Below are 144,179 nucleotides of genomic sequence, written 5' to 3'. Positions count from 1 at the left end.
AATTGATAATAGGCTAGAGAGGTGGAGAGGAATATTTCCTACATTGTCATACAGAGGACGTGCTTTAGTAATTAATAATGTAGTGGCTTCCTTGTGGCACAAAATGATTGCTTTGCACCCTCCTGAAGCACTGCTGCTGACACTCCAGAAACACCTACTGGATTTCTTCTGGGGCGGCAAGCATTGGGTCAAGCCTCCATTCCTCATCCCTCAGATCGGCAGTCTGCAGCCTCCTCACTCTCTGCTGACCTGGACAAAATCACAGACTGGTCAAACAAGTGGAACATGTCTTTCAATCCTGACAAATCTCACACTCTTACTCTGTCGCTCCGAAAAGACCGACTGGAAAACCCTCCCATCTACTTTCTCAATAAACCTCTCCAAGAAGTTCTGTTGCTCAAGCTTTTGGGGCTCACTATCTGCCATGATCTTTCTTGGGAAAACCACATTTCCAAGCTGGCCTCCAAAGCCAGTCGCCGACTGGGCATCCTCTGTCGTGCGAAATCCTTCCTTGGCACACCTGAGCTCCTCACCACATACAAGGCTTTCATCCGCAGCTCAATGGAATACTGTTCCCCCCTCTGGGCTGGTGCTCCTGCCTCACATCCAGCTCGGCTTCACGCTTTTGAAACCAAAGCTTTCAGAATCATTGCAATCTCCTGCCATGAAGCTAACTCCGAGGGCCTTTCACTTACTCACCGCAGGCAGGATGGTGGTCTTTCTGTCTTCTACTGACTCCTCTCTGGCCTTGCTCCCCCAGCTCTCTCTGTGCTCTGTCCCTCAAATATTCCTACAGGTCGCACAAGATCTGCCAGCAACCCTCTTACGGTTAAACTGCCAAAATCTAGGCTCTCTGCTCACCTTCACTCTTTCATTCCCCTGTTCTCCCGCCTCTGGAACAAACTCCCCCACTCCCTTCAATCCCACTCCTCCCTCCAGGTCTTTAAAACGGCTGTTCACCACCATCTCTTATCTTCCCCCATCCATAACCTTGATCTTTTCTTCCCCCGCTAATTCACCCCAGATAAACTTTTTTAAAATTCCAACTTCTTTCCTGGAAGTCCTTGCAGTGTCCATATGTTTTATACCTCTCCCACCTCCCCCCAAGCCCCCCCCCCTCCCACATTTCTCTCGATGTCGCTGCTCTCAAATGTTGTGTTTGTGTCCTTCCCCCTCTCTCCCCATCTTGTCTACCGCTCCCCTTATTTTGTGCTTTATGTGTCGGTTTGACTTTTTATGTGATTAATGTTAGCTCTTTCACGAGCCTCGATCTTGTATACAAAAAAAAAAAAAAAAAGCCTGAAGTCCTTTACCTTCCATTGGCAGAAGGTGGCCATGGCTTCATTGACATTGTCAGCCGACTAATGACTTTTCGAGTCGCCACTGTTCACCGTTTTCTTTTTTTCACTTCGCTGCCATGGCGGCTCACTGCAAACTACCTGTTGAAAATGGCTGGCATGCTTGATTTCAACAAGGAACTTTTTCTTATGGACCTGCAATATGTTGACATCTCCCCATTGCCTCCTTTCTACCAAGACCTGCTGCAAGCCTGGCAGCCTCTCGTGATGCACCGAGATATGGCTCATTACAACACCAACCACTTCCTCGGCGAGCCTATCTTTTACAATGCACTCTTTCCCAACATACTTCGATCACCTGCCTTTGTGCAATGTTTCACAAGTTCTGGTGTGCATGTCATACGAGACCTGCAGGATAACCGGAATAAAACTTGGCACTCAGCAGGACATATTGCAACCGCTGTTGGAATGCGCTCTGTAAGAGCTGTCTCCCAGCTTATTCAAGAAGTGTTGCATACCTTCAGAGGACTGGGTCTTCATTTTGATGCCAACAACAATGACCCTGCAATGCATGTTCTCTCCTTCATCAGGTGCAAATATCATCAGCTGCATTAACAGAATCTGTGTGCCTGTCTTCCTCTCCACTTCCTAGCGCTGAAAAAAAGTGCCTGTACCACCTCTGTGTTGCCATTCGGCATCCTTACATATGCAAGGATAGGTTTTGATCCCGATGGACAGGGATGTTACCGCCCCCCCCCCCCTTTGCCCACAATAGGCCACCATGCATGCTCTGCCAATTGTAAAATGGACTGGTGATATCTCTTGGAGAATCGCACATATGATTTTACCTACCAATATTTTATTACACCGTTTTAGTGTTTTAAATTCTGTTTCATGCCCCTTTTGTATGGCCTCTGAAGATTTACATCATGCTTATGTTGATTGTGCAAGACTGACCCCACTATTTACTTTGTTGTCACAATTGTGCTGCTATATAAATGTTTCTTTTTCTTTACGTATGTTTATTTTTGGTTTGTCATTGAATCCTAAAATTGCTGCCGTATCTGTGCTCACCAATTTTTTAATAGCTGAAGGGAAGCTAGCAATTTATAAAACAAGGAAAGCTAAACTTCTTGCCAACCCTGATGCTGGCTACAATGTTTTAACAGTTTTTATGGCCCTTACCGTGGCCAGGCTACGTGCAGAGATTTATTTTCACCAAAACGTAAATAATTTAGATCTTTTTAAGCAAAAATGGTGTTACAAGAACGCACTGTGTAAAGTAGTCAACAATGATCTCACCTTTTCTTTTTTAATGTGCACTTGTATTATTTTATGCTTTATTTTTTTACCTTCCTTTTATGATTGCTGTTTGTTGGCAAAGTCTAGCTGTTGTTTTCTAACCTTGCTTAAATAAAGGTATACAAAAGTCAAAGTCTCTCTCTCTCTTTGTTCTCTCTCTCTTTGTTTTCTCTCTCTCTCTCTTTGTTCTCTCTCTTTGTTCTCTCTCTTTGTTCTCTCTCTTTGTTCTCTCTCTCTTTGTTCTCTCTCTCTCTTTGTTCTCTCTCTCTTTGTTCTCTCTCCCTCTCTCTCCCCCTCACCCTCTCCCTCTCTCTCTGTCTGTCTGTCTGTCTGTCTGTCTCTCTCTTTTGAAAGCAGACAGTTTCCTCATTTGAAATAATTACAAATTGAAGTTTTAAATGATAGGCTGTTGAGGGATTATTGAGCTCTGCCTCTGCACAGCTATTTCAATGGTATTTAAAAAGATATTTCAAATAATTATCACAGATAAATGTTGTTGCAGCAACCACACTCAGTTTGCAGTGAGTCGTGTCAGCCTGGCACACGGAAGGTGGAACGAAAAGGAGAACCGTTTTGTTGCATTGACTGTATACCCTGCACAACAATGGAATATTCCAATGTCACTGGTAAGTTAATTTTCTTGTGGGATAAATTCTATCATTATATCCTTCGGGACATATTCTTCTTTATATATTTTACCTTATTTTGTTTCCTCTAGCAAATATATATATTATACAGTCGTGGCCTAAAATATTGGCACCCTTGCACTTTTTTCAAATAATCTACCATTTCCTCCAGAAAGTTGTTGAAATAAAAAAATATTTTGGTCACGTAAATCACTAAAAATCACGGTAAATCACGAAAGCTTCGCTTATTCCACAAATAAATCCTAAAATGATCCGGACAATACTATTGGCACCTTTTAGAAGTTGTTGGAAATAATTATATTTCAAGCAGATGATTCTCCTTTACTTTGGAATTGAACTCATCTGTGGTGAGTTGCAGATGCTTGCAATATAAAAATCACTCATTCAACCAGTTTGAATGGAGAAAAGTAGTCATTCTGCTGTTCTGTGTCACTGTGTATATCACAATGAGCATGAAGAAAATAAAGAAAACCAAGGAATTGTCTGAGGAGGTCAGACACAAGATTGCAGACAATCATGGACAGTCTCAAGGCTACAACTCCATCTCCGGAGACCTTGATGTTTCTATGTCCACCGTACGCAATATTATCAGGAGGTTTAAGGCCCATGGCTCTGCAGCCAACCTTCCTGGACGTGGCTGCCTTCCTGGACATGGCTGCAAGAGAAAAATGATCGAAGTTTGCAGCGAAGGATTGTTCGAATGATGGAGAAAGCACCTCGATCAACTGCCAAACAGATTTAAGCTGACCTTCAGACACAAGGTACGACAGTTTCAGCACGCACCATCTGTCGCCAACTCAATGAAAGGGGGTTCTATGGTAGGAGACCCAGGAGGACCCCGCTACTGAGAGAGTTAGACATAAAAAAGCCTGATTGGAGTTTGCCAAAACACACCTGAATAAGCCCAAATCCTTCTGTGGACAGATGAGACCAAATTAGAGCTTTTTCGTGAAGCACATCATCTCGATGTTTACAGAACACAAAATGAAGCCTTCAAAGAAAAGAACACCTTCCCTACAGTTAAACATGGAGGAGGTTCAGTGATGTTTTGGGGTTGCTGTGCTGCCTCTAGCACTGGGTACCTTGAATGTGTGCATGGCATCATGAAATCAGGAGATTACCAAGGCATTTTGAAGCGCAATGTTCAACCCATTGTCAGAAAGCTGGGTCTCTGTCGAGGGGCATGGATCTTGCAGCAGGACAGTGACCCCAAACACACTTCAAAAGGCACCCAGGAATGGTTCAAGACAAAACGCTGGACTGTTCTGAAGTGGCCAGCAATGAATCCAGATCTAAATCCCATTGGACACCTGTGGGGAGATCTGAAAACAGCAGTTGGGAGAACGGAACGCACCCCTCAAATCTGGGAGAACTGGAGCAGTTTGCACAAGAAGAGTGGGCCAAACTGCCAGTAGAGATGTGTAGGAAGCTCATTCATGGCTATAGGAAGTTCTTCACTGCAGTTATTTTGTCCAAAGGCTGTGCTACCAAATATTAAGTCTCAGGTGTCAATAATTTTGTCAATAACATTTATTTTTATTTTCTGTTTTAAAAAGATATATTAAGTTCTGAATCAAAATAAAAGGTTCTGTAATATTAACAGTGAAATAAAGAATTGTGGAGACGAAATACTGTTGCGTGACTACCCTTGGTAAACACCGCAGGGTAACACGGATGACCAACGTGCTTAATACTCTGAGGCGCTCATTTCAATGGCGGAGTTAATACATGAGGGGGTGGGGGGAGGATGCCAAAGAGCTTACCTTCACGGATCCCCCGATGTCCTCGACCCTGCAATAAATTAACTCAAACAACACAGGTTAAAATGTACAAAAATAAACGAGTTTATTAAAGAAAATGCCCGTAACAAAGAAATGCACGATAAAACTAAATTCCTAAATTGAGGGACCCTCCACACAGACTTGCATCTTACTATAATTCACCAAATGTCTGTCCGTCTGTCTGTCTGTCTGTCTGTTCGAAGGTACCGTAAAAACTGCTGAACCGATCGCAACGATATTTTGTGTGGGTAATCCTGGGATCTCCAGGAGTAAAATAGGCTCTTTAGTTTTTCCAATTTCAGCTTTGGTCTCCAGTATTCTCAGGTTTGGACTCCCGCATAACATTCACGTTCGCATAACGTCCATTGTTCTCATTGTGACGATGTTGTTTTCCCGGGTGCTGCACAAACGGCTGCACCAATCGCTGCACAGCTGCACCGATCGACCTCGGTGACCTCGAACAAAGACCTTTTATAAGGACGCTGGTTGTTAGAGGACACGGGAGTACATACAACATCGGGAGTACTAACTGCACGCGTCTTCAGTATCAAGCTTAAATCTCTCATGGCGGATCTGAAGAACGGAATGCTTGGAGAAGTGGTGGGCTACTTCGGCATGAAGGAGGATGAGAAATGTGGATTCCCACACTGCCACATCCTGCTGATACTTGCTCCCGCATGACGTTATTTTCCCGGGTGCCGCACAAACGGCTACACCGATCGAGATTTAACAGATGTTTATATAAATCGTTTAAAAGAAAAAAATCCTTCAATTTCTGATATTTAGCCTTTTCATTTGGGCTTCCCAATTGAAGCCCCGTCCATAGGGCGGGTACCGTTGCTAGTACAGACAAATGGGGAAAAGAACGGAAAACAAATATGTGTTGTTCAAGTCTCGGCTCAAATCGGCTGGGGGGGGGGGGGGGGGGGTGTCTCGTCAGTAATCGCCAAAGATTGTCTCAGTCCTTGGCGGGAAAGTGCACTTGTTTGCATGGGTTAGGCCTCACTGTGCCTCCGCCCACACCTGGCCTCATCACGCTGCAGCGAGCAAGCAGCGCTTGTCCACCCGTTGTTCTTGCTTGGAAAGCCACAGCTCTTCCTCCTCATGACCACCAGCAACATCTCGCCACACGGCCGTTCACGATCGGGTCCAAAATCGGAAAAGGGCGAAAGGATGTCGGCACACAACCATCTTCTACAGCTTTCAGGATTCAGCCACCCAAGGAACGGAGAAACGTCGGTACACGACCGTCCACCACCAAAGTCCAGAACGAGCAGGCGCACGACAGATAACAACGACCCCTCGCTATCAGACCCAAACTGAGAAGAAACAAGAGAGAGTGTCGGCAAATGATCGTCCACTATTGCATCCAGAACGAGAAGGAAGATGTCCACCGCTCCAACTATTTTGTACCCGCAGCTCTGACGTCATCTGTCCTGCTTTACCAATCAGCGAGTTCCATCTTACCAGTGCTTTCTGTCAATCAAAACCCCGATCAATCACTGTTTATCATGGCGTGGCTCTCGGCCTGCCCGTCCTGTGTCCTCTTACCAAATCGGGGTAATCAGCGGTAGTGCTTCATGCCTGGCTTCCGGTGATTTTTATTAATTTGTGCGGTTAATGGCTGATTTCTGGCTAGGTGTCAAGTGCAGTGTCATGAGGAACAAAGGAATAGATTACAGAGGTAACGCCTCACAGGGGATTAATTTACCCATAATCCCTCACTAATTAACAAGCCCCAACCCTCGTGATGGTGACGAAGATGCAAGCTTACACGACAGTCCGATCTACACAAATTCCCTACTTATGGTATACCGAGGTGGTTCTGCTTCTTCACGACGGTCTGAGCACACTAATCTATACACTCTACCTGAAATATGGTAACCCTACCCCCCACAAACGAAACAATACTTTTGTCAAGTTCGACTTCTTTTCAGAGAAAATTGTGAGTTATTTGAAAAATGTGCAAGGGTGCCAATACTTTTGGCCATGACTGTGTGTGTGTGTGTGTGTGTGTGTGTGTGTGTGTGTGTGTGTGTGTGTGTGTGTGTGTGTGTGTGTGTGTGTACACCACCTGTCAAAAGTTTAAGAAAACCTCAATTTTTCCAGTTTTTTATTGAAATTTACACAGTTTAATGTCTCAATACAACTACAACAACAACAACAACAACATGCATTTTAAGGCCATTTTCCCTGCTGGAGCGGTGGTTAGCCTTGCGGTCCCCATGACAATCTTCTCCATTTTGCCCAATTTTCTGCATCTCTCCTTGTTAACCCCCTTGCCCGCATTTCTTCTTCCACCATCTTTAGCCAAGTCTTTCTCGGTCTTCCCCGTCCTCTACTTCCTTCTACATTTATTTCCATCACTCTTCTCAACCAGTCACTTTCATCCTTCCCCAACACATGACCAAACCATCTCAACCTGTTCTTCTTCACAGCATCAATCACAGGCTCTATTCCCATCATCTTTCACAATTCATCATTTGTCTTCCTCTCTCTCAATGATACTCCGCACATCCACAGAACCATTCGCATTTCCACCCTTTCCAGCCTTCGTTGCTGCTCTACGTTCATTACCCATGTCTCGCTCCCATAAATCATTACACTTCTCACACATGCAGCATACACCTTTCCCTTCAGCTTCAACGACACTCCCCTCCTCATCAGCACGCCACTCAGTTCCCGAAACTTCTTCCATGCACATCTCACTCTTGCAACCGTTGCCGAGTCTGATCCACCTTCTCCATTCAGCATGTCTCCGAGCTAGCAAAATGTTTTCACACCTTCCAGCTTCACGCCGTCTCCAAGATCCAACTCAACATTTCCTCCATCTGCAGCTCCCTCTGTGCACACTTTACATTTGAATGTAGCTGCCACACTGGTTAATGACCCTCTCAAACCACTACATTTTTGATGAACCCACTCAGCGCACATTGTACATTGAATGGAGTTCACTCCGACACCCTTCCTGCACACAGCACATGGCCACTTCCCAGTTCTTTCCACCTCACCACATGCTTTACCACTTGCCATCACCTTTGTCTTTCCTATATTCACCTTCAGACCTTTTGTCTCCATACATTCCTTCCACTTGTTCATCTTTTCCTTCAGTCCATCCAAACTTTCCACAATCAACACCAGATCATCTGCATACAACAACTCCCACGGTAAACCCTCCTTTACGTTCTGAGCCAGCACCTCCATCACAGCTACAAATAGTAGTGGACTTAGTACCGACCCCTGATGCACTCCCACCTTCACCTCAAACTCACCACTGTTCCCATCCTTCGTCCTTACAGCTGTGCGCGCTCTTTTGTACATTGCCATCACTACTCTGATCAACCATTCCTCCACTCCTAACTTCCTCAATGCCCATGTCAATACTTCGCGTAGAACCCTATCGAATGCTTTCTCCAGATCAACAAACCCAAGAAACAACTTCTTCCTCTGCTCCATGTACTTCTCCTGCAACTGCCTCACAATAAAGAGCACGTCTGTCGTTCCTCTTCCTGGCATAAATCCAAACTGCATTTCGTCGATCTTCACCTTCTTCCTTATCCTCCTCTCCAACACCCTTTCCAATACCTTCATTCCATGCTCCAATAACTTTATCGCTCGGTACGAGCCACACTCCAGAGGGTCACCTTTCCCCTTGTATAGAGGGACGAGGGTACTCAGTTCCCATTCCACTGGAATGCGGCCTTCTTTCACGACCAGATTACAGATCTCTGTCATTCTCTTCACACCCCAACTTCCTGCTGCCTTCAACATATCTCCCACAACTCCAGTCGGCCCTCCCGCTTTTCTACTCTTCATTGCTTTCATCGCTTCCTCAACTTCCTTCTCAGTTATCTTCTCTGCCGGTCCTAAAACTGGGTTACTTTCCATGTTGCCATCCCATTCATTCTCTGTATTCAACAGCATTTCCATATATCTTTTCCATCTTCCTTTAATTCCATCTGGGTCCACAACGATTTGTCCCACTTCATCCTTCAAGCAACTCACCCCCATCACATCACACCTCTCTTTTGCTATCTGGTTTGCAATCCTGAATACTGCTCTCTGACCCTCTTCCAAATCCAAGCTTTCTCTGAACATTTTCCTACATGCCTCCTGCGCCTTTGCTACCTCTTTCTTTGCAGCCTTCTTGGCTGCCTTATAACTTTCATGCTCTGCTTTTTCTGCTCCCATACCCTTCGCCTTCTGCCACTCCTTGAACTTATTCCTCTTCTCGTCAATCCTCTTTCCAACTTCCTCATCCCACCACCATGTTTCCGAGTGCCTCGGTGGTCCTTTTGTCCATCCACATACCTCACCAACGGCTCCCAACAGACTATCTTTCATTGACATCCAAACACGTTCAAGCTCAACCACATCATCCTCTACCCTACTCAGCCTCTCTTTTAATGCCTCCCTTACTGTCACCTCTTTCAACCTCCACACCTTCATTCTCGGTTGGTACTTCACCCGGCGAGCTCTCCTCGCACCTTTCACCCTTATGTCGCAAACAACCAAGTGGTGCTGTGAAACAGCCTCCTCCCCCGGGATCACCTTTGTGTCCCGGAGGTGCCCCCAGCTCGCCTACGCACCATCAGGTAGTCAACGGTTGTCGTCGACCCACCTGACGTGTATGTAACAAGCTTATAATCCTCTTTCTGGAACTGAGTATTACAAATCAACAAATCAGCTCCATCAGCAAACTCCAAAATCCTTTCACCTTCTCCATTTCTCACACCACATCCGTAACCCCCATGAACTCCCTCAAAACCGTCCATACTCCTTCCCACATGTCCATTTAGGTCTCCTCCTACCACAACAACTTCCTCATCTTTCACGTTTTCCATCAGCTTCTCTATCGCACACCAGAACTTGTCCTTCTCTTCATCGCTCCGACCAACCTGCGGAGCATATCCCGAGATGACGTTCACCAAGAGCTTTCCAATCATCATTTTCACCATCAACAACCTTTCACTCACTCTAATCACACTCACCACACTGTCTACAAACTCCTCAGAAAACAGGACACCAACACCATTCACGCCCTCCGGGCACCCTTGCCACACAAACTTGTATTTCTGTCCCTGCCTACCCTTCACCATTCTCACACCACTTCCCTTCCATCTCGTCTCTTGCACACAACATATGTCCACTCTTCTTCTGATTAATACTTCCACCACTTCTCCTGATCTCCCTGTCGTTGTCCCTACATTCCATGTCCCAAACCTCAGAAACCGATCTCCACTTCGGGCTGTACCCTGCCCATATGTAGTTGTAATTGTCATGGTTCTCTTTTTGAGGCAATGTTTTTATGGCCGGATGCCCTTCCTGATGCCAACCCTCTTAGTCGCCTCATACGACATGCAGGGATACGGTGTACCTATTCTAACCAGGGTACACACCGGCATAATACATACCGGCATAATACATACCGGCTGAAATTAAGCATAGAACAAATAAACAATAGGAGATGAAAAATAAATCATAGAATCATTTTGTTTAACAAAATTAAATTTAAATTTTGGACTCAGCAAAGTATCCACCTTTTGCAGATATAACCTCCGAACACACTCGTGGCATTCTTTCTACAATGGAAATCAAATATTGTTCGGGAATTTCTTCCCAACACTTGCAGAAGTTCCCACAAATGTGTTGCACTTGTAGGTTGCTTTGCTTTCACCCTTCTGTCTAGTTCATCCCAAAGCAGCTCGATGGGGTTTAAGTCTGGAGACTGTGCTGGCCATTCCATGATTTGAAGCCTACCGTCTTGTTCTTTTCCTCGAAGGTAGTTTTGACATAGCCTGGAGGTGTGTTTAGGGTCATTATCTTGCTGTAGGATGAACCCCTGACCAACTAGGCATATACCAGATTACCAGAGGGTATTGCATGGCTCTGCAAAATACTGTGGTAGCCCTTTTGGTCCAGGGTGCCAGTCACTCTGTGCAAGTCGCCGACTCTGGATCCAGCAAAAGAGCCCCAGACCATCATGCTTCCTCCTCCATGTTTGACAGTTGGTGTCACAAACTGAGGAACCATCCTTTCGCCTACTCGACGGCGTACAAAAACCCTGCGTGATGAACCAAAGATTTCAAATTTTGATTCATCGGTCCATAAGACCTTCTTCCAGTCGTCAGTAGTCCACTGGCGGTGCTTCATGGCCCAGGCAAGCCTCTTTTTCTTATTTTGCCATCTTAGCAATGGCTTTCTTACTGCCACTCGACCTGTCAAACCTGCAGCTCGAAGTCTTCTCTTCACAGTTGAAACTGAGACTTGCTTACTTTGACCAGTGTTAAGCTGTGCCCTGAAGCTGTTGTCCTGTGAGCTGCCTATCACGCAAGCTGTTGACTCCCAGAAACTTGTGTTCTGATTCTGTTGTGGCTTTGGGTCTGCCAGACCTTTTCCTGTCAGAGTTTCCTCCAGTTTCCAAGTGCCTTTTGATGGTGTAGGAAACTGTACTCACTGACACCATTGCTTTATTTCCCGTTTTTGCTAACCTAAACTTTTTTTTAACCTCGAGCAGTTTACTGCTTACCTTTGTACCATTTCAGGTTATTCACTGGACTTGAATTGCTTAAATTTCAATAAAAACTGGAAAAATTGAGGTGTTCTAAAACTTTTGACCTGTAGTGTGTGTGTGTGTATATATACATATTGTTGCGGAGATGAGGACTGTATATTTTTTTGATTGTGTGCTGTACTATTATTATTATTGGTTATTCTGCGCCCCCCTACCTCCGGAGCTGTGTAAAGGTGAAAGGGCATCCCATAATTAGTCCACGAGCATACACATCAGCCAAGTAATAGAATACCCCTGTTGGTAGTTATCTCTTATTCTGTGTTTTAGGGTAAGGCTGTGTCTCCCATTAATTGAAGTACTCCATTGCACCAGTGAAAGAGAATAGATCCCCTTTCCTTCCCATCCCCAAAATCTCCCTTTCCTTCCCATCCCCAAAACCTCCATTTCCATATTACATCCCCTCTCGTCATTGCTGAGCCCTCGATTCCCAATCACCTCCCCTCCAATAACCGCCATTGACCATGTGCTTGAGTCGGAGAAGAAAGGCGGGTCCCCACCTCGTCAGAGAGGGGAGGAGTGATCCAGCCCCACTTGACCAACCATGAACAAGGGGTTTGGCTTGAGAGGGCGGGGAGAGAACGTTTGGGGGAGGTTCGAAAAGGTTGAGGGGCGGGGCCTATATAACCCACGGCGGGGGTGTTCCCAGAGGAGATGCACTTGGAGTTGGTCTGAGTCGGTTGCCAGAGGGAGTTGGTCGTCAAGAGAGAGTCGTGAAGAGTCAGTCAGTAGAGGTGGTGGTCAAGTGGTTGCGTTGGTTGCGGTGAGGAGTCGGTGGTAAAGAGTGAGGGACCAAGAAAGAGTTGAGGGTTTGGACCAACGAGTCAGACAAGTCCTGGGAACGCAGCGGACGGAGGCCGCAGCAGCAAGAACACCCAACAGCCAAAGGGGGCCTGAACGGCGGTTTGGAGCAGGGCCGAAAAGGAACGGCGGCTGCTAAACGCGCCGGTTGAGCTGCAGGACCCCCTTGGACCTTTCCTCTCCCTCCAGCCATCCACCTCCTGCCTTTCCACCCTTCTTGTATACGTGAGTTTGTTTTGTTTGTTCTGTCCCTGGGTATTTAATTAAGTCTGTAGATAAGCTAGTATTTGCACTGTGTCACCTGCGTCTTATGTGTTGTAAATAAACTTGATTGCTCCTTTTTGCTTATGTGTGTAAATAGTAAATAAATTCAGTAGTATTTCCAGCCTTTTTGTCTTCTTCTTCTTCTTCACATCCGTGTCACCTTTGTCTTTTCCCTATTGACTAGCTGTAGTGCGATACGGCCAACGTTTGGGTGGAATCGGGTGAGTCGGGGATCCTGTTAGGTCGCGGTTAAATACACCACCGCTCGGTCATCATAACATCTAAACCGCGATCTGTAACAATTGGTGTCTGGGAGTGAGATTCGGGGCCCGAACCAAATTTTTAAAACATCTAGGAAAAAATTTGGTCAAAATTTGGAGCGGCCGAAATTTGTTTTGTTTTACAAAACCCGAATTTTGAAATCGCGCCATGGCTGGTCAAGGCGACGGGATGCCGGTGGGAGAGATAGACGGGGTAGAATCGACCCAGGACCTCGGGGAAATGTATGTGGAGGAAAGGGAGGAGGAGAGCAATGAGGTGGTTGAGGGTGTATCAGACGCACAAAATGGCGCTCTCGCGCACGAGGTTTCAGGCGCGCAAAGAGGCGCCTCGCACGAGCGCGCGGTAGCCGAGCCCGCTGTATCAGCGGGCTTTAACATGCAGCAGTTCATGGCACGGTTTAGCGAATACATGGCACAGTCGAAGTGCGACAACGAAAAAAGAGCCAGGGAAATGGAGGGAATGGAAAACAGAATGGGGGAGCGACTAGGAAATCAAATCGGGGAGTTAGACAAGAAATTTGGGAAGTTAGACAATAATTTTGAGGAGTTAGACAAGAAATTTGGGAAGTTAGACAATAATTTTGAGGGGTTAGACAACGGGATAAAAGAGGTAAAGAATGGGTTAACGGGGGTGGAAAACAGAATGGCTGCCCAGGAGAATCAGTTAGAGGGGGTGAAAAATGGGTTAATGGGGTTAGAAAATAGGATGGAGGACAAATTGCGGGAAATAGGGGAACAATCTGCCAGGGAAATCAAACAAATGGGAGAGCAGATAGAGGAGGTGAAAATCGGGGTAGAAACCAAACTGGATGCTCAGAGGGATGAATTGGGACAGATGAGGGTGGCATCTACAAAAGAGATGGAGGAAATACGACGAGGGGTAAGTGAGGAGGTTTCAGGGCTACGCGAGGAGGTAAAGCGAGGTGAGAAGCGTATGGAGAAAGAAGTGAGAAATAATACGGCAAAGTTACAAGGGGGAATAGAAGATCTGACGGGGGAGGTGGAACAGCTGACAGAGGGACAAACGAAGTTAGTGGAGCAGGTTCAAAGGAACACTGCAGTACTCGGAGGGTTAAAGGCGACACAAAAAAGAAATTAAAAACGAATTAATAGTGACGCAGAGGCAATGTCAGATGGTACGGGAGGAACTGACAATGAGGGTGGACGAGGTGACAGAGATAATGGAGACAAAGGACCGGCAGGTGAGGATGCACATAGAGACGGTCACGGTAGCCTTAGAGGACGAACTTGAGGAGACGCACCGAGAAATAAAAGAGGTTAAACAAAAATTAGAGGAAGTGGAAGAAGAGGTGAGTGAAATTAAGAAGAGACGGACAGAAACTAAAAGAGAAATCCAGGAGGAGGTGATGGAATATGTGCAAGGTCGGTGCTCAACTCATAATGTGATGCTCACTAACCAAATAAAAAGTTTGCAGGTGGCAAAGGAGGTGCGGAGACGAGGTACGGAGGTGAGTGGCAATGTACATGATGTAAGGAAAGCTTCAGTCGGCTTGGGGATTGGTTTGGATCCGGGTGTTCGTGAGAGGCCGTTGGTGAAGTGTGCGACAGGTCTGGTGTGCGAAGAAAGAGGTGTGCGAGAATGTCCGACCATGGGGTGTGTGAGGAAAAAGTGCACGCCGAGGAGTGAGTGTGCCGTCAGGAGTGAGTTGGTCGAAGCGCGTGTGCGAGGGGGTACATGGAAGCGCGGTGTGGTGAGTGTTACGGAGGAAGTAACGAGAGAGTGTACACCTGTGGTGAGTGTTACAGAGGATGTAACGAGAAAGTGTACGCCTGTGGTGAGTGTTACAGAGGGTGTAACGGGAGAGTGTGCGCGAGAAAGGTGTGTAACGGACAGGTGCATGAGGAAAGAGTGCGCTGTCGAGAGTAAGGGTGAGTGCGCGACCGAGAGTGGAGGTGAGAGTAGTGAGAGTGACACGGAGCGTGAGTTGGTTGTGGCAGGTGAGCGAGGATGTACACCTGGAATGGAAGGATGCACACCTGGAATGGTAGAGCGTGAGTGGGAATGCACGCTGGAATTGGTCGTGAGGCACGTGGTTGGGTGTGCGAGTGAGGGCACACCTGTGATTGTCATAGAGGAGGTGACCGAGGAGGGGGCGCGAAGAGGTGTGTTGGTGAGGTGTGCGACCAACGAATGTGTGCCAAAGTGTTCGGTGGTCAGGTGTGTGACCAAGGCTGGGAGTGGAATGAGTGTACCTGGGTGTGTTAGAGAAGGTACGACGAGGAGCATGGAAACGGCTGGAGGTATGAGCAAGAAAGGGGTAGCGTATGCATGTAAGAATCCAGGTGAAGCATCGACGGTAACCAGGTTAGAGGTTAGAACGACTTATAGCCGACTCGGGCCCTCGGTGCGCGTCGGGCAGCTTCGCGTGCCGCGAGGACCAGCGGGGATCCGAACCACGGCGGTTTCGAAAGAACCGCCGTATGCGATCCACGCTGTGCCTCGCTTGGAACGGCCGCGTCCGGGCTCCACTAGGCGGAGCGGGCAGCCCGATAGGAAGGGTCGTCATGGCGACCACTTTCTATTGAGACGTGCCGGCAGGTCGAGATCGGGACATTGGATGGCTCCACGCCGAGGTGGTGCGTGGGATCTCGGCCCGGGTAAGCCCCCGTACCTGCCACGAATGCGGGACGTATCCAGCCGCTGGCACAAAACAACCCGTATTCATTGCTCGGCTGTACGAAGCCGAGCTTTAAAAGGGAATTGGCGCACCGAGAGGATGTAATAAGTAGACGGGTGATAGTGATAGTGACCGTGATTTGATACGAAATTTATAATAGTGGGTAGAATTGGCAGTAAATGGAAAATTTTTGAATTGGTTGGAATCTGGACGAACAAAATTGATAGTGAGAGACCCCCGATGTGGTGGGATGGCAAATCCACCATCCCTCACAGACGTGGGGCAAATGCGCTATAGCTTATGGGGTTGATGGCAGTGAAAACTAGCCCGGGTGGGTTAGGTTATATTGGTAGGGATCTAGCGAAGATGACATTAGGTAACGTTAAGATTAGTTAGTGACTGATACCTGTAGTGGGGACGCAGGTAGATTAGTGTGGATTATAATGACGTGGGAGCGCAATAGTTTAAAGGGACGACTGGGAAGCGCAAGTTTCAGAGGAGAGTAGTTAGCTGAGATGATGCCGTGTGTGTGAGGATTGAACAGGTGTGATTGAACAGGTGTGATTGCACAGGTGTGCAAATGAACAGGTGGATGGAGCAGTGTATGAGTGAGTGATAGTGATTGTGTATTGTGATGACCAAATGGTCCAGGAAGAAAGGAGGGTGCAGGTGGCACCAGGTGTGAGGGCACAGGTGTGCAACAGCAGGTATGGAGAATGGTAGTGTGGAATAAATGGAGTATTGGAATGGATGGTCGTGGAGTGAGTATGGTGGAAATTGTGGAGTGGAGTGGATGGTGCGAAGGTGTGAATGGGGGAAGAGTGGACCCCCATCACGGATACCCGGGGCGGGTAGTGTAAGTGTTAGGTAGAGGGTACAGGTAAATAGTGGTTGGATATTGGCATCTGTGGTGCGGGTGAAAGAATGGTCTTTGGATGGGTGCATTAGTGTTGTGGAAATGGCTGGGCGTGTAGCCTGTTAGTGTGTGTAGTTGGTTTGGGCACTCCACCACTGTGAGGATGTCGGCCAGGTGAGGCCGCAGGTGGGCTCTGGGAGCCGGTAGTAGTTGTTGTGGATGGGGCCCGAGGATCCGGAGGACGGACCCGGGTAGCCCAGTGCCAGAGGGCACCAGGGGGTGACAGAGCCAGGAGAGGGCCTGCCCCAGTTAGTTAGGTTAGGGTGAGGAGCTAGGTAAGCTCGGGTGGCAACTGCAGTGGTGGAGGTGTGCAGGTGGGTAGACCTGCTGGGAGAGCTACACGTCGCAGCCCAGAAATTGTGCGAGGCACCAGGAGATGAATCGGGGGAGTGAGACCCCAAATTGAGAAGCACCACAGTTTGGTCAATGGGAATTGGTTTTTAGAACCCATAGTGTAAGTTGGCCAATGGATTGGCAGGGAGAGACCCCGGGTAGTGTAAAGTGTGTTAATGTCATTTAGGAAGTAGTTAGGATGAAGTCTCCTCGCACCATCTGCATCCACTCACCTGAGGTGACAGGTACTCCGCACCATGCCATGTTTAATTATTTTTTACTGTGCAAATGTTTGGATTGTGAGACGCATCATGACGTGGGTGTGACATTGTGCTTTGATGTTCCATCTCTGCCTCCTTATGAGGATTGATGATGAATTTGGTGATGGCAAATTTTGAAGTAGAGGGATTGTGGAGACGAATTTGGTATAGGGGAAATATGGGGAAGACGTGACAGTAGTGACGAATTTGTAAATGTGTAGATTTTTTGTACATATGGGGTAAGGGCAAGGGTAGGGTAGGTGACAGGGGGGTGACGTACGGTAGGGACGAGCTTTCTCACTTCGCCCTCCGTACGCATTTCGCCTTGCATTGCCTTATTGATGTGTACCCTTGTGACGTTACCCCTCGCTCAATTGTCTTTCCCCTTTTGTCTCCCACATGACCTGTGCGCCATTGGGTGCCGAGGGGAGCGTGCGTGGGTCGGCCATTGTGTGCCCGAAATTCCCAGAACCAGCTGTCTGCATCGATGCACCACATTATGGACCACATGTCTGTGGCCGAGCACCACTTATGGACCCCATGGGTTGGGGCATGGCCCCTCTGCTGGAACCGGCCATGAGGGCCCGAAATCTTGCTGGCGGACCTTGGCCACAGGGCACCGATGCCCCACAGGTGAACCACACATAGTCGGCCCCTGTGGGCCATAAATAAAATAAAAACGGACACGTTAGGTGCATTCTTTTATTGCAAATAGGCCGCCAGCAAGGGAAGATGACAACACCAGGAAAATAATAATAACCAGCAGAGGGAGCCGAAGAGCAAGAGACACCTGCAGGGTTAGGGGTTGTTGATTTTATTTTTATGGAACACTGATGAACTATGGAGACTGCACCGATTGGTGCTTGGGTGTGTATTGGTGCGTTTTTGGGTGCTTTAATGGTGCGTCGATGCAGAGCAGACTGTCTCCCCCCCCCCCCCCCCAGAAAGAACAATTACAGGTCCTGGGTTAGTTTTGTAAATAAAAATAGCGTCATTGTAAATAATGCTTCCCACCGTCAGTGTATAGTTTGAAGACCAGTCCGCAATTCGGTTAACTGTGGGCGTAAGTCTGTTAGGCAGGGTGCAATGGAGCAGCGGGACACATTTATTTATGTTTTAAAACTGTCGCACTCAGGGTCAGGTTAAAAGTAGAGGGAACTACACCTACGTGTCACACTAAAAGTAAAAGTTGTAGGCCCGGGACGTGCCTAAGAGGAGGAGGGTGCAGTGTTGCGGAGATGAGGACTGTATATTTTTTTGATTGTGTGCGGTACTATTATTATTATTGGTTATTCTGCGCCCCCCTACCTCCGGAGCTGTGTAAAGGTGAAACGGCATACCATAATTAGTCCACGAGCATACACATCAGCCAAGTAATAGAATACCCCTGTTGGTAGTTATCTCTTATTCTGTGTTTTAGGGTAAGGCTGTGTCTCCCATTAATTGAAGTACTCCATTGCACCAGTGAAAGAGAATAGATCCCCTTTCCTTCCCATCCCCAAAATCTCCCTTTCCTTCCCATCCCCAAAACCTCCATTTCCATATTACATCCCCTCTCGTCATTGCTGAGCCCTCGATTCCCAATCACCTCCCCTCCAATAACCGCCATTGACCATGTGCTTGAGTCGGAGAAGAAAGGCGGGTCCCCACCTCGTCAGAGAGGGGAGGAGTGATCCAGCCCCACTCGACCAACCATGAACAAGGGGTTTGGCTTGAGAGGGCGGGGAGAGAACGTTTTGGGGAGGTTCGAAAAGTTTGAGGGGCGGGGCCTATATAACCCACGGCGGGGGTGTTCCCAGAGGAGATGCACTTGGAGTTGGTCTGAGTCGGTTGCCAGAGGGAGTTGGTCGTCAAGAGAGAGTCGTGAAGAGTCAGTCAGTAGAGGTGGTGGTCAAGTGGTTGCGTTGGTTGCGGTGAGGAGTCGGTGGTAAAGAGTGAGGGACCAAGAAAGAGTTGAGGGTTTGGACCAACGAGTCAGACAAGTCCTGGGAACGCAGTGGACGGAGGCCGCAGCAGCAAGAACACCCAACAGCCAAAGGGGGCCTGAACGGCGGTTTGGAGCAGGGCCGAAAAGGAACGGCGGCTGCTAAACGCGCCGGTTGAGCTGCAGGACCCCCTTGGACCTTTCCTCTCGCTCCAGCCATCCACCTTCTTGTATACGTGAGTTTGTTTTGTTTGTTCTGTCCCTGGGTATTTAATTAAGTCTGTAGATAAGCTAGTATTTGCACTGTGTCACCTGCGTCTTATGTGTTGTAAATAAACTTGATTGCTCCTTTTTGCTTATGTGTGTAAATAGTAAATAAATTCAGTAGTATTTCCAGCCTTTTTGTCTTCTTCTTCTTCTTCACATCCGTGTCGCCTTTGTCTTTTCCCTATTGACTAGCTGTAGTGCGATACGGCCAACGTTTGGGTGGAATCGGGTGAGTCGGGGATCCTGTTAGGTCGCGGTTAAATACACCACCGCTCGGTCATCATAACATCTAAACCGCGATCTGTAACAATATATATATATATATATATATATATATATATATATATATATATATATATATATATTGTTACAGACGTGGCTTAGATGTTATTTACCGAGCGGTTTGGTATGACCACGTCTGCACAAGTTACCCGATTATACCCGAACGTTGACTAATCGCGCTACGCTAGGTCAATGAAGGAAAAGACACACAGCTGGGATTAAAATGACACGACACCATGGATACGGTTCTCAAGACCTCCGGAGGAGATTATATTCGTTCGGAAGGTCAGATTACAGGGACGAGAGGTACAGCATAGAAAGACAAGCACTTAGACACAATCTTATCTTAACCCCAACAGACGACAGATAAACGGGACAAAAGGCTGACTCACACGGGGATTGATGGCTAGGAAAGGCAGGATCGATGGCTCCAGGTGCACCTGGGCTCAGGGACAGAATCGGCTCGGTCCGGTCCAGAGATGCAGCATGCAGGGAGGTCGCAGCGCTCGGAGGTAGTGACTTGCTCTTCTTCAAGCTGGGGGCGCATCTCACCTCTCATCCGGTGAGTCGCTTCGTATATCCGGCGGGGAGTGACACGCCCTCGGCTCGTTAGCTCCGCCTCGTGGAATCGGCACGTTGCTTCTCATTGGGTGCGTGCGGGGGGTTTACCAGGCTCCGCCCTTGACGAGGAGCTGACAGCCAGCCCCTTCGTGGTAACCCCGTGGAGCGCATGGTCATGGCGGCTAACCGAGCTGGTGGGAGGACGCACACTCCCCCCGCGCGCCGTGGTTGTAGTTGTTGTTGTAGCTGTAGTTGTTGTTGTTGTTGTTGTTTGGGGAAGAAGATGGAAGGAGGTATGGGAAAGGTCCTAAACTCACTACTGGTGCCATATAATCACATTCTGGTGCAACGAAGAGTCATAATTAATGGAAACGAGTCCTTAACTGACATAGACTAAGAATAACTAGCAAGATGTCCGAAAGTTGTCTACGTGTGATGCGGTGGACCTGGGCACGACATTTAATGGGGGAAAAAGGGGAAGGTCGGCTCTACTGATTGTTGTTTACAGACAATGGGACTAGGGAATGGGGGATTGGGGATAGTTGGGGAGTATTGGGGAAATAGGGGAATATTTACAAGCGGATATGGAGGCCAAATTCCATATTCGCAACATTGCACCCTTCTCTACCCTCGGGGCGTCCCGACCCGATAAATTTTTACCTACTTTAGTGTGGCACGCAATGTAGTTCCCTCTACTATTAACTCTACCCTGAGTGCGACAGTTTTACAGATATTCACAAATGAGTAAATATGTCCCCCTGCGACGTTGCACCCTTCTCCTCACAGAAACACACCCACAGGATAACCGAATCCGGAAAGAATCCTCAAACTAAACATACAGCCGGTAGGGAGCATTATTTACACAAGACTACGCTGATATTTACACTACGATCCAGGACCTGTTTTTGGAGGAACACATGCAGATGTTATGCATAGAGAGAGCACGCATGCCAGCATCGATACACCAACCCACGAGTGCTCTGTGGCCTACGGCCTTTAATAACGTGCAGAGCACCCTTTCCCAGCACGAAAAGCACCACCCCCTCATGTACAGTCAGCACCATCCGGTGCACCAATAAAGTGTCTATAAATCACCGGTGGTGTCGCAGCCGGCTGGTGTTCTGCCGCTGGTCTTGCCTTCGTGTGGTGCACTTGGCCTTCTTGCCTCTTTCAAAAAAATAAAGAAAGGCGCCAACCGCGTCCATTTCTATATTGTGGCCTTCAGTGGTGTCAACTAAAAGTGGTTCACCTGCATGGCATAGGTGCCACGTTGACCCATAGGTCCATCCACGGGTGGTGCTTGGCCGCAAAAGAGCTGCGGTCCATTGTGGGTGGCCACAAACATTGCGGTCCATATGGTGTATCGATCCAAGCAGCAAACAGCGAAAGTGCAGGCCCACAACTGCGAAGCCAGCACCTCTCTCTCCTCTCTCTCTACCCCAAAGCCAGATCCTCGGAGGTGGGAGACAAAAGAAGCAGACAAGTGAGTAAGGTGGTAAGGGCGCAAAAGTGCACGCAATGCAAGGTAATGCACACTGGGGGCACATGGGAACCAGGTGAGACAGGTACGTTCCTACCGTACGCCCCCCCCCCACCAGGTAACCTACATGGCCCCTCCCTTACCCCTTACTGTATCCACAAAACACAACACTACCCATACACATCTACTTTACAAATCAACAAACATCCCTACTGTCTTCCCCGTTCCTCCCATATACCAAATTCGTCTTCTCTCCCTCCTAACCAATCAAATTTGCCATTTTCAACTTTCATCAAAATTTGCCATCTCCAACTGAACATCAAAATTTGCTATCACCAATTCATCATCAGTCCCTCCTAGGGAGGGAGAGATGGAATCACCCCAATGTCTCATCCACGTCGTGATGCGTCTCACAAATCCACAGCAATCTCATTTCCTGCAACAAAACAAAGAAAACACAGGTGTGGAGTCATCATCACCACAGGTAAGTGGCTGCGTATGGTGCGACAGGTTCATCAATCCTAACTATTTCCGAAATGACTTTAACAACTTTACACTACCCGGGGTCTTTCTCCGGCCAAACCATTGGCCCTCTTACACTATGGGTTCTAAAAACCAATTCCCATTGGCCAGACTGTGGTGCTTTCCAATTTGGGGTCTCACTCCCCCGATTCATCTCCCGGTGCCCTCGTACAATTTCTGGGCTGTGGCGTGTACCTCTCCCAGTGGGTCTACCCACCTGCACACCTCCACCACTGCAGTTGCCTCCGAGCTTACCTGCTCCTTACCCTAACCTAACTACCTGGGGAAGGCCCTCTGGCGCTCTCCCCACTCGGTGCCCTCTCTGGCACTGGGCTGCCCGATCCACACCGGGATCCTCAGGCACCCACTCACAACTACCGGCTCCCAGAGCCCACCTGCGGCCTCACCTGGCCGACATCCTCACAGTGGTGGAGTGCCCAACCAACTACACACACTAACAGGCTACACGCCCAGCCATTTCCACAACACTAATGCACCCATTCACAACACCATTCTGCAACCGCACCACAAATGCCAATATCCAACCACAGTTTACCTGTACCCTCTACCTAACACTTACACTACCCGCCCCGGGTACTCGTGAAAGGGGTCCACTCTTCCCCCATCCACACCTTCGCACCATGCACACCACTCCGTACCACTTACTCCAACTCTCTCCACACACCTGTACTTGCACACCTGTGCTCTCACACCTGGTGCCACCTGCACCCTTCTCTCCCCAAGCGCATTCGCGCTGATCCACACACTCACTACTCATACACTGCTCCACACACCTGTCCAGTTGCACACCTGTGCAATCACACCTGTTCAATTCTCACACAGCACGGCATCATCTCAGCTAACTACTCCCCTCTGAAACTTGCGCTTCCAGTCGTCCCTTTAAACTATTGCGCTCCCTCGTCATTATCATCCACACTAATCTACCTGCGTCCCCACTACAGGTATCAGTCACTAACTAAACTTAACGTTACCTAATGTCATCTTCTAGGGCCCTATCAATATAACCTAACCCACCCGGGCTAGTTTTCACTGCCATACACCCCATAAACTATAGCTCTTTGCCCCCACCACATGGGAAGGATGGTGGACTTGCCATCCCACCACATCGGGGTCTCTCCCTACCAATTTTGCACATCAAATTTCAACAAATCAAAAATTTGCCAATCACTACCATCATCTGCCAATCACTACTGCCAATCCCTTGCCAATCATCAAATTTTGTTTTTCTCCAATTTTGGGTCCAAAACACTAACCTCATCACCCAGTCTACTCACTACTGCCTCTCGGTGCGCCAATTCCTGTCCAAAGCCCGGCTTCGTAAGCCAAGCAATGAATGCGGGTTGTTTTGTGCCGGCGGCTGGATGCGTCCGGCATTCGGGGCAGGGACGGGGGCTTACCCGGGCCGAGATCCCACGCACCACCTCGGCGTGGAGCCATCCAATGTCCCGATCTCGACCTGCCGGCACGTCTCAACAAAACGTGGTCGCCATGACGACCCTTCCCATCCAGCTGCCCGCTCCACCTAGTGGAGCCTGGACGCGGCCGTTCAAAGCGAGGCCCGGCAACGCACCGAGGGCCCGATTCGGCTATAAGTCGTTCTAAACTCTACCCCGTCTAACGTCGATGCTTCACCTGGACGCTTACACCCCGCAGCCCGTTCCTTGCTCACACATCCAGCCGTGCCCATGCTCCTCGTACCTTTCCTTACACACCCAGGTACCCTCATTCCACTCACAGCCTTGGTCACACACCTGACCACCGAACACTGTGGCACACATTCGTTGCTCGCACACCTCACCAATACACCGCTTCGCGCCCCCTCCTCGGTCACCTCCTCTGTGACAATCACAGGTGTGCCCTCATTCGCACACCCAACCACGTGCCTCACCACCAACTCCAGCGTGCATTCCCACTCACGCTCTACCATTCCAGGTGTGCATCCTTCCATCCCAGGTGTACATCCTCGCTCACCTGTCACAACTAACTCACGCTCCATGTCACTCTCACTACTCTCACCTCCATTCTTGACAACGCACTCACCCTTACTCCCGACAGCGCACTCTTTCCTCATGCACCTGTCCGTCACACACCTTTCTCGCGCACACTCTCCCGTTACACCCTCTGTAACACCTCACCACAGGTGGACACTCTTCCTTACTTCTGACAGCGCACTCTTTCCTCGTGCACCTGTCCGTCACACACCTTTCTCGCGCACACTCTCCCGTTACACCCTCTGTAACACTCACCACAGGTGGACACTCTTCCTTACTTCTGACAGCGCACTCTTTCCTCGTGCACCTGTCCGTCACACACCTTTCTCGCGCACACTCTTGCGCACACTCTCCCGTCACACCCTCTGTAACACTCACCACAGGCGTGCATTCTTCCTTGCCTTTGACAGCGCACTCTTTCCCCATGCACCTGTCCGTCACACACCTTTCTCGCGCACACTCTTGCGCACACTCTCCCGTCACACCCTCTGTAACACTCACCACACCACGCTTCCATGTGCTCCCTCGCACACGCGCTACGACCGACTCACTCTCGCCAGCACCCTCACTCCTTGGCACGCACTTTTTCCTCACACACCCCAGAGTCGGACTTTCTCGCACACCTCCTCTTTCGCACACCAGACCTGTCGCACACTTCACCAACGGCCTCTCACGAACACCCGGGTCTATCTCGACCCCCAAGCTTATTAAATCCCCTGGCGCATCATACGCACGACCATATTGGTCACCACTTACACCGGGTCCTCTTCCTCTTCGCTTCTCCTCCATCACCTGCGAATCCCTCATCCGGTTAATGAGCACATCATCACGATCCGAACACAGACTTTGGACCAATTCTTTTACTTCCTCCTTTATCTCTTTCTTATCCTCTCTCCGTCGCTTCTTAATTTCGCTCACCCCTTCTTCCACTTCTTCTAATTTCTGCTTCACCTCCTTCATCTCTTCGTGCGCCCCTCTAAGTTCTTCCTCTAACTCCACTTTATTTTTTTCTATGTGCTCCCGCACCTCCCGCTCTTTAACCTCCATCACCTCTACCACCTTGTCCATTTTCCTCGTCAGGTCCTCATGTACCGTCTGACACTCTTTTTTAATTACCCTACGTCCTTTTTCATCTCCTTCTGTGTCGATTTTAAACCCTCTATTACCGCTGTGTTCTTCTTTACCTGGTCCCCCAACTCCTTTTGTCCCACTGTCAGTTGTTCTACTCCCAGCGTCACTCCTCTATACCCCTTGCAATTTTACAGTCCCCTTTCTCACCTCCTTCTCCATGCGCTCCTTACAGTGCCTCACCTCCTCGCGCACTCCTCCGACCTCCTCACTCACTCCTCTCCTGATCTCCTCTCCCATCACTTGCATCTCCTGCCCAGATGCCACCCTCATCTGCTCCATTTCCTCCCTGTGAGCATCCAGTTTGGTTTCTACCCCCATTCTGACCCCCTCTATCTGCTGCTCCATTTGTTTAACTTCCCTTTCCGCTTGGTCCCTCATGTCCCTCAATTTGCCTTCCATACTGTTTTCTAACCCTATTAACCCATTTCTCACTCCCTCTATCTGATTCTCCTGGGCAGCCATTCTATTTTCTACCCCCATTAACCCATGTTTCACCCCTTCTATCCCATTGTCTAACCCCTCTAATTTCTTGTCTAATCCCTCACCGGTACCCCTCGCTTCGTCCCTCATTACCCCCATTTCGTTTCCCATTACCCCCATTTGGTTCCCCATTACCCCCAATTATTGCTCACTCTGAGCCTCCATCCGGTTCCCCATTACCCCCATTTGGCCCCCCAAGTCATTCCTCAGGTCTTCACCTGTCTGGACCATAAGCGCCTTTATTTGTTCCATAAATAGGCCCCAATCCATCGGCGGCGCTGCTACGGTCGCGGGCGCGGTGACCAGCGAGGCGCCATTTTGTGCGTTTGCTACCCTCGCTGCTTCGCTCTCCTCACGTCCCTCAATTTGGTCCTGGACCGACCCTGCCTCACTCTCCCCTACCGGACCCCAGCTGTCTTGGTCTGCCATAGCGCGACTTTCAAAATTCGGGTTTTTATTTTCGTAAAACAATTCAAATTTCGCCGTTATAATTTCGCGCGGGAAACGCGCTCCGAATTGATTCTACTACAAATTTGGGCCTAATAAATTTAGTCCCGGGTTCGAATCCCACTCCTGACACCAATTGTTACAGACGTGGCTTAGATGTTATTTACCGAGCGGTTTGGTATGACCACGTCTGCACAAGTTACCCGATTATACCCGAACGTTGACTAATCGCGCTACGCTAGGTCAATGAAGGAAAAGACACACGGCTGGGATTAAAATGACACGACACCATGGATACGGTTCTCAAGACCTCCGGAGGAGATTATATTCGTTCGGAAGGTCAGATTACAGGGACGAGAGGTACAGCATAGAAAGACAAGCACTTAGACACAATCTTATCTTAACCCCAACAGACGACAGATAAACGGGACAAAAGGCTGACTCACACGGGGATTGATGGCTAGGAAAGGCAGGATCGATGGCTCCAGGTGCACCTGGGCTCAGGGACAGAATCGGCTCGGTCCGGTCCAGAGATGCAGCATGCAGGGAGGTCGCAGCGCTCGGAGGTAGTGACTTGCTCTTCTTCAAGCTGGGGGCGCATCTCACCTCTCATCCGGTGAGTCGCTTCGTATATCCGGCGGAGAGTGACACGCCCTCGGCTCGTTAGCTCCGCCTCGTGGAATCGGCACGTTGCTTCTCATTGGGTGCGTGCGGGGGGTTTACCAGGCTCCGCCCTTGACGAGGAGCTGACAGCCAGCCCCTTCGTGGTAACCCCGTGGAGCGCATGGTCATGGCGGCTAACCGAGCTGGTGGGAGGACGCACACTCCCCCCGCGCGCCGTGGTTGTAGTTGTTGTTGTAGCTGTAGTTGTTGTTGTTGTTGTTGTTTGGGGAAGAAGATGGAAGGAGGTATGGGAAAGGTCCTAAACTCACTACTGGTGCCATATAATCACATTCTGGTGCAACGAAGAGTCATAATTAATGGAAACGAGTCCTTAACTGACATAGACTAAGAATAACTAGCAAGATGTCCGAAGTTGTCTACGTGTGATGCGGTGGACCTGGGCACGACATTTAATGGGGGAAAAAGGGGAAGGTCGGCTCTACTGATTGTTGTTTACAGACAATGGACTAGGGAATGGGGGATTGGGGATAGTTGGGGAGTATTGGGGAAATAGGGGAATATTTACAAGCGGATATGGAGGCCAAATTCCATATTCGCAACAATATATATATATATATATATATATATATGTGTGTGTGTGTATATATATATATATATATATATATATATATATATATATATATATATATATATATATATATATATATATATATATATATACATACATACATACATACATACATACATATACATACACACATACATACATACATACATACATACATATACATACACACATACATACATACATACATACATATACATACACACATACATACATACATACATACATACATACATACATATACATACACACATACATACATACATACATACATACATATACATACACACATACAGTCACGTGAAAAAGTAAGTACACCCCATGTCAAGTTTTGACTTTTTCAACATATTTCAACATACAGCTATTTGATCTTAATTTCAACAACATTGATAGATAAAGGTGATATAATATAACAAATATCATGAAACATTTACATTTTGTAGTCCATTGTATAATTTAAATAAACATAAATGCAAATTTCGCATGTGGAAAAAGTAAGTACACCCTTGGCTCTAATAGGTGGTATTGCCCCCTTTGGCAGAAACAACTCAAGTAGGCGTTTCTTATAACTGTTTACCAGTCTCTGACATCGACTGGGAGAAATTTTTGCCCACTCCTCCATGCAGAATTCTTTCAGCTGTGCGATGTTTGAGGGGTTTCTTGCATGCACAGCTCGTTTCAAATCCCCCCACAACATCTCGATGGGATTTAGATCCTGGCTTTGACTTTGCCATTCTAGAACCCTCCATTTCTTTCTTTTCAGCCATTCCTTGGTGGATTTACTGGTATGTTTAGGGTCATTGTCATGTTGCAAGGTCCACCTTCGGTTGAGCTTCAACTTTCCGACAGATGGCCTCACATTATCTTCAAGCACCCTCTGGTACAATGAAGAATTCATAGTGGATTCTATGATGGTGATCTGCCCAGGCCCTGATGCAGCAAAGCTGCCCCAAACCATAATATTTCCACCACCATGCTTTACAGTTGGTATCAGGTTCTTGTGGTCAAATGCTGTCTTTGGTTTTCGCTAAACATGTCTTCTGGTACTGTGGCCAAATAGCTCTACATTTGACTCATCTATCCAGAGCACCTTGTTCCAGAAGTGCTGGTCTTTGCCAAGGTGTTCATTGGCAAACTTTAGTCTTGCCCTGATGTTCTTTCTGGACAGCAAAGGTTTCCTCCTGGCACACCTCCCAGGTAGATCAAATTTGTGCAGCTTCTTTCTAATGGTAAACTCGTGCACTTTGACATCAACAGAGGCAAGAGCTACCTGTAGGTCCCATGATGACATTCTGGGGTTCTTCGAGATTTCTTTCAGCATCTTGTGGTCTGCTGTCGGGCTGAACTTGCTGGGGCGGCCTGGCCTGAACAAGTTGGCAGTTGTTTGGAATCTTCTCCACTTGTAGAAGAACTTCCAGACAGTCGAATGATTGATTCCAAATTGTTTGGAGATCTTTTTAAACGAGCCGAAACCCGTGGAACATCCACGGAAGGGAGGATGTGGTGTATGGATAGCGTGTACCATTATGGATTGCATAGGGGATTTGCTTGTCCGAGTAAGAGTTAGGAAGAAAGATGAGAATGAAGAGTGCATATATGAACAACGTATTTATTGCTCAGATTTTTCGAGTATGGCTGTACGTGATAAACAAGTATCGCGGTTGAAGAAATTATGGTAAACCCACCTGATGAGGTTAGCGTACACCGCGATCGACGACACCGGCACAAATGCATGCTCTGGATTGTCCACTCAGTGGACGGCTTGCTTTCGCCTTCGCCTGTCCAATCAGCGGACGGCTTGCTTCGACTTCACCCAGCAGACGCCAATACGATGGCGTCGTATCGGCAGTTAATCGGATGCTTTTGGGCCCCAAAGTCGACTAATTCAGATTTTTCGAGTGTGGCTGTACGTGATAAACAAAGAGTGTGGTTGGAAGAAATTATGGTAAACCCACCTGATGAGGTTAGCGTACACCGCGATCGACGACTGGCACAAATGCATGCTCAGGATTGTCCACTCAGTGGACGGCTTGCTGTCGCCTTCGACTGTCCAATCAGTGGACGGCTTGCTTCGCCTTCACCCAGCAGACGCCAATAAGATGGCGTCATATCGGCAGTTAATCGGATGCCTTTGGGGCCCCAACATCGGCTAATTCCGATTTTTCGAGTATGGCTGTACGTGATAAACAAAGCGCGGTTCGTAGATCGTAAATCCATTAGTGCCGTGGGCATCGGGTCACTGGGTGCGGCGTAAAAGGGATAACAAAGTCGAGTCCTTATGCTATTATTATATAGATCCCTTTCCAGACTCGTAGGCATCTATAACCTTCTTTCTGAAGGCCTCAGAGAGCTCTTTTGATCTAGGCATGGTGACGCCACACACTTCAACAACAATGAGCAAAGCAAACTAAATGTCGGAGGTTTAAATAAGGCAGGTTCCTCCAAGATCCTCTCAAATGATGTTCTAATCATTTGCACCTGAGCTGGTGCACCTGATTCTAATTTTAGGTATTTGAAGTAGTGATAAATGTAGGGATGTACTTACTTTTTCCACATGCGAAATTCGCATTTATGTTTATTTAAATTATACAATGGACTCCAAAATGTAAATGTTTCATGATATTTGTTATATTCATTCATTTTTATCTGTCAATGTTGTTGAAATGAACATGAAATAGCTGTATGTTGAAATATGTTGAAAAAGTCAAAACTTTACATGGGGTGTTCTTACTTTTTCATGTGACTGTATATATATATATATATATATATATATATATATATATATATTTATATATATGTATATATATAGTGTTGCGGTTTTAGAACCCACACTTGTGTATAAACTCTTGTAAATATCTCATTATTAAAAGGTTAAAGGTAGCACCCCTAGTTAGTCCACAAGCAACACATAGGCCACCATAGGAACTCAGTTATTTCATTAGTATGTGTTTTAGATGAGGCCGTGTTTCCAATAGTTGAATCTGCGTTGCATCGATCAAATAAGAGTAGGCCCATTCCGTCCATTTTGCGACCTCCCTCTCCAAGCGACGCCATTACGTGCCTCTGCCAGCAGCGTTCGCTGCCCTGGAGCTGCCTTATCCCTCGCCCCAGCCGCCATAAACCACGAGGTTAGGCCCGAGAAAGGAGGCGGAGCGCCAAGAAGAGGGTGTGGCCACGTCATCCAGTCGTCAAAGGCGTGGCCGGTAAGCCCTCACCAGCCAACCAGGGCTGAGGTGAGATCACCGACGGGTGTGGCTTTGTGGAGTGCGGAGTGATCGCGTGGCGCGTTATATAAGCGCGAACGCAAAGCCCTTCCACAGGACTGATGCGGAGCGCACCTTTGTGAAAGGACCTTGGATGAGAGAGAGCACATTTTCAAAGAACTTGGAGGACTTGTCGGAGGCGTGCTTGTTGGAGAGATACGGCAGCGCTTGTTAAGGACTCACTGATGAAGAGGACTTTGGGGAGGGGGCGTGTAGCACGAATGTGCAAATATTACGTACGAAGGACACCAGCTTCCCCCGTTGTATAAACTGTCCTCTCGCGTCCAACTATGCGCAGAGCTGCCTGCCGGGTTTCGCCCGCTGAACTGGAGCCGACTGGAGCCTGGACCCCATCGCCGGACCTTCCACCCTGCCAGCTGCAATCCCCATGTGAGTGTGTATGTTTGTCCTGGGTAATAAGTTTCGACTGTTTTTAAGACTGCCCTCTGTGCTGCTTCTTCCTCTTCCTCTCTTGTACATCCCTTTTGTTTCCTCTTTCTTTCTGTATATTTGTGAATAAACCAATCTTTGTTCTTCCTACCTTCTGGTTTCCTCTCCATCCGATCGCATCCGTCCTTTCTATCATTGGGTAAACGTGGCACGATCGCAACCGCTCATAATCGGGTCTAGTAATTTGTTAATAGCTCGGATCGCGGATTGCTATCCGCTCGGCATTTTCCATCGTATCCGTGGTTCGAGCGGGAGTTATTTCCTTGCTTACTGGGCGGCGTTAATAAGTAGGTAATAAGAAGACAGCTTACAACCCTAGTTAACGTCGTCCGGAAGTGACGTCATAACTTCTAAGGACTCGGGTCGGTCAGGAAAAGACAAGGGGATTAAACCCCCCTTGATAAGGGGAGCGCCGACGGCCGAGATCAGTAACATTATATATATATATATATATATATATATATATATATATATATATATATATATATATATATATATATATATATATATATATATATATATATGTATATATATATATATATATATATATGTATATATATATATATATATATATATATGTATGTATATATATATATATATATATATATAGTTACGGTCCGCGGTTAAGGATGGTATGTTTGCCGAGCAGAGGCCCCGCGACCTAACAGTTTCCCCGATTCACCCAATTCGCTCGAACGTTGGCCGTATCGCGCCACAGATATTCAATGAGGGAACCTCGAAAGTGACCGAATGTAAAGAGGAAGAAGAAGAAGATGTACGGAGGAATATCAGGATTTATTAATTATTTTCACAAGCCAAGGCAAAGAGAGCAGTTGGTTATATACAGAAAATGGAAGGAGCAGACACACAGTGAAATCATTAGCTTACCTATACAAGCTTAATTAATAAACCCCAGGACAATGTGAAAGACAGACGGACGATCACACTTACATGGGGAAATGCAGGCCGGAAGGAATGGCTTGGAGATGGGTGGCTTTTAGAGGCAAAGAAGGTTCAGCGGGTACTGGGCACGGTCGGGCCAGAAGGCACTGCCGTCAAGAAGCCGAGCTTTGGTCCCAAACTGCGCGGGCGAAGTTCCTTTCTCCGTACTGCTGCCTCGTGCGCTCCTTGCGTTGCCCCGGTCTGCTTTTCCTGCAGCGCGGCACGTCTCACGGTGGCTCGGTCACACCTGCTCGTCTCCAGCGCATCTCCTGGACCCATTTCTGTCAAAGCTCATCTCCTGGACTCATCTCTGTGAAAGCTCATCTCTGTAAAAGCTCATCTCTGTGAAAGCTCATCTCTGTAAAAGCTCATCTCTGTGAAAGCTCATCTCTGTAAAAGCTCATCTCCTGGACTCATCTCTGTGAAAGCTCATCTCTGTAAAAGCTCATCTGCTTGGGGAGCGTCCCGCGGCGGGTTATATAGGCCCCGCCCTTCACCCTTGGCGAACCACCCCCAAGCGTTCTCGCTCCACCCTCTTAAGCCAAACCCCTCGTTCTGGGTTGGATGAGCGGGGCCGACTTACTCCTCCCCTCTATGACGAGGTGGAGACCCGCCTTTCTTCTTCGGCGTTACCTCGTGCGTAATGGAGTCAAATGCTGCAAAGTGGACGGCAGATGAAAATGCAGCAAAGTGCCTAAAGAGCCAATTGCAGCAAAGTGGCAAACCTGGCACTTGGAAGCTGCCATGGGGCGTCGGAGGGCCTACTCTTATTTAATTTGGTGCAATGAAGAGTCAAACTAGTGGGAAACACATCCTTAGCCTACAGAGAATAAGGAACTAACTATTTAAAAGGATATATCGTGTCCTGTGTGTAGGTTTATGGAATTAACTAAGAGGACGAGCTGCGACCATTCTTTACATTACGAGGGTCAGTTACACACAACAAAACCATACTTTTCACATTCGTTACACTTTCTCAAAATTGTTACACTTCTCAAATTCGTTACACTTCTCAAATTCGTTACACTGCACCCTCCTTTCTTCAGGCCCGTGCTCGGGCCTACAAAACTTTAACTTAGTGTGACACGTAGGTGTAATTCCCTCTACAATTAACCTGACCCTGAGTGTGACAATTTTAAAACACAAATAAATATGTCCCCCTGCTGCATTGCACCCTGCCTAACAGATTTGCGCCCACAGGATAACCGAATTACGGAATTGTTTTCAAGCTATACATTTACGGTGGGGAGCATTATTTACAGTGACGTTATTTCTTATTTACAACGGAACCCAGGACCTGTGTTTTTTTCTTTTTCTTTTTAGGGAAACAAAGAGAATGAAATTCCTGTTGGGAGGGAGGAGACAGCACGCATTGCATCGATGCACCAGTACCAATAACACCAAAGCACCCAAAAGCACCCAAACGCACCAACCAGTACACAGTCATTACTGTTTGCAATAAACACACAAAAAAAAACAACTGGTGGTGGTCTTCTTCTTCTCTGCTGGGCCGATGTTCTTCCCGATGTCTTCTTGCTTCATGCGGCCTACTTGGAAATATAAAAAGCACAAACCGTGTCCATTTTTATTTAGGGCCACAGGGGCCAACTAAGGGTGGTCCACCTGTTTGGCATAGGTGCCACCTTACCGAGGTCCGCAAGCAAGATTCCCTGGCCACTATTGCCGGTCTCCAACAGAGGTGCCCTGCCCCAGAACCTGGGGTCCATCAAGTGGTACTCGGCCGCAAAACAGCGGTCCATAAAGTGGTACATCAATGCAATGCATGCTGGTTGAGAGGGTCCTGGCACACAAGACGACCTCCGCACGCTCCCCTCAACACCCAGTCGCGCACAGTCCTCAGGTGGGAGACAAAAGGGGGGAAAGACAGATGAGCGAGGGGTAAGGTCACAAGGGTACACATCAAACAACGCAATGCAAGGCGAAGTGCGTATGGAGAGCGAAGTGAGAAAGCTCGTCCCTACCGTACGTCACCCCCCCCCCCCCCCCTGTCACCTACTCTACCCTTGCCCTTACCCCATATTTACAAAATCTACACCTTTACAAATCCGTCGCTACCGTCACATCTTCCCCATATTTCCCCTACACCAAATTCGTCTCCACAATCCCTCTATCCAAAATTTGCCATCACCCAATTCATCATCAACCCTCATAAGGAGGAAGAGATGGAACATCAAGGCACAATGTCACACCCACGTCATGATGCGTCTCACATTCCAAACATTTGCATCAATAAAAATAATAAAAACCACCTGGCATGGTGTGGAGTACCTGTCACCTCAGGTGAGTGGATGCAGATGGTGCAAGGAGATTTTCATCCTAACTACTTTCTAAATGACATTAACACACTTTACACTACCCGGGGTCTTTCCCTGCCAATCCATTGGCCAACTTACACTATGGGTTCGAAAAACCAATTCCCATTGACCAAACTGTGGTGCTTCTCAATTTGGGGTCTCACTCCCCCGATTCATCTCCCGGTGCCCTTGCACAATTTCTGGGCTGAGACGTGTAGCTCTCCCAGCAGGTCTACCCACCTGCACACCTCCACCACTGTAGTTGCCACCCGAGCTTACCTAGCTCCTCACCCTAACCTAACTAACTGGGGAAGGCCCCTCCTGGCTCTGTCACCCCTTGGTGCCCTCTGGCACTGGGCTACCCGGGTCCGTCCTCCGGATCCTCGGGCCCCATCCACAACTACCGGCTCCCAGAGCCCACCTGCGGCCTCACCTGGCCGACATCCTCACAGTGGTGGAGTGCCCAAACCAACTACACACACTAACAGGCTACACGCCCAGCTATTTCCACAACACTAATGCACCCATCCAAATACCATTCTTTCACCTGCACCACAGATGCCAATATCCAACCACACTTTACCTGTTCCCTCTACCTAACACTTACACTACCCGCCCCGGTTATTCGTGATGGGGGTCCATCCTTCCCCCATTCACACCTTCGCACCATCCACTCCACTCCATAGTTTCCACCATACTCACTCCATGACCATCCATTCCAATACTCCATATACTCCAGACCATTTATTCCATACACCTGTTCTCCATTCACCTGTAGTTGCACACCTGTGCAATCATACCTGGTGCCACCTGCACCCTCCTTCCTTCCTGGACCATTTGGTCAGCACAACTCACAATCACCTTCTCTCACCCATACACTGCTCCATACCCCTGTTCAGTTGCACACCTGTGCAATCACACCTGTTCCTTACACACTTTTCACAATACACTTCCAATCCTCAAACACACGGCATCATCTCATCTAACTACTCCCCTCTGAAACTTGCGCTTCCCCGTCGCCCCTTACATTATTGCGCTCCCTCGTCATTATCATCCAAACTAATCTACCTGCGTCCCCACTACAGGTATCATTGTCACTACCTAATCTTAACGTTACCTAATGTCATCTTCTAGGTCCCTCCACATTATATCCTAACCCTCCCGCGGCGAGCTTACACTGCCATAAACCCCATAAATCTAGTGCTCCTTTGCCCCCTTTGTGAGGGATGGTGGATTGGCCATCCCACCACATCGGGTATCTTCCACTACCAGTTTTGCACATCAAATTTCAACAAATCAAAAATTTGCCAATCACTACCCATCATCTGCCAATCCTTACTGCCAATCATCAAATTTTTTGCTTTTCAATTTCGGGTCCAAACCACTATTCTCATCACACAGTCTACTCACTAGTGCCTCTCGGTGCGCCAATTCACTTCTAAAGCTCGGCTTCGCACGGCCGAGCAATGAATGCGGGTTGCTTGGTGCCGGCGGCTGGATGCGTCCGACATTCGGTGCAGGGAAGGAGGTTTACCCGGGCCGAGAACCCATGCACCACCTCGGCACAGAGCCGTCCAATGGCCCGATCTCGACCTGCCGGAACGTCTCAACCAAAAGGGGTCGCCATGACGACCCTTCCTATTGGGCTGCCCGCTCCGCCTGGTGGAGCACGGACGCGGCCGTTCAAAGCGAGGCCCAGCGTGGATCGCGTACGGCGGTTCTTTCGAAACCGCCGTGGTTCGGATCCCCGCTGGTCCTCGCGGCACGCGAAGCTCCTCGGCGCGCACCGAGGGCCCGATTCGGCTAAATGTCGTTCTAACCGCTAACCCGGTTACCGTCGATGCTTCACCGGCATGCTCACACGCATACGCTACCCCTTTCACCCTCACCGAGCTCGGTGTTCCAACGCCGCCCGTACACCCCGCATACTTCGTTATTGCACTCGTTCTTTCGCTCACAGACTTGGTCACACACCTGACCACCGAACACCTTGGCACACACTCGTCGTTCACACACCTCACCAACACACCTCTTCGCGCCCCCTTCTCGGTCAACTCCTCTGTGACAATCACAGGTGTGCTCTCACTCGCACACCCAACCACGTGCCTCGCTACCAACTCAAGTGTGCATTCCCACACACGCTCTACCATTCCAGGTGTGCATCCTTCCATTCCAGGTGTACATCCTCTCTCACCTGTCACAACCAACTCACGCTCCGTGTCACTCTCAGTACTTTCACCACCACTCTTGACAGCACACTCACCCTTACTCTTGACAGCGCACTCTTTCCCCATGCACCCGTCCGTTACACACCTTTCTCGCGCATCCTCTTGCGCACACTCTCCCGTTACTTCCTCCGTAACACTCACCACAGGTGTACACTTTCTTGTTACATCCTCTGTAACACTCCTCACTACGCGCTTCCATGTGCTCCCTTGCACACGCGCTACGACCGACTCACTCTCGACAGCACACTCACTCCTTGGCACGCACTTTTTCCTCACACACCCCAGAGTCGGACATTCTCGCACACCTCCTCTTTTGCACACCGTACCCGTCACACACTTCAACAACGGCCTCTCACGAACACCCGGATCCAAATCAACCCCCAAGCCGACTGAAGCTCCCCTCACATCATGTACATTTCCACGTATATCGCCACTCACCTCGGCACCTCGTCTCCGCACCTCCTTCGCCACCTGCAAACTCTTTATTTGGTTAGCGAGCACATCATCACGATTTGAGCACAGACCTTGTACCAATTCCATTACCTCCTCCTTTGTCTCCCTCTTAGTTTCTGTCCGTCTCTTCTTAATTTCACTCACCTCTTCTTCCACTTCCTCTAATTTTTGCTTCACCTCTTTTATTTCCCGGTGCGTCTCCTCAAGTTCGCCCTCTAAGGCTATTTTGACCGTCTCTATGTGTGTCCTCACCTCTCGGTCCTTTGTCTCCATTACTTCTGTCACCTCGTCCAACCTCATTGTCAGTCCCTCACGTACCATCTGACATTGCCTCTGTGTCGCCATCAAGTCGTCCTTGATGTCTCTTTGTGTCGCTTTCAACCCTCCTAGTACCGCAGTGTTCTTTTGTACCTGCTCCACTAACTCCGTCTGTCCCACCGTCAGCTGTTCCACCTCCTCCGTCAGGTCCTCTATGCCCCCTTGTAACTTTGCCGTCCCATTTCTCACCTCTTTCTCTATACGCTTTTCGCCTCGCTTTACCTCCTCGCGTACCCCCGAGACCTCCTCACTTACACCTCGTCGTATCTCCTCTTTCATCTCCTCCCTCTCTTTTGTAGATGCCGCCCTCATCTGTCCCAATTCATCCCTCTGAGCATCCAGTTTGGTTTCTACCCCGATTTTCACCTCCTCTATCTGCCCTCCCATTTGTTTAATTTCTCGGGCGGATTGCTCCCCTATTTCCCGCAATTTGCCTTCCATTCTATCTTCTAGACCCCTCAACCCATTTTTCACCCCCTCTAACTGATTCTCCTGGGCAGCCATTCTATTTTCCACCCCCGTTAACCCATGTTTCACCCCTTCTATCCCATTGTCTAACCCCTCAAATTTCTTGTCTAATCCCTTAAAATTATTGTCTAACCCCTCAAATTTGCTGTCTATCTTCCCTAGTTGGGCACTGGTACTCCTCGCTTCGTCCCTCATTACCCCTAATTGCTCACCCTGCAGGTTGAGGGACACCTGCATTTGCGCCATAAATTGCTCCATGAGGCCTGCATTTGGGCCATCCCTCCCACTTGTGCAGTGGGTGCGGCCGCCGTATCCATGTGCGAGGTGCCATTTTGCGCGCCTGAAGCCTCGTGCGCGAGGACGCCATTTTGCGCGCCCGTAACCTCGTGCGCGAGGACGCCATTTTGCGCGCCTGAAACCTCCTCAACCACATTGCCAATGTTCTCCTCCTCTCTTTCATCCACATACATTTCCCTGAGGTCCTGGGTCGATTCTACCCCGTCTGTCTCTCCCACCGACATCCCGTCGCCTTGACCAGCCATGGCGCGATTTCAAAATTCCGGTTTTGTAAAACAAACCAAATTTCGGCCGCTCCAAATTTTGACCAAATTTTTTAATAGCTGTTTTAAAAATTTGGTTCGGGCCTCGTATCTCACTCCCCGACACCAATTGTTATGGTCCGCGGTTAAGGATGGTATGTTTGCCGAGCGGAGGCCCTAACAGTTTCCCCGATTCACCCAATTCGCTCGAACGTTGGCCGTATCGCGCCACAGATATTCAATGAGGGAACCTCTAAAGCGACCGAATGTAAAGAGGAAGAAGAAGAAGACGTACGGAGGAATAACAGGATTTATTAATTATTTTCACAAGCCAAGGCAAAGAGAGCAGTTGGTTATATACAGAAAATGGAAGGAGCAGACACACAGTGAAATCATTAGCTTACCTATACAAGCTTAATTAATAAACCCCAGGACAACGTGAAAGACAGACGGACGATCACACTTACACGGGGAAATGCAGGCCGGAAGGAATGGCTTGGAGATGGGTGGCTTTTAGAGGCAAGGAAGGTTCAGCGGGTACTGGGCACGGTCGGGCCAGAAGGCACCGCCGTCAAGAAGCCGAGCTTTGGTCCCAAACTGCGCGGGCGAAGTTCCTTTCTCCGTACTGCTGCCTCGTGCACTCCTTGCGTTGCCCCGGTCCGCTTTTCCTGCAGCGCGGCACGTCTCACGGCGGCTCGGTCACACCTGCTCGTCTCCAGCGCATCTCCTGGACCCATCTCTGTAAAAGCTCATCTCCAGGGCTCATCTCTGTGAAAGCTCATCTCTGTAAAAGCTCATCTCTGTGAAAGCTCATCTCTGTAAAAGCTCATCTCTGTGAAAGCTCATCTCTGTAAAAGCTCATCTCCTGGACTCATCTCTGTGAAAGCTCATCTCTGTAAAAGCTCATCTGCTTGGGGAGCGTCCCACGGCGGGTTATATAGGCCCCGCCCTTCACCCTTGGCGAACCTCCCCCAAGCATTCTCGCTCCGCCCTCTTAAGCCAAACCCCTCGTTCTGGGTTGGATGAGCGGGGCCGACTTACTCCTCCCCTCTATGACGAGGTGGAGACCCGCCTTTCTTCTTCGGCGTTACCTCGTGCGTAATGGAGTCAAATGCTGCAAAGTGGACGGCAGATGAAAATGCAGCAAAGTGCCTAAAGAGCCAATTGCAGCAAAGTGGCAAACCTGGCACTTGGAAGCTGCCATGGGGCGTCGGAGGGCCTACTCTTATTTAATTCGGTGCAATGAAGAGTCAAACTCGTGGGAAACACATCCTTAGCCTACAGAGAATAAGGGACTAACTATTTAAAAGGATATATCGTGTCCTGTGTGTAGGTTTATGGAATTAACTAAGAGGACGAGCTGCGACCATTCTTTACATTACGAGGGTCAGTTACACACAACAAAACCATACTTTTCACATTCGTTACACTTTCTCAAAATTGTTACACTTCTCAAATTCGTTACACTTCTCAAATCCGTTACACTTCTCAAATTCGTTACAATATATATATATATATAGAAGAGAGAGAGAGAGAGAGAGAGAGAGAGAGAGAGAGAGATAGATAGATATATATGGAGAGAGAGAGAGAGAGAGAGAGAGAGAGAGAGAGAGAGAGAGAGAGAGAGAGAGAGAGAGAGAGAGAGAGAGAGAGAGAGAGAGAGACTTTTGACTTTTCTTCCCCTTTATTACAAGGAAAACAAGTTTTACATGGTGAAGGATGTTTGTACAGGCATCAAAAGAAATAACCAGGAAGGAAAGGGGTAACAAAGAAGCAATATTTTAGATTTATAAATTGATTGTTAGAACACCACCAACCATACCACATAAGGATTGTTTCACACACCACCGATTTTTAAATAAAGCAGGATCTTGAATTTCAAACTCAAAAAGAACACGCGATGTAACCAATGCTTTAAAAACAGTTAAAACGTCATCAGCTAAAACGTCAGTGTTCTGCAGTTTTCGTTTCCTCGATAAATAAATGGCAAGTTTTGCCTCAGAACACAGAAAGTTTGCTAAAAGACATTCATTTTTACATTGATACAAAACATTAAAACCAAATATGAAAACACAATGTGTAAAAGTCAAACCGAGCCCCCGGATCACACGTGACAGGATTTTAAAAAACGAGGCCAACCTTGAACATTCAATGAAAATGTGAAAAATGGTCTCTGGGGTGTCGCAAAAGGGGCACAATTCCGAGTTTTCAGGACATATACGGTGGGACAGGATGTTGCAAGGCAGGATATGGTGCGCTAACCGCCATTGTAGATCACCCGAGCGCTTGACAGTAGGTTCTTTGTACATCACCTGCCAGTTTATTGTTGTGAAACGGTTAGCTTGAAGCAGCGCTCGCCAATGAGCTTGTGGCTCTGCAGGTTTGCCAGGAAAAAGAGTGAGAACACATAGATTGTACACTGAGGATTTCTCCATCTGGTTAAAGAGCCTAAAACTTTGAAATAAAATTAAAAGATTTGGGAAAGGACATTGGGATCGATGGAGGGCATCTTCTATGTCTGGGTCCCATTTTAACCCGGTTTGCTTAAAGGTCCGTAAAATCACAGAGAAAATTCTGCCAATGACTCTGATGGACCTCACACTGGTGGCCACGGCAATGTCAGCAGCTGGCTTCCATCTATGTACAAAGGGGTTCCTGAGGTGTTTTACTCTGGTAACGCCGACATCAATAAACTTTTGCATAAAAGATCTGTCACTACAGACCCCATCAAAAAAAGAATTTAAAAATATTGGTTCATTTAAAAACATCTGAAGGGAGTAAGCACTGGTGTCGCGGCGAAAAGAAACAGCCTGCCACGCTTCCAGCATGCTTCGGTAGAACAACGGGACCGATGTCATATCCACGTGCTTCGCGTCGAGAAGAAAAAGCTCGTCACCATAGCCAAGTTTCCCAGCTTGCTTAAGCAAACAATGGGCAAAGGCTTTCCATGGGACGTCGGAGTATAGAAGCCGTCGTACTGAAAGGAGGCGAAAAGCCATCACTTTGCTCGTCACATCTATTAGCCCCTGTCCACCTTCTGCAGTCGGCAGGCTTAGTATTCCTGGCCGGAGCCAGTGCTTTCCCCCCCAGAAAAAATCTACAAAAGAGCTTTGAAGTTTTTTAAGGATAAAACCTGGGGCCTGCAGTGCTTTGAAAACATGCCAGAGCATTGATGCCGCGAGATTATTAATGACCAGAGTACGACCCCGGAAGGAAAGCTGCCTCAATAGTCCCCTCCATTTTATCAACCGCTGCTCAGTTCTGGTAATCAGCGACTCCCAGTTTTTTGAAATAAAATCTTGAGTTCCAAGAAAGACACCGAGGTAGTGTATTCCTTCATTGGTCCATACAAGCTGCCCTGGTAGGGTTGGAGGGGGAGATTCATTCTGTGGACCTAAGTAAAAAGCTTTGCTCTTTTCCCAATTAACTTTAGTCGAGCTTGCCAGGCTGAATTCCTCGACAGACTCAACCAGAGCGCGAACATCGTCATCGGAGTACACAATTGCGCAGAGGTCATCCGCATAAGCAATGGTCTTTACAGGATTTTCTAACGGCAGAGGATAAAACCCTTGTAGCCGTGTGCGTAAACGATGTAGTAAAGGTTCAATTGATAGGGAGTATAGAAGGCCAGACAGGGGGCACCCTTGACGAATACCCCTGGTAACAGGGAAAGGCTGACTTAAGATGTTGTTTACTTTGAGCAAGCTAAAAATATTATTATACAATATTTTGATATAACAAATAAAATTTTCCTTAAAACCAAACCCCCGTAAAACAGCAAAGAGATAAGAGTGATCAATCGTGTCGAAAGCTTTTTCTTGGTCTAAAAACACCAGACCAACATTTCTATGTTCAGCAATACAAATGTCAATCATGTCACGTACAATAAAAATGCTATCGTGTATTGTCCTTTTAGGAATGCAATAGGATTGATCGGGGTGTACAATCTCCCCAATCAAAGGTTTGAGGCGGTTGGCAAGAGTTTTTGAAAAAATCTTGTAGTCCGTGCAGAGGAGCGAAATGGGACGCCAATTTTTAAGTTGCTGGAGGTCTCCTTTCTTAGGTATGAGAGCAAGTATAGCCCTGCGACAGCTGATTGGTAACAAGCCTGATCGTAGGCTATCAACTAAGAGGTCAAGCAACTCAGGTCCCAACAAATCCCAGAAGGTTTTGTAGAACTCTGCAGGGATTCCATCAAGTCCAGAAGCTTTACCTGTGGGCAAAGTTTGCAAAGCAGTAAAAAGTTCGTCAAGAGTCACTTCCTTGTCAAGTTGTTGACATGCAGGTTCAGACAAGGTGGGCAAAGAAGTGGTTAAGGAACGAATCATGTCTTCTTTAGTATTTCTGGCACAATACAAGTCAGAGAAGTATTGTTTTGTCAAGCTTCTAATATCTTTTGGATCGTGTGTTGTTCGGCCTCGTGGTGCCTGCAGCGAAGTTATTTGCTGGTTTCTCTTTTTTCGTGCTTCCAAAGCAAAGAAAAACTTGGAAGGAGTATCAATAAAGCTGTAGTTCTCCATTCGTAGCCTTATTAGAGCCCCTCTGGCTTGTTTTGCACAGAGTTGAGCAAGGAGTGCTTTCTTCGTTGCTATTAGAGAACTAGTCCTTTCGGCACTGGGAGCTGGAAGGCTTGACTGGAGAGACAATATTTCTTTGGCAATTAGAGATTGCAGCGCAGATTCATTCCTTGTACAAAAGGAGCTATATTGCTGGCAAAAGGTCCTAATGTGGGCTTTCGCATTGTCCCACCATTGTGTGAGGCAGGAGTAGGAAGGCTTCCGTAGTAGTAGAGCTTCCCAAAAGGCTCAGAAGGCGACAGGAAAAGCGTCATCTTGCAGAAAACTCACATTGAAGGTCCAATGGGCAGTGCCACGATTTCGAGCCGGGGAGAGTATATGAAGAACAACCATGTGATGGTCCGAAAAACCACTTGGGGTGGCGTCAACATGGTCTATGACATTTAGAGAGTCATTATTGATGTAAAATCTGTCTAGCCTTGCAAGAGATAACCGGCCATTTGCACATCGGCACCACGTGTATTGCCGTGCAGATGGGTTCTGGAGTCTCCATACATCCATAAGGGAGAATTTGGACAATGCTCTCTTTAAGGGTGTTGTACTTGATGGGTGGGGCTCTTCTCCATTACGATCAAGGGTGGGATACAGTGTGCAATTAAAGTCCCCACACAGACAAACAAGACCATCAAAATCAAGGTGTGTGAGGGACATTTCTAACTGTGTGAAAAAGACTAATCTTTCTGTGCTCGTACTGGGTGAATATACATTTATTAAAGTGTGTTTATAACCATTATAAAAGAAATTAACTGAAACTAAATGCCCTTTGATAATCTCCTTAAAAGTGACATTTTCAGGACAGAAAGAAGGATTTAAATAAATAGCCACTCCAGCACTAGGACAGGTCAAGCTACTAAAGAACCACTGTCCTTTCATGATGCGAGTCCATTCGCTCATGCACGAAGAGCTACATCTTGTCTCTTGCAAAAGAGCAACATCGAAATGTTTTTGCTCGACAAGCAACTTTACCTGAGCTTTACGCAGGGGTGAGCGTCCCCCATTTATATTTAAAGTTACAACAGAGAAGGTCATGGTGTAGGTAGGGAAGGTTTATCATGTAAAGGGAAGTTAGGGTGTGCTTGTAGCTCTTTCCGAGCTTTCAATACACACTTTCTAAGGCGAAATACTTGTGACTCAGTCACACCAAGTTGTTCAGCCTTAAGGAGGAGACGTCTTGAGGAGTTTATAAAGCCAGACAGGTTCGGGAAGAAGGTTATAATTTTAACCTTTTTCTTTCGAAAGGTATCCTGAAGAAACTTTAGAATTTCCGTGGGTGATAAATCATCATCACCCTCCAGTTCCTTGGCTATTGCTGGGTCATTCCAGACCTCGCTACTAGCACTAGAGGCAAGCGACGAGGCTCCATCTGAGTCGTAATCCGAAAGGTCTTCATTTTTTCCCCCACACACCGAAACCGATGCTCTCATAACGGGAATATCGTCTTCTACTAAAGGTGCAGCTGTTTCCACAGCGGGAGTTTTAAAAACCGTAACAGGGATTGACGTTTTTATATCAGAGGCTTTGCACTCTCCTTCTGGAGCTGCTGCTTCTTCTGCCTCCATTACCTCAGACACTTCATCGTCAGCAGGGGGCGGGACGAGAGCAGGTTTATGGTTCTTGACTTTAGTTTCAGTAACCGGGGTGGTTACCACAACATCTTGGGGCATTGCGCTTGGTCCTTGTTCATGAGAGGAATGAACGGAAGCGTCTTCTTCCATTTCTGCAAACACACTGAACCTATTCTGCAGCAGAAGACCAGCTGCAGGAGCTTCTGTTTCTAAAAAAGAAACATTACGTTCATTCGACGGCGCTATTTTTTTCGAAACGCTCGTCTGTATGTCCTCATTACCGCTTCCTCTTTTATAACTCCTCCTGGAGGACACGGTAGTAAAACCCGCGTCATCAGCCGGTGAATTATCGATTTCCGCGCTCGAATGTGAAGGCTGATCTGCCATCGCAGACGCGCCATTATCATTGCGAAGATCGACATTTGGTTCTGTCCGTCTAGATGTGCCACTAGGATCGGCATTTGTTCCTGACTGTCTAGATGTGCCACCGGATATACACTTCGGACAAGCACCTTTTAAATGTCCGAAGGCACCACACGTGAAACACGTCATTGTCTCTGTTGCGATGTACATTCGATAATTTCGATTTTCCACGACCAACGTAGCTGAGGCATTGAGCGATTGAGCATTGATTTTAACACCATGTAACAGTGCCGCCGGAAGGACATGATATGGCGGACTGTAGAATCCGAACGCAAACGGAAGGGAATCATGGAGATTTTTGACACCACGGTGCCAAACTGTGTTAAAACGGACAAAATCTGTTCGTTTTTAACAAAAGGCGGTAAATTAGATAAAGTGATTTTCACCGCCGGTGAGTCCAACATACTAACGTTAACGAAAATATCTGGCGGTAAGGACAAACCAGTTTCAACCGCCTGAGCGACATAGCGCTCCTCGGAAAGAAAAACAACAACTCGTTGGTTCATCTTTGAAGCTGCTAACACATTTTCAAAACCAACGAGTTCACCCAAGCCCATCACGACGTCATCGACCCGAACCCCGTCGGGTGGACTAACTATTACCCCATTTTTACGAGTAAGTGACTCGTAAATGCTTCTCTGCAAACGACTGTTTGCCATAGCGATAAATGAACCAAAACTAAGGAAAGATTTGAAAAAGCAAAACAAAATAGAACCTATCGCAAGCAAAGCCTGCAGGCGAAGGTAAAATGAAAAGAAATAGAATAAGGGAGCCGATAAACGACGATAATGAAAAACACGACAAGCAGAGCACAGGCCCGAAGAACACAAGGTTCTTTAGGACTCGCACCAAACTCACCGTGCGCTCTCTTTCTCTCTCTTGTCTCAACAAAGAAGGAGAACACGGGGAAAAACTTTACAAACACGTACAAGGACACAGAGGGAGTGAAAAGGGGGATGGGAGAGGCAAACACACAACACAGTACTCACAGCTCCTCACACACAGCAGCCATGATTGCCGCACCCACGCACGACTCACCAACGACCAGCAGGGGGCGCGAGAGAGAGAGAGAGAGAGAGATAGATAGATAGATAGATATATATGGAGAGAAAGAGAGATATGTGGAGAGAGAGAGAGAGATATGTGCCTGGATACCTCAGAGTCCCCATTGTGTTTGGCTTGACATGATCCTTGGCGAAGAGCCATCACTTTTTCATCATAATCGCAGCTACTGTGTTTCAACCATTTCCCTTGATGCATTACCGCTTTATTTTGCCTCCACGGCCCAACCGAAGGGTGCTACACTCCATAAAATATTTTCGAAAATGCATTTCCAAAACATGTTTATTTTCCATTTCAAATTCACTCATGCACAAGACAATATACATTATAATAAAAGAGTTGTTCAAATTGTACCTTAACTTTTGTTTCTTAAAAGGTTACAAATATTTGTGTGGTTGAGAAGGAACCTGGAGATGTTTCATTATTCTGGATAATTTCATTCTACATTCTGGATAATAAACTGGACTTTCTCTGTCTCAATGAAACCTGGCAACAACCTCTGGACTACTTCTCACTCAACCTCACTACACCCAATGGATATTCATACATGAATAAACCACGCTCGGAGGGCCGAGGTGGTGGAATTGCCGTATACACCGACAGGACATCAAGACCAGCCTCATCTCCATCTCATCTGCTCCATCATTTGAACACCTGGCTTTTAAACTCTCTGGTCACACGCAGTCAGTCATGGCTGTCGTCTACCGCCCTCCCAAACCACACCCATCATTCCTGTCTGACTTCTCCTACTTTCTGACCCAGCTCTGTTCCCTCTCCCCCTCAATCCTCCTCCTCGGTGATTTCAATATCCACATGGACTCCACTGACTCCACAATAACCACTGACTTCACTGATTTACTCACCTGCTTTAACCTCACTCAACATGTCAACTTTCCTACCCATAACCGTGGGCACATTCTGGACCTTGTCTGCTCTACTGGATTAATTTTGCACCATCTCTCTGGCTCCGACCTCATCCTATCTGACCACTTAGCCATCACTATGACCATCAACATCCCCACCCCAACACCAAGGCATTATCGCACTATCAACTTCCGTAAGCTAAACGCTCTTTCACCCACCTCATTCTCATCCACCCTCTCTGAAAAAATGTCCACTTCTCCCTTCGTTGACCTCCACACCCCTTCTGACCTCACTGACTACTACAACAACACTCTCTCCTCCTGCCTTGACCAGCTTGCGCCTATAAAAACCAAAACAGTTTCTTTCACCCATTCTGCTCCCTGGTTTACCCCTGAACTCCGCCTGATGAAAACTTGTGCTCGCCAACTTGAAAGACTCCGCAATAAAACAGGTCTCACAATTCACTCCCAAGCCTACAAGGACCATCGACAGCACTACAAAGATGCCCTCTCCCACGCCCGCTCCGCCTACTACTCTCAAAATATCCACTCTGGCTCTGGAAACCCAAAAACACTCTTCTCTCCTCAGCCCCTTGAAAACCACCACCCAGTCATTCACAGTAGTAAACTGCATCTCCTTCCTTTCATTCTTCCAAAGCAAAATTGACAACATCTACAACAGCTTAACCACCACCGCACCCGCTCCCCCTCAAACCACCTGCCCCCCCTTATCCTGCCAACTCCTGTCTCAGTTCTCCCCAGTCTCCCCTACTGACCTCTATGAACTCCTCATAGGAATGAAAACTGCCACCTGCACTCTTGACCCCATCCCCTCCAGCTTTGTCAAGGCCTCCCTTCCTGCTCTCTCTCCACATATCACTGCAACAATAAACTCCTCCCTGTCTACAGGCATCGTCCCACCATCCCTCAAAATTGCTGCTGTTACCCCCATTCTGAAAAAACCTGGACTAAACCCTGACACCCTAAACAACTTCAGCCCCATCTACAACCTACCCTTTCTGTCAAAAGTTTTGGAACGCGCTGTAGCCACTCAACTCAAACATCACCTCTCTGCCAATAACCTGTATGAAACATTCCAATCCGGATTCCGCTCCAACCACAGTACTGAAACTGCTCTCCTCAAAATCACCAATGACCTTCTCCTCTCCTCTGACGCCGGCAACCTCAACATTCTCATCCTCCTCGACCTCAGCGCCGCCTTTGACACCATCAATCACACCATCCTCCTCACCCGACTTGAAACCACCTTTAACATTACCGGCACTGCCCTCTCTTGGATCAAATCATACCTCTCTGACAGACGCCAGTTCATCTCCATCAATAACTGCAAATCCCCCACTGCTCCCCTCCCCCAAGGTGTCCCCCAAGGTTCAGTTCTTGGCCCCCTCCTCTTCATCCTTTACCTGTCCCCCCTCGGTCACTTAATCCGCCATCATGGTCTCCAATTCCACTGCTTCGCTGATGACATCCAGCTTTTCATCTCCACCAAGTCCATCTCCACCGCCACCCACTCTATCCTGACAAACTGCATCACTGAAATAAAATCCTGGCTTCAAATCAACTTCCTCAAACTTAACTATGATAAATCTGAAATAATCATCATCGGCCCAAAAACGCTCACCAAATCCACCCATAACTTTGCCCTCAACATCGACGGTTTCCCAGTATCCACCTCCCCTCACATCCGGAATCTTGGCATCATCTTTGACCAAACCCTCTCCTTCAACAAATATACTAAACAGATCACAAAGACAGCTTTTCTTTCACCTGAAAAACATCGCCCGTCTCTGTCCATCCCTCTCCTCCATGGCTGCAGAAACCCTCATCCATGCCTTCATCACCTCCCGTCTGGACTACTGCAACAGCCTCCTCTATGGTTCACCCTCAATAATCACCAATAAACTCCAATACATTCAGAACTCCGCTGCCCGTCTACTCACCCATTCCCGGACCCGTGACCACATCACCCCCGTCCTTTATAAGCTTCACTGGCTTCCCATCCCCCAGAGAATCCAGTACAAAATCCTCCTCTTGACCTACAAAGCCCTCCATAACCTGGCCCCATTCTACCTGACTGACCTCCTCTCCAGACACACTCCCACCCGCAACCTCCGCTCTGCTGGTACCAACCTCCTGACCTCCCCCCCCCCCCCCCCCCCCAATCCGGACCAAATTCACATCCTGGGGAGACAGGGCCTTCTCCATCGCTGCTCCCACCCTCTGGAACTCACTACCTCACACCATCAGAGACTCCTCCTCACTCACCACATTCAAAACATCACTCAAGACCCACCTGTTCAACACTGCATTCAACATTTAACCCACAGCATTTAACCCCTGACTATCTCTTCTCCTTCTCCTTCCTTTTGCTTTGATTATTTACCTATTGATTTTTGTCTTTTTGCACTTGTTTTTTGTACTCTGTCAAAGCGCCTTTGGGCTTCTTGAAAAGCGCTATATAAAATAAATGTATTATTATTATTATTATTACATTTCAGACTGTTCGTTGTCATAAATATAAAATAATAGGTCAATAAAACGCTTCACCCTCAGATTAGTGTTGAATGTAAAGGTATTATTTACCGCTTCACTGCAGATTCCACTGAATGCCACAAGTGTGTGCAGTACTATTGGTCTACAGAGATGCGTGATGGTTGTGTCCCAATGCCAGAGGTTTTCTTGGCCTTCTCTGACCCTTTGGCTCTTGCACTTCTGGCTTGTGCTTTGTTGGGAAATCTACTAACAATGGCAATCGGATTGCAAATGTATCTGCATCGTAACCTTCCGATCATGAAAGATACAGATTTGAATGCTTGGATGCCACTGTTGCTGTCAATCTCTTCCTGTTTTCTAAGCAGCTTGTCCTTCATGGGCCAGCCAATTGAAGTTTCTTGCAAGTTCCATGAAGCGCCAGTTTGTGCCTGCCTCACACTGGCCATTGTCTGTGTCATGAACATGACACTTCACCTTGCAAATCATCCAAAATGTAAGATTTTTTACTTTTACACAAAAGTCAGTGAATTTGTGCTACATATAGTGGTCATCTAGTTGGAAGAAGACTAAACTGCTTACCCAGACATTGTGTGATTAATTCATGTTGGTAGTGGCTGTATTAATTTGTTGGATTCAGTATCTTCGCTTTTCAGTTATGATGATAACGCTGCTTTCTCCTCAACTGACAAAGCAAGGTTGTGTTATCTCCTCTAATTCCATATTGGAAGACCATCATTCCAACACCCCTGATGCACCCCTTACCAATCCCGATAATCTTTTTCAAGCGGTCAAAAAGTACTTCCCTCTCTGGACAAAGCAAGGTGTATGGACGACATGGCATTCCTCCTCCTATCTCGATGGCACATGCTTCAAAACTTGCACATCTTCTTGCTCGTTAATTTTACTTCTGTTTCAAAACTTTTCCTCTTTCCTGGAAATATGACTTAGTGCAGCCGATGCTAAAGAAGAGTGATCGTTAAAACACTTCCAACTACCATCTTTTTCCAAAGTTTTGAACATTTTCTCAATTATCATGTCCTCAAACTTCTTGAATCTCTCAATCTTCTCTCTGACCATCAGTATTGCTATCACAAGCCGAGATCTACCAGTGATACCCTTTCCTAATTACAGACTTGGCATTTAATATGGAATATTTTTTTTTTCTTGACTTGGGTTTACTTTCTGAACTCGGTATATCAATCTGGTGAGTTTCTTTTACGCTTCGGTGATTTCTTTGTTAAAAGAACCATGTCACTGATTGTCTGTCACAGCAAGAAGTCAATAACAAGATTATATCACAGGTGGCGTGACAAAATGTATGGACAGGTACATTTGACGATTGGCTTCACAATCGGGTATATAAGGGTTGTTGCGTTCTGTATTAGTGGAAAACAACTGCTGCACGTCTACAAAAATTATTGCCGCTTCCCCTGGAGATGGTCCGTCAACTCGACAATGCTGTTTGTCATTTAGTGGTGGCTTTACGAAATTCCGGCATGAAACAGCGTGCTATTGCTCGGCAGTATGGCATCACTCAAGGTCAGGTGTCAAAGATCCTGAAACGAAATGCTCAGAGGGGTGTCCCTACTCCAATACCGAGGTCAGAACGTCCCCGCAGAACCACAAGGAGGGATGATCGCCAGCTGCACCGGTTAGTCCGCAATGGCCGTACCAAGTCAGCTAATCGGCTTAGGGCTGAGTGGCAGCAACTGACAAATATGCCTGTATCCAGAAGGCTCGTCAACCAACGACTGGTTCAAGCAGGCTATCGTGCCAGGCATCCCCTGAGAAAGCCACGTCTGACCAGACAACACCGCCAGCGCCGATTACAGTGGGCCAGAGAGCAACGTCAATGGCAGCCAGGACACTGGAATCACGTGATCTTCAGTGACAAGTCTAGATTTCTCGTCTATCGTCAATATGGCCGTGACCGAGTGCCCAGACAAGTGCATGAAGCCTACAACGAAGATTGTATAGTGCCAAGAGTCCAAGCTGGAGGTGGTGGGGTGACCGTTTGGGCTGCTTTTCATGCAGGGGGAAAAACTGACCTGGTTATTCTGAATGGAAACCTGAACCAGTTCAAGCACAGGGCCATTCTGGAAGAAACATTGCTTCCATTTGTTCGTGCAGCCTTTCGAGGAAGCTTTGTCTTCCAAGATGACAATGCACGGCCTCATCGTGCTCGCATGATCCAACACTTTCTTGCCGACCGTGGTGTAGAGCATATGGAGTGGCCTGCCATGTCCCCGGATATGAATCGGATAGAGAACTTGTGGGCAGAATTAACGCGTCAAATCGACAACTTGGAACAGCAGCCTGCCTCTGTGCGTGAATTGCAGCAGGCTATTGTAACTGCATGGAAAGCGATTCCTGTCCAAACCTTGGCAAATCTCGTGAACAGCATGCCTCCACGTGTACGTGCTCTCCTGAATGCTCGTGGGGGTTACACGAAGTACTGAACTGTAATTTTACTGTCCGTAATCCGAGTCGAAATTTAACTTTTGTTTTTGTTAAAAAAAATTTTTGGCTAATGTGCAAAATAAAGAGATTTTTCTGGAAAACGCACAGAAGTTTAACACAGTACTGTCCATGAATTGAGTTCGATATCAGTTTACATCACTTTCAAGGATCAATTTATTTGCTTCGAAATGTCAAATGTGGTTTTTGTTTCTTTTAAAGGTCACATTAACAAAATCTAGAATAATTTCAACATAATTCTAATGAACTTTTGGTTCTAAGTCATCTTGAAAAGAAAGTTCACCCCCACAAAAAAAATATTCCATATTAAATGCCAAGTCTGTATTAATGTCTAGACTTCTTCTCTGAGACTTGGGAGAATCGTTTGGTGTAGCTTTTGACAGAAAGGTGGCATCGGGGTCTGATCTCCAAGCTCCGCTCTTTCGGCTTTCCTCCTTCATGCTGATGAAGTTTCACTCCTTCACTCCTCCTTCACACTCTCTCCAGCCATTTTATATCCATAATTGGTGATGGTTCAACCTCTCCCTCCTTCCCTACCATCAGCGGTGTCCCTCAGGGTTCAGTCCTCTCTCCTACACCCTTCCTTCTATTTATCATTGGTCTACTGTCTTCTACAAATAACCAAAAGCATTTGTATGCTGACAACTCAACATTACAATCCTCTGCATTTTTCACATCTGCTCCATCTTCTCTTGCTCAATGTACATCTCGTTTTATCACGACTACCTCTATAAATTCGAATTTGGACAAGATTTCCCAGGAGAGCAAATGCAATCAAGTTCAGGTTAATTCTTCTAAAACTCAATTTTTTTCATATTTCTCTTTCGAAACCTCTCAAATTCCGCTTCTTTGAAGGCTTGACAATTTTACCAGTCAATACAGTTAACATACTTAGTATTACTATGACATAAAATATATCTTGGAAACCTCATATTATAAAGGCTGTGAAGTCTGCCTCGAAAAAACTGGGAGTCCTGGTCAGAGGTTGAAGATTCTTCTTATCTGAGCAGTTGCTTTGTTTATATAAAGGATTGATTCGTCTTTGTACGTAGTACGGCTCTCACATCTAGGGAGGTTGTAGCTCAACATCAAGTCGAGTGTAAGACAATCCGACTTGTCAGCTCTTTCAATCTGACCTCAAAACTCAAATTGCTTGAAATATGCAATAAAGTCGGCTCTTTCCCTTTTCTTAACTACTACTACTTTTCGGTTTCTTCTCCCGAGAACTTGCTGCTTGTATGCCTCCGACATTAGCTAGATCACAAAATACTCAACAAGCCACGATATTGCATGATTATTGTGTGGCCATTTGCAACTCAACGATTGGCTGTGATGATGTTTGTTACTTTCCCTTCACTGCTAAGTTCTGAAATTATTTACCTTCTCATGTCTTTCCTAATCGTTATAATCTGCCCCCTTTTCAAAAGGCAGGTTTTTCACTTCCTCAAAATATGTTGAGGAACTAGAATTCCCTTCACCTCTCTAGTTCTCCAATTATTTTTTTGTTTCCTTGAATGCGTGGCCTCGATGAGGATGATGCAGTCCGTGACCAGAACCTTCAACGTTAAATAAAATCTATCTTCACTGCATGTCGACTATTAGAGAAGTATTGCTCTTGAATTGACCATTTGCCCTACAGCGACGAGTGTTCCAATGATGGCCTCAGTTCCCATCACCACACACATATGCCATGAAATGTTGGGGTAACATATGTATTTGTATCTCTGTTGGACACACACAAGTTACAGCTAAAACGTTCAGCAACATTTTGAAATTTGAACAGGGTGCCAGCACACAAGACCTACTCTTAAGACACCTACTGGCTGTATGTTATGTTTTATATTATGACATCATACAATTTTTTTCAAACATTCAACAAACCATTGTGTTTGCAGATTCATTATCAAGCGATGCTGTTTTATCTCAGCTGTTTCAGCAAAAGGGTTTGTGTCCCATCTGTGCATTACCACAAATGGGGTTGTGTGTTGCTTGGGTTTTGATTGGGAGCACAAAACCAGCTATAGATGCAATATCAAGCCCAGGTTCTCTCATTCTGGAATGTGTAAGGTCATCCACCATTTGGCTCTCTTGCTCATTGTCCTATCTTGGCCTGATGATGTTTCTCAGCTTGTACTTAGCTCTGAATGCTCATAAGCTTCTCACAGATTCCAGTGAGCTGAAGTTCATAACTTTCAGCATTTTATTTTGTTTCTTGGTTTGCTTAGCTTTTGTACCTGCCTACAATAGCATTCATGGAAAAATGGCTGTTGCTGTCAAAGTTGTTGCTGTGCTTATAATAGCTTATGGTATATTGGGCTGCATATTTTTGCCAAGATGCAGATGTTACATGATCTTTGTGAAATAAAAATTCATTTACACGAAATTGTTTTTACTTGACTCCTCAAATTAGCTTTTCTCATAAGTCAACATATTGTCATGTTCCTGGTGATTAAAATCTTTCCCAGGAATGTATAGCTGGGCAAGCTTTAACTCCGAGGCACTGATCAAATGTGGACTTTATATACGCGGGGAAGAAAGGGAAGGGGAGGGATGAAGGGTCTTACCTGTCGATCCCAATGGGGTCGTCAAACCTGCGGAATTTAACTCAAACAAAGACGGGCTTTCGAAATGTACAAAAATAGCAAAAGGATTTATTAAACGGAATGCCGGTACAAAGAAAATGCGCGAAGTTTTTCGGTTTTTCCAAGATGGCGGCGAACCATGTGACCAATGACGTCATCATTTTTTTTTTTCTCCACAAATTTATGCTTACATGATCCTCAAGAAATTTCATCTTGATGGGATGAAGTTTTGTACTTGTCATATTATGACGTCACAATGGAGGCACCTATGTGATCATCATTAACATATATTATTCCCCATGGAGAGTTCTTTCCAATGAGCCATGTCTCAATTTTTTCTATTTTTTGTGTGTGTGTGTGTGGGGGTGTGTGTGTGGGGGTGTGAGTGTGTGTGTGGGGGTGTGTGTGTGTGTGTGGAGGGGGGGATGTGTGTGTGTGTGTGGAGGGGGGGATGTGTGTGTGTGTGTGTGAAGGGGGGCATGTGGGTGTGGGTGTGGGTGTGTGTGTGGGGATGTGTGTGTGTGGGGATGTGTGTGTGTGGGGATGTGTTTGTGTGGGGATGTGTTTGTGTGGGGATGTGTGTGTGGGGGGATGTGTGTGTGTGGGGATGTGTGTGGGGGGATGTGTTTGTGTGGGGATGTGTGTGTGTGGGGATGTGTGTGTGTGGGGATGTGTGTGTGTGGGGATGTGTTTGTGTGGGGGGATGTGTGTGTGTTTGGGGATGTGTGTGTGTGGGGATGTGTGTGTGTGGGGATGTGTGTGTGTGGGGATGTGTTTGCGTGGGGATGTGTGTGTGGGGGGATGTGTTTGTGGGGATGTGTGTGTGTGTGGGGATGTATTTGTGTGGGGATGTGTGTGTGTGGGGATGTGTGTGTGGGATGTGTATTGGGGGGGGGGGGGGGGTGTGCGTTTGTGTGGATATGTGTGTGCATGTGGGGGGAGGAGTGTGGGGGTGTTTGTGTGTGGGTGTGTGTGTGTGTGTGGGTGGGGGTAGGGGTGTGTGTGTGTGTGTGTGGGGGTAGAGGGGATGTGTGTGTGTGTGTGTGTGTGTGTGTGTGTGTGTATCGGGGTTGTATCCAAGGGGGTTGTGTCAAAGCATATCCAATGAAAGTAGGGTTGTATCAAAAGTAGGGTTGTATGAAAGCGGGAAGGCGGAGTAAACCACTCATCACTGCCAGCAGTTATAAAGTGGCAGTTCTAGTTTACTGGTAATTTTGTGGAGCAACACATCCCAATTCATTTTGAAAAAACTGTGGGTAGCAAGATAAACACCAAGTTACTTTACACCTGATGTTCCAAACTCAGATTCATATGGAGAAGTGGAAGGCCAGAGAATGGCATACTACCGATCCAAACTGCTTTACATTTGGAACAATTTATTTGTGTTATGCCATACTCGAGAGTAGATAGAGTGCATTCAGGAAGTATTCAGACCCCTTCACTTTTTTCACATTTTGTTATGTTGCAGCCTCATGCTGAAATCGTTTAAATTCATTTTTGCCCTCATCAATCTATACCCAATACCCCATAATGACAAAGAGAAAGCAGGATTTTAGAAAGTTTTGCAAATTTATTAAAAAGAAAAAACTGAAATATCACATTGACATAAGTATTCAGACCCTTTGCTATGACACTTGAAATTTAGCTCAGGTGCCTCCCATTTCTCTTGATCATCTTTGAGATGTTTCTACACCTTGATTGGAGTCCACCTGTGGTAAATCCAATTGATTGGACATGATTTGGAAAGGCACACACCTGTCTATATAATGTCTCACAGCTGACAATGCATATCAGAGCAAAAACCAAGCCATGAGATCGAAGGAACTGTCTGCAGCGCTCAGAGACAGGATTGTGTCGAGGCACAGATCTGGGGAAGCCTACAAAAAAAATTCTGCTGCATTGAAGGTTCCCAAGAGCACAGTGGCCTCCATAATTCTTGAATGGAAGAAGTTTGGAACAACCAGGACTCTTCCTAGAGCTGGCCGCCCGGCCAAACTGAGCAATCGGGGGAGAAAGGCCTTGGTAACAGAGGTGACCAAAAACGCGATGGTCACTCTGGCTGAGCTCCAGAGATCTTGTGTGGAGATGGGAGAAACTTCCAGAAGGACAACCATCACTGCAACACTCCACCGATCTGAGCGTTATGGCAGAGTGGCCAGACGGAAGCCTCTCCTTTTTTTTTTTTTCTTTTTTTTTCGTATACTGATTCGAGGCTCGTGAAAGAGATAACATTTATTTTACAAACAAATCAACCAGACAAACAAAATATATAAAAAGAGGGAGCGGAAGACAAGATGGGGAAAGAAGGGGAAGCACACAAACACAACATTTTAGAGCAGGGAGATGTGTGGGAGGGAGAGGGCTTGGGGGGAGGAGGCATGGGAAGGGGGGGGGGAGGGTGCGAGAAGTATCAAACACAAGGACACTAAGGACTTCCAGGACAGAAGTTGGTATTTCAAAAAAGTGGATTTGGGGTGAAATTGGTCTTCCGTTTTGATTGGACTTCCGTTTGGAAGGAAGATTGGACTTCCGTTTGGACTTCCGTTTCCAGTCCCTGGAGCAAGGAAACGTCTTGGAGCTCTGCACGGTAGAAACAGTTATAGTATTTTTTCCATTCGTGTTTTTGTCAATTTCTACTCGTTTTTTATTGTGCATGTGTTGCAGGGTGTTTTCCAGTTGGTGTTGATTTGCAATTCTTGCAAACTTTTGTATAATTTAATCGTTTTCTGTCTCACCGCGTGCGCGGCCTGGTTTCTCTCGGCTTCCCTGCCCCCATAGGTGTTCTGTGAATTTAAGTTCTTTCCTTCGCTGTATTGCTTATTTCTTAGATTTTCTCTTCTCCCCCTAACTTTCCCGAACATCGACCACTTGTCTAACGTTTAAAATCTCTTCAAAGTCTCTTCACGTCTCTTCTCGTCACGTCACGTCACGTCACGTCTCTTCAAAGCTGTCCATGCGCGCACGCTTTCGAAGTTAAGTAACTTTACAATTGTGTTTTTGTCGAAACTGTATCTTTCTTTCGGTGTGCGTAACTATTGGTGTGTCTTTAATAGTATTCTTGGTGTTGGTTTTTCATACCTGTGTACAGAATCGTCGGTTAGTTCGTGTCGCGTATTCTGACGCCTAGTGTAGTACTAGTAGGCTACCGAGTCTGTAGTACTAGTACAGTGTGTCAGTGTAGTACTGACGAGAAGTACAGTGTGTCAGTGTAGTACTGACGCTATCGTGTCAGTGTAGTACTGTAGTACTGACGCCTAGTGTAGTACTAGTAGGCTACCGAGTCTGTAGTACTAGTACAGTGTGTCAGTGTAGTACTGACGTGAAGTACAGTGTGTCAGTGTAGTACTGACGCTATCGTGTCAGTATAGTACTAATGCCTAGTGTAGTACTAGTAGGCTACTGTGTCTGACCTTGGCTTGAGGCTTTGTTTCTGTCTCAGCGGTTCTTCGATTGCGCTCGCAATTACTTTCGGTCTCTATTTTTCACGTTTCACGTTCGGTCTCTGTCTCTGTTTTCATCTCAACTAAAAAAAAAAAAAAAAAAAAAAAAAATCCCTTCTCTGTTCTTATCCGTTGTTCGTTCTTATTTGTTCGTTGGTGCTTCGACCACGTTGTTCGTGATCACGTGTTCATGTCGTTAAAAAATGTTTCAACTGTCCCCTGAAGAACTGTTTCTGTCATATACTATAACACCTTTTTCTTCTTCTTCTATAAAAGGATGCTTTTGACTTGCTCACCAAATCTATTCATTCCAAAAAAAAATTCCATCTCTTACAGTTACAGTGCCTCTTTCATACATTCCCTAAACTCTCCAGAACTCCACCCATCCTTCAGCGTCCTCAAACGTGTTTTTGATTTGAAGGTCTCAAGAAACTCATTTTGCAATAAATGTTCGTTTCCCATTAATCGTACACTTTCTAAAATCCAATCTCACCCCTCCCCTCCAAATCTTCCCCATCACCCCTTCCCTCCAAAACTTCCCCATCACCCCTTCCCTCAAAAACTTCCCCATCACCCCTCCCCTTCAAAACTTGCCCATCACCCCTCCCCTCCAAATCCACCCCCTTGCCCCTCCCCTCCAAATCTTCCCCATCACCCATCTCTTTCAAATATTCCCTCTTGCTCCTCCCCTCCAAATCTTCCCCATCACCCATCCCTTTCAAATCTTCCCCCTTGCCCCTCCCCTCCAAATCTTCCCCATCACCCATCCCTTTCAGATCTCCCCCCTTGCCCCTTCCCTCCTAAACTCCCCCCACACCTCTCCCCTCCAAGACCCTCCCTCACTCCTCCCCTCCTAGACTCCCCTCTCACCCCTCCTCCTCAAAGCGTCCTCCCCGCTTCTTCCCCCTTCCAACTTTCACCTTCATCTCCCTCAACCTTCTGCCTCACTCTTCCCCCTCCTCAAATAACACCTCACTGCGCCTCACCCAATCACCATCAAACCTTTTGTCTGCCCCATTCTTCCCTTTCTCCAAGCTATTCTGAAATCTCTGACACACCTTCAACAGCTCTCCCTACCTCTTCCTCCTCTTCCACATCTTGCCCTACCGCTCCCCCCCCCCCCCCTGTTCTGTATCCGATGCTCCCCCTTCCTCCTCTTTAACAGTATGGACCTCAAACATCCGGGGCCTTCACTCAAACTTGACTGATCTCTCCATACAGGTTGCTTCTGATAAACCAGACATGATCTGCTTAACAGAAACTTTCCTCCTTCATGATGTCTCTGATTCCTTGGTATCTCTCCCAGGTTACTCCCTCCTCCGGTATGATAGACCTGAGCCTCGTCCTGGAGGGGGAGTTGCTATCTTTATAAAAAACTCTCTTCCTCACTCGCCCTGCACTGCCCTCTCTCCACCTCACCCCCAGGAATACCTTTGGCTACGGCTTCCCCTTCGCTCCCACCTTTTGTTCATATGTGTGTTGTACCGTCCACCAAACAGTGATGACTCCATCTACATCTCGCTGTCTGATAATATGGACCAACTTCTATCTACCCATCCCAACTCTCTCTTCCTCATATGTGCTGATTTCAATTGTCACCATGCCAGTTGGCTGAGTGTGGGTTCCTCTCTCACCAGCCATGGCTCTTCAGCAAAGGATTTCTGTGAATCACTGGGACTGACACAATCTGTCAATTTCCCGACCCGGATCTCAGTCAACGGAGCATCTTCTCTTTTGGACTTGGTTATGACAAACTTCCCTGAAAATGTCTGCTGCTCTTCTTCTGCTCCAATTGGCTCATCTGATCATGTGCTTGTTAAAGTGGACATCTCTCTGACCATTCTCAGGGAGCCTCCTCAGCGTCTACGAGTCTGGCATTTCACTCAGGCCAACTGGCACAGTCTTCAAGCAGCCATCAATCATCTGGACTGGTCTCTCATCTCTACCGCCGCTGACATCAACTCATCCTGGGAATTCTTCCAAAGTAAATTGCTCTCTCTCATGCACAGATTTATCCCATCTCGTCTTCAGTTGTCATACCCTTCCTCCCGTCCATGGTACACGGAATCTTGTGGTGAGGCTATTGCCCAGAATCAACTTGCTTTCGTCTCCTAGAAAGCAAATCCAACGGAAGGAAATCTCATTTCCTTTCACAAAGCCCGAAACAAGTGTGTGTCCACCCTCAGAGAGCCAGGAAACAATATCTCTCCATTCTCAGGACAGAACTCTCTTATCTGTCTCCCTCTTCCAAATCCTGGTGGCATCTGGTCAAATCTGTTTCTGGTGTTTGTTCCCCCTCCATCCCCTCCCTTACCTCAAATGGCCACACGGCTGATTCCGCACGTGAAAAAGCTGAATGCCTCAACTCTGTGTTTGCCTCTAAATCTTGTGTCCCAAACCCATCCCTCTCTGTACCCACCATACCCAGTCGTACCCAGCTGCTCCTGGACTCTGTGTCCTTTCCTCCTGACAAGGTGGAAAAGTTTCTGTCAACCCTCGACTCTGATTCTGCAACTGGACCTGACGGCATCAGCCCACGGGTCCAAAAATCCTGTTCTTCCGCTCTTTCACTCCCTCCCTCTGTTCTCTTCACCCTCTCTTTTGCTCAAGGTCATCTGCCATCTGCTTGGAAATCTGCCATCATCACCGCTTTGCACAAAAAAGGTGCAAAAACAGATCCCAGCAACTACAGACCAATCAGCCTTCTCCCAATTATCAGCAAAGTCATGGAATCCATCATTGCTTCGGATATGAAATCTTTCCTCTTCTCCAATGGCTTGATCTCTGATCATCAATTTGGTTTCACACCTGGTCACTCTACTCTGGACATGCTGCTTCTGCTTTCTCAACAATGGATGGAGGTCCTCAATGCCAAACAGGAAATTAGAGCTGTCTCCCTTGACATATCACGTGCCTTCGATACGGTCTGGCACCCCGCTCTGCTCACCAAACCCTCCTCTTTTTTTTCTTTTCTTTTTTTGTCTACAACATCGAGGCTCGTGGAAGAGCTAACATCAATCACAAAAAAAACATAAACAAACGGACAGACAAAACATGCAAAAAAGGGAACGGGAAACAAGATAGGAGAGAGAGAGGGAAGCACACAAGTACAACAGATAACAGGGACAACGGAAGATCTTTGGGAGGGAGAGGACTTGGGGGGGGAGGAGGCATGGGAAGGTGGGGGGAGGTGGGAAAGCATAAAACACATGGACACTGCTGGAACTTCCAGGAAAGAAAAAAGTGGGTATTTCAAAGAAAAAGTGGATTTGGGGTGAATTAACGGGGGTGGAAGAGATCAAGATTTTGGATGGGGGAAGATAACCTATCCATGGAAATCTCCACGCATGGCTGGCGGACTTCCTCTCTAGTCATAGTCAACGTGTGGCCCTGAATGGGTTTCTCTCATCTCCTCTTCCTGTTCAGGCTGGAGTTCCCCAAGGCAGTGTTCTGGGCCCTGTGCTTTTTCTGGTCTTCATCAATGATCTCTTTGACTCTCTTGAAAATCCTCTCGATCTCTTTGCTGATGACTCTACTCTCTGTCGTTCCATTCTTCATCCCTCAGATCGGCAGTCTGCAGCCTCCTCACTCTCTGCAGACCTGGACAAAATCACAGACTGGGAATACAAGTGGAACATGTCTTTCAATCCTGACAAATCTCACACTCTTACAATGTCTCTCCGAAAAGACCGACTGGACAACCCTCCCATCCACTTTCTGAATAATCCTCTCCAAGAAGTTCTGACACTCAAGCTTTTGGGTCTCACTATCTGCCATGATCTTTCCTGGGAAAACCTCATTTCAAATCTGGCCTCCAAAGCTAGTCGCCGACTGGGCATCCTCCGTCGTGCGAAGTCCTTCCTTGGCACACCTGAGCTCCTCACCACATACAAGGCTTTCATCCGCAGCTCAATGGAATACTGCTCTCCCCTCTGGGCTGGTGCACCTGCCTCACACCTAGCTCGTCTTCACGCTGTTGAAACCAAAGCATTCAGAATCATTGGAATCTCCCGCGATGAAGCTAACTCCAAGGGCCTCTCACTCACTCACCGCAGGCAGGTTGGTGGTCTTTCCGTCTTCTACCGACTCCTCTCTGGCCTTGCCCCCCCAGCTCTCTCTGGGCTCTGTCCAGCAAATATTCCTACAGGTCGCACAAGATCTGCCTGCAACCCTCTTATGGTTAAACTGCCCAAATCAAGACTCTCTGCTCACCTTCACTTCTTCATTCCTCTTTTCTCCCGCCTCTGGAACAAACTCCCTCACTCTCTTCAATTCCACGCCACTCTCCAGGTCTTTAAAACAGCTGTTCACCACCATCTCTTATCTTCCCCCATCCAAAACATTGATCTTTTCTATCCCCGCTAATTTCACCCCAATTCCACTTTTTTGAAATACCAACTTCTGTCCTGGAAGTCCTTGGTGTCCTTGTGTTTGATACTTCTGCCACCCCCCCCCCCCCCCCCCAAGCCCTCTCCCTCCCACACATCTCCCTGCTCTTAAATGTTGTGTGCCCTCAAGTGTTTGTGTGCTTCCCCTTCTCTTGTCTTCCGCTCCCTCTTTTTATATATTTTGTTTGTCTGGTTGATTTGTTTGTGAAATAAATGTCAGCTCTTTCACGAGCCTCGATTGAGTATCCAAAAAAAAAAAAAAAAATTAGCGGGGGTAGAAAAGATCAAGGTTTTGGATGGGGGAAGATAAGAGATGGTGGTGAACAGCTGTTTTAAAGATCTTGAGGGTGGAGTGGGATTGAAGAGAGTGAAGGAGTTTGTTCCAGAGGCGGGAGAAAAGAGGAGTGAAGGTGAGCAGAGAGTCTTGATTTTGGCAGTTTAACCATAAGAGGGTTGCAGGCAGATCTTGTGCGACCTCTAGGAATATTTGGGGGACAGAGCCCAGAGAGAGCTGGGGGGGCAAGGCCAGAGAGGAGTCGGTAGAAGACAGAAAGACCACCAACCTGCCTGCGGTGAGTGAGTGAAAGGCCCTCGGAGTTCGCTTCATCGTGGGAGATTCCAATGATTCTGAAGGCTTTGGTTTCAACAACGTGAAGACGAGCTAGGTGTGAGGCAGGAGCACCAGCCCAGAGGGGAGAGCAGTATTCCATTGAGCTGCGGATGAAAGCCTTGTATGTGGTGAGGAGCTCAGGTGTGCCAAGGAAGGACTTTGCACGACGGAGGATGCCCAGTCGGCGACTGGCTTTGGAGGCCAGATTTGAAATGTGGTTTTCCCAGGAAAGATCATGGCAGATAGGGAGACCCAAAAGCTTGAGTGACAGAACTTCTTGGAGAGGATTATTCAGAAAGTGGATGGGAGGGTTGTCCAGTCGGTCTTTTCGGAGAGACATCATAAGAGTGTGAGATTTGTCAGGATTGAAGGACATGTTCCACTTGTTTGCCCAGTCTGTGATTTTGTCCAGGTCTGCAGAGAGTGAGGAGGCTGCAGACTGCCGATCTGAGGGATGAGGAATGGAGCGACAGAGAGTAGAGTCATCAGCAAAGAGATAGAGAGGATTTTCAAGAGAGTCAGAGAGATCATTGATGAAGACCAGAAAAAGCACAGGGCCCAGAACACTGCCTTGGGGAACTCCAGCCTGAACAGGAAGAGGAGATAAGAGAAACCCATTCAGGGCCACACGTTGACTCCGACTAGAGAGGAAGTCTGCCAGCCATGTGTGGAGATTTCCATGGATACCAAAGGAGGAGAGTTTGGTGAGCAGAGCGGGGTGCCAGACTGTATCGAAGGCACGTGATATGTCAAGGGAGACAGCTCTAATTTCCTGTTTGGCATTGAGGACCTCCATCCATTGTTGAGAAAGCAGAGGCAGCATGTCCAGAGTAGAGTGACCAGGTCTGAAACCAAATTGATGATCAGAGATCAAGCCATTTGAGAAGAGGAAAGATTTCATGTCTGAAGCAATGATGGATTCCATGACTTTGCTGATAATTGGGAGAAGGCTGATTGGTCTGTAGTTGTGAGGATCTGTTTTTACACCTTTTTTGTGCAAAGCGGTGATGTTGGCTGATTTCCCAGCAGATGGCAGATGACCTTGAGCAAAAGAGAGGGTGAAGAGAACAGAGAGTGGGAGTTAAAGAGCGGAAGAACAGGATTTTAGGACCCGTGGGCTGATGCCGTCAGGTCCAGTTGCAGAATCAGAGTCGAGGGTTGACAGGAACTTTTCCACCTTGTCAGGAGGAAAGGACACGGAGTCCAGGATCAGCTGGGTACGACTGGGTACGGTGGGTACAGAGATGGATGGGTTTGGGACACCAGATTTACAGGCAAACACAGAGTTGAGGCATTCAGCTTTTTCACGTGCGGAGTCAGCTGTGTAGCCTTTTGAGGTAAGGGAGGGGATGGAGGGGGAACAAACACCAAAAACAGATTTGACCAGACGCCACCAGGATTTGGAAATTTGACCAGACGCCACCAGGATTTCTCAGTGAAAGACACATGAAAGCCCGCTTGGAGTTTGCAAAAAACACCTAAAGGACTCTCAAACTGTTGAAAACAAGATTCTGTGGGCTAAACCTAACACCCCACTTGTGCACCAAATTTCGTCCCAATCGCTGTTCTGTTCTTTTTGCGATATCCTGTTAACATACAAACAGACAGACAGGGGTGAAAACATAACCTTAGTCCTCATTTGGTGGCAGACGTAATAAAAAAGACCAGCTTGTTGCTGCATATGGACCGAAAAGACCAGAAAGAATTGTTGATTTTTAAGTGCACACACATCCCATAAGTCTCATACCAAAGAGATGTTATTGTGCATCGATCATGATCATAGAACACAGTACAATTGATCATCATGTATAACTTTGCTTACACCACTTTTTACACGATTAGCAAGTGCTTTGGTATAAAAAAGAAGAAGATTTTCAATCCGTGCAGAGGTGAGAAATTGGTCGCCAGTTCTGTATCAATTGCAAATCCCTTTTCATGGGGAAAAGACATACAACTGCACGTCGACAACTTAGGGGTAGTCAGCCCTCGTGGAGGCTGTATAAAAAACTGAAAGCAGCTGGTACGAGCATGTCCCAAAAAGTTTTATAAAACGTAAGTAATAACTGATTTATTATTTTAAAATAGAGATTTTGTAGTTTCGCAGATAACCAAATCTTCTGTGAAGGCAATATGAATCTTGTTTGATAAATCCTTCCAAAAGTAATGATTACAAATGTTGATGTTTTGCCACCTTCTATGATTGAATAATTTACATGAAAAATGAAAAATAATATCCTGGAGCAATTTGTGGAAGAATTATTTATATTATTAGAAAATACCTCACCATTACTAAGGATTTAAAAATTGCTCTCCAGAATTTAAATAATTCAATAATGAACAGTGATATTGTGTAATTTGTAGTCAGAAAACAAACATAATTTAAGATTTCTTCAATTTTATTTGGGGAAATTGCAGCAACTTTGAATTAGTCATTACTTCCAAATCATCCGAGGATACCGAGGTTGCTGAAACCCCATCCTTCCCTTTTTATTCATCAATATAAAAGCAGAAAGGATAGAAATCCAGGATAGAACAGAACAGTTTTTTAAAAGATATTACAAGGTCTCATCACATTGTTTATGCAACTTATCATGTATTATAATCGCTCACTTCACAATATTCTATCAATAATTATTTTTTCTTCCGAAATCAACATTTCTTATGAAGAAATTTGCATAGATGGGGAAATCAACGACTTCAGTGGAAGGTCTGACTCTGGAAACATCATCCTGGCAGGGATTTTTCCTTTACACTTCTCTGTTTCAGATGAGCAACTGTCGTTTCGTGAAAACCCTCCTGATATTGATTGCATTGGGTAAGAGTATTCATTCCATGCTTTCTCCTTGCTGTGAATGTTTTTTTAATTTTATTAAATTATGTTTAATTATGACCTTTGCAATATGCTATTCCAAAGAATCTTCAATTTTGGAGAAAAAATGTTTCAAATCAACACAACAGTTGTGCATGAAATACGAAGATTTTTCTTGACCTTTACATTTTATTCTAGATTTTTTAAAGTTTATATTTAAGGTATACTACGGTATGAGATTGAATATCACATTATTTTATTTTGAGTAAACGCTGACCATTTTAATCCTGGCATTGCACACACTTCAAGCAGGAGTTATTAGCTTTGTTCACTTTGATCATTGCATTCATAAATTATAGAGAGAACTATATATATATATATACAGTCGTGCCCAAAAATATTGGCACCCTTGCACTTTTTTCAAATAACTCACAATTTTCTCGAAAAACAGGTTTAAATTGACAAAAGTATTTGGTCTCCACAATTCTTTATTTCACTGTTCATATTACAGAACCTTTGTTTTTGATTCAGAACTTATTATATCCTTTTAAATCAGAAAATAGAAAGAAATGGCATTGACAAAATTATTGACACCATAGACTTAATATTTGGGAGCACAGTCTTTGGACAAAATAACTACAGTGAAGCGCTTCCTATCGCCATGGATAAAACCACCTTTAGAGGCCATTTTCCCCGCAAAGCGGGGGTTGGCCTTTTTCGGGAACCGTGGTTGTTGTTGGGTTTTTTTTGGTCCCCTTTTTGAAGCAATGTTTTACGGCCGGATGCCCTTCCTGACGCCAACCCTTTTTGCCGCCTTTAACTACAAACAGGGAATTACCAGTGAACTGGTACTCAATTTGCCGACCTCGGAAGGATGACAGGCTGAGTCAACCCCCCTGGCGTTAATTCAGCGATCGACCGGGATTCGAACCCAGGATCCTAGGATCCTAAGCCAGCACCCTAGCCGCTAAACCAACACCAGGGCCATGGATGAGCTTCCTTAATCTCTGTACTGGCAGTTTGGCCCACTCTTCTTGTGCAAACTGCTCCAGTTCTCCCATATGTGAAGGGTGCCTTCTCCCAACTGCTGTTCTAAGATCTCCCCACAGGTGTTCAATGGGATTTACAGTGCATTCAGAAAGTATTCAGACCCCTTCACTTTTTTCACATTTTGTTATGTTGCAGCCTTATGCTGAAATCGTTTAAATTCCTTTTTTCCCTCATCAATCTACACTCAATACCCCATAATGACAAAGAGAAAACAGGATTTTAGAAAGTTTTGCAAATTTATTAAAAAGAAAAAACTGAAATATCACATTTACATAAGTATTCATACCTTTTGCTATGACACTTGAAATGTAGCTCAGGTGCCTCCCATTTCTCTTGATCATCTTTGAGATGTTTCTACACCTTGATTGGAGTCCACCAGTGGTAAATTAAATTGAATGGACATGATTTGGAAAGGCACACACCTGTCTATATAAGGTCTCCCAGCTGACAATGCATATCAGAACAAAAACCAAGCCATGAGGTCGAAGGAACTGCCTGCAGAGCTCAGAGACAGGATTGTGTCGAGGCACAGATCTGGGGAAGCCTACAAAAAAAATTCTGCTGCATTGAAGCTTCCCAAGAGCACAGTGGCCTCCATAATTCTTAAATGGAGGAAGTTTGGACAACCAGGACTCTTCCTAGAGCTTGCCGCCCGGCCAAACTGAGCAATCGGGGGAGAAGGGCCTTGGTAAGAGAGGTGACCAAGAACCCGATGGTCACTCTGGCTGAGCTCCAGAGATCCTCTGTGGAGATGGGAGAAACGTCCAGAAGGACAAACATCACTGCAACACTCCACCGATCTGGGCTTCATGGCAGAGTGGCCAGAAGGAAGCCAAACAGTTCAATCTTGGTTTCATCAGACCACAGCATCTTGTTTCTCACAGTCTGAGAGTCCTTTAGGTGATTTTTTGCAAACTCCAAGCGGGCTTTCATGTGTCTTTCACTGAGGAGAGGCTTCCGTCTGCAGAACTGGCAATGCCTGAAACACTTTAGTTTTGCTGATCATAATCTTTACATCATCATTATTCTTCCAATATTCAGGTTGAGCGCCACAGCATTGCGATGGCTGGCATCTTCAGTGTTTGCCATTCAGGAGATTAACAATAATGCTTTCCTATCAAATACTACTTTTGGATATGTTATATCTGATACCTGTAACACAATGCACAATGCATTACAAAGTACCTTGAGTTTTATAGGTGGAAATTTTGATTCGCAAAGAACGTCCTTTGCCCGTTGTGAACCTCACGTTGTTATTGGTGCATCCTTTTCATCAATGTCTGTCCTGCTGAGTTACATCATGAAACTATTTTCAACTCCTGTGGTGAGTACATCATTGGTAATTCACAAACAGTTATTGACCTATCATCTTTTGTTTGTATTTCATAATACGCATTCAAATTTGATAATGTTGAGACTAAATTGAAACTTTAAATCGTTCTTTGCTTCAGATCAGTTATGCCTCTTCTTGTAAATGCTTGAGTGATAAGAAAAGGTTTCCCTCATTCATGCGCACAATCCCAAGTGATGATTTCCAGGCTACTGCAATTGCACGTTTGGTGAAATACTTCCATTGGGTTTACATGGGTGTCCTGACCATTGGTGATGAATATGGTAAAAGTGCTGTGGCACAATTCATAACAGAAGCAGAGCATGATGGACTTTGTGTTGCCTTCAATGAGGTCCTCAATCCAGAACATACTATAAATAACCTCAAACACATTGGTAATTCATAATTCATTCTCTGTCTCTCTATCTCTCAGATGCTGTTAGCTCAGTGTGTGTCACTGAGACAACTCTCTGTCCCCCCCCCCCCCCCCCCTACCCCCTCTCTCCCCAACTCTCTGTCCTCCACTCCCCCATTCTTATTCAAGTTCTCAACCTCCTCCCACCCCCTAATGTGCATAATAGTCACTAACTGGACTGTAAGATTTCTCAATGAAGTAAATCACCAAAAGGTAATTGGATGTTGAAAGAATGGACAGAATAGTTTGAGGATTTAACATTATTATTACATCAGGTATGTGATCGGATCAACCACAATGAGATTATACACCACCCGTGAAACTTTGTGTGTCCACTCACACAAAGGACTCACACAAAGGATCAGAGCGTTCTTTTGTATGCCTCACATACAAATGTCGTGATTGTCACATATAAATATAGTGGAAGCATTAGTAATGGAGTCCCAGTTTCTATTTGTCGTGAATTCATTGGTAATTGAATTTGAAAGTCTTTTTTTTTTTTGCTACGATTTTTCTTTAACAGGATAAAAATCACGAACTGTTAAGACTGATAAGGTTTCTCAGTAAAGTAAATTGCTGGAAAGGTAATTATATGTGACAAAATCGACTGAATAGTTTGTGGATTCTTTTCTTTTTTTAACTTCCGATATATGTGCAAATCAACGACTCTGAGCATGTACACCACGTGCACAACAAAAATGAATATAACTCAAGTGCATGAATAACAATATTTTAAAAACTCCACATGTACTTTCTAATCTGCAGCTCTTAACCCTATCTGGGATGAAATATTTTGGGGGTTAATTTGGGTAGTGGGGGGGGGGGGGTGGTTGCTTTTGGCGGGGGTTAATTTGGCTCGGGGCATTTCCTCCTCCTTCACTCCCCAAAGATGTTCGCAACGGAAGATACGATCATCATAAAAACCGCCACGTATATAGAATGTCACGGGACGAACTGTGTTCTAATATATGCCATTATGCCTGCATTGTAAGAAGACAAAAGGACAAAACTTCATATTTATAAATGCGCTCATGGAAATAACACTGACTCGGGTATATTTTGCATACTCACATATGAATTACTGGAAATAGGGGACAATAATTAGGGGTTTGCATGGACTTGCAACCACAAAAAGCTAAGTAACACCGAAACATGCGTGCGATTTTCGCGAATTTAGTGTCATAACTTGCACGAGACTCTGGAGGAAAAAAGGTATGAAAGGAAAGTTTCTGATCAGCGGCGGCTTGGACGTTATCGCGAAAATCGTGGAGGGCGTCATTTTGGCCCCCACTCCCAGACAAGATAGGGTTAAATGAAGTATCATTCGGCATACGTGCTGTGGTTACGACACATACCCCGATCAGACGCAATCAGGCAACTTGCATTTATACACATGTGCGAGCTATGCTCGCACGCTAAAACCGGACAAAATGAACGACGCCAGGAATGAAGTTTCACTGAGCTATTTATTTCCAGCTCACTCGAAAGAACTCAAAAGCACTGAATCAGCCCATCGAACGGGCGGCAATTTATAAGTAAAGTTCCACACACAAAAGCCACGCCTCTCAGGCGGGGCGTGGTATGAAAATAGGTCAGCCAAGTGTTCACCCGGGAAAGGCAAGTCTGGACATGCCCGGGCGAGTCCGGACAAGTGACAGCTCGCCGGTTGCGTCATCGGCCGGTGCAAGGGGATTGTGTAATGCTTCCGGTAACCGCTACGTGCGCCCCTCCCCCCCCCCCAGAATTAACTTGCACCGGGAGAGTCAGTTTGAGGGGGGTCTTGATGACCCGGCCGAAACGACCCCTGGTGATTCGTGTGGGGGTGGTAGGTGGCGTGGTGGCGGATGGTCGGGCGGGGGGCTTGGTTGACGGGGGACGGCCCCGCCGTGGAGGTAGGGCCAACCGTGGAGGTTGGTCGAGGTCCAAATGGGCCGGCTTGAGGCGGTCCACGGAGATGCGGTCCGGTTTGCCGCCGATGTCAATGATGAAAGACTTGTCGTCCCTCTTCAGGACCCGGAAAGGTCCATCGTACGGCGGCCGGAACGGTCCCCGGTGTGCGTCGTACCGGATAAAAACGTACTCCGCAGTGCGAAGTGCTGGGGGGACGTGGGGTTGGGGGCAGCCGTGGTGGGACGTGGGCACGGGGGCAAATCTCCTGGCGGCTTCCTGGTGGACCGAGCGTTGGCGAGCCGCGGACCAGGGGCCGGTGGCGTCAGGGATGAATTCGCCCGGCACGCGCAGTGGCTGGCCGTAGACCAGCTCGGCGGTGGAAGCCTGGAGGTCCTCTTTAGGGGCCGTTCGGTGGCCCAATAGGACCCACGGGAGCCTGTCAGCACAACTGTCGTCCTGGAGGCTGGCCCTGAGAGCGGCCTTCATCGAGCGGTGGAACCGCTCGCACAAGCCATTGGCTTGGGGGTGGTAGGCCGTGGTGTGGTGTAGATTGACCCCCAAGGCCTGGGTGACCACGCCCCAAAGCTCGGAGGTGAATTGCGGGCTTCTGTCGGAGGAGATGTCCGAGGGGGCGCCGAAACGGGCAATCCAGGTGCCAATGAAGGCCTGCGCCACGTCGGCGGATGTTGTTGATGCCAGCAGGACGGCCTCCGGCCACCTGGTGGTCCTGTCCACCATCGTGGGGAGGTGGGTGAAGCCCCGCGAGGAGGGAAGGGGTCCCACCAGGTCCACATTGACGTGGTCGAAGCGCCGCGCGGGCACGTCGAATGGTGCCAATGGGGCTTGGGTGTGCCAGTGGACCTTCGCACGATGGCAAGCGCCACAGGCATTGGTCCAGTCGCGGACGTCTTTACGGAGCCCGTGCCAGACGAATTTCGCTGCCACGATCTTCTGTAATGCTTTCCGGCCCGGGTGGGAAAGGCCGTGGAGAGTTTCAAAAATGTGCCGCTGCCATCCGGTGGGCAGGATGGAGTGAGGTTGGCCCAGGGAAACGTCGCACAGGAGAACCGTGCCTGTGTCCTCGAAGGGGACGTCGGCCAACCGCAGGCCTGTGTCCGCTGTCCGGAGGGCTTGCACCGTGGGGTCGGCGGTCTGGTCGGCCGCCATGCGGGCGAAGTCCACACCCAGGTGGACGGCGTTCGCGCCGGACCGGGAGAGGCAATCGGCCACAGCGTTGTCCTTGCCCGTGACGTGCCGGATGTCCGTCGTAAATTTGGACACGGCGGAGAGGTGGCGCTGCTGGCGGGCCGACCACGGCTCCGTAACCTTGGCCATGGCGAAGACCAGGGGTTTGTGGTCCACAAACGCCGTGAACGGGCGGCCCTCTAAAAGATGGCGGAAGTGGCGAACGGCCAGGTAAAGGCCGAGGAGCTCGCGGTCGAAAGTGCTATACTTGCGCTCGTTAGGGCGAAGCTGCCGGCTGAAGAAGGCCAGCGGTTGCCAAGCCCCGTTCACCCACTGTTCATGCACGGCGCCCACCGCGTAGTCGGAAGCGACATTGGTGAGGGCGATGGGTGCGTTGAGCACCGGGTGCGCTTCGAGTCGACTTCGACACCAGCTTCGAGTCAGTGAACGCCGCGTCCATCTCTATGGTCCAGGCGACGTTGTGCTTGGCCGGCTTGCCCCGGAGGGCTTTCATACAGGGGGCACATGAGTTGGGCGGCGCGAGGCACGAACAGGTGGTAGAAATTTACCATCCACAAAAATTCCTGTAGGGCCTTGATGGAGCGGGGGCACGGGAAACTTGTGACTGCCTCCACCTTGGTAGGCAGCGGGACGGCCCCACATTTCGTGATGCGGTGCCCGAGGAAGTCGACGGCCGTTACGCCAAATTGGCATTCCGCCGGGTTGATGATGAGGCCGTGCTGGCCGAGGCGCTCAAAAAGCGTGCGCAGGTGGATGAGGTGCTCCGCCCGGGAAGTGCTGGCGACGAGAATGTCATCCAAGTAGACGAAAAGAAAGGTGAGGTCGCGCAGCACGCTGTGCATCAGCCACTGGAAGGCCTGGGCCACGTTCTTAAGGCCGAACGGCATGCGAAGGAACTCAAAGAGGCCAAAAGGTGTAATTACCGCCATCTTCGGCACGTTGGCCGGCTGGACGGGTACCTGGTGGTAGCCCCGAATGAGGTCGACCTTGGAAAAGATCACCCACCCCGCCAAATGGGCGGAAAAGTCCTGTATGTGTGGTATCGGGTAACGGTCGGGGGTGGTGGCATCGTGAGGTGGCGGTAATCGCCGCATGGTCGCCATCCGCCACCCGGTTTGGGCACAATGTGCAGGGGCGAGGCCCACGCGCTATTTGAGCGCCGCACAATGCCCAATCGCTCCAGCGCGTCAAATTCCGCCTTCGCCACGGCGAGTTTGGCCAGGTCGAGGCGGCGAGCCCTGGCGTAGACCGGTGGACCTGTGGTCGGGATGTGGTGTTCGATGCCGTGCTTGACGGCGACGGCTTAAAACGTCGGCTGCGTGAGGGTGGGAAACTCGGCGAGTAGGCGGGTGAAATCGTCCACGGCCGGGAGCGCGCAGGCTAGCTTGGTCGGAGCGGAGCCGCTCAATGAGCAAGCGAGCGAGCAGAAGGTCTCCACGTTGATGAGCCGACGCCGTTTGACGTCGACCAAAAGCCCATGTGCGCAAAGAAAATCTGCACCCAGCAAGGCCATGGGCACGTTCGCCGTGATGAAGTCCCATCTGAAGCGCTGGCCCCCGAAGCAGAATGCGACGCTGCGCGAACTGAAGGTGCGGATGGAGGAGCCGTTTGCGGCGACCAAGGCGGGGCCGCAAAGCGTGGCCTGTTTGTCCTGCACCGAGGCGGGTATCATGCTCAGCTGAGCGCCGGTGTCGCACAAAAAACGCCGCCCGGACGCTGTGTCCGTGATAAACAGAAGGCTGCCTGAATGGCCGACGCTCATGGCAGGCAGCGAGCACCGGCATGGTCGTTTCCCGACCTGCCAAATGTGCATGGTGGGCGGCACGTTCTGGCCTTCTGCCCGAACCTGGCGTGGTCATAGCACATGGTCCGCTCTGGTGGAGGCTCCGGCGGTCGCGTCGGGTTTGGTCGACGGGGCGTCGCGGCGGCCGCTGCCGCCAGTGGCGCTGACTCGGCCGGTGGTGGCGCCGGTCGTGGCGCGGGCGTTGCCTCGGTCGGCCCAGGGTTCCAGGCGGCCGCTCCGACGTGTTGCCTGGCCGAGAAAAATTTATCGGCCTCCTTGGCCAGGGAGCGAGGGTCCGTGATGGGCGAGTTAGCCAAAGCTAACTGTACCTGCCCGGGTAGCTGCCGGAGGAACAGATCGCGGAAGAGGAAATCCGGGCTGTGGTCGCCGAGTAGAGCCAGCATGTGGTCCATGTGCTCGGATGGACGGGCCTCACCCAGCTCCGGGAGGTCGAGTAGTTGTCGCGCGTGTTTGGTCTCCGTGAGTCCAAACGCACCGAGGAGTAGGCCTTTGAGCGTGCCGTATTTGTCGGCGTTCGGCGGGTTCTGTAGGAAGCTCAGGACCCGGGCAGCGGTGGAGGCGTTGAGCGCGGAGACCCCATGGTGGTAGCACGTCGTGTCCTCCGTAATGTTCCGCAGGACGAATTGAGAAACCGCTTGGGCGAACCAGACGGCCGCGTGCGATTCCCAAAAGCCCGGGAGCTTCAAAGCTACAGATGACTCCATCGCCATGTTCTTGAAAAGGGGTCACCAATTGTGGGAGCTATGCTCGCACGCTAAAACCAGACAAAATGAACGACGCCAGGAATGAAGTTTCACTGAGCTATTTATTTCCAGCTCACTCGAAAGAACTCAAAAGCACTGAATCAGCCCATCGAACGGGCGGCAATTTATAAGTAAAGTTCCACACACAAAAGCCACGCCTCTCAGGCGGGCCGTGGTATGCAAATAGGTCAGCCAAATGTTCGCCCGGGAAAGGCAAGTCTGGACACGCCCGGCGAGTCCGGACAAGTGACCGCTCGCCGGTTGCGTCATCGGCTGGTGCAAGGGGATTGTGTAATGCTTCCGGTAACCGCTACACACACACACATATATATATATATATATATATATATATATATATATATATATATATATATATATATATATATATATATATATATATATGTATGTATATATATATATTGTTACGGACACGGCTAAAGATGTTCCTTGACCGAGCGGAATGGCCGCCGTGTTCGCACAGTTTACCCGATTACCCCCAACTCACCCGATTCCACTCGAACGTTGGCCAAATCGCGCTACGCTAAATCAATGATGGAAAGGACACAACGACTGGGATAAATGAAACGACGCAAGGGGTACAGTTCTCAAGACCTCCGGAGGAGGATATAATTAGTGGTGGAGAAAAGGGGTAGATTACAAGGTAGAGTGAGGTAAAAGACACAGAAGAGATAGGCACTTAGATACAATCTTATCTACCCCAGACAGACCACAGACAAACGGAACAAGACTGACTTACACAGGGATTGATGGCAGGGAAGGACAGGTAGGTTGATAGCACAAGGTGCACCTTGGCTCGGGGACAGGATCAAGCACGGTCCAAAAGATGCAGGGAGGCCTCACAGCGCTCGGAGGTGGCGTCTTTCTTCTCCAAGCTCAGCGCGCATCTGACGTCACCTCCCTCTTCCTGCGCATGCTCAGCGGGGAGTCACACGCCCTCGGCTGGTTGGCTCCGCCCCAGATGGGACCGGTCCGCCGCTTCTATTGGGTGCGGGGGTTACCGGGCTCCGCCCTTGACGAGGAGCTGACAGCGAGCCCCTACTTGGTAACCCCGTCGAGCACATGCTCGATGGCGGCTCGTTGGAAAGGCCTGGTGCACTCCCAACACCCCCTACCAACCAAGCCGGAGTGAGGACGCACACTCCCCGCGCCGCCGCCATTGTTGTTGTTGTTGTTGCTGAACCGTGAGGAAGAGCTGCGGGGAGGTATTGGGAGGTCCTAAACTTCCTAACGGTGCCATACAATCACATTCTGGTGCAACGAAGAGTCAGAATTAATGGAAACGAATCCTTAACTGACATAGACTAAGAATAACTAGCAAGATGTCCTATAGTTGTCTACGTGAGATGCGGTGGACCTGGATGCGACATTTAATGGGGGAAATAGGGGGAGGTCGGGTCTACAGAGTTTTGTTTACAGAAAATGGGACTAGGGAATGGGGGATTGGGGATAGTTGGGAAGTATTGAGGAAATAGGGGAATATTTACAAGCGGATATGGATGGATGCAAATCCCATATCCGCAACATTGCACCCTTCTCTACCTCGGGGCGTCCCGACCCGATAAATTTTTACCTACGTTAGTGTGGCCCTCAGATGTAGTTCCCTCTACTATTAACTCAACCCTGAGTGCGACAGTTTTACAGATGTTCACAAATGAGTAAATATGTCCCCCTGCGACGTTGCACCCTTCTCCTAACAGAAACACACCCACAGGATAACCGAATCGCGGAAAGCATCCTCAAACTAAACATACAGCCGGTAGGGAGCATCATTTACACAAGACTACACTGATATTTACACTACGATCCAGGACCTGTTCTTTGAGGAACACATGCAGATGTTATGCATAGAGAGAGCACGCATGCCAGCATCGATACACCAACCCACGAGTGCCCTGTGGCCCTACGGCCTTTAATAATGTGCAGAGCACCCCATCCAAGCACCAAAAGTACCACCCCATACGCACAGTCAGCACCATCCGGTGCACCAATAAAGTGTTCAGTAACAATGCACAATTAAGTGTCCATGGTCACCGGTGGTGTCGCAGCCGGCCGATGTTCTGCCGCTGGTCTTGCCTTCATGGAGTGCACTTGGCCTTCTGGCTTCTTTAGAAAGAAAGAAAGGCGCCAACCGCGTCCATTTCTAAATTGTGGCCGTCAGGGGGGCCAACTAAAAGTGGTTTACCTGTATGGCATAGGTGCCACGTTGACCCAGAGGTTCATCAACGGGTGGTGCTTGCCCGCAAAAGAACTGCGGTCCATTGTGGGCGGCCACAAAAATTGCGGTCCATATGGTGTATCGATCCAGGCAGCAAGCAGCGAAAGTACAGGCCCACAACTGCGGAGCCAGCACCTCTCTCTCCTCTCTCTCCGCCCCAAAGCCAGATCCTCGGAGGTGGGAGACAAAAGAAGACAAGTGAGTAAGGTGGTAAGGGCGCAAAAGTGCATGCAATATAAGGTAATGCACACTGGGGGCACATGGGAACCAGGTGAGACAGGTACGTTCCTACCGTACGCCCCCCCCCCCCCCCACCAGGTAACCTACATTGCCCCTCCCTTACCCCTTACTGTATCCACAAAACACAACACTACCCATAAACATCTACTTTACACATCAACAAACGTCCCTACTGTCTTCCCCGTTCCTCCCATAAACCAAATTCGTCTTCTCTCCCTCCTAACCAATCAACTTTGCCATTTCCAACTCTCATCAAAATTTGCCATCACCAATTCATCATCAGTCCCTCCTAAGGAGGGAGAGATGGAATCACCCCAATGTCTTATCCACGTCGTGATGCGTCTCACAAATCCAAACAGCAATTCTCATTTCCTGCAATACAAAACAAAGAAACACAGGTGTGGAGTCATCATCATCACCTCAGGTAAGTGGCTGCGTATGGTGCGACAGGTTCATCAATCCTAACTATTTCCTAAATGACTTTAACAACTTTACATTACCCGGGGTCTTTCCCTGCCAATCCATTGGCCAACTTACACTATGGGTTCTAAAAACCAATTCCCATTGACCAAACTGTGGTGCTTCTCAAGTTGGGGTCTCACTCCCCCGATTCATCACTCGGTGCCCCCGCACAATTTCGGTGGCTGGGTCGTGTGACGCTCCCAGCTGGTCCGCCCACCTGCACACCTCCACCACTGTTGTTGCCTACCGAGCTCACCTGCTCCTCACCCTAACCTAACTAACTGGGGAAGGCCCTCTCGCACTCTCACCCCCTCAGTGCCCTCTCTGGCACGGCCTGCCCGATCCACACCCGGGATCCTCAGGCACCCACTGACACTAACGGCTCCCAGAGCCCACCTGCGGCCTCACCTGGCCGACATCTAACAGTGGCGGAGTGCCCAACCATTCACACTCATACTAACAGGCCACACGACCAGCCAATTTCACCACACCAATGCACCCATCCACAATACCATTCTGCATCCGCACCACAAATGCCAATATCCAACCACAATTTACCTATACCTTCTAACTATTCTTTAAACTACCCTCCCCGGGTACTCGTGAAAAGGGGGTCCACTCTTCCCCCATCCACACCTTCGCACCATGCACACCACTCCGTACCACTTACTCCAACTCTCTCCACACCACTCATTCCAATACTCCACTTATTCCACACTCCATGTCTTCCACACAACCATTTATTCCATTCACCTGTTGGTGCACACCTGTGCACTCACACCTGGTGCCACCTGCACCCTTCTCTCCCCCAAGCGCATTCGCGCTGATCCACAACACTCACTACTCCCTCACTGCTCCACACACCTGTCCAGTTCTCACACAGCATCATCTCATCTAACTACTCCCCTCTGAAACTTGCGCTTCCCAGTCGTCCCTTTAAACTATTGCGCTCCCTCGTCATTGTCATCCATACTAATCTACCTGCGTCCCCACTACAGGTATCAGTCACTAACTAATCTTAACGTTGCCTAATGTCATCTTCGCTAGATCCCTACACACAATATCCTAACCCACCCGGGCTAGTTTTCACTGCCATACACCCCATAATCTATAGCGCATTTGCCCCATTCATGGGAAGGGTGGCAGGGATGCCACCCTTACCCACCGGGCCCATCGCTCATCAATCCCCCAGTCCTCTGGTACTAATAAGCCCCCCTTATTCAGAGGTACTGGGTCCCGCCTCGGCATCTAAAGCCGAGGCAATCCACGGGGGCGCCTGCTCGCCGGTGTAAGGCCTTATCTGGTCGGCGTGGACGATCCGAGGGAGGGCTCGTGGCCCCATTTTGATTTTTACTACCACGTCACAGACTTGCGACAGGACGACCCCCGGGCCTTGCCAGGGAGAGGTGAGTTTCGGGCACCTACCCTTCCTCCTCCGGGGATTGAAGAACCAAATCTTCATCCCCGGAGTGTACTGACTCCCCTGGCTCCGGTGGTCGTACCTGCGCTTCATCTTTTCCCCCGCCAGATGGAGTTGGCGGCGGGCGAAAGCATGGACTAGCTCCATGCCTTCCTCTAGGTGACGTGCGTACCCCTCCCTCGGCGGGTTAACCACTGTGTCTGGCACGGGACCGCATAGCAAGTCGGCGGGAGCCCGTAACTCCCGCCCATACATAAGCAACGCTGGACTGCATGCGGTGGCCCCGTGCTGGCTGGTTCGGTAGGCCATGAGCAAATAAGGGAGATGTTCGTCCCAGTCATCCTGACGGGTGGCGGTGAACAGTGCCAGTTGTTGGATTAAAGTTCGGTTGAATCTTTCCACCATCCCGTCAGATTGAGGTCTTAAAGGCGTTGTTCTTGTTTTCCGAATTGACAGGAGACTGCACACATCTTTTAGCAATTTGCTCTCAAAATTTCGTCCCTGGTCGGTGTGCAACTCCTGTGGAATCCCATGCCGGCACACAAATCCTTCCACGAAGGCCTGCGCTACCACCCCTGCTTCTTGGTTGGGGAGGGCGTAGGCCTCCGGCCACTTGGTGAAGTAGTCCATCACAACGAGGATGTACTTATTACCTAGGTGGGTGCGGGGTAGTGGGCCTAGGATATCCATGGCCACCCGCTCTAGGGGGGCCCCCACCTGGTGTAATTGAAGGGGGGCCCTCATCCTCCGTGCTGGTCCCTTTTTGGCAGTACAGGCGTCGCATCTCCGACACCAGTCCTGTATGTCGCGCCCCATATTCACCCAATAAAACCTCCGGCGTACCTGCGATGTCGTCTTTGTCCTGCCCAAATGGCCGCCGGGGCGGGTACCATGCACCTGTTGCAATATATCGGTCTTAAATTTATTTGGGACTACCACCAGCCAGGAAGTTTTATCAGAGGGAACCTCCACCCACTTGCGATACAAGATGTTATCCTTCAATTCCAGGGTTTTCCACTGAGCCCAATATGCCTTGGTCTGTGCCCCGAGGGGGGTGACCTCTTCCCCATTAGGTCTTTGCCCCAATCTCACCCATTCGTGCACCGGCCCCAGTACGGGGTCCTCCCGCTGGGCCGCACTCCAAGCCAAAGTTCCGAATTCCTCATCTGCGGTTAGTGGCAAAATTGGCCCTCTCACCCGGGTTGCCCGGACGACGAGAATCGGGGCGGAATCGCCCAATTGCTCCCTCTCCTCGTGTCTCGCACAAAATTTACAGTTTTCCCCCAGACAAGGACGCCGAGAGAGTGCGTCCGCATTACCATGGGCCTTCCCGGCCCTATGGGCCACATCAAAATCGTACTGCTGCAACTTTTCCAACCACCTTGCAATTTGGCCCTCCGGTTCCTTGAACCGAAGGAGCCATTGCAAGGAGGAATGGTCAGTTCTAACCAAAAATTTCCGCCCGTACAGGTACGGGTGGAAATGGTTCATGGCAGCCAGCATAGCCAATAACTCTTTGCGAGTGACACAATAATTTCGCTCGGGCCTACTTAAGGCCCGACTATAGTAACCAATCACTCTCTCCACGCCCTCCTGTGTCTGAGACAAAACTGCGCCCAATCCTTCCTGGCTCGCATCCGTGTCCAGGGTAAATGCCCCGTTGCTAGTGGGGTAAGCTAGAAGGGGTGCGGATGTTAGACACCCCTTCAATTTTTGGAAGGCCTCGTGGCACTCCCGTGTCCTATTAAATCGCGTCCCCTTCTCCGTAAGCCGGTGGAGGGGACGGGCCAACTCCGCAAATTTCGCCACAAAGCGCCAGTAGTAGGAGCAGAGTCCCAAAAATCCCCGCACCTCCTTGATGGTACGTGGTGCGGGCCACTCCTCTACCGCTTTAATTTTGTCTGGGTCCGTTTTTACCCCCTCACGGCCGATCACGTGACCTAGATAGGCCACCTCTCTTGCAAACAAAGTGCACTTACTCGGGTTCAGCTTCAACCCTGCCTGTCTGAGGCACCCGAACACCTGGTCCAAATTAGCTACTGCCTGGGGGAACGTTTTGGCATGTACTAGGACGTCATCCAGGTACACCAGGCATGATTGCCATGGCATGCCGCCTAGTACATGTTCCATCAATCTTTCAAAGGTGGCGGGGGCGTTACACAAACCAAACGGCATCACAGTAAACTGATACAGTCCCTTACCTGTGGAAAATGCCGTTTTCTCCTTCCCTGCCCTATCCATCTCCACCTGCCAATACCCACTCTTGAGGTCCAAAGTTGAGAACCAATTTGAGCCCGCAACGGCATCGAGGGTGTCATCAATCCTTGGCAGGGGATATGAGTCCTTGAATGTCACGTTGTTTAGCTGGCGATAGTCCACGCAGAACCGCGTGGTCCCATCCTTCTTTTTGACCAGCACAACAGGTGACATCCAAGGACTTCCCGAGGGCTCGATCACACCTGCATCGAGCATTTTTTCAACCTGCTCGTCAGCTTCCGCCCTCTTGCTCCAAGGGAGCCGTCGGGCGGCCTGACGAATAGGCCGGGCCTCACCGGTGTGGATCTGATGTTTCACCAGGCCTGTACGTCCAATATCCTCGGTGGACAGGGAGAAGAGGTCCAAATGGGACCCAACCAGTTTTTGTAAGGCCTCCCTCTGGGTACCTCCCAACTCTACGCTACTACGATTTACCATCTCGCAAATGGGATCGGGCCAATTCCTACTTCTTATTGAAGGCTCCCCCCGGGGCCGGCTCGGCTGGACGTTCTCGCCCCTCACTGTCGCGACTTCCTTAACTGGGGTGCAGCCAGCTACCCTCGTGCCCCTCACTATAGTGCGTGGTTCTGTACTTATATTTATTACTCGGACGGCCACTACCGGTCCGTCCGTTTTTACAAGGGTGCGGCCCACGATTAAACCCGGTATGGACTGCGCTGCCACCGGTTCGACCAGGCCGCAGGACTCCTGCCATGTTGGGCGAGCTGCCCACCGGGCCGGCACTATCGCCTCGGCCCTTGGGGGAATGGTCACGGCCTCGGAAGCCTCCAGCTCCGCTCTCTCGGCCGTGCTCACTCCCCCTAACGGCAGCTCTTCTACTCCCACCTGCAGGATCCCCCGGCACAAGTCGATTTTACAACCGCTGGCAGTCAACAAATCCAACCCTATTAAACATGGGTCGCACACCTCCGCCACCCAAACATCTATCTCCCTCCTTACTGACCCTAACTTGAGGGTCACAGAACCACGCCCTATGATCGGGGCCGTTACCCCGGTAGCAAGTTGCAAACTATAATTTTGCAGGCGCTGGATCTTATCCCAGCCACCTGCGCTCGAATCAAGGACCACAGGGCTGATGATCGTGGCGCTAGCTCCTGTGTCCACTACGGCGTCTACCCCCACGCCGGCAATTTTGCATCTGATTGTCAGGCTACCGGTTCCAATCTGGCCACAATAAATGACCTGTCGCGTCAATGAGGGCTCTCCTCCATCCTCTTCTGCCGAACACCGCCCTACGTGCCCGACACCTTCTAGTTTCCCGGGGTCTGGCGGGGGGGTGTCTGGGGTCGGCTAACCCGCTCCCCCCTGGGCGGAGTTGAGGACCTCAACCGCCGGGGATCATCCCGGCGCGTGGCTCGACAGTGCCGCGCCAGGTGACCCAGACGGTTGCAAGTATAGCACCTCACCTGATAAGGTGCTTGTCTCCGGAATTCCAAATTTCCCCCCCTGAAGGTCCGAATTGGATTACCCGCTCGTGGTCCACCGCGGGCCACCTCCGGGGCCGCCTGCCATGGTCCAGGTCCCGCCAGGCACTGGTCCACCAGCCTCCGGACCATGCCCGCCAGGTCAGGACTCACGTCGGGGGCGGGCCCCCTAAGGGGTCCGCCCTCCATCGGGGGTCCCACCTGGCGGACCGCCATTGCGTGACGCTCACTCCCCCGGGCCAGGGGCCTCGCTGCTTCCCAACAGGCCGCAGCGTCAGCCGCCTGGCTCAGAGTCTGCGGGCGCCACATGGCGACCTGTTGCCGGAGCTCAATATCCGGGAGGGCCTGGATAAAATGGTCCAGCGCCAGGCTTTCCCGGGAATCCGCTGCCATGCTAGCATGTGCGATCCCCACTGCGCGGCGAATGTCGTGGGCAAGTTCCCCGATGGCTTCCTGGGGCTTGCGTTTTCGCAGCGCGAGCTGAGCTTTAACAAGCTCGCTCTGCTGTTCAATGCCGAATCGATTAATTAGGGCGTCGCGGAGGGCTGGCAGGGTGAGAGCACCCGGTGGTAATGCCGTCAGCACCTCCGCCGCCGCGCCGCACAATACGGCCACCAGGTGTACTCCACCTTCGTCCTCACCCCAACCGTTGCCCTTACACACACAGTCAAACTGCGCCAGGTACGCGCGTAGATCACTCTTGCCGTCATACGGCGCGAGTGGGACCTTGTGGGACCACCTCGTATGCGAGTCGTTGCCCGCCTGCCGGACCCCGTGCGTCGCCCCTTGCGGGGTCAGCGCGGGGCCGAACCGGCCGGGCCCCCACAGTACATTACCCCCAAGGGGCTCCCGTGCCTCCCCTGTCCCTCTAAAAACTACCCCTGTTGGTGTCGATGCATGGGTCATACTTCCGCAACCCGCTACCCATTCCATACCACCACAACCTTGCTCACTCACACCTCGCACCTCTCCCATCACCGGACCCTCTCGCTCGCACCCTCGTTCCATACCCTCCGGACCAGCCATACACCTCACTCTTGGCCTCTCACGAACATCCGGGTCTATCTCGACCCCCAAGCTTATTAAATCACCTGGCGCATCATACGCACGACCATATTGGTCACCACTTACACCGGGTCCTCTTTCTCTTCGCTTCTCCTCCATCACCTGCGAATCCCTCATCCGGTTAATGAGCACATCATCACGATCCGAACACAGACTTTGGACCAATTCTTTTACTTCCTCCTTTATCTCTTTTTTATCCTCTCTCCGTCGCTTCTTAATTTCGCTCACCCCTTCTTCCACTTCTTGTAATTTCTGCTTCACCTCCTTCATCTCCTCGTGCGTCCCCTTAAGTTCTTCCTCTAACTCCACCTTATTTTTTTCTATGTGCTCCCGCACCTCCCGCTCTTTAACCTCCATCACCTCTACCACCTTGTTCATTTTCCTCGTCAGGTCCTCATGTACCGTCTGACACTCTTTTTTAATTACCCCTACGTCCTTTTTCATCTCCTTCTGTGTCGATTTTAAACCCTCTATTACCGCTGTGTTCTTCTTTACCTGGTCCCCCAACTCCTTTTGTCCCACTGTCAGCTGTTCTACTCCCAGCGTCAACTCCTCTATACCCCCTTGCAATTTTACAGTCCCCTTTCTCACCTCCTTCTCCATGCGCTCCTTACAGTGCCTCACCTCCTCGCGCACTCCTCCGACCTCCTCACTCACACCTCTTCTGATCTCCTCTCCCATCACTTGCATCTCCTGCCCAGATGCCACCCTCATCTGCTCCATTTCCTCCCTGTGAGCATCCAATTTAGTTTCTACTCCCATTCTGACCCCCTCTATCTGCTGCCCCATTTTTTTAACTTCCCTTTCCGCTTGGTGTCTCATGTCCCTCAATTTGCCTTCCATACTGTTTTCTAACCCCTCTAACCCCTTTTGCATCCCTTCCATTTGATTCTCTTGAGCGGCCATTCTGTTTTCTACCCCCGTTAACCCATGTTTCACCCCTTCTATTTGATTCTCTTGAGCGGCCATTCTGTTTTCTACCCCCATTAACCCATGTTTCACCCCTTCTATCCCATTGTCTAACCCCTCTAATTTCTTGTCTAATCCCTCACCGGTACCCCTCGCTTCGTCCCTCATTACCCCCAATTGCTCACTCTGAGCATCCATCCGGTTCCCCAATTGCTGACTATTAGCCCTCATCTCGTCCTTCTGCAGGTTGAGGGACGCCTGCATTTGTACCATAAATTGCTCCATGAGGGCCTGCATTTGGGCCATCCCTCCCACTTGTGCAGCGGGTGCGGCCGCCGTAGCCATGTGCGAGGCGCCATTTTGCGTGCCCGCAACCTCGTGCGCGAGGCCGCCATTTTGCGAACCTGCCGCCCTCACTGCTTCGCTCTCCTCTTGTCCCTCAATTTGGTCCTGGATCGACCCTGCCTCACTCTCCTCTACCGGAACCCAGCCGTCTTGATCTGCCATAGCGCGACTTTCAAAATTCGGGTTTTTATTTTAAAACAAAACAAATTTCACCGTTAATAATTTCGAGCGCGTGAAGCGCGCTTCGGGTCCAATCTCACTTCCTGACACCAATTGTTACGGACACGGCTAAAGATGTTGCTTGACCGAGCGGAATGGCCGCCGTGTTCGCACAGTTTACCCGATTACCCCCAACTCACCCGATTCCACTCGAACGTTGGCCAAATCGCGCTACGCTAAATCAATGATGGAAAGGACACAACGACTGGGATAAATGAAACGACGCAAGGGGTACAGTTCTCAAGACCTCCGGAGGAGGATATAATTAGTGGTGGAGAAAAGGGGTAGATTACAAGGTAGAGTGAGGTAAAAGACACAGAAGAGATAGGCACTTAGATACAATCTTATCTCTCCCAGACAGACCACAGACAAACGGAACAAGACTGACTTACACAGGGATTGATGGCAGGGAAGGACAGGTAGGTTGATAGCACGAGGTGCACCTTGGCTCGGGGACAGGATCAAGCACGGTCCAAAAGATGCAGGGAGGCCTCACAGCGCTCGGAGGTGGCGTCTTTCTTCTCCAAGCTCAGCGCGCATCTGACGTCACCTCCCTCTTCCTGCGCATGCTCAGCGGGGAGTCACACGCCCTCGGCTGGTTGGCTCCGCCCCAGATGTGACCGGTCCGCCGCTTCTATTGGGTGTGGGGGTTACCGGGCTCCGCCCTTGACGAGGAGCTGACAGCGAGCCCCTACTTGGTAACCCCGTCGAGCACATGCTCGATGGCGGCTCGTTGGAAAGGCCTGGTGCACTCCCAACACCCCCTACCAACCAAGCCAGAGTGAGGACGCACACTCCCCGCGCCGCCGCCGTTGTTGTTGTTGTTGTTGTTGTTGCTGAACCGTGAGGAAGAGCTGCGGGGAGGTATTGGGAGGTCCTAAACTTCCTAACGGTGCCATACAATCACATTCTGGTGCAACGAAGAGTCAGAATTAATGGAAACGAATCCTTAACTGACATAGACTAAGAATAACTAGCAAGATGTCCTATACTTGTCTACGTGAGATGCGGTGGACCTGGATGCGACATTTAATGGGGGAAATAGGGGGAGGTCGGGTCTACAGAGTGTTGTTTACAGAAAATGGGACTAGGGAATGGGGGATTGGGGATAGTTGGGAAGTATTGAGGAAATAGGGGAATATTTACAAGCAGATATGGATGGATGCAAATCCCATATCCGCAACATTATATATATATATATATATATATATATATATATATATATATATATATATATATATATATATACATATATATATATATATATATATATATATATATATCTATCTATATGTATATATATATATATGTATATATATATATGTATATATATATATATATGTATATATATATATATATATATATATATATATATATATATATATATATATATATATATATATATATATATATATATATATATATATATATACACACGCGGTGAGTCAGAAGTAGCGCCCGATTTCTGTTTATACATATATATATATTTCTATCAGTTGATTGTTTGTTTGCCATTTGTATTACAGTGTACAAGAAGGTATAAATAAATGAATGACATGTTTTTTATATATATATATAAACAGAAATCGGGCGCTATTTCTGACTACACACACACACTTATAATATATAAATATATATATATATACAGTGCATTCAGAAAGTATTCAGACCCCTTCACTTTTTTCACATTTTGTTATGTTGCAGCCTTATGCTGAAATCGTTTAAATTCCTTTTTTCCCTCATCAATCTACACTCAATACTCCATAATGGCAAAGAGAAAACAGGATTTTAGAAAGTTTTGCAAATTTATTAAAAAGAAAAAACTGAAATATCACATTGACATAAGTATTCAGACCCTTTGCTATGACACTTGAAATTTAGCTCAGGTGTCTCCCATTTCTCTTGATCATCTTTGAGATGTCTCTACACCTTGATTGGAGTCCACCTGTGGTAAATTAAAATGATTGGACATGATTTGGAAAGGCACACACCTGTCTATTTAAGGTCTCACAACTGACAATGCATATCAGAGCAAAAACCAAGCCATGAGGTCGAAGGAACTGCCTGCAGAGCTCAGAGACAGGATTGTGTCGAGACACAGACCTGGGGAAGCCTACAAAAAAAATTCTGCTGCATTGAAGGTTCCCAAGAGCACAGTGGCCTCCATAATTCTTAAATGGAAGAAGTTTGGAACAACCAGGACTCTTCGAGCTGGCCGCCCGGCCAAACTGAGCAATCGGGGGAGAAGGGCCTTGGTAAGAGAGGTGACCAAGAACCCGAAGGTCACTCTGGCTGAGCTCCAGAGATCCTGTGTGGAGATGGGAGAAACTTCCAGAAGGACAACTATCACTGCAACACTCCACCGATCTGGGCTTTATGGCAGAGTGGCCAGACGGAAGCCTCTCCTCAGTGAAAAACACATGAAAGCCCGCTTGGAGTTTGCAAAAAAGCACCTAAAGGACTCTCACACTGTGAAAAACAAGATTCTGTGGGCTGATGAAACCAAGATTGAACTGTTTGGCTTCCGTCTGTTATGGCACTTTGAACTTTGGGAATTCTGATAATGCTGATGATCCTTAACTCAGTGCCATTTTAAGTTTTAATTTCCTTTAAAAAAGATTTTCTCTGCAATAATAGGACCGATTGAGCTCTAATTTTCACCGTAGGGGGGACTCAGTCTGTAGAATATCTTAATCGTAATTATGAGGTCACAGGTCACGTGGTTCGTCCGCCATATTGTTTTTCGTGAAACACGAAAACCCCTTTTTCTCTGCAACGGCTGAACAGATCGAGGCCAAACTTTGCAGGCAGAATCGCATACCCATTACGAACAAAAAAGTCAGCGAGCATGACGTCATGCGTCACATGGTTTCAGAGTTTTGACGTTTTTAAGCATGAACCTTTAAAACCGAGCTCCTCCCTCATTTTTGATCCAATCGAGGGGAAACTTCACAGATCTGTTCCGCATGTCAGTCTACGAAAATGTCCTTTTGGAATTTGCGATAGGGCACGTGGTTTGGCGGATATCGTTAATTAAACGAAAATATTTTTTTTAATGGATATCTCTTGAATCGCTAGTACCTCAGACCATGAGTTGGTAATTCTATAATTCACACAGTGCAATCTGTGCAGGCTGCTCCACGGAGCGACCTTGGGGGCTTATCAACGAGGCGAGGTGTGACATACATGTGTCTCAGCATACCTCAGATCAGGTTTGAAAACCAGCATCAACCGTGCATAAATTTGCATATTCGATCATTTTTGACAGTTATGGCACTTTGAACTTTGGTAGGGGACATGTATTGCAGCGCAATACTCAGAATGCTTGTTTTATTTGTTATGTGCACGTACACTTTAAACATGTATATACATGTGGGATGTGGGATATATACATGTGGGACATGTGGGATGTGTGTGGGTGTACGTGTGTGTGTGTGTGTGTGTGTGTGTGTGTGTGTGTGTGTGTGTGTGTGTGTGTGTGTGTGTGTGTGTGTGTGTGTGTGTGTGTGTGTGTGTGTGTATATATATATATTATTTTTTTTTTATATACTGAATCGAGGCTCGTGAAAGAGCTGACATTTACTTCACAAACAAATCAACCAGACAAACAAAATATATAAAAAGAGGGAGCGGAAGACAAGATAATGGGAAGCACGCAAACACTTGAGAGCACACAACATTTAAGAGCAGGGAGATGTGTGGGAGGGAGAGGGCTTGGGGGGAGGAGGCGTGGGAAGGGGGGGGGGGGTTGGGTGGGAGAAGTATAAAATACAAGGACTTCCAGGACAGAAGTTGGTATTTCAAAAAGTGGAATTGGGGTGAAATTATCGGGGATAGAAAAGATCAAGGTTTTGGATGGGGGAAGATAAGAGATGGTGGTGAACAGCTGTTTTAAAGACCTGGAGGGTGGAGTGGGATTGAAGAGAGTGAGGGAGTTTGTTCCAGAGGTGGGAGAAAAGAGGAACGAAGGAGTGAAGGTGAGCAGAGAGTCTTGATTTTGGCAGTTTAACCATAAGAGGGTTGCAGGCAGATCTTGTACGACCTGTAGGAATATTTGCGGGACAGAGCCCAGAGAGAGCTGGGTGGGCATATATATATATATATATATATATATATATATATATATATATATATATATATATATATATATATATATATATTGTTACGGTCCTCGGATAAGGATGTTGTTTGCCGAGCGAACGCACCGCGGCCGAACAGTTGTTCCCCGACTAAACCCGATTCACCCAAACGTTGGCCGTATCGCGCCACAGATATTCAATGTGGAAAAGACTAAGACGACAAATGCAAAGAGGAAGAAGAAGAAGACGTACAGAAGAGTAACGGGGTTTATTATTTACACACACATAAGCAAAAAGAGCAGTCACGATTATTTACAGGTGACATGAAAACGCAGGTGACACAGTAAAAATTACTAGCTTATACGGACTTAATTACCTACCCAGGACAGCACGAACAAAACAAACTCACGTACGCAAATGGATGGAAGGGTAGGAATCGTTTGGAGGGATGAGCAGGTGGGATCACAGGGCACAGCGAGCGGGTCCACTCCGGGCACGAAGCGGGGAGCCGGCAGCTCCTTGTATTCGGCTTTACAGCGCACGCCGGCAGCTCCTTGTATTCGGCTTTACAGCGCACGCCGGCAGGGTCACTCGGCTGGTTGAAACGGGGCTGGTTGAAGCGGCTCTTTGTCAAAGGCTTTTCGTATCTCGCACGCAACAACGGTGCAACTCTCAACTCTCTTGGACCTCACAACCCAGCTCTCTCTTGGACCCTGTTTGCGACTCTCGTGTAAAAGCTCCTCTCCTTTCTCAGCTCATCTGCGATCTGTTGGGGAACGTCCCGCAGCGGGTTATATAGGCCCCGCCCCTCAACCTTCGCGAACCTCCTTGATCTTTCTCTCCAAGTCCAACCCCTTGTTCGTGGTTGGTTGAGTGGGGCTGACTCACTCCTCCCCTCTCTGACGAGGTGGGGACCCGCCTTTCTTCCCCAACCCTGCCTCGTGGTCAATGGCGGCTTTGGAGGGGATGTAATTGGCAATCGAGGCTTGGCAATGACGAAAGGGGAAATGGAGGTTTTGGGAATGGGAATGAAGGGAATCTATCTCTTTCACCCGGTGCAATGGAGTGTCATTCTAATGGAAGACAAGGCCTTACTCTAAAACACATAATAAGATATAAGCTACTGAACAAGGGTTTTATCGTGTCCTTCAATGTGGTGTTTCATGGAATTAACTACCGGGACGCCCTTTTTACCTTTACACAACTCCGGAGGCAGGAGGGGCTATAATCAACAATGTTACACAACAATTTACCACAATACAATACACACAATCAAAAAAATGCAATCCTCATATCCGCAACAATATATATATATATATATATATATATATATATGTGTGTGTGTGTTTGTGTATAAATGTGTGTATGTGTATATGTGTGTGCATGTGTGCCGGTGTGTGTGTGTGTGTGTGTGTGTGTGTGTGTGTGTGTGTGTGTGTGTGTATGTGTATACATGTGTGTGTCTGTATGTGTGTATGTGTGTGTGTATGTGTATATATGTGTGTAGGTGTATATGTGTATCTGTGTATGTGTATGTGTACATGTGTGTGCATGTGTGTGGGTGTACATGGGTGTGTACGTGTGTTTGTGTGTGTGGATGTATATGTGTGTATATTGTTGCGGATCCTGGGTTTGTCGACGTACTAAGGGGAGTTTATTGCCCTGCTCCCCCTCAAACTCCAGGTCCACGCAGGCCGCCAACCGCGACTAAACTCGTGATCGACGGGTTGCTAAGCAACTCGATCGCCAACTTCCAAGCCACGCGCCGAAGTGTTTGCTGGTCAATTAATCCCAAATACCTTCAAGACATGCGGCCGAAGAGCTCGGGGATCGAACCCTCGCTTTCACACACCTTATTGCGTGCCGAGCGGTGTGCGCGGTGTGGAAAGCGGCGTTACCTGACGTAATTTATGGGCCTGATTCAAGCCAAATTCGGTCTCGGAGGGTGCTAGGCCAATGGAGAAAAGACGTACCCGAGCAGGTTTAAAAGTAACAACAAAAATGTTCAGACTTTTATTTAGTAGGAAAAGAGAAAAAGGGATGAAGATGCAACCTTATTAATCCTTACCTAATTAATCCCCAACAGGTGCCACACACACACACACACACACACACACACACACACACACACGGAATGACACACACAATTATTCTCGTACCGATGGAAATTTGCAGGGAGTGACTCGAGGGTGGCCGTGGCTATGTGCAGCGCGCAATTCGATCCTCGATCGGGATGTGCAGCTGGTGAAGTAAGGTCCGAAGGATGAACCGCTGCCTCAAAGTCAGCACGAATGACGAACTTCAACTCGGGTTGGACGAGATTCAACGCAGGTTGGACGACCAGCTTCAAGATGAGTCGTGGGAGCGGCCAACGCTTGCAGGTCAGCCGGATCAGAGTGAGGGATCGGCGAAGAGCGATGGTTCAGCACTTGCAGGTCGGATCAGAGAGGGGCGTCGTCGAAGAAAAAAAAGAGAGGCACGTCGGTGAAGCAAGAGCAAGAGCGTCGGTGAAGCAAGAGGAGCGTCCGCGAAGCAAGAGGGCCGTCGGCGAAGCGAGAGGTGGAAAATGCGATGGGTGGGGTTTTTTAATCAGACCCAAAAAGCTTCCAGAATGTTCCACAGCCTCCCATTGGCTGAGGTTTGTCACGTGCGGGCATTCAATCCATCCTATCCCTAGGAAGGTTTCAGTCCTCCTTCCCTCTTTCATTCAGGGAGGTTCCACAACCCATTGGTCGCTTGCGGGTGACGTGTCCTTTGCCGTTTGTTGGTTGCATGGCCTGTGATTTTGGCCACGCCTTCCTTCACATTAAAATGTCTTCCCACAACCACACGGAGGTTTGAAATCCTGCCTAAATCAACGCATATTTGTGTGGATTATTACACAATGGGAAGGAGATAATCTTTACATTCAATAAGAAATAGCTAACTACTGCAGGCTACATGTTGTCGTGCAATTAACTATAGGGGGTTTGCCTTCATGGCAAAACCGCAACACTGCCCCCTCCTCTCACCAAGACTCGACCAGATTCGTCCACATGGAGCGGCTAGGGTGAGCTGGCATTCTTTTAACAGAACTATTAGTGTGACACGTAGATGTGATTCCCCGAACATTTTAAACTCTAATCCCAATGTGTGTGACATTTTTTAAAAAACGTTTAAATGTACATTTTGAAACTAAATATGTCCCTCCTAATGCATTGAGAAACTACCTAACAGATTCACACCCACAACCTTATACTGTTCGCGTATTGCCGGAATTTTGAAACTAAACTAAACATCTTCATTCTACCCCCGCTAATTTCACCCCAAATCCACTTTTTTGAAATACCAACTTCTTTCCTGGAAGTCCTTGCAGTGTCCTTGTGTTTTATACTTATCCCACCCCTTCCCCCCCCCCCCCCCCCGCCCACTTCCCACGCCTCCTCTCCCCAAACCCTCTCCCTCCCACAGATCTCCTGATGTCCCTGCTCTCAAATGTTGTGTTTGTGTGCTTCCCCTTCTCTCCCCATCTTATCTACCGCTCCCCTTTTTATATACTCTGTTTGTCTGTTTGATTTGCTTGTGTGATAAATGTTAGCTCTTTCACGAGCCTCGATTCTGTATCCCCCCCCCAAAAAACCAAAAAAATACACAAAACCGGTGGGCAACATTTTTACGTTTTACACTACACGCAATTTATTTACAAAAACTATGACCCAGGACCTGGACTCAAGGAATAAAGTGTGGAGAACATGTTGCTGGCGTCATCTTCATGTTGCTGGAGTGGCTTCTTGCCTTGGTAGGCTGGCTAACAAAACCGGCTGGCCTTGACCGGTATACAGGCCATAGCAAGATCAGGGCCATCTAATTCTTCATAATTGCACACATAGGCCATTTTTTTTATTTCGTGAGCAGGGCCACTCGACTCGTGGTCCAAATGTGTGGCGTCAATGCCACCCAACAGGCGGCCCATGTAGCAAGATGATGGGGGCAGCTAGGAGGTGCAACAATGGAAATGGGTGTGGCTACAGAGCCAGTGGTCCATAATGGGTGAGTGATGGATGGTAGCAAGATGCTGCGATGGCAAGGTGAGTCCTCTTGATTGTCCTGGATCGGGGAGGAAGAGAAAGCGCAATGAGCAAAAGGAAAGGGCACAGTGGCACACGCAAAACAAAGGTAACAGAAGTGGGTGAGAGGAACGCCGGCAGAGTGATCTCGAGCCCGGCCCTACACGTATGTGCCCCCACTGTCAACTACACTACCTTGGCCCTCCTTGTATTTACAATTCATCTCTATGTCTTGTCTCCCATGTCCCCTCTTTATACCAAATTCGTCCCCAACTCCCCGCAGGTTATCCCAGGAAGGAAAGGTGGAATGAACACAATGTTTTACACGCACGTCATGATGCATCTCACCAATCAAACATTGAGTCCCATGATGCAAAATTCACCCCCTTGTGGCTGGTTGTGGATGGTGCGAAGGGGGTCTTCACAAAATCCTAACTATACGAATATAATTTGCACATTTAATCTCCCCGGGGTGTACCCTGCCAATCGGCCAGCTTTAAACTATATGGTTCTAAGAACCCGAATTCCCATTGCCCACACTGTGGTGCCCTCCGAATTTGGGTCTCACCCCACGATTTTTCTATCTGTGCCCTTGCACAATTTTGGGGCTGGGTCATGTGGCTTCACCAGCAGGTCTACCTGCTTGCACCCCCTCGTCCACTGGTGCTGTCTCCCGAACTCGTCTACTCCTCACCCTAACCTATCTGGGGAAGGCCCTCCTTGGCACTTCCCAACTGATGCCCACCTTGGCATTTGGGCAACCCGAGTCCTTTCCCTGGATCCTCGGGCCCCACTCACACACTAACCTAACTGGCTCCCTGAGCCTACCTATGGCCTTACCTGGCCGACGAGCTCCCAGTGACCGGCGGGGTGCATCAGCTCACTATCTACCAACAAACCACAGGCCCAGCAATTCCACTGCCTCCTGCACCTCATAAAGCACTACATTCTACCATCAGCACCACAGCTGTCAATATCTGTTGTAATTTACCTACACCCTCTATCTAACTTTGCAATACCCACCCGGCCTCCGTGAATGGGTTCCACTCCCCCCATTCAATCCTTTGCACCATGCATTCCACACCATTCATTCCACACCAATTATTTCCACACCAATTATTTCCACACCACAACACAATTCCATTTATTCTCCCACACACAGCATCATCTATCTGGCTGATTTCCCCTATAAATCGTGCTTCCCTCGTCGTCCCTTTAAACTATGCACACCCTTTTTAACGACCAACTAAACTCTCTATGTCCCCTCTACAGTTCATGGTCACCACTTCAATCTTGTCCCTATGGTGTCTCAGCTATAAGGTTACATGAAAACCCACAAGCCAGCAAGCAAGTTACAATAACAACTGCTGTCAAATCCAGAATGCAAACCATTTTTCCCTTGTAATCAACTACCCATGATGCTCTTTATTTTCCCTTGACCTGGATTGGACAGAAATGACAATTACCATTTGTCAGCTTCTACATTGAGCAGTACTCTATTGAGCTACCGACAAAGGCCTTGCAGACTATGAGTAGCTCAAATTTTCTAAGGAAAGATTTCGATTTGATGGAGGATGCCCACTGCCCAGCCTATAGCTTTGGCCTTGCAGAGTGATGGGATACTGTGCAGCACAATATAGTCATAAAAAAAGGAAAATAGTCATCCGGCAAAAAGCCTGAAATAAACGTTTGATGGCATTTTTTGTTAAAAGTGGTCAACCATGCTAAAAATATATATATATCACCATGGTCCAAGGTTTTAGATTAACCTGGTTGACATTGTGGCATTTGACGTTCCAGACCAAATATTGAGGTCAAAAAGTCAAATTTCAACTTTCTTCAATAATGATTTGTCTATGCCTTTAAAAAAAAAACCAAAGAGATAGGGACAAAATATTGACCAATTAATGAGTTAGGGTGCTGTAAAGATTGAAAATAAGAGGAAGTTAGGAAGAAAATTCTTAAAAACAATTTGAGTCACAAAATACTTCCCAAACGATTGGGCCAAAGGTGGCAAGGTCAGATCTCCACGATTGATAATTTTTCAGATTGGTTTATTTTGTCCTGCTCGTACAGACCATGTGACATTTTTTGACATCTCTGTATTAGTCAAATACTTCATCTACTCGAGACACATTGGAAGAAAAACGTCTTACTATACTGGTCTTTCAAAGGCATAAGCATGTGGCCCTGAATGCAGTCAACGTGTGGCCCTGAATGGGTTTCTCTCATCTCCTCTTCCTGTTAAGGCTGGAGTTCCCCAAGGCAGTGTTCTGGGCCCTGTGCTTTTTCTGGTCTTCATCAATGATCTCTCTGACTCTCTTGAAAATCCTCTCTATCTCTTTGCTGATGACTCTACTCTCTGCCGCTCCATTCCTCATCCCTCAGATAGGCAGTCTGCAGCCTCCTCACTCTCTGCAGACCTGGACAAAATCACAGACTGGGCAACAAGTGGAACATGTCTTTCAATCCTGACAAATCTCACACTCTTACGATGTCTCTCCGGAAAGACCGACTGGACAACCCTCCCATCTACTTTCTGAATAATCCTCTCCAAGAAGTTCTGTCACTCAAGCTTTTGGGTCTCACTATTTGCCATGATCTTTCCTGGGAAAACCACATTTCAAATCTGGCCTCCAAAGCCAGTGGCCGACTGGGCATCCTCCGTCGTGCGAAGTCCTTCCTTGGCACACCTGAGCTCCTCACCACATAACATACAAGGCTTTCATCCACAGCTCAATGGAATACTGCTCTCCCCTCTGGGCTGGTGCTCCTGCCTCACACCTAGCTCGTCTTCACGCAGTTGAAACCAAAGCGTTCAGAATCATTGGAATCTCCCGCGATGACGCTATCTCCGAGGGCCTTTCACTCACTCACTGCAGACAGGTTGGTGGTCTTTCTGTCTTCTACCGACTCCTCTCCGGCCTTGCCCCCCCCAGCTCTCTCTGGGCTCTGTCCCCCAAATATTCCTACATGTCGCACAAGATCTGCCTGCAACCCTCTTATGGTTAAACTGCCAAACTCAAGACTCTCTGCTCACCTTCACTCCTTCATTCCTCTTTTCTCCTGCCCCTGGAACAAACTTCCTCACTCTCTTCAATCCTCTCCTCCCTCCAGGTCTTTAAAACAGCTGTTCACCACCATCTCTTATCTTCCCCCATCCAAAACCTTGATCTTTTCTACCCCTGCTAATTTCACCCCAAATCCACTTTTTTGAAATACCAACTTCTTTCCTGGAAGTCCTTGGTGTCCTTGTGTTTTAGACTTCTCCCACCCCCCCCCCCTTCCCACGCCTCCTCCCCCCAAGCCCTCTTCCTCCCACACATCTCCCGATGTCCCTGCTCTCAAATGTTGTGTTTGTGTGCTTCCCCTTCTCTCCCCATATTGTCTACCGCTCCCTCTTTTTATATATTTTGTTTGTCTGTTTGATTTGTTTGTGTGATAAATGTTAGCTCTTTTATGAGCCTCGATTCTGTATACCCAAAAAATACAAAAAACAAAACAAAAAAAAACATAGGCACCAAATGTTTCGCAATTGGCTGGTTTTCCAATAGTAAGGGCATTTTATGAGATATTTCACAAATCTGTTAACTAAATTGTTACCAAAAGATTTCTTCACCAATATGTTTGTAAAGGTGTGTAATAACATGTGTTAAAATGTTGAAGTTCAACTATCGTGGGAAACCCAGAAAAAAAGCTGTTGAATTCGGGTACCGAAAAATTATTTTCGAGAATTTTTATTTTTTTTAATCGGCCCTTAAGTAACTTATGAGGGGTCAAATAAGGGTTTTTCATGATTCTGAGTTGATTGTTAACATTTATATTTTCACTTTTACATTTACACACAAAGTAGCTTTTATTTCACATACATATATAATACTCAAGAGTTATTTCTCATTCACAATGTCAGAAGTTTCAACAGTCATTGTCTATGTCTTCTTCAGACTCAACAACATCATGACTGCAGTTTCTGCATGTAATGCCATTACAGACTCCACAGGCCGAGATGCACGTGACCCCATTCTTCTTGCAGCTGCATCGCCGTCTGCCTTGTTTGCCTTGTTCATCTTCTGATCTTTGTTGCTGAACAGGGACAATGGGAAGGGAGTCAGCTCATACTGTAAGCTTGTCTCAACTGTCATATCCCGCTGGGCGAAAATGATCAGTCGGTTGAACAACTTTAGTGAGTCAAGGTGAATCTTTTTCTCGTTGACCAAGGGAAATTTTCTTAGTGATGACAGGGCTTTTATCTTTGACTTGACATCCATGGTCGACGTCACTGACTGTCCATCCAGCTTGATCTGCATCTCCATCCCAACTTCAGCTGCTCTCTCAGCATTGACTGCGTCATCTCCAGTGCTTGTGAATCCTGTTGAGAAAGACACGAGCAACTCCTTGTCTCTATCGTTGTCGAATGGCTTGATCTCCTCAAACCATTTTAGGACAAGTTCAACTGCCTCTGCATCTCGCTTCATCTGTGTCTTGGCAAGGTCTCTGTGGACTGGAACATGTTTACTGACGTCCTCCTCCATCTGCCGGTTGACATCAGACAGGTGACTGAGGGTGAGCACCCAGCATTTGTGGCCAGAAAAACTGTTTCTCATTCTTCCTCTGCTCAGTCCACCTTGTGACTTGGCTGCCTTCATTAATGTCTGCTCAATGCAAATGTCACACCATGTGCCGGACCACTCATGACTTGAGTAATGGACAACGTGGTTCCCGTGGGCAGTGAGACGTTCTAAGGTGTCTTTGTAAGCAGGCAAAGTTTCTAGTTCCTTCATGAGTTGACAGTACAGCCGTGCACCCTTGGCATACTGATGATGGCCTGCAGCGGCAAAGATGTGAAGCATCTTGGTAACAATGCAGGACAGATGCCCATTGTGGTCTGCAAGTCGCTCGGTTCTGATAAAGACCTTGATCACATCTACCATGTGGTGGTACTCCACCCAGAGTGCAGGTGTTCTTCCTCCTTTTGCGAGTCGTTTGAAGGTTTCTTCAAACCTTTGCTCAAACACTGGCACTACTGGGTCTGAGTGTCTGGCTCCCATCTTCCCATCAGCCACCTTCTCCATGAAGGTCTTCATGTCACCACGCTCCTCCTCAGTGAAGGCAAGTTTCATGATGTGTTGATAGATGGCTGCATCGATGAGGAGGTGAACACGGATTGCCTTGTCAAAACATCCTCCATCCATGATGTGGTTGGCTGTCGTACTTCCAGGATAGATCAACTGGATCACATCTAGTAGTCCAGAATCTTCCATGATGTTACCCATTGATTCAAGATAAGACTTCAGCAGGTGAAAACCACACAACCTTGGAATGACGGGTAGATTTGCCTGCTTTATTATATTCACAGCCTTCAGCCAAATCGGAAGATCAAAGGTCACTATAGCGACCCCAGCGCGCCGTATGCACTCTTTCAGAGTGGTGAAGATGGTGTTGAGGTCATTAGGGTCTCCTTCAATAACTGGGAGGAACTCGATCTGTGTGCTCTGCTTTGCATCATTAGCATGGATTCTCTTCATCCAGCCATTCCAGTTGGAGTGTGGGAACTCAGGATCGTTGGCTTTGATCACCCACCCCGCTGCCCAGAGTGTGTCACCTGGAGTGAGGAGTGGCTGATCATGAGCCAGGGAGGAGGAAAGCTCAGCGAGGGGGAGAAACATGATCGCGTTCGTTCCTATCTGTTTCCTGTTCGTAAATGGAATAATCTTTACTTCAGTTCCTCTCAGGATCTTAGCTTTGTCGAGTGCCTTCAACTTCACCCAGGGGAAAGCTGCTGTTGTCTGTGGATCTGGCAAAGGTGGTGCCGGAGAGGTGACTTCGATCCAACCCATTGAGTGAAAGGGAGTGTTTCCGTGAATAGAGACAATGTTTAAATCTATATTGTCTCCAACAAACTGAGTGACTGCATTGTTTGTTTCCCCAACCTCCATAAAGACCACCTGATCATTACTTGACAATTCACTTTCACTGGCTGGCACTTTGGCTGTCATCACTGATTGATCCTCAAGCGCAGCATCAACCGCAACCTCATCATTGTTCTGTTCATCGGTTTCCTCCACAATGGTGTCAAGAGTGCCAGAAGTATCTGGAACATCATCTCCACTCCTACTATTAAGGAAGCAGTATTTGTAGTTTTGTGTCTCCGTGTAAGACTCAGTGTATCCCAGCCGGTGGAACTTGTTGAGCATCCATTTTGACCCAAATCTATGATCAAGTTGTATGGCAAGCCCCATTTGGTGTGGTAATACTCCAGACCGAGGTCGACAGGCCTTAATAAAATTCTGCCCCCAAATGGCAACTCTTTCGTCTGTCTTGACAATCGGTCTCAAGAACATCTGAAGGCTTGCAGGAACAAGTGTCAGCTGACTATCGATGTCAGTCATACTGTGTGTGGTGGGGTATGACTTTGGACCTAAATCAATCAAGGCAATATCATTGGATATGAACTTGAGTGCCGTCTTTATGATCTGAGTCTTCTCATCTCCATGGTCAAGATTAGCATGATGCCCTCGCAGAATATTGTCGGTGCCATCTTTGAGACAGAGTACATCTGCCCTTCTTTCCTGTGTTGTGAAATACAAGGTGTCTTCGTATTTCTCTAGAAGTTTTATCTTTAGCCAATGCTTTGAATAAGAAAGGCTCTTCTCTGGTGACTGATCAAACTCCTGCAGCTTTTCATGGACTTGGTCCATGTTCATTACCCCATGCTCTAATTCTGAGTCTAACCATTCGCAGAATTCAATAAAAACTGCCTCTCGCTCCTCATCAACACTCCTCTGTCCTCTCTTCCTTTTTCCTTCCTCATCAGTCTTGGACAAACTGTCACCTCTCGCAAACATAAGTTTTCATCGCAAATGGTACAGTGTTTCTTCTGCTACCAAGTCGTTGATCCCTTCCAGGCGTCCAGTGACCTCAGTGCCCCAGTCATCCCCGCGACCCCGTGCTGTCTTCAGCAAGCTTGCCTTCAGTGTATCTGCAGTCAAATTATCTGGCACTCTGTATTTCTTTCTAGCTTGTGCTGGATTATTTTTGTAGAGCTGGGCTGGTTGGTTGCAAAGAATGCATACATCCTTATACAGGAGGTCAACTGACTGTGATCTTCTAGAACTGCAGCCAGTTGATGAACTGAACTCACAGGTAGTGCGTCTTCTCTTCAACTTTGATGACTCTTTCTCTGCCTTTGATGCTTGAGCTGACTTCTTGGTGGTTGCAACAAAGTTGTTGTACAGATCATTTTTACACTTCTGGTGGTACCTCAGTTTTCCTTCCTTTTGAGCCTCCTTCATACGTTCCACAACAGTAACATTTTCGACAGTTTCTGCTTGTTTCAATAAAGTTGAGTATCCCTTTGGAGTTGCCTGTATGAGCCTTTCAGCTGGTGTATCCGAGCGTGCACAGATGAAGCAATTGAGCACAGGTGGAGTAACGTCTTCATCCATATTGCTAGACTCCATGTCCTGCAAAGTAGAAAATGAGATATATTTAGAAATTATTTTTCCACAAAGGAGTGTCTGTGGTGAAATATAAATGTTAACAATCAACTCAGAATCATGAAAAACCCTTATTTGACCCCTCATAAGTTACTTAAGGGCCGATTTAAAAAAATAAAAATTCTCGAAAATAATTTTTCGGTACCCGAATTCAACAGCTTTTTTTCTGGGTTTCCCACGGGAGTTGACCTTCAACATTTTAACACATGTTATTACACACCTTTACAAACATATTGGTGAAGAAATTTTTTGGTAACAATTTAGTTAACAGATTTTCATATGTTTCCCTTACTACAAGGGCTTGTATCAAGACATGACCATCAATGAGAATGCATGTCCTGCAAGAGGTTTCTGTTATTTCCACTGGTCACTCCAGCTCCAGTTGTTTTGGTGCAGTGTAGACTTTGGTGAGGTGCTCATTTTACTATTTGTGTAAGCCAAAGAAGTGGCACTTGAGCCAACTCCTGCTCCAGTATTTCCTCCATATCTGCTTTGTGTCCTGCTCTCGATGCATTCAGTAGCTTTTGGATCAGATGCCATATCAGTCTTTATGTTGTCCCCTTTTATTTACTTACAGTTGTCTTGCATAAGCAAGGAATTATTTGGAGTTCTCAAATTTCTGTCCATCCATCAAAGAATGGTATGGTTCTCTACTTCTCTCCGCCAGTCTTTGCCTCACATTGCATAGTACAAAACTCTTTCCCTGATCGTCACCTCTCCGGAGACTGTTATTTCCACAGTGGCGACATCATTTGAAGTAACACTAGCTGAGGCTGTTCTGACTCTGGGCTCTGATGCCATTATCAAATTCACATAGCAAAATCATCCTGGGAAAGGTGAAGGATTCTCTCAGGTATGTTCATCGTCATGATGTTATGCAGGTTGAGTTTGTACCTTTGTTGACAAAACATACAAAGGTTTCAAATGATTGGTGGTAATTTGCGTCAAAGGCTTCGGTTAGAAGAGACCAATGTCTGGCTATCGTTTCCACTAATCGTTCCTGCAGAAGTCTTGCTACACTCTTTGTTGACTTTTTTCCGCAGCCTCTTCAAACAACTCCCTGAGGAACAGTTGATATAGTAGATATTGTGCCATTTAGTCTCCAAATCCCACCAGTCATGGCCAGAAATATGATTGAATTGATTTGGAATAGGAAAAGAAGCTCAATCAGTAAGCCTTATTCGTTCAGCCGCAGCATCCCTGATGCATTTCCTTCCATCCTCAGAGCCAATATATAGTTGTTCATCCACTCTCTTGATTTATTGGCAGATGAGACAGTATGAATAATCAATGGTGGAAGAGGAATCTCGTTTTCACTTAAGTGCAGTAACTGGAACGATAATGTTGTTAGCCATGCTTGACATCTGCAATAAACACAAAAAACAACACCACCGCAGAAGCAAAGTATCATAGGATACGATATTGGTTTTGCCAAATCAAAAAAAACAAAAAATCAGTTACGGAGTGCTGATATGTGATGCGAATGGATAAGGGAAAGAAGTGGAGCTCACCCCTGGTCAGAACTTGCCAGAAAGGTTCACATTCATGGATGACCTGACAATTGTTCAACAGGCAGCTGATGCAGCAGGGGCAGCTGGAAAGATTGATGTAGTGGGCAAGGATGGGTGTGAAGTCCAGTTTGAAGCAAGAAAGTCAAGGAGTGTTGCGGTGAATCTAGGGGCAGTGGATCACGTTCATGGGTTTGAGCTGAGAAGGGAGGGGGCGCCAGTCCATCCCGGGGAGGTGGTGCCAGTCCATTTATAGACCAGTCCATCCTGAAGAGGGAACTGGACTGGTCAATAAAATTGAGAACTAAATTTTCTTCCCAGTATTGAATGCAGTGCAATCTTACTGAGAAGGAGGGAGCTGAAGCGCTGCTAAGCCAATGCCTAATAGGTGGACCCTCTGTAACTGTTTAGCCAGCAGATCATTTAAAAAATTTAAGTTATTCCTGGCTACCCCCAAAACTGTTTTGTGCAACACAGTCAGGTTAATGTGCTATCCCCATTTGGTTCCTGGTACCCACTACAGTATAATAGCGTCTGATCTCGATATATTGTCACGGTGATGAAAGCAATGGTTGGTAGGATAGCTCAGAGGTAGCACATGCATGGTGTTCAAAACAAGCTTGGGATGACATGCTCACAATTCATCAAGAAACATTTCGGATCAAAATTGGAGAGAATAGTCGAGGAAGGTTGCACAAGGTAGGACGGCATCAAAATGGACTGCAAATTTCCTATCTTCTTGAGTTTAAACGTTTTACATTTCCTCCACATGAAAAGATTGTTAAAGAAGCCATTACTCTGGATTGATTGCCATCGATGCATGCCAGATTAGCTAAAGTGCTACAGTTGTCTCAACATAAGTGAAGCGAAGCATTTGTACAAATTATTTTTGCTTGCAGAGAATGGGACTTCGGATGGCTTTGATGGTAACCATTATCAATCAGAATGGCTTTGATGTGCTCGATTTCTGCAGCAAGCTTGCAAGGAGAGCAGATGGCTAGGGCTCTATTCACAAGTGTGTTGATAGGGGCAATCTTGAATTGTGTAGGATTAAATGAGTCCCACTGTGTGTGAGACTGATTTACTGATTTAGTCCCACATGCTACAAGATGCTTGAGGTTGTCGTCTCAAATAGCACATCTAGAGAAGGGAGCGCGTTCAGTTGCAAGGAATAGACCACAATACGTCCGTATCTAACTGTTTCGTGCAACATTACTGGGGGCAACTTTATTCTTGATCAATAATTCCAAAAATATTATAAGCATTCAGAAAATGTGTGTCCCCATTCTTCAAAATAGTCCGGCAGCTAAGCTAAATATAGCATAACAATTGTGCATATTGTGAGGAAAGCACCAAATTTGGCACACTAGTAGACTATCATATTATGAAAAGATCTGGATATTGGGCCATCTCAGATTCAGAGATTTGATTTTTGCAAGATTTGCAGATTTTGCAGATTTGCAAGCTGAGATTGCAACGCCAGGGATGGCCGACTCCTTCCTGCGAGCTGCCCATGTCACCCGCACAAGAAGAGCTCATCAAATCACTGCAGCGGCACTGCACATCCTGCAACACCGTGCGTATGAACGCCACTGTATGACATATGCTGATGATCCAGAAGACCTGCCTGAGTTCGAAGACTTGTATCACCAGAGAGGAGAAGACATTCCCAACTTTCAGTACTGGGCAACTGTGCTGGAACTAGAGATGTTGGTACTGGTCTACGTGCGTTCTCTGCGGCCGGCTTCATTCACGATGTACCTTGATGCCCTGACGGAACTGGTCCCATGGTTCCATGCCTTAGACCACACACACTATGCCAGGTGGGTCCCTGTTCACTTGAGGGACATGGTTGCACTCCCAATGAAGCACCCAGATGTAGCCAGAGAATTCGGGGCTGGCAACTTCACTGTACAGAAGACGAAGAAGGTGTTCTCTTCGATCCCAATCGAATCGAAATCTTGCAAAAATCAAATCTCTGAATCTGAGATGGCCCAATATCCAGATCTTTTCATAATATGATAGTCTACTAGTGTGCCAAATTTGGTGCTTTCCTCCCAAAATGCACAATTGTTATGCTAAGTTGCCCCACTAAAATTGCTCATAAAAGCATAAAAATCGAATAATTTCGGTAAATAATGTCACATTAAATTTTGCTGACCAGTCGATGCATGTGATGAAATAGGCCAATCAGCGTTACCCTATTTGACGCTCAGTGAAATTGATGACGTAGTTTCCCAGAAAAATCCAATCACGGTCGCCGTGCCATTGCACTGCGAACCAAAGATGGCGGCGCCCACGGAATGCAGTTCTACGGCGGATCGTACATTTTCTTCAAAATTTTGCGTTATGCACGTAGATTCTACAACAAAAAGTAACTTCATCATGTTCAATATAATTAATCGCGGAAACGATTTGTCGATTTCGCTAGCAAATGGGTGAATTACGACTGCAAAGAGAGTGATATTGTTACCGAGATTGCAACAAAGCTTGGTATTGATTTTCACGATACTGCTACATGCATTGCGGCTCAGCCCTCGCCGTCGAGTAACATTGGCTACCACTACAATTGCTACAAGCGCTCTGTGGCATCAGTAAAATCAGAAGAAAAGAGAAGTCATTTGCAAAGAATCTACTTCTCAAGGACAAGGTATGTGTAACCTCATGCACCTTGCATTGAGAATGACTTTAAAATTAACTTATGTAACGTTAGATTGGACATGTGAATGATGATGATGATTTGGTGGAAGACTAAGTTAGTGACTTTGTCTCATGTTCAACTTGCTGTAGTAGTACAATTTTACTGTAATTTTGGAATCATGGTTATTCAGGGAATTATAAATGTCAATGATTTGATATTAAACTTAAAGACATTTTTGGAGGGGGCGGACATAGACTACAGGAACTTTTGCAAATCTGTTAACTGGGGATCAGCGAAGCAGGTGCATACAACAGCATGCATGGAAAAAGTATCCTGGAGAGATCTACAGAAATGTCAAAGTTTTTATTGCACATGCTAAAGAATGTCATGCTCTCCAACAAGACCAAGGTGAAGTAAAGGCAGAACTTATACCAGATCTGTCCTGCAATCATGAAGAGGCTGACACCAGGTTATTGTTGCATGCAAAGTTTGCCCAGAGGAATCTTCCCGGAATATCCACATCAGAGCCACCAGCAGTGGTTATTAAGAGTATGGACACTGATGTTCTTATCATAAGCTTAGGCTGTGCACACCAGTTCTCTGCTCCACTCCTCTTCCACACAGGCTGTGGTGACAAAGTTCGCACGCTTGACATCAAGGTGCTCCATTATCAACTGGGATATAGTGTTGCATCTGCACTTGTGGGATTCCATCCCTTTACTGGGTGCGACTCAGTAAGTGGATTCTATGGAAAGGGGAAACTGAAACCTTACAAGTTGATGATCAAGAACGAAAGCCATCAATTTGCGTTTCAAGAGCTTGGAGAATCCTTTGTCCCATCCGATAACCTGATATCACACTTGGATGAATTTGTGTGCTATTTGTATGGACAATGTAAAGCAGTAGATGTAAACACTGCCCGATATGTCATGTTTCGGCTTGGTACACACACAGAAGATTTACTACCTCCAAACAAATATTCACTAATCAAGCATATTTTGCGAGCCAATTACCAGGCAGGCATTTTTCGCCGATGTTTGCAACAGATTCCAGCAATCCCATCTCCATGAGAAGGTGGGTGGACGTTACATGAAAGCGATGGTGTGTCAACACTACAGATTGATTGGTGCAGTCTTCCAGCAGCTCCTGATGATCTATTAGAACTCATGAGCTGTACCTGCAAAAAAGGGAAGTATTAGCCATGTTTTCACAACATTTGCATTTACAAAGTTCTGTGCATTCCATTCCAATTTCACTGCAGCACACTGGTGTTGTGGGTGTTTGCACTTCCAAATTTGGGTCATGCCTCCCCCCTCCTGGTCTACTGCTTTACATTTGGGCATGACCCAAATTTGGAAGTGCAAACACCCGCAACACCAGTGTGCTGCAGTGAAATTGTAATGGAATGCACAGAACTTTGTAAATGCAAATGTTGTGAAAACATGGCTAATACTTCCCTTTCATCTGATGAAGACACAGACTCTGAAGATGAAGGCTAATATGGATGATTAAGATTTCATTTGTGGCTTTCAGTTGATACTCGTGTCTAGGTATTGAAAGTAATCAGTCTAGTGTCAACATTTTAAAACTTTTTTTTTGGGGGGGGGGGGGGGGGGGGGAGGGGCAGGGATAAAAGTGGTCAGAAGTTATTTCAAGCCTCATGATTATATCATACAATGATTTGCAAAGTTGGAGTGATTTTGGAAGCAGTAATACTTCTGACTTTTATTATTTAAAGTTTAATAACATTACGTGGGCAGATCAGATTGGACTCATAGATACAGCATAGTGTGTAGTATTATGGAAGACATTTTTCAGCATATTTATTGCAAATATTACCATGTTATTTTGATGTAGGTATCAACTATAAGTTTTTTTTTCATTAATACTCTTATTATTATTATTATTATTAATTTTTTTTTTTTTTAAATGCACGTTATTAATTTATGAAGCCCAACAGATAATAACATGTTCACTGAACAATCTGATTAAAAAGCCAGGAAGCCATCATACACTTCATGTACCATTTGTTAATATGCATTTTCATCAACTGCTTGTTATAAATTTCTGAGCACCCCTTGTGCGTGGGGACATGGATATTCTTAATCAGTGACACATTTCCTACAAACCCATTAAAGTTTTAAGTTGCTCCCATCGTTGTTGCACAAAAATTGAAAATTAAGCGCATATACAGTCACGGGAAAAAGTAAGTACAACCCATGTAAAGTTTTGACTTTTTCAACATATTTCAACATACAGCTATTTGATCTTCATTTCAACAATATTGATAGATAAAGGTGATATAATATAACAAATATCATGAAACATTTACATTTTGTAGTCCATTGTATAATTTAAATAAACATAAATGCAAATTTCGCATGTGGAAAAAGTAAGTACACCCCGACATTTATCACTACTTCAAATACCTAAAATTAGAATCAGGTGCACCAGCTCAGGTGCAAATGATTAGAACATCATTAGAGAGAATCTTGGAGGAACCTGTCTTATTTAAACCTCAGACATTTAGTTTGGTTTGCTCTTTGTTGTTGAAGTGTGCGGTGTCACCATGCCTAGATCAAAAGAGCTCTCTGAGGCCTTCAGAAAGAAGGATATAGATGCCTACGAGTCTGGGAAGGGATTTAAAAAGATCTCCAAACAATTTGAAATCAATCATTCGACTGTCCGGAAGATCATCTACAAGTGGAGAAGATTCCAAACAACTGCCAACTTGTTCAGGCCAGGCCGCCCCAGCAAGTTCGGCCTGAGAGCAGACCGCAACATGTTGAAATAAGTTTCTAAGAACCCCAGAATGTCATCACGGGACCTACAGGTAGCTCTTGCCACTGTTGATGTCCAAGTGCACGAGTCTACCACGAGAAAGAGGCTGCAAAAATTTAGTCTACATGCGAGGTGTGCCAGGAGGAAACCTTTGCTGTCCAGAAAGAACATCAGGGCAAGACTAAAGTTTGCCAATGAACACCGAGGAAAAGACCAGCACTTCTGGAACAATGTGCTCTGGACAGATGAGTCAAAGGTAGAGCTATTTGGCCACAGTACCAGAAGACATGTTTGGCGAAAACCAAAGACAGCATTTGACCACAAGAACCTGATACCAACTGTAAAGCATGGTTGTGGAAATATTATGGTTTGGGGCAGCTTTGCTGCATCAGGGCCTGGGCAGCTCACCATCATAAAATCCACTGTGAATTCTTCATTGTTCCAGAGGGTGCTTGAGGATAATGTGAAGCCATCTGTCGGAAAGTTGAAGCTCAACCGAAGGTGGACCTTGCAACATGACAATAACCCTAAACATACCAGTAAATCCCCCAAGGAATGGCTGAAAAGAAAGAAATGGAGGGTTCTGGAATGGCCAAGTCAAAGCTCGGATCTAAATCCCATCGAGATGTTGTGGGGGGATTTGAAACGAGCTGTGCATGCAAGAAACCCCTCAAACATCGCACAGCTGAAAGAATTCTGCATGGAGCAGTGGGCAAAAATTTCTCCCAGTCGATGTCAGAGACTGGTAGACAGTTATAAGAAACACCTACTTGAGGTTGTTTTCTGCCAAAGGGGCAATACCACCTATTGGAGCCAAGGGTGTACTTAGTTTTCCACATGCGAAATTAGCATTTATGTTTATTTAAATTATACAATGGACTACAAAATGTAAATGTTTCATGATACTTGTTATATTATATCACCTTTATCTATCAATATTGTTGAAATGAAGATCAAATAGCTGTATGTTGAAATATGTTGAAAAAGTCAATACTTTACATGGGGTGGGTGTACTTACTTTTTCACGTGACTGTAAGTTAAACACATCTGGTGTTTTGTCATTATAAATATACATCTGATGTTGAACCTTATGTCTTTGTGACATATATGAAAATATAATCTTTGAATGTTTCAAAGGAAAACAGCAAACGGTTGAATATGAAGCTGAAATAAGATAAACATGATCAGTTAGAGCATGTTAACTTAATGTTAAGGTGCACTCACCCTACCTGATTCAGAGTGTGTTGAGAGCAGTTTCAGTATGGAAATGGAAAGACCAGCTTGCATTTAAAGAAATGAAGTGATAACTGCATTGGGAAGAGGTACGAGCAGTAAATCTGGCCAAAGAAGAGGTTAATTTGGCATGCACCTCCCTCAGAAGCATGGCAAAGGTACCATCCTCTGGAAGATTTGGAGAAATGATGTTCACCATCACCACTGGGAACTCATGTAACCATTCGTCTGAACCACACTGTTATGCATGAGCTAAGAGTGACCACCTGCTTCAGTTCAGTGCCTGGAACATCCATCACAGCAGTAGCCAAATGGGAATTCATGTCGATAGTTAAGGGCGTTTCTCCCATTGGCATGACAACATGTCACCTGACACTCATATTGGATGTTTGGGCTGAATGTCATTATTCCATCGACTGCCAAGGAACCAAGTCCTGACTGTGACTGCTGACCAGTATGGAGTTGTAAGTGAATGGCCTTGCCTTTTCTACACTGGGCCTCCAAGACTCCACTGGCTGTTTCTGGCATGGGCTATAGACCACTTGGACACGATCTTCTTAACGTCTCCATCGATGCACCTTTCATCTCAGGCCCACACCTGGCATCGTTTGGATGATCAAGCAACATCTGATCTGCACTCCCTGCCCACTCACGCTGTGTGAAAAGGCAGATCAACTGCAACTGGATGACAACCCTGGTCAAGGTCTACGAAGGCTCACTGCAAGAGTGGCAATGATGCTACGTACGGAGCAGGGTCAGTTTATGATCTTGCCCACCTCATACGCACAATAGTGCAGGTGCTACCATGACGCCAGAAGGAGATGGTCCACACTTGATTTTCAACCACACAAGTAATCGGTCTCTTTCTCAAACAGAGTTCCAGCATTCTCTTTGCAGTAAAACATCCTGGAATCATAATTGCCAAATGTTGCAGGTGTTGAACATCGAATCATGCTGACAGTGTCGCCCAGATAATGGTGAAACGGATAAAGGAAATAATAGTGATAACCTTTATTTTGAACTGGAAAATTTGTGCATGTGTATGAGGTAAAGTTTGTTTACAGAGATACTTGTGCTGCTAACTGATGTTAAAGCAATACACATCTGATGGAGTAGCGTGTGGTACGCCTTCTGCTGGCACAACATCTATCAGTCATTGCAGACAACCTGATATGGCCGCATAATCAACAGTGACTCACTTGAATACAATAAACTGAACTGTCAACAACGGATGGATTCAACGAACAAGAAGACCCCTATTAAACGTCCAAATCTTCTCACGTGGATGGTGTATGCATTAGGAAAACGGGAAATTGAACATCCAAATTTTGTAATTTTAGGACCTTTTAATTGTTGTTTAATTAATTGTTTTAATTTAAACAAACCAAAAAAAAATGGAGGAGTGTAGAGGTATAAAATTTCTACAGGTGAGTGAGTCATCGCAAGCATTCCAATATAAACCTGTCCCTTGTCCTCTTAATCTATCTATAATTCCAGCAATCTCTGTGTGTCTGTCTGTGTGTCTGTGTGTCTGTGTGTCTGTGTGTCTGTGTGTCTGTGACCGCTGTTTCTCGACAACTACCGGTCCGATATACTTGAAACTTGCCAGGTATATTGCTGGGGACCCGAGGATGTGCCTTTTCAAGGTTTCATATTAATCGGACAAGTACTTACCGAGATATGTCCAAAAAACGCTTCAACCAATCAGAGAGCAGCGAGCTATCACGTGTGCCGAACGTGGCGATCGGACTCTGCCTCGGACGGCACATTTGACAGCGTATTCATTTATTTCACGTTGGAAAACTATGTTGCCGTTAAACTATGTTTTAAAACGAATTCAAACTGCGATTAAATTAAAACGATTCATCCTAACTGCGATTTGCGAACTTCCGGACAGTGACGACTGTCCGGCAGCACGCTTTCCGGCAGCCAATCACAGAACGCTTTGTTGCGTAGGCGTGGCCGATGTGAGACGAGCACGAGCGGAGCTGAGCGCGTTACGAGCTGACCGCCATTACGGTACGTAATTCGATTTCTTATGCGCATTATTTCTCCCAATTCATTCATCTCCCAATTTCTCCCAATTCAATTCGTATCACTAATAAAAACGAATTTGCGATTCATTCGCTTTCCTGCGCGTTTGTGCACGCGATGGCGATTGCTTTACCAAACTCCGGAAGCCGTTCGCTTTGGACCAAACCATTGCATGAGGGGGGGGTTCTGTGGTCGTTGCGAATGGACCAAACCATTCATGTAAATAGAGGGGGGGGATTGTCACTGTACTCGCAAGCCGTTCGCCGTTCGCTTTGGCGTTGCGAATGAACCAAACCATTTCATGTAAATAGAGGGGGGGGGATATAATTTTAGATAGATATATAGTACGGGCATATATATAGTACGGGCATGCCCTAGTCTATCTATAATTCCAGCAATCTCTGTGTGTCTGTCTGTGTGTCTGTGACCGCTGTTTCTCGACAACCACGGGTCCGATATACTTGAAACTTGCCAGGTATATTGCTGGGGACCCGAGGATGTGCCTTTTCAAGGTTTGTAATTAATCGGACAAGTACCTACCGAGCTATGTCCAAAAAACGCTTCAACCAATCAGAGAGCAGCGAGCTATCACGTGTGCCGAACCGTTAATGCAATGCAAGCGTTAATGCGTTAATGCAAGGCTTTTCTTTTTTTCCCTCTTCTCTTTCTACTTTTCCTTGCGATTAAATTGCAAACAGCCAAAATACGTTGGCGCTAATTGAATAATTGGCCATTAACACTAAAATAATCGTAACTGCGATATGCCAACTTCCGGACAGTGCAGCCTTCCATGTTGTTGTTGTTTGCAGCAGCTGTTTGCAGCAAGGCAAGGCTTTTCAACTATGTTGCCGTTAAACTATGTTTTAAAACGAATTCAAACTGCGATTAAATTAAAACGATTCATCCTAACTGCGATTTGCGAACTTCCGGACAGTGACGACTTATCTTCCGGCAGCCAATCACAGAACGCTCTGTTGCGTAGGCGTGGCCGATGTGAGACGAGCGGAGCTGAGCGCGTTACGAGCTGACCGCCATTACGGTACGTAATTCGATTTCTTATGCGCATTATTTCTCCCAATTCAGTCAGAGCGAAGGGCGGAAGCGAAGAGCGTTGCTTTTTTTGTTTACGGGCGTACGGGCGGGGTAGAGCGTACGGGTAGCGTTTTTTTTTTTTTTTGGCCACGGAACGGGCACCCACGTACGGGCAATGCCCTAGTTGATAAAAATGCATTATAATGACAATAAACTGATGTATTGTTAATGAGATAGAAATAGTTCAGTTCTTTGATGAATCATAACAATACTATGCCATAGTTTATAAAATCTTGAAGAAAAGGATTAATTATATTATTAAGGATATGTGTATTATACTGTATATATATTACATTTAAAGGTTTTTAACAGAATAACCCAGACTCTGGTTGACACAAGTATTGTTTTTGTGATGGAAAGACATGCATATCTCTCCTTTGTCGTCCTGTGTAAATACTAATCGAGGATAACATTGTGAAAGCTTTGTTGTACAAAGACAATTACCTTTTGGTTCAAGTGACCCACTGAGAAGATAACGGCTTTATCAGTAATTCCTCGAATCCCGATCTACCCCTTCCCAATCCCTTATCAGAATCCCTCGTCCCCCGATCTTCTCCTTCCTGCACCTCCCACTGTGAGGACCCAATCAAATATTCTCCCTTTGTCCTAATTGATATAAAAGAAGCCAAAATAGTGTGATCGAGAGAAGAATACTCATGTCGACCCGGGGTCCTTGTGCTGAGTGAGTTGGTTATACCATGTATTGCTGTTGTAACAGAATGAGTATTTTTCTCAGTGTTATTACATTTTACAAGTATTCAATGAGTGGACATGACTTGGTTTATGTACACACATTGTTCCACGACAAATTGCTCTCAGCAGTCTAAAGGGTTAAAAGGTACATTTGAATGGTACGTATTTAATTCATAGATGTACGTAATAAATAGACACAAAAAGTACACCTTACACACACACACACACACACACACACACACACACACACACACACACACACACACACACACACACACACACACCTCATCCATTTATAGTAGGATGTGTGTTCACTACGGTCTATTTTTTGAGGATAAAACAAACTCAAATTAACATTTTCCATAAAAAGTGATTATGTCTCTTCTATTGAAATTGTAGACGGTGGCTTGCAACCAAGCCTCAAGGGTGGTGTACAGAAATGTGTTTTTTTTATGACAATAAATACAAGATGCAGGGAGGTGACATTCGCTGCCCGTGATGTGCAACTCGCGCAGAGTAAAACAAGTGTTCATGTACATCCGTAGGATGTCTAATATATAAAGAAAGTAAAAGCACACCTGACACTAGGCCGAGGATTCTGACTTTGGCACGCTCACCGTCGAGTAAACTGTTCCAACCCATCGTTTTTGACGAGCTGTTTACTAGTGAAGTAATAAACTAACTGGGATAGATTGGTCCATATATTTCTGAAATTTCAATTGTATTGTTTCAATCAACTATACATCAACAAGGTATTGAAGAAAGGGCAGAAAGCAGATCATGGCAATATTGGAAAAAAGGACATGCAAGCAAACATTATTCACAGGGCAGGTCAGAAAAGGCACAACAACCTTGTATCTACCAACACTTGGTATAAAATGTTTCATTTGGTATAAAGTGTTTGCAATATTGATGTGATTGTTGCCAAAAATGTACCACCACCCTCTTAGAATTCTTGCAGAAAACATGGATGTGAATTTATAATTCTATGTATTTCCTACTGTTCCAATACTTTTGCCAATCTCACTTATGCTTTTCATCAATAAATAGATGCAAACTGGAAAACATAACTTTAAACCAACATAACATAATGCATTCATTTATTTAATAAAACGTAAAAAAAAATAGCTACATGAGCCATGTAAATGTTTCTGTAAATTTTAATATCTAACAGGTTCAACTGCAGCAGCTACAAAAGCCCAAGTAATTCTTGCCTATATTCATGACACAGACACAATATTTATTTCTGAGCAGTTATTACAAAAAAATGTAACTGAAAAGACATGGATTGCAAGTGAAGCATGGATAAATTTTCATCCTTTAAATATTCCAAAATTTGCAAAAATTTATGATGGCGCAGTTGGTTTTGGATTGCTTCGAGGATTTGTACCTGGTCTGGAGGACTTTTTGATGGATGCGAAACCTCAGATGTACAAAAATGTCATGACAAATATAACATTTCCCAACAACGAAGTCCGGCGGTCGAAGAAAAGTCATTTTAATGATTTTCTCATAGAATTTTGGGAAGATACATTCAATTGCTCCTTCCATTTGCAACCAGGAAGTGAAAGATTGTGCACAGGCCAAGAAAATCTCGATCAGGTTTCTACTCCTTTCACAGAAGTTTCTCAGTTGCAATATTCATATAATGCATATGTTGCTGTTTATGTTGTTGCACATGCTATACAGGACATGAATACTTGTACAGATGGCTCTGGACCTTTTGCAAATGGATCTTGTGCTAGAACATCAAGATTTGAACATTGGCAGGTATAATAAATAAATAGCTTGTATTTGCTAAAACATTTCTAAATATCGATATATATATATATATATATATATATATATATATATATACATGACGGTTTGGCCCCCCATTTGGAACTCAAGAAGGGGCACCTTGAAGCAGCAAAATGAGGTTTAATACAAAATCGAGCAAACACAATATTGTGGAGCATGCCTTGAAATCACAGGGCCTTGTCACACAAGACCTGCAAGTCCAAGCCACCCTCTAAAAACTCCGCAAAATACAATTTGTTATATACATGAAATAACAGGAAAAACGCTGCGCTAATTATGACCTCAGACAAGAGAGGGCCTTTGAAGACACAAAAAGGAAGATATTTCTCAGGCTCTAATTCCAAACAAGCTGGGCTTTCCAAGGCCCAGCGATGCATTCCCATAATAAAGTTCTATGATGTGAACATTTGGTAGTGAAACATAAGAAACCAGGCACACAAAGATCAAGGGATACATATTACATCATCCCCTGTTCGAGGTTAACTTACAACTATTCCCATAACTTTCTTCCTTAGAAGATGGTGGAAAAATGTCCCCAAGGTTGGATATGACCGAGTCGTGAATCAACATGTTTTGCAGTGAATCTAGTTTTTTGAAGCAAGCAAAAGAAAGACACAATTAAATATATATTTCTCAGGTGCCCTGTGTCACGTGGTGTGCCCCCCATGTCCCTCCTTTGGCTTTACGACAACTCTTCGGAGCATACAGCAATCAGTTTAAAACGAAACATATTTTGGTTATTGGTAAAAATACATAACGGTATTTTTTACCTTTACCTTAAGAAGGCATAACAGTTCTCCACATACCGCCCTTTTGGATCTAAGATACAACGTTATCTACGAGCCAATCAAAGGCCTTTATTGTCAACAAAGCAAAAGAAGCAAGAAGCAACAAAGGTGCATTCAACATATCACGCGAAGGCAGCCCAGTGAGCATGTCACGCGCCTCCATGCACCTCACATCGCACTCAGCGGGATGATTCGCGTTTGTATGTGAGTATGAAAAGTGGGTCCGTAGAATCCAATAGCAGGTCAAGTCAAAAGGCAATAAACTAGGCAATGTACCACGCGAATGCAGCCCAGTGAGCATGTCCCGTGCCCAAAGCACCGCACATCGCACTCAGCAGGATGACCCGCGTAGCATGTGGGTGGGTGAGTGGGTAATGTGAGTGTGTGAGACTGTGAGTATGTCGTGTGAGTCCGTAGGGGCATGAAGATCGAATAGCGTGTCAAATCTACAGCAAAGGCGTCTGAGTCGACAGGGTCCACACCCAGGAGGATCTCCCGACCCACGCTTTGCCCACAGATGTGCGGCCGGGACTCCCCCCCGACTGGAGCTCGCCCAAGCATCCCCAGGCGCAATCCCTGTCGATCTTCGGTGCTCAATCGATATTCATGGCCCTTAGGCCTCGAATGTGCGTTTGTTCTGCAGGGGAATACACAACATTAGTATCAGGTGGCTTAACCCTATGGCCAAACAACAAAGCATAACGGTCCAAAGGAGGGAGAGAAACTTCCTTTGAGTCAAGGTCGAAGTTGTCCGAGTCGTTGCTGCTTCCATCGTCATTATCCATGAATGAATCGTCGAAGCAATCAGAATCGGAGCTCGGAGCATTGTCATTGTCGAGTTCCTTGCCACCCAAGCCCGGATTTGCAGTCGGGTCCGGTGTTGGGTCGGCATCCAAAAGTGGGTCAGTGACGACTGAACTACTGCGAGACTTTAAGGAGCAGAGGTGAGCTTGTGAAGCAGAAAGAGGCAAAGCCGTCATTGAGACATAAACATCAGTATCAGACTCACGCGAGTGGTCCACATCATCATCGGATTCATCATCCGTAACATCATCCTCGGGTGGCTTAGGGCTGCGGCACAGACGGTCAGCAGCAGTCAAGCCCTACCCTTCGAGATAAAGAGAGAGACCGCCCTTAGGTAGGTCATGGTGTCTGCATGTGACGCGTTGGGGCCTAGAGCATTCGGCTTCCAGGCAGCCCGCAATGCTCTGAAGTCCCGCCATGCCTCTTCGGTCGGAGTTGAGTCCAAAGCCGGGGCCGGGTCAACAATGGTTGATTTACTGTGTGCTCGTGAGACAGTAACAGCACAAAAATCATTAAGCGATGCCCGCGAGGACCAGAGCACGTTCACATCTGAATCCAAATCCAGTTTGTCAATGCAGTTAAAATAGTCATCAGTAATATAATCCTTTTCAGGCAAATCAATCAAGGAAGAACAATCTTCGGAAGCGGAGATCTCATCATTGCTGCCCAGTGACTCGTTCGGGTCGTTGTTCCAGGATCCGTAGTCTGCAGTCACGTCGACAGCCGGAGTAGCATCTGGATCCGTGGTCAGCTTGGCGGTCATCACCATGGCCCTTTCTGGGATCGTCTTTAGGGTCCATCCTGTGGTAAACTTTCTCACACATGCAAGGACTAAAGCCTTGGTTAGTACACTACAAATCACAATTCCTAGCCCCCCCCAATTATGATCAGTCAATGGAGAAACTCACTACATTGTCTCCATCTTGCTTTGTTGTCTTCCTATGTGCAACCATCATTTTTTGTAAACACATATTTGTAAACATCATCTCGTATTGCTTCCATCCCATCAGTGTCTCAAAATCTGAAGCACAATTTTTCCTATATTTTTTTCCCTGCATCTAATATCATTCACTCATCTCACTAATCATCCTGTGTAAACAAATTATCCACTGACTCATACCATAATTCACGTTATTAGCAGCTGGTAGTTAAATATCAAAATACATCAACTGGTATTCAAGCGAATTTCGCACCAGTATAATCCACTGGAAAAATATTTCCTTTCCCTGCGCTTTGTCCTAGGTTCTAGAACCTAGAGTCACCCATGTAGAGTAAACATTTATTTACACATCTTTCCTCTATCATCTTTGCACTTCCAACAACCTTCTTCAACACTTCCTCAGCAAATCCTTTCCTTCAGACTCAACCCACATCAATACAATGTCCCCTTCCAGGTGCGTCTGTCTAGCCACCCACAAATTGTCCACAAGACAAAATCATCATATTTCACACCTCAGCTCTCGAGACCACCCAGGGGTCCCTTGAGAGATGCATCCTAATGTTAATCAGCTCTCGAGAGCTCAATTTTGAACAGGGGTAAAACCAGCAATACTCAATTCTGCCAAGCAAGAGGCCAGAGCAGTATCACTCCCTCTTCCCTCTGCCCACCATAACTGGCAGACAGACAATGGCGAGCCACAAGCCCCAACCCTACAAGGCTCCAGCTCCCATCCAAAGGACACAAACTCCCTCAGACTGGCATAATCTCTTTGCCAGCTTATGTACGAACCAAGATTGCAAACAAATAGTTTGCCAAACAAAACTCAGTTGTCACCCTATTGCACCATATTGGCAGAATTCACTTCAGCTCTCTACCACTCTTGTGTCGAGTGGTGCCCCAAAATGACATTGCACGAACCCTTTCAATACCTGTCTAAACCTACTGCCATTTAACGACGCTTCCCAGATGACGGTTCCCCATACACTATTCTGGCACAAAATTGTTGCATCCCACAGATGCCACGATTATTTTAACAAACCCATTTTCCTAATCCACCTGTTCAATTCTCATTTCAATTTAAAGTCAATCCAATGTCCTCTAATACCTCTCTTAGCATCCCATGCACCTGTTGCAGACACCTGTTTTAGCCTCTGGCCCAATAGCTGCCCAATAAACAAATAATAAAAAGAAAATAACCTGATCTATTTATTGAAATAGACCTAATTCTCATGTTGGTCAATTTTTTCACCCACTGTGACTCTCGCGTCAATCCTGCCATTCCCAACCACATTTCCAGCGAGGATGACGTCACTATTTCACACCTTTCCTCCCTTGAACAGCGGGAGTCCTCCAAGAGATGCATTCCGATGTAAATCACTTCAAAGTACCCGAATAGCCCTCCCTGGAATCGCACCTTTAACATTACCGGCACCGCCCTTTCTTGGTTCAAATCTTACCTCTGACAGACACAAATCCACTGCTCAACTCTATCCTGACGGACTGCATCACTGAAATAAATCCTGGCTTCAAATCAACTTTCTCAAACTTAACTATGATAAATCTGAAATAATCGCATCATCTTCCTTCGAACTCAGAGCACACCGACACGGTATCCATCAAACATTGGATTCATATTTCCACAGACCTCCACCACTCTGTTAAATCCTAAACATTCCCAATGGGCAATCTCCTCTGCTCAGGGCTGCAAAATGCTGGATTCTAACCTTCCCAAACACAGCTCTTGTCCGCCAGGCTGCAAATTCAAAGCATTTTCAGTCCCCCTTTTTCCCATACACTAGCCAGTGTAAGTCAGCCAAACATAAACAAAGAGGTTCCAGCGAGCTGTGACCTCTAATAACTCTAAACAACTCCACTGGCACTTTTTAAAACAAACTTTCCCAGTCACTTACTAAAATAAAGTGCAGCTCTTGTCCGTAGATATACGTTAACCAAGGTTACATGAGACTTGACAACAATAGTACTGCCCCGTGGAGCAAGGCATCAGAGACAACTCCCCTCTCCACCTGGACTTACCCCAGGTAGAATTTGGCTACCTACAGAGAAAGTACCTGCACAACACATTTACAAACCAATTCGTCCCCTCGTATTAGGGGACATCACAAATGTTCCACCACAATTCACAGCAGGTGACCACCCACCTGCCTTCTGTCGAAGTCCAGTCCAATTTTCTGAGTTTCCATTCACAGACAGACAGACAGACGAACCCCCAACGTACTAACAGGATGGTCTCACAGAGGCCATTCCATTCAAATCTGTAGGCTGCCACGATTCTTCCTGCCAGGACACACCATCATAGTCACCATAGTCACACGACACGTCAGCAGACACAGTGAATGACATTCGACACCATAACAGACACCGCAGACACTGCTCCTCCTTGATCCATATCTGCAGACGCAGTCAGACACACCCAGTCGGACAGACAGACTGGCTCCACATTACAACTGCAAACATCCGAAATGACAACAGCTAACACCAAATATTTATTGTCCCCCTTTCAGGGAAGTCAAATCAACCACCATTAAAGCACAAAACAGAAAACGACCATATACTCAGAGTATATACCATATACTCAGAGTGAGACGCGAAAATCAAGCAGACAGACCGACAATCAAACCTGTCTTTCGACACTGCCGAACGACAAGTCTGCAGACACTGAGGGAGTGACATTCGACCCCCAGTAAACACCGCGGACACCGCTTTGGTCCGCACCTGCAAATCCATCACGCGCCTCCAACTTCTTTTTCGGCGCATCGATCAACACAAATGTACCGACGCATCTTATATTCTACACATTGCTATCCAACTTTTCGCCACAGTCCCATCACAAACAACGTATCTCTCGCGGCATGCATGGCGGGAATCACACTCGTATTGCACCAACATGGAATTCGAGCACATTCCATAGCTGCGAAAATAATGTGCTGGACAAGACATTATTATCATCGACTTGCGCTTTCACATGCATGGCAAAGTCCACGGATGTACAAAGTCGAAGTGCCCTCTCCCTTAATTGATCCACACTGCACCTCGGCACACATCCTCAGATAATTAAATACATGTTTTAATCCAAGCGTGCATCCTCGCACCCGCTCCACCACCACCTTCCAACCACCGCAGGTGCACCTGAACTCCATGGCACACCCGCAACTCCCTCAAAATCAGTGTTCAGAGACATGACTCCATGGACAGCCAGAAAGCCAGACAAATACGGACACATACACACAGAGATAGACACAGGTGGGTTATCGCCTGCATTCTGTACAAATTCCATGTTCCTGTCCATAAGTTGGCCCATCAAGTGTAACCCCTTTCACGAAACCTTTTCTGAGGGTCAAATGTAACAGACAGCCAAGACGGACCGGCAAATAGGCAGGGGCAAACCCCGAGGCTCCAGACACCATCACCACACACATACCCCGCATCACATAGGAGTATCAATGAGCCGGACAGCAAATGCCATATGTCTTCGTCCCAAATCGAGGGCAAATTTTCACAACAATTAATATATTGTCCACATTCCTCTTGGTCACCCCAACCCATCCTGGCTCTCCCCAAGAGCTCCGTGTCCGGACAGACAGACAGATAAACAGACCAGGTGAAACCATAACCATCCATCCTTCCGATTGGACTCACGCCAGCATCACATGTCATTCTTGCCTTCATTCAACGCATTCTACCATCCCAAGTCGGCCAAATACAAGCCCCGGCCATGCCGTTGAATAAACACCCAGTCGGTTGACAGCCTATCATTTTTGACTTTTACTCCCATTCTCCCTTGCTACATCTGGAGAGCCGTTAATGTGGGGATGTAATTGAACACTTGTTTTAAAGCCCTGTCTACACATGCTCTCCATAACATACTCATTATTCCCTGCCAATTTTCCCCAGCAGACTGAGTCCCACATGGCATCTCAAAATCTAAACTGATACCTTTTATTTCTTCCCCAAATTTACTCAATCAATTTTCACCTTCACAACATATAAATAATATCATTCCAAAGTACTCATCCGGATTGCCCAACGCCTGCAGGCAATTTGGGGAACCCCTTGTCAATCAATGACACACACACAATAAACACAAATACACGCTGCAATGACAGATCATTCATTCCCTTATACACACATACCATGTGACTGACCCTTCATTCTCCATACAATACAGTATAAATTCATGCACACTCATGCACACTCCAATCCTACCTACCTGTGAACTTACCTGGCCCCTTGCTGTGAGCCTATCCATCCTTGGTTTCTACCTGGATTTCTTTCTTCCTGTGCTTTATCTGCTTCTTCCTCTGCTCTTGAAGTCTCAGCACTTCTCCTGCCTTTCTCCTATCTGGTACCTGCGCTTTTCTGAATCCAGTTTAATTTATCCTTCTCCAAAAATCACATAAACATTTCCTATTTCCACATATAAGAAATAACCAATATCTCCCTTGAGATACAAAACAAAAACGCTTCCAACTCTAGCATCCCAAAGTCTTCCTTGGAAGCATGCTCGACAATGCAGCACCGCTTCCACTCAGCACACAACATACATGTGCTCACTCCAACACATCACTTCAAGCCACCTCATCACTCGCATTGTTCAGACACACGAATGCGTCCCCTGCTTGTGCACAGCATGGTCCGCATTCCTGTCTCGATTCCATCCCACCTCGCTGTTCCCCGCGAGGCAGCTACTCCGTTGCCCCGTAACCTGCCTGCATGTCTCGGCTCGCGTGTTCACAGCTGGATTCCACACACCTCGTACATTATAATCCTCTCTGTTTTATTTCTCCAGATCTAACCTCATCTCTTGTCCAGAAAGAGCTAATACTTGACCTGCCTATAGCATATTGTCAGAACTCCTTCCTTTGGGTAAAAACTGCACCGGATGTGCATGCCTTAAATCCTGAGACAGGACAAAGAAGGCCTTGAGGGGGGGGGGGGGTTTATCAGATACACACATCCAGTGCGTAGCTTAACTTAAAATACTCATCGTCCTACCTTCCTTGGGCTAGTCCCTCCAGCGGGTCGAAGATCGGGCCGCCCCCCGATCTCTAATACCCTTCTCTTAACACAGTACTCACGCCGGAGTATTCTTAACACCAATATCTATTACCCATTCTTATCCTTATTCTTCCATATCCTTATCCATATCCTTATCCATATCCACCCACGCCTGGGTCTATTCTTCCTTCCCATGCCGGGGGCTAGTTAACTACTCCCACGCCGGGGGTACCTTATCCTGAGGCTATCCCTCGAGGGCTATCCCTCCTAACCTAGGGCGCCCTCCTTGCTCGATTCATTAATCCACTGGTTGCTTCAATTTGGTTCGAGATACATGCTCAAGTACAGTCCAGAGGCCCCACGCATCCAAATGGAAGAGAGAGGCTTTAAATTTGGGAGTGCAAATATGCTTACCTCAGCCCAAATGGTGCCAGCGCTGGCTTTTTGGCCTCTCCCCGACCTGAGGAGCGTGGCCCCCCTCGACATGCACCTGGATGAATCCCACTTCTGACACCAGATGACGGTTTGGCCCCCCCTTTGGAACTCAAGAAGGGGCACCTTGAAGCAGCAAAATGAGGTTTAATACAAAATCGAGCAAACACAATATTGTGGAGCATGCCTTGAAATCACAGGGCCTTGTCACACAAGACCTGCAAGTCCAAGCCACCCTCTAAAAACTCCGCAAAATACAATTTGTTATATACATGAAATAACAGGAAAAACGCTGCGCTAATTATGACCTCAGACAAGAGAGGGCCTTTGAAGACACAAAAAGGAAGATATTTCTCAGGCTCTAATTCCAAACAAGCTGGGCTTTCCAAGGCCCAGCGATGCATTCCCATAATAAAGTTCTATGATGTGAACATTTGGTAGTGAAACATAAGAAACCAGGCACACAAAGATCAAGGGATACATATTACATCATCCCCTGTTCGAGGTAAACTTACAACTATTCCCATAACTTTCTTCCTTAGAAGATGGTGGAAAAATGTCCCCAAGGTTGGATATGACCGAGTCGTGAATCAACATGTTTTGCAGTGAATCTAGTTTTTTGAAGCAAGCAAAAGAAAGACACAATTAAATATATATTTCTCAGGTGCCCTGTGTCACGTGGTGTGCCCCCCATGTCCCCCCTTTGGTTTTACGACAACTCTTCGGAGCATACAGCAATCAGTTTAAAACGAAACATAATTTGGTTATTGGTAAAAATACATAACGGTATTTTTTACCTTTACCTTAAGAAGGCATAACAGTTCTCCACATACAGACTTGGCATTTAATATGGATTTATTTTTTTTGTGGGGGTGAACTTACTTTTCAAGATGACTTAGAACCAAAAGTTCATTGGAATTTTGTTGAAATTATTCTAGATTTTGTTAATGTGACCTTTAAAAGAAACAAAAACCACATTTGACATTTCGAAGCAAATAAATTGATCCTTGAAAGTGATGTAAACTGATATCGAATTCAATTCACGGACAGTACTGTGTTAAACTTCTGTGCGTTTTCCAGAAGTATCTCTTTATTTTGCACATTAGCCCAAATTTTTTTTAAATAAAAACAAAAGTTTAACTACGACTGGGATTACGGACAGTAAAATTACAATTTAGTACTTCGTGTAACCCCCACTAGCATTCAGGAGAGCAAGTACACGTTGAGGCATGCTGTTCACGAGATTTGCCAAGGTTTGGACAGGAATCGCTTGCCATGCAGTTACAATAGCCTGCTGCAATTCACGCACAGAGGCAGGCTGCTGGTCCAAGTTGTCGATTTGACGCATTAATTCTGCCCACAAGTTCTCTATCGGATTCATATCCGGGGACATGGCAGGCCACTCCATATGCTCTACACAATGGTCAGCAAGAAAGTGTTGGATCATGCGAGCACGATGAGGCCGTGCATTGTCATCTTGGAAGACAAAGTTTCCTCGAAAGGCTGCACGAACAAATGGAAGCAATGTTTCTTCCAGAATGGCCCTGTGCTTGAACTGGTTCAGGTTTCCATTCAGAACAACCAGGTCAGTTTTGCCCCCTGCATGAAAAGCAGCCCAAACGGTCACCCCACCACCTCCAGCTTGGACTCTTGGCACTATACAATCTTTGTTGTAGGCTTCATGCACTTGTCTGCACACTCGGACGCGGCCATTTTGACGATAGACCAGAAATCTAGACTCGTCACTGAAGATCACGTGATTCCAGTGTCCTGGCTGCCATTGACGGTGCTCTCTGGCCCACTGCAATCGGCGCTGGTGGTGTTGTCTGGTCAGACGTGGCTTTCTCAGGGGATGCCTGGCACGATAGCCTGCTTGAACCAGTCATTGGTTGACTGGCCTTCTGGATACAGGCACATTTGTCAGTTGCTGCCACTCAGCCCTAAGCCGATTAGCTGACTTGGTACGGCCATTGCGGACTAACCGGTGCAGCTGGCGATCATCCCTCCTTGTGGTTCTGCGGGAACGTCCTGGCCTCGGTATTGGAGTAGGGACACCCCTCTGAGCATTTCGTTTCAGGATCTTTGACACCTGACCTTGAGTGATGCCATACTGCCAAGCGATAGCATGCTGTTTCATGCCGGAATTTCGTAAAGCCACCACTAAATGACAAACAGCATTGTCGAGTTGACGGACCATCTCCAGGGGAAGCGGCAATAACTTTTGCAGACGTGCAGCAGTTGTTTTCCACTAATACAGAACGCAACAACCCTTATATACCCGATTGTGAAGCCGATCGTCAAATGTACCTGTCCGTACATTTTGTCACGCCACCTGTGATATAATCCTGTTATTGACTTCTTGCTGCGACAGACAATCAGTGACATGGTTCTTTTAACAAAGAAATGACCGAAGCGTAAAAGAAACTCACCAGATTGATATACCGAGTTCAGAAAGTAAACCCAAGTCAAGAAAAAAGAAATATTCCATATTAAATGCCAAGTCTGTATATACACCATTGGGTACCCCGGTGTGTACATTGGGTACCCCGGTGTGTACCCCGGTTTAGAATAGGTACACCCTATCCCTGCGCATCGTAAGAGGCGACTAAGGGTTGGCGCCAGGAAGGGCATCCGCCCATAAAAACATTGCCTCAAACAGGGAACCATGATTGTCATGGGGCCCGCAAGGCTAACCCCTGCTCTCGCGGGGAAAATGGCCTTAAAACGATAATTCATTCATTCATTCATATATATATACACACACCACCGGTCAAAAGTTTTAGAACACCTCAATTTTTAGACCAAACTCGTCTATTAAGTGAATCAAGGCACCTCTGAGCTTTAATGGTGAGCACCAGCCACGGATTATGTCTCACACGGTAAAACCGCATCACCCGCAAGGAACCAACAGCCTGTCTGCCACCCAGACCATCGTTCCCGCCAGTGCAAACCAAAATCAGGGGGTGCAGTGCAATCGGCGGAGATGCAGGTTATGCGGTTTTCCGTGTGAGATATAATCCGTGGCTGGTGCTCACCATTAAAGCTAGGAGATGCCTTGATATATACATAAATATATATATATATATATATATATCAGTTACTATGCGATTACATACCATCAGTGGTGAACCGCCATTAAGGTATCCCATCCAGCTATGCTGTACCTTAATGGGAGCGATAAGTACCGTCTGCCACACGGCACATTATCTCTGGTATCCACTCATTACATGGAATCGCCTGGATGCAGCCGGGAGCAACCAATCCAAATATATCTTCAGTTCTCCAGCTTTCAATGAGCGCACGTAATGACGTCACTGCCATGTACATATGCTCTGCCTGTCAAGCTCTCAAGAGAACCCTCCAACAGAGCAGATTTTGATCTTAGTTCAGATACTGTCATAAGTGTATGTAAAACTCACAGTTACCGACCTGGTTTCGCCCTTTTGGGGCTCATCAGGGCAACGCAGTGAGTCCTGCATACACTTATGACTCTGAAAACCTTTCGGTTATATTCCACTTACAATGCGATTACATGCCATCAGTGGTGAACCGCCATTAAAGTATCCCATCCAGCTATGCTGTACCTTAATGGGAGCGATAAGTACCATCTGCCACACGGCACATTATCTCTGGTATCCACTCATTATATGGAATTGCCTGGATGCAGCCGGGAGCATATATACAGTCACGTGAAGAAGTAAGTACACCCCATGCAAAGTTTTGACTTTTTCAACATATTTCAACATACAGATATTTGATCTTCATTTCAACAATATTGATAGATAAAGGTTATATAATATAACAAATATCATGAAACATTTACATTTTGTAGTCCATTGTATAATTTAAATAAACAAAAATGCAAATTTCGCATGTGGAAAAAGTAAGTACACCCTTGGCTCTAATCGGTGGTATTGCCCCCTTTGGCAGAAACAACCTCAAGTAGGCGTTTCTTATAACTGTCTACCAGTCTCTGACATCAACTGGGAGAAATTTTTGCCCACTCCTCCATGCAGAATTATTTCAGCTGTGCGATGTTTGAGGGGTTTCTTGCATGCACAGCTCGTTTCAAATCCCCCCACAAAATCTCGATGGGATTTAGATCCGGGCTTTGACTTGGCCATTCCAGAACCCTCCATTTCATTCTTTTCAGCCATTCCTTGGTGGATTTACTGGTATGTTTAGGGTCATTGTCATGTTGCAAGGTCCACCTTCAGTTGAGCTTCAACTTTCCGACAGATGGCCTCACATTATCTTCAAACACCCTCTGGTACAATGAAGAATTCATAGTGGATTATATGATGGTGAGCTGCCCAGGCCCTGATGCAGCAAAGCTGCCCCAAACCATAATATTTCCACCACCATGCTTTACAGTTGGTATCAGGTTCTTTTATGGTCAGACTTGTGGTCAAATGCTGTCTTTGGATTTCGCCAAACATGTCTTCTGGTACTGTGGCCAAATAGCTCTACGTTTGACTCATCTGTCCAGAGCACATTGTTCTAGAAGTGCTGGTCTTTGCCTGGGTGTTCATTCGCAAACTTTAGTCTTGCCCTGATGTTCTTTCTGGACAGCAAAGGTTTCCTCCTGGCACACCTCCCATGTAGATCAAATTTGTGCAGCCTCTTTCTAATGGTAGACTCGTGCACTTTGACATCAACAGTGGCAAGAGCTACCTGTAGGTCCCGTGATGACATTCTGGGGTTCTTAGAGACTTCTTTCAGCATCTTGCGGTCTGCTCTCGGGCTGAACTTGCTGGGGCGGCCTGACCTGAACAAGTTGGCAGTTGTTTTGGAATCTTCTCCACTTGTAGATGATCTTCCGGACAGTCGAATGATTGATTTTAAAATTGTTTGGAGATCTTTTTAAACCCCTTCCCAGACTCGTAGGCATTTATAACCTTCTTTCGGGAGGCCTCAGAGAGCTCTTTTGATCCAGGCATGGTGACACCGCACACTTCAACAACAAAGAGCAAACCAAACTAAATGTCTGAGGTTTAAATAAGACAGGTTCCTCCAATATCCTCTCTAATGATAATAATAATAATAATGCATTTATTTTATATAGTAATGCATATATATATGATGTTCTTATCATTTGCACCTGAGCTGGTGCACCTGATTCTAATTTTGGGTATTTGAAGTCGTGATAAATGTAGGGGTGTACTTACTTTTTCCACATGCGAAATTTTCATTTATGTTTATTTAAATTATACAATGGACTACAAAATGTAAATGTTTCATGATATTTGTTATATTATATCACCTTTATCTATCAATATTGTTGAAATGAAGATCAAATAGCTGTATGTTGAAATATGTTGAAAAAAATCAAAACTTAACATGGGGTGTACTTACTTTTTCACGTGACTGTATATATATATATATATATATATATATATATATATATATATATATATATATATATATATATGTGTGTGTGTGTGTGTGTGTGTGTGTGTGTGTGTGTGTGTGTGTGTGTGTGTATATAATGCAGTGAATGTTAATATATATTTTTAATCTATCTATAATTCCAGCAATCTCTGTGTGTATGTCTGTGTGTCTGTGTGTCTGTGTGTCTGTGTGTCTGTGTGTTTGTCTGTGACCGCTGTTTCTCGACAACCACGGGTCCGATATACTTGAAACTTGCCAGGTATATTGCTGGGGACCCGAGGATGTGCCTTTTCAAGGTTTGTAATTAATCGGACAAGTACCTACCGAGCTATGTCCAAAAAACGCTTCAACCAATCAGAGAGCAGCGAGCTATCACGTGTGCCGAACCGTTAATGCAATGCAAGCGTTAATGCGTTAATGCAAGGCTTTTCTTTTTTTCCCTCTTCTCTTTCTACTTTTCCTTGCGATTAAATTGCAAACAGCCAAAATACGTTGGCGCTAATTGAATAATTGGCCATTAACACTAAAATAATCGTAACTGCGATATGCCAACTTCCGGACAGTGCAGCCTTCCATGTTGTTGTTGTTTGCAGCAGCTGTTTGCAGCAAGGCAAGGCTTTTCTTTTTTTCCCTCTTCTCTTTCTACTTTTCCTTGCGATTAAATTGCAAAAAGCCAAAATACGTTGGCGATAATTGAATAAATGGGCATTAATAGATAGATAGATAGATATGCGATATGCGAACTTCCGGACAGTGTGCGCGTTACGAGCTGACCGCCATTACGGTACGTAATTCGATTTCTTATGCGCATTATTTCTCCCAATTCAGTCAGAGCGAAGGGCGGAAGCGAAGAGCGTTGTTATTTTTTGTTTACGGGCGTACGGGCGGGGTAGAGCGTACGGGTAGCGTTTTTTTTTTTTTTTGGCAAGGAACGGGCACCCACGTACGGACAATGCCCTAGCCTGCCGGGCATGCCTAAAACAATTTACTAATATATCTATCTATAATTCCAGTAATCTCTGTGTGTTTGTTTGTTTGTACGTTTGTACGTTTGTTTGTCTGTGACCGCTGTTTCTCGACAACCACGGGTCCGATATACTTTAAACTTGCCAGGTATATTGCTGGGGACCCGAGGATGTGCCTTTTCAAGGTTTGAAATTAATCGGACAAGTACTTACCGAGCTATGGCGATTTAGCCGTTCGCCGTTCGCTTTGGCGTTGCGAATGGACCAAACCATTGCATGTAAATAGAGGGGGGGGTTCTGTGGTCGTTGCGAATGGACCAAACCATTCATGTAAATAGAGGGGGGGGGTTCTGTGGTCGTTACTGCCACGTGGTTTCAAAGTTTTTTTTTGTTGTTGTTGTTTGCACGCATGTTTTTTTGCACCCACGTACGGGCACGCCCTAGGATGTTTACACACACACACCCCTACACAAATTTTTATTTTTTTTTTGGCAAGGAACGGGCACCCACGTACGGGCACGTCCTAGCTTATATATAGTACGGGCATGCCCTAGTATATACAATAACTACAATGGCACTCGGTAGAGCGCATGCCTCTGCCAGGCTGACCAGTTTATGTTTTGTATCCCACTGATAGGCCAGATCTACATCCGGACCAAAATCTAATCAGCTTGTTCTTGTCACCTGAAGTGTCGTCATAACTCGTCCATAACTTTATAAAATATCATGTTATGTATCGCTTTTCACCCGATCTCTCAATGTAGAAGAATCAATTAGGAAATTAAATAAATATCGTATCTGAATCCATAATTCAGATCTTCCCAAAATTGAATCGATCATCCTTGTCACATACCCCACCTGTCCACCAGGTTTCGTACAAATCCGTCCATACCTTTTTGAGATATCGTGCTTTGTATCGGTTTATCACTCAATCGTGAAGAATCACTTAAAAATTAAATAATTATCGTATCCGAATCCATATTCAGATCTTCACCAAAGTCGAATCGATTAGTCCTTGTCACACACACAACCTGCCCACCAGGTTTCATCCAAGTCCCTCCACAACTTTTTGAGACATCCTGCTATGTATCGTTTTTGACACTATCTCCCAATGGTGAAGAATCACTTTAAAATCCTACTAGCCGGATCCGAATCCGGATCTTCACCAAAATCTAATCATTTCGTTCTTGTCACATACAAGACCTCTCTGTCAAATTTCGGCCGAATCCGTCCACAACTTTTTGAGATATCTTGTTCACAGACAAACAAACAAACAAGAAATATGTCGTGCATAGCAGGATACTTAAGAAATCCCTAAAATAATTGGCTTATGATGACCTCAAAAATAATTGGTGGTTGATTTCAGTGACCTGGTATGTATTATGATTTCCTGTCATGCGGTGACATGGAAATGTATCCCACTTTGCTAATGGTGCTAACATACCTTGATGAGACAGTTCTGCCTCAATCCCAATTATGTGGTTGAAAAGCCTCTTAAAATTTCAAGTTAATCAGATGAAAATTTAGTATTTTAGAAATTTGGCCTATGTTGACCTCTTGGCCAATGTTGACTTCAAAAATACTTGGTGGTTGAATTCAGTTCGCTGATATGAAAATACCATTCAAATTTCAAGTCAATCAGAAGAAAATTGAGGATTTTGGAAATTCAAAAAAAGTCATTGACCTTTGGCCTATTTGACCTTTTGGCCTATGCTGATCTCAAAAATAGTTGGTGGTTGAATTCAGTTCGCTGATATGAAAATACCATTCAAATTTCAAGTCAATCGGAAGAAAATTGAGGATTTTAGAAATTCAAAAAAAAGTGGTTGACCTTTTCCCTATGTTGACCTTTTGACCTTTTGTCCTCAGAGATATATAGGATTTTGTCGGACCACGAACTCTAACATTTGGTGAAGTTTCGTGAAGATCGGTTAAAAACTGACCCGCAGGCAAGTATAAGTGAGCAGACAAACAAACACACACACAAACCGGAGTGATGAACATACTTGCAAAAAAATAAAAATAATTTGCCAAGTAACAAACAAACACACAAACTTACAAACGGGAGTGATCAATATACCTGCAAAAAAAATTTTTTTCCCAATTAATAACGCACAAGACCAACCGATATACTTGAAAAATGTTCGATTTTCGCAAGTAACAAACAGACAGACGGGTGAAAACATAACCGCCGTCCACCTTCGGTGGCGGATGTAAATATTTGTTGTGTGTATTTGTTCATTTAATATCGATTTCATTTTGTTATACTTTCTTATTTATCTAAAATGGTCGTATAAAATTGGGGGAGTGGTGAGTGGGCGGGGGAGATGTGGGGCTGGGGCGTCGGGGTCGGGGTGGGCGGGTGGAGTTAGAGGCAGTTGTGAAGGTGTTAAAATATTTATGGCTCTGCTGTGACCTGAACAGGGAGAGATATTCTCTGAGATAGGACAACTCAAAAATACAAAACTCATTTTATTAATGTAAATGAAATAATGAAAGCGGATTGTAGCATATCATAAGGCCTGACACGATGGTGCAGAATAGCACTTTTCATCTGTCTTGTCTGGTGAGACTCAACCTAACAATAAACGGTTTGATTGGTGCTTTACAGACAAGGCATTTCATGACAAAATGTGCTGTTCCATGGATGAAAATTAAGTTTAGTGGTTTGGACGTTCAATATCCCACAATTATGTATTTTGTGAAACGTAAGCACCCTGAGCAAATTCTAAATTATTGCCACCTTCAATCAATCATCAGGCCTGCTTCGCTGATTTGTAAAAGAAACTGACCAAAAACGTTCCCAGTCGACCCGACTACGTCGATTGACTTTGGGTCATTGAAGAAGTCATACTGTAGAATTTGGAAGAAGTTGCAAGGATATCTCGTGGAGTATTTTGCTCTTTCCAAAATAGCCAGCTGAGTGATTTTTTATTATGGAATAAAAAGTGGCTCACTGACATCTTCCTGTCCATGGAAGTTACTCAGGGAGGCCTAAAGTTCTTTGGGTAAACTATTAATTTGAATGCAGCCAAATCGGTGGAGTGAAACTTCAAACTTGTTAAGTCGGTTCAGTCAAACACAAATGAGTGAAATACAAATCAAATGATTTGCAGCCAAATGCAATCAAATATCATTCAGCTGAACTTGCTTCAATTCACCTCAATTTATGTAATGGACTCCACTGGATATTGCTGATGTTGACTTTGCCAAATATTTCATTTTTGCGTTTCAGTTACTTTATTATCTTAAAAATGTTACGTTTGTGAACACCATGAACCAAACAATATATTTTGATAACAATGGTGACCCTCCTGCAATATATGAGCTTTTCAACAAGCACATTGGACTCGATGGAAAATTACAAACTACATCTGTGGGGATATTCAACTCATTGTACCCCAAAGGACAAGAACTCCATATTAATGAAAGCGCTATTCGATGGAATGGTGCAAAATCTGAGGTGTGCCTTTTTAACTTGATTTTTTAAATAGTTATATTTCACCAAAATAGTGCCATTTCACAAAAGATTTTAAGTCCATCTCAGAAAACATAAAGATAAGATTTCTAAATGTTGATATAAAGTGGATATTTTAAAGGTTGTCGTTGTCGTTGTATAGCCCCGGACAGTTCTCTCAAACAAGCCCGTGGCAGGGAGACAGCCGATCAATCTCGCAGGAACAACTCTAAAATACCCCACATCCAGGATGGTGTACCCCCGCTCTTCACGGAGTCAGGGTTACAACAGAGTTACAGAGAGAGTGAGAGAAAGAGAGAGAGAAAGAAAGAGAGAGAAAGAGAAAAAAAAAAAAAGAAAGAGAGAAAGAGAGAGAGAGAGAGAGAGAGAGAGAGAGAGAGAGAGAGAGAGAGAGAGAGAGAAAGAGAGAGAGAGAAAGAAAGAAAGAAAGAAAGAAAGAAAGAAAGAAAGAAAGAAAAAGAAAAAAGAGAAAGACTTTGACTTTTTATTATAAAAATACATGCCAGTCGGTGAAGATACTCTTCAATACAAGCACAATAATCAAAATCACAGAAAAGAAAAAAGATAATAACAGGAAAGGAAACGAATTTAAAACCGTACAATTTACTAGAAAAAAACAAACAAAAAAAAACAACCACACACTGATTCAATCCAAACAAACCGACAAATATATCATTAATTCATTCTCCAGCACCATGCAGATCCCATCAAAACACCAAATGTTGATAAACTCATCAATAATTTTCTTTCTTTCAGAAACACAAAATTCAAGTTTGAGTCTTGTCAATATCAAGGCATTAAAAAAGAACAAGACATCACATTGCCCAATCGGCTTTCCTTTCAGTTTTTCTTTCCTCGATAAATAAATTGCCATTTTCGCCGTGGCCACTAAAAACAAAAACAACATATGTACATATTCTTTCATATCATTGAAACGAAAAATATATGATCGCAGAGAGAAAGTGATATTCATTTTTCCAGCCATGTAATGAAGCCATTGAAATAAAGGCACAAGCCTTGCACAATCAACGTATGCATGGAACACATCTTCTGTGTAAACACAGAACAGGCAACACGTAGATGTCGGCGCGAAATGACTCACTAATTTATTAGACGGAATGATCCAGTGTATCATTCGCCACTGGAGATCACCTGTCCTTCTGCTTACCAGCTTACTGTATATTGATTCCCATGCAGGCTCAGATGAGAGTCCTTCCGGCATTAGCCCTTTCCACCTAGCCACTCCATTTAACGGTGAGTTCCCAAGCAGAACTGCAGTACATAAACAATACAGGTCTTTACTACTGCATTTCTGAAAAATGTTTTGTCCCTCACTAATTGGGGGCAAGTCTCCGTGACTAGGCTGTACCAATAAACCAGGAAATTGCCAGTCCTTGGATGTCACCAAAACTTCCTGGGTCCATCTTAGTCCAAGTTGGAAGCTTTTCTTTACTATTTCCTCTAGGACTCTTCCAATTATTCTATTTGACCATATTCCAGTCATATCAGCTATCTCTTGCACCGAATTCCACCCCCAACCAGAATTATGGTGGAGGCCCAACACTTTGATTATGTCTGCTGTAATAAAGTGTTGATAAAAGTCTCGGCTTCTTGGAATTGCAGGAAAAAGCGGGTTGTAAAAAAGGGGCTCTTCCACAAACATGTTTGTAGCGTAGGTTTCTTGCTGGTGACTAGTCGAAAGGCTTTGCCAGGTGTTCAGAAGGCTCTGATAGAATGATGGTAGATGAGATGTGTCGACATGTTGGAGTTCGATTAAGAAAGGTTCAAGGCCGTATCTGAGCCCGCATGCTTTTCGCAACTTGTGATAGGCCAGAAGTCGGATTGGCAGTCATTCCTTGTACAGCAACTGCTGTATGGTGCACAGCCGAAAAGCCATGATATGACTTTTTATGTCGATCAGTCCCTGGGCACCTTCAGACAAGGGGCTACATATAACATTTGGTAGTAACCAATGGTGACCACTCCAAAAGAAATCCACCAGTAGCCTCTGCACTGTCTTTAGTAGTGCCTCCGGAGGCTGATGGCAGATAACCCTATGCCACAGGGAAGAAGCCACCAAATTATTAACCACGAGAACCCTGCCTTTGTAGGAAAGGTGCGACAGAGCTCGTTTCCACAGTCCCAATCTTTTTTTAACATGTTCAACAATCCCGTCCCAATTTTTGAGGACGTAATGTGGAGATCCCAGGAAAAACCCAAGGTATTTGACTCCGTCTTCCACCCATTTTAACTTTGTTGGTAGATGCACAGGTGGTACCAGCACTGTTCCAGATGGATTGTTCTTGAGACAGGGAATCCATAGGGCTTTACTCTTGTCCCAGTTACACTTCAAAGAAGAAGCGAGGCAAAAAAGATTTAAACATTCAACAAGTGCTCAATATCATTCTCCTTCTTAATAACCACACAGATATCATCTGCATAAGCCAATACAACCACTGAAGGACTCCCAGGGGATACAGTCACTCCTGAAATATTTTTCCTAAATAAAATTAGGAGTGATTCCATTACCAAGGAAAATAATAACCCAGAAACTGGGCATCCTTGTCTCACCCCTCTTTGAACCTGTACCGGAGAACTGAGTTCGTTATTTATTTTAAATAAACTAAATATATTGTTGTACAACAAACTCATGGAGGCCCTAAAGTTGGCACCAAAACCACATGCTTCTAGCACACAATACAAAAAAACATGATCAACACTCAAAAGCCCTTTCCAAATCAAGGAATATTATCCCAAAATCTTTTTCCAAGCAATCACATTCCATTAAATCCCTGATCAAAAAAATATTATCATAAATAGATCTGTTTGGGATGCAGTAATTCTGATCAGGGTGGACTAGATCACCGTTTACCGTCTTCAACCGACTGGCCAACACTTTTGACAATATTTTGTAATCCGTACATAATAACGAGACCGGCCACCAATTTTTTATCTGTCATAAATCTACAGTCTTTGGAATCAGTGACACCACCGCTCTTCGAAAGCTTAGTGGTAGTTCTCCAAGCACCAAGGATGATTTCTGGACATTCAATAATTCAGGGCCCAAAAGGTCCCAAAAAGCCAAGAAAAATTCTGCCGGTAGGCCGTCAATCCCCGGAGCTTTCCCCAAGTCCATTTCAGTTAGGGCCTGCGTTAGCTCAGGCAACATAATTGGTGAATTCAGGCCCAGGCACTGAGGCTCAGTTAAGGATGAAAGGTGAGAAGTTAAAAATTCCATGGTTTGCTCACAAACATTTTGTTTTGCATAAACTTTTGAAAAAAACTCTCTAATGCACAACCTTACATCTCCAGGGTTGGCAACCATGTTTCCCCTAACGTCTAGTACAGAGAAAAAGGTTTTCGGTGACTTATTTACAAAATCTATTTGGAAGAAAGATTTACTCGGGGTGTCTTATACAGTACCTTTAAATTGTTTATTCTTAATCTGATCAACAGCCCTGCTGCTTTCTCCTGAATCAGTTCTCTCAGTTGAGCATTCTTTTCAACCAATAACCTGTGGTTTCTTCTATTATTATCTTTATCCAGTTTACACTCTAACCGTATAATATCAGCTTCTAAACAAGCCATTGTTATATATTTTTTACATCAGTTTCATTTGAAACAAACTGCTGACAAAACACTCTAAACTGAGCTTTTGTGTTATCCCACCATAACGTTAAAGAAGATAAAGAGGGCTTTCTTGAAAGTTTGATGGCCCAAAAAGCACGGAAGGCGTCTTTAAACAAAGCATCTTCGAGAAGACTGGTATTGAATTTCCAGTATGCACTTTTGCATAAGGGTTGAGGGAAAAAGAGGCCCATGGTAACTAAATGATGATCAGAAAACAAAGATGGAAAATGACTTGGAGAGATAACTGCATTCCTGAAATGTGAGTTTATGTACCAATGGTCGAGTCTAGCGAAGGTCATTCTCCCATTGGTACATCGTCCCCAAAGTATACTGAGATTTGTTGGGGGTAATGTAGCCTCCATGCATCTAGCACACCCTCTGCTGAAAAAAATTAAACAAATCAGTACTACCCTTGGGATGAGGTTCTGCTGTATTTCGGTCTATATTGGGTTCAAAGGTGCAATTAAAGTCACCCCCCATGCAAATACAGTTATTGAGGTCTATCGACTGCATGTGTCGAATCAAAGATGAAAAGAAAGCTCTTCGTTCCACACGTTCCACACTTCGTTATTAATATAACAGAACTAAATATTTACAGACAACAAGACAGGAACAAATTCATCGTACAACTAACAGTACTTGTGAGGAAAAGTAAATTTTGATGACTATCTCACAGGGCTGAGAAAACCTCCTGCGCTCGTGAATATTCCATCACCTTAAGTTTGCATTTGCTTTCCAATAATTGTTAAACATTAGCAATTTTTGGCTGCGAATGTCACTCATCAGTGGCACAACCTGTCGTCCATGCTCCCTCACTTAAAGGGTAGTAAATAAAACATGTTTTTCTACAATAAATTGATGAGTCGTGTGTGTGTGTGTGTGTGTGCGTGCATGCGTGCGTGCGTGCGTGTGTGTGTGCGTGTGTGTGTGTGTGTGTGTGTGTGTGTGTGGCATACTTTTTGCATCTATTTATGAGTAAACATCTATTAATTAATTAATGACGTACTATTCAAATGTACCTTTTAAACCTTTGGACTGCTGAGACACCTAAGACTTTGGAAGACCCTTTAACACTTGAGACCCAAAAGTCCCCAAGGACCCAAAAGGCTCAGATAACTCAAAAGTCCTTAATGGCCCAAAAACCCACAAGGACCCAAAAAGTATTTGATCCAAAAGTCTCCAAGGACCCAAAAAGTTAATGATGACCCTGTTGTAAAAATCCAAGTCCACGACAATGTCTCCAAGCTGAGTTTAATCAGAATCGGTCTCTAACAGCATCTAGGAAGAAATCAACGATCATGGTATCAGTACACGATGATCATATGAGCAAGGGTTGATATGACATCCAAGCAAACAAGCAAGCAACATGCAATGTAATTCCCCTTACCATTCTAGACATGCACATGAATCACACAGAATAAATGTCACAGGACTGCCTCCGCTCTTGGCGGTCAAGATCTTATAATGGCCGTATAGTGGACAGAAGAAGCAATAACACCTGGGTTGCAACTTGGATACAATTTTACGACATTCCTCCCTGAGGTTAGAACTTTGCTAGCAAGCCATGTAGTGATAGGCGCGTGACTATAATGGTTACATAAGATGCAAATATAATGACAATTGAATACATAAAATGTGAAGATCAGAGAATCATATCATGGCCAGCCGAAGCGATTGGGGCGACGCCTTTCTCGCCCCGCACGGGTTCTGTACACATCAGGGCCCCCCGCAGCTGTACCTAAATCATCCCCAGTGGGAAAACCACCCAGCTCGGGCGACGGAGGAGCCACGACGAGACCGATCGGATCAGGCGAGCGAGGAGGCAGGCTGGCCAAAGGAGTCTCCATCACCGGATTCCCCATGCCGTGCTCAGGCTCAACAGGGCCCCCGCAAGGCGCGAGATGGCGCACGGACACTGTGGACTCGCGTCCGTCCGGAAGCTGAATGCGAGCATGGTCAGGATTAGTTTGGAGAATCTGAACTTTGTCAATGAGCGGATCGTATTTGCTTGGTCGCACCACTCGCTTGAGAAACGCAGGGCCTGGCGTGGCAAGCCAACCAGGCAGGGATTGGATGCCACCAGTGCGACGCGTGTAGCGGAATAAACGATCGTGAGGAATTTCATTTGTGGCAGTACATAGTAGGGTATGAATCGAGTGTAATGCCCCGTGCAGGACCCAGGTCCATTTGTCTGGTCCTAGTCCCCAAGTCTTAAGGCCCAGGGTAATGGCCCTCCATATAATGCCATTAAATCGCTCCACCTGTCCGTTCACTTGCGGACTGTACGGAGTAGTGTAGCTAGAAGCAATGTTGCGTTTCAGCAGGAATGTCCTCACATCCTGAGACAAGAACACCGCACCTCTGTCAGTGTGTACGTAACTCGGATTCCCAAATATTGTGAACAGGATCTGCAAACAATGGATAACCGAAGCAGAGGTCATATCCCTGCATGGAAATGCGAACGGTAATCTCAAGTACTCATCTACAATGGTGAGGAGATGACGATTGGTACCAAAAGCCAGCAGAGGACCCTTAAAATCCATTGCCAATCTCTCCCACAGCCTGGTAGCGTGAATCAAAGTCCCCATATCCGGTTTATATAAACGCGGTTTGAGTTCGGCACAAACGGGACAAGTACGGCATGGACGTCGAACGTCTTCCATAGAGTAGGGCAAATTGTGGCTATGCACGAAATGAGCTAGGCGGGACACCCCGAGGTGAAATAACGTGTCATGGAGAACACGAAGGTCCTCAAAGGTGGTTAGCCCCGTGCAAACCCCTGGCCGGGATAAGGCATCAGCCACTAGATTGTCGCGACCCGGGTGGTACGTGATCTTGAAGCTGTAGTCAGCCAGCTCTATGCGCCATCGAGTAATCTTCTCATTCTTAATGCATTGTGCATGGCACGTATCATACATGAAAGCGATGTTCTGCTGATCAGTAATAACTTTTAACGACCTGCCGAGAAAATATGGCCGCCATCGGCGTATCGATTCAACAATGGCATGGGCTTCCTTCTCGACAGACGAATGACGCCTCTCCGCCGTGGAGAGAGTCCTTGAGAAGAAGGCCACAGGCTTCCCCCCTTGTGAGAGAGTCGCCGCGATCGCATGATCAGACGCGTCGCTTTCCAAAACAAAAGGGATGTTATCATCAACGGAGGTCACCGCGGCGCCTGCAATGTCTGCCTTCAGCCTTTGGAAAGCGACCTCGGCGGCGTTAGACATAGGGAATGTTGCGCAATCAACGAGGGGATGAAGCTTCTCAGAGAAATTTTGGGCCCAGCGAGAATAATGTGCAAACAATCCAAGGGCTCTCTTCAAAGAGGCCCGATCGTGTGGCGCCGCCATGTCTAGGAGGGGCTGCAGGAGTTCTTTGTCCGGAGTTATCTTACCTTGGGTCACCGTGTACCCCAAGAGATCAATCGTGTGAGCAGAATAACGGCATTTGTCCTCGTTGAGTGTCAAACGATACTGGCATATGACCTGTAGGAAGCGTTGCAAATTAGCGTCATGATGAGCTTGATTACGGCCACAAACCATTAAATTATCAAGGTAAACAAAAACGTCTGATGTTCTTTGGTGATTATTTTATTGATCGCCCTTTGAAAGCATGAACTCCATTAGTGACACCGAAGGGCAAACGCGTGAATTGGTGCAGCGGCTGCCCCGATTCAAAGCCCGTATAAATCCTGTCGGTCTCACAGATAGGAATTTGATGATAAGCACTGCGCAAATTGAGGGTGCTGTACACGGCATACTGGGCTACCTGACGAACCAAAGCATCCAATCCCGGGAAGTGGGTGAGCGTCCAATTCTGTAAATCTATTTATGGTTTGAGAGTAATCAATAACCATACGCTTGCGATGATTTTCGGTCTGAACAACCAACATGCCAAGGCGACTGGCTCGGTTCGATTATTCCTTCTTTCAGGAGTCGACTTGTCTCGTCAGCGATGAATTGCGCATCAGCCTGGGAGTAGCGCCTCAATTTAATTGCAACTGGCGCGCATTCAGGAGTTAGGCCTGGGAATATCGTCAACAGTTCAATAGACATCCCCGCCAGAGCACAGACAGAAAGAGTAGCATCTCCATCGAACTTCATTTCCAACCGACCATGTCGATGGAGAAAATTGTGTCCCAATAAAACTTCCGCACATAAGGTAGGTAAGACCATTAGATGGACATCCGGGTACATCGTGCCATAAATCACTAGCTTAACGGGACATTCCCCTTTAGTGTGCATCCAGAATGCTTGCGAGGCCATGAAGATCCGACGCATTGTCCCCAGGATCGGCCATCCATGCCGTCGGACGAGGCTCATATCAATGTAGCTTTCAGTCGATCCCGTGTCGACTTGGGCATTCACTGCCTGTCCTTCAATCAGTACTGGGACGACGGTGCTGGATAAGCCGTGCGGTCCGGGCGGTGTCGGGACCTCTATTGGTGCAGGTCGGGCTTTGCGTGTTGAGGAGATTCCGGCCAGCTTCGGCTGTGGACGTCGCTCTCCTGAAGCGCGACAAACTTTGGCAAAGTGGCCTTTCTGTGCGCATGTATGGCACGTCACTTCTCGTGCCGGGCACGCAGATCTGGGATGATTCCGATTCCCACAGAAGAAGCACTTAGTGTTCTGCCCGACCGAGGCAGTCACAGCCAGACACGTACCTTCGGCTCTGAGGACTTCCGTCGACTCCAACGGAGTTTCATCAACAGGGTGCTCCACAGTAGCGTCGTTCTCCAGATGTCTCTCCCCAGTGAGACTAGCCATGATGTTCGCTTTCGATGTTCGCGTTCGCGTTCGATGTTCGTGATGCTAGCCATGATGTTCGCGTTCGCGTTCGATGTTCGTGATGCTAGCCATGATGTTCGCGTTCGCCATGATGTTCGCGTTCATGATGTTCGCCATGATGTTCGCGTTCGCTTCCGATTGCATTTGGGCTTGTTGGAGTATGAGAGCCAGATCATGAGCATTCTTAAGAGTCAGGGTTGGCGACTCCAGCAAACGCTGCCGAATTGATGGGGAATATATACCAGAAACGAACGTGTCTCGCAAGAGATCGTCACACACTTGCTCGTGCGTTCGGACCTCGTGAGCGCATTCCTTGCCCAGGCGGCGTAGTTCTTGAACAAAATGATTGAGGGATTCCGATGCATCCTGTCTCCTCTTGGCGAGCTGGTATCGAGTGTAGATGATGCTCTGGGGCTTGATGTAGGCTATGTTAGCGAGGCTCCATTATGTCGGCTACGTTAGCGAGGCTCCGCCTGCGTTCGCTTCCGATTGCATTTGGGCTTGTTGGAGTATGAGAGCCAGATCATGAGCATTCTTAAGAGTCAGGGTTGGCGACTCCAGCAAACGCTGCCGAATTGATGGGGAATATATACCAGAAACGAACGCGTCTCGCAAGAGATCGTCACACACTTGCTCGTGCGTTCGGACCTCGTGAGCGCATTCCTTGCCCAGGCGGCGTAGTTCTTGAACAAAATGATTGAGGGATTCCGATGCATCCTGTCTCCTCTTGGCGAGCTGGTATCGAGTGTAGATGATGTTCTGGGGCTTGATGTAGGCTACGTTAGCGAGGCTCTGTTATAGCATCGTCGTACGTTTCACAATGGGAAAAGTAATCGTGAACGGTGTGAGTCACATGGGAAAAAAGAACAGCTCACTTCAACTCATCCATGATGTCGGCATGAGTTTGTAGGCAGCTCGTCAGCAAGCTCAGCCAATGCTTGAGCTGGCTCGGCACGTCCGCAGCTTGAGGATCCCCTCCGAAAGTGGGCAACTGCAAAGGTTTGTGTGCCATGTCGATCCCGAACGATGGCACAAGATGATTCTGATTTACTGTCGTAAAAATCCAAGTCCATGACAGTGTCTCCTAGCTGAGTTTAATCAGAATTGATCTCTAACAGCATCTAAGAAGAAATCAACGATTATAGTATCAGTACACGACGATCATACGAGCAGGAGTTGATATGACATCCAAGCAAACAAGCAAGCAACATGCAATGTAATTCCCCTTACCATTCTAGACATGCACATGAATCACACAGAATAAATGTCACAGGACTGCCCCCGCTCTTGGCGGTCAAGATTTTATAATGGTCGTATAGTGGACAGAACATGCAATAACACCTGGGTTACAACTTGGATACAATTTTACGACAGACCCAAAGGTCCTTGAGGACCCAAAAGACCCAAGAGTCCACAAGGAACCAAAAGACCCAAAAGACCACGAGGACCCAAGGGTCCCCAGAAACCCCAAAAAACCAAATGAACAGAAAGCCCTAAGTGACCCAAATGTCCCCAAGGACTCAAAAAGTATTTGATGACCCAAAAGTCCCCAAGGACCCAAAACACCCAGATGACCCAAAAGTTATTGACCAAAAGACCCAGATGACCCAAAAGTCCTCAAATACCCAAAAGTCCCAAAGGCACCCAAAAGACACAAATGTCCTTAATGACCCAAAAGTCCACATGGACCCAAAACGTTATTGATGACACAAAAGTCCCTTAGGACCCAAGAGACCAAGATGACCCAAAAGTACCCAAGGACACAAAAAAGTCCTTGATGACCCAAACATCCCCAAGGACCCAAAATACCTAGATGACCTAAAACTCCTTAATGATGGGCCCAAAATAACAAAAAGTCCACAAGGACCCAAAAGTCCTTAATGGCCCAAAAGTCCACAAAGACCCAAAAAGTATTTGACCTAAAAGTCCCCAAGGACCCAAAAAGTTAATAATGACCCAAAAGTCCCTGAGGACACAAAATAGCAAAGAGTCCACAAGGACCCAAAAGTCCTTAATGACCCAAAAGTCCAAAAGGACCCAAAAGTTATAGTTGACCCAAAATTCCATGAGGACCAAAAGACCAGGATGACCCAAAAGACCCAAAATTCCCCAAGGACCCAAACAGTCCTTGATGACACAAAAATCCCCAAGGACCCAAAAGACCCAGAAGACCCAAAACTCATCAGCTCCTGGAGCTGCCCTGAGAAGGTGGGGCAGCTGCGCTGACAGGGTGGAGAAGTTTCTGTCAATCCTCGACGATGATTCTGCAACTGGACCAGATGGCATGAGCCCACTGGTCCTAAAATCCTGCTCTGCCGCTCTTTCACTCCCTCTCTCTGTTCTCTTCACCCTCTCTTTTGCTCAAGGTCATCTGCCATCATCTTGGAAAACAGCCAACATCACCGCTTTACACATAAAAGGTGCAAAAAGAGATCTTTGCAACTACAGACCAATCAGCCTTCTCCCAATTATCAGCAAAGTCATGGAATCCATCATTGCTTCGGATATCAAATCTTTCCTCTTCTCCAATGGCTTGATCTCTGATCATCAATTTGGATTCAGACCAGGTCATTTTTCTCTGGACATGTTGCTTCTGCTGTCTCAACAATGGATGGAGGTCCTCAATTCCAAACAGGAAATCAGAGCTGTCTCCCTGGACATATCACTTGCCTTCGATACGGTCTGGCGCACCAAACTCTCCTCCTATGGTATCCATGGAAATCTCCACGCATGGCTTGTGGACTTCCTCTCTGGTCGTAGTCAACGTGTGGCCCTGAATGGATTTCTCTCATCTCCCCTCCCTGTTCTGGCTGGAGTTACCCAAGGGAGTGTTCTGGGCCCTGTGCTTTTTCTGGTATTCATCAATGATCTCTCCGAATCTCTGGAAAATCCTCTCTATCTCTTTGCTGATGACTCCACTCTCTGCCGCTCCATCCCTCTTCCCTCAGATCGGCAGTCGGCAGCCTCCTCACTCTCTGCAGACCTGGACAAAATCACAGACTGGTCAAACAAGTGGAACATGCCTTTCAATCCTGACAAATCTCACACTCTTACTATGTCTCTCCGAAAAGGCCGACTGGAAAACCCTCCCATTTACTTTCTCAACAATCCTCTCCAAGAGGTTCTGTCGCTCAAGCTTTTGGGTCTCACTATCTGCCATGATCTTTCTTGGGAAAACCACATCTCCAAGCTGGCCTCCAAAGCCATTCGCCGACTGGGCATCCTCCGTCGTGCGAAGTCCTTCCTTGGCACACCTGAGCTCCTCACCACATACAAGGCTTTCTTCCGCAGCTCAATGGAATACTGTTCCCCCCCCTCTGGGCCAGTGCTCCTGCCTCACAACTAGCTCGTCTTCACGTTGTTGAAATCAAAGCTTTCAGAATCATTGGAATCTCCTGCGATGAAGCGAACTCCGAGGGCCTTTCACTCACTCACTGCAGGCAGGTTGGTGGTCTTTCTGTCTTCTACCGACTCCTCTCCGGCCTTGCTCACCAAGCCCTCTCGTGCTCTGTCCCCCAAATATTCCTACAGGTCGCACAAGATCTGCCAGCAACCCTCTTATGGTTAAACTGCCAAAACCAAAGTCTCTCTGCTCACCTTCACTCTTTCATTCCCCTTTTTAGTCAGGTTCACTATGTCAATAAATTATATTCCGTTCAAAATCATGGTAGATTAGCAAACCTATACATTTTTGGAAAGGTTATAGCATAAAGAAACTAAAAATCAATGTTTACATTTGGAGAGACACCTGTATGGCGGCCATTTTGGATTTTCA

Source organism: Myxine glutinosa, chromosome 3, assembly GCF_964187855.1.
Source record: "Myxine glutinosa chromosome 3, kmMyxGlut1.1, whole genome shotgun sequence".
NCBI classification, from domain to species: Eukaryota; Metazoa; Chordata; class Myxini; order Myxiniformes; family Myxinidae; genus Myxine; species Myxine glutinosa.
Note: the sequence above shows the minus strand (reverse complement) of the source record.